Raw genomic sequence first — 144,179 nt, forward strand, 5'->3', positions numbered from 1 at the left:
AATAGCAGGCATTCTATTTGGAGAGGTAATGGTGAACAAGGCGTGTATAACAGGTGACGCTTATTGAATGAATGAGCAATGAATGCGTGAATGAATGACCACACTAGGAAGACCAGGAAGTTTTTCTCCTCTGAAAACTTTAAGGGCAAGTTATCATCATGGCCCTTTACCCCTAAATATTTTAATTATATTTTGTCACAATAGGAAATCATGAGATTGTTATATACTCTCTTGATTTTATGGGTTTTAGAGAGAGTATAGGGACATTCGGAATCAGGCAGTTGCTATTCTTCTCCCGAGGATTTATTAGTCATGTATTTTCTCACACAGATATGACTCCTGACCATTATTGCAGTGCCAAACACTGGGCACGCAGCTGTGAGCCCTTTCATTCTCTCTGCCGCAATCACGATGTTCGAGAGTGCAGGCCCTCATGTTCACCATATTCTTTCAAATGTGTCACTTGCAAGAGTGGACCATGAACATAGTTCACAAAAATTTTTTTCTACTACAACATCAACAATAGCAACTGTTCCCTTCAAGTCTCAAGTCCTTCTAGCAGACATATACTCTCATTTAGCTGTTCTCAACAAGTCTGTTACCATTACTTTCAATTTATCACACCTGCCACTCCCTCCTATCAGGACCCCCTATTATGTTCCCATGGGCCTGCTCTTCAGTTTCACATATAAAATCACTGTGGCATAGGAATTCTATATCCTCTTCCCTCTTTTCTCTCCTGCATGGGTTGCGAGGACATTGTGTGAGATTTTTTCATCCTGCATTTCCCATGTATTAATTTTAAATGCATACTTTTCAGTTTCTACTTTTCTACTTTCCATGATCTTATTGCTTAGTCCCCCACTTTATTTTTTCATTTCAGTTCTAATTTTGACTCTCTTTCATTCTTTTATTTTTCCTTTGTCATTCTTACCGCAGTCTTCAAGAAAAATGCTTAATATGAATATTCCTGGGTCCACCAATGTCTTGTTTCCTGGATTTTCTGAGAAGTTGGTCTAAATCTTAGTAGACTCTGTTGGTGACTCAGGAAACAGTAGGAGGTCTGGATAGATTTAAACAGGTGTGAGCTTCCAAAAGTTCTTGAAGGGACAATTTACAAACTTGTTACTGACAGATCAGATCCAAGCTGCAGGACCGCAATTTGTTTCTTTTTTAAAAAATTTGACCCATATGGTGATTTAAACAATTTGCAATTAGTTACTAGGATGTAACATAGAGATTTTGGCTTCTCCTTAAAATATGGAAGATTCTCTTTAAAATAGGGATTTATAAGGCAACAACCTGCGGTAGCTAAGTAGCTGCTGACCTCTTTAGGTGGGGTATATGATTTGGAGTTTGCCATAGTTCCCACCACACCTGTTTCAATCATTTATAGTCCCAGCCTGGCTCCTGTAGGTATCTGAGTTTTTGACGTCTATATTAAAGGCTGGGAAGCAGGGTCATGTCAAGGTAACAACTGCCCTCAAAGGACACGCGGAACCCAGAGTGTTTCCTCTGTGGCTCCTTCTCCTTGTTCCCTGCTGTGTGGTGTTATTTTGTTGAAAAATGACTGATTGATTGAACTTCTCAAGAATCATTGTGATAGTTTGACTTTATAATCCTCTGAAAGGGCTAGTGTGGCATTTGCCATCCTTTCAGCCCTAGGGATTAACAGCTCAGATGGAGGAGGCAGTGCCCTCGCTTAGGTACCGGATTCACCCATGAGGCCCAGGCCAAGGGCAGACTCATGGAGCTTACAGTGTGTCTTCAACTGTCAATGCTCCTGTCTTCTCACTGCTTTGGATTGGCCATTTCCCAACAGCAGGGCCGTTAGAGGAAAGGAAGAAATATAGAAGCCATTGTGATTGATCAAAAATAGAAATGACTTCATTTACATTCATGATCTTGATGAATACCCTTCTCAGGATTCCTGCTGCACTTGAGTGATACCTAAACTCCTTATTAGGTGCTCCCACTGCTCCTCACCCTCCCATATCATAGCTCCAGTATGATCTTATATTACTTTATCCCATTCACTTTGCTTCAGGCACAAGTGTAGGTCTCCTTCAGGTTTTAGATGTCTGCACTAAAGGTTTGGAAGCAGTCCCTTTTGGGAGGTGGAGATTATGGCCATTTCAAGGTAATAATTTTCCCTTAACGGAGAACGCAGAACATCTCCTTCAGCTTCCTCCAGCACATCAGTCTCTTTGTTGCCTAGGGGATTGGCTTTTGCTGTCTGTCTGCTTTCATCTTAGGTGCCTCTTGACTTGTTCTCTTCTCATCTTTTAGGTTTCAGCTTAAATGTGCCATCTTCTAAAAGATCTTCTTGGACTGTCTTATTCAGAGGAGACCCACTCATTTACTCTTCATCACATCACCTTATTTATTTTTATCTTAGCATTTATCACAATCTGGCATTATCTTTTTACTTATTTATTTTGATTGTCTATCTCTCTACCTCAGACATGAATATAAACTCTCTGACCACAGCAACTTTGTGTATTTCCTGACTGATATATTCCTAGCATCAAAGCAGTGTGTGGCCCAGAGCAGTCATTTTGACAGAGATAATAGAATAAATAAATGTCTACCATATGTTGAGTCTCTTTTGTTACTTTGTAGTTTCTGCCACCAATTTCTAGAAAGAAATTATATTATTGGAGATCTTATATTAATTATTCTCACTATAAGTGTAAACTAACCTGAGAGTGCCAAAGTACTGAAAAGAGTAAATTTACTCTAATTAAATATTGATTTAATTTTCTTAAAATATGAATCAGCAGTACCATACACTTCTATTTCTAATCATCTTCTCCCATGATTCCTTTTGAAGGTGATAAGTTTAGAAACATGAGAGTAAACTTTGTGGATAAGATTGTGTCAAGGTAATTTAATTTGAAGCATGTTTATTTGAGGGGTGTGATTATTGTGTTAGTCACATGAACAGTATGATTATCAAATAGGTTTTAAAATATAACTAAAATTATTTTAAGTCAATGTACCCTGAGATTGTAATCGCCAATGCTTTATTTTCCTGTTTTCACTGGCATTTTGTATTCTATAGTTCTCAAATATCAAATTAATTTTTTAAAAAAAATCTAGCCAACTTGACTGTTCAAGAATGTATTAGTTCTCGGAACTCTCACCTTTGCATTTCTCTAAGCACTGAATCTAAGACTGTTCAACCTCCTCTGTAGGTGTAGACATACTCCATATTTAAATGTAGATCATTGTCCAAGGCAAGAGAAACTTAGCAATCTATGCCAGTTTCATGTCTACTCAGTACGGAGTCAGCTGTTGCTGCTTCTGATATAGCCTGAGATCTCCAAACAGTATTTTGAGATTTGTTGCCCTAAGGCCGTAGAACCCAACATCCACGTCAATCAGGCCCCTTCTTGGCTATCTGTCTGTATTTTTGGACTCTCCATCAATTAATTGCCTTCCCCATCATTGTTCTAGATCATGGGTTTTACTCCAATTTATATTAATGTTCAACTTATTCTATCCCCATTTGGACATGCAGCCAGGTATATAAGAAAGATTGGTTTTTTATATTGGTCCACTTTTATTGTGTTTCACACGATTTTAGTCACTACGTCATGCTTGGAATTTCTCTTACAAATAACCCCAAATGAAAAATACTACATATCATTACATTTATATGATTCACTTTGATTTTTGAGTCTCCTTTAGAATTAGAGTATTGAAGTTTTCAGGCATCCTTATTGTGATTATGGTTCTCTTGATGAGTTACTCCATAGTCATCTCATCTCTTATTGACTTACCCTCTAATTTCTAATTTTCTGAGGTCTGCAGATATGTCATTACTATCCTTATTTAAATTCACAGCACAGTCCAATACAAGTTTCACGGGGGGGTCTGATCTAAAATCAGACCAAACACCAGTGGTATCCTGTCTCAAACTATCTATTTCCCTTCACTTCACTACTAGTTGCCTTTGATTTCTAGTCTTAGCAAATCTCTATTCCCTGTGAGAAAGCTCACTATCAAGCTGAGAGGGTTATTTCTGTGATTAAAATTTCATGGTTTCTTACAACTAAATTCTTTGTTAGAGAGACCATTGAATATTCTCTAGAGGAAAGAAAAAATACAGCATAACAATTTTTTTGTTGCAGAAATTTACCATTACAAATTCTAGGGAGCGCCCTTCCATTAGTTCTCTCCAGGGGAAATAGAGTAATGGTAATCAGCTGCCCAGCTGGAATCAGGTTTGACAATTTATGTTTATAATAATAAAATAATAATATCTTTGATATATTCAGGATGATTTTTTTCACCTAGATTTTTATTTTCAAGACCAAATAGAAATACAACAACTGAGACAATTAAAACAAGAATATACTATATGAAAATCTTGGTCCTATATTATGCTATTTCCAGGCCCTTTATAGCTTATCAATTCTGCTAATCATGTTCCACAGCAAGCTTTTTTTTTAAAAAAAAAAATAAGCCTTAATTTTTGTGCAATTAAGGATTCAGAGGGGCGAATCTTAATTGAATTAAGTATTGACTGTTTCAAATCAGGTAAAATCATTTCTTATAATCTTGATATGTGCCTAGTTCTGTATTGTTACCTTAAAGGAATATATGGTCTTTGTTGCTGAAAATTTTATAATCTTGACAAGGAAACAATTAGAAAGAGCAATCCAATATATATGTCATCAAGTTTTGGTTTTTATAGTACAAAAGCTGAGATATTAAAAAAAATCTGCATATTGGAATCTTAAAGGGACACTAACTGAGGGGTGTGGGGTTTTGCTGGCCCTTAAAGGGAACGTAGGAATTAAATTAATGGCTGGGTGAGGAGGAAAGAGGAGAGGACATCAAAGAAAGGTCAGTTTCCATGGGAGTGTGGGCAGACTCCTCTCTGGGGATGTAAATTTTTATCTAACCTCCAAATTTCATAGGACTAATTCTCCGCAATATAAATCGTCTTTTCTTTTGAACTTCAGGATTTTCAGGGTTCTTCGTGTTCATAGAAATGGACCGGCTTGCTGAGATGGTTTACAACAAGTGAGTTAGAACGAGTTCAGTGATGTTTAATTCTGCCGCATGTGTTTAGACACAGCCTCAGCTCTGAAAGCTATTCAGGTTTTATTGCAATAATAGGAGGTTAACTGGTAAGGTCACTTGGTGATGCAGAGTAGAAAGACAAAATGTTCTGAGCCAGATAATACAATATAGCTGGACATGTGACCCAAACTGTTCTTAGGTACTGGAATCTGAGACATATTTTATGTTGGAGAAAAACAACATAATTTGGTGAAATATGTCATGGACAGGAATTAACATGTGATAATTTCATCCGTGTATAGTAGGCATCAGATTTCAAGTAGCTGCAAAGAGGAGGGGACTGTTAATATTGAATGGAAATATTCAAGATTCAGTGACTTCTGCAGTTAGGGAAAATTGTTTCAGACTCTATTCAACTTGGAACGTGTACTCTTTTTTTAACCCCAACCCAGGAGCTATAGACCCTTCCCAGGGCTACAGTGTAGATGAGAAAAAAATGGAAAAATAGGAACAGAGAGGTACAAAGAGGATGCAGCTAGAGAGAAAGAGACATGCACAGAGACAGAGAGAAACCAAGAGAGAATAAGGCCAAAGGAAGGAGAGAGACTGGATGATGAATAGAGTATGGCTTATCAGCTCCCTGCAGTAATCCAATACTCAGCATTATGGACTGAACTGTGTCCCCCTGCAAATTCCTATGCAGAAGCCTTAACCCTCAATGTGTATTTAGAGATAGGGCCTTTAAGGAGGTAATTAAGATAAATGAGATCACAGGATAGGACCTTAATCCAATGGGACTAGTAGCTTTATAAGAAGAGAAAGAGATACCAGAAGTCTCTCTCTCTTTCTCTCTGTGCGTGCACAAAGGAAAGGCCATATAAGGACACAGTGAGGAGGTGGCCATCTGCGAGCCAGGAAGAGAAGCCTAATCAGAAACCAACCCTGCTGGCACCTTCCTCATGGACTTTCAGCCTTCAGAACCATGAGAAAATAAATGTCTGCTGTTGAAGCCACTCAGTGTGTCGTATTTTGTCATGGCAGCCTAAGATGAGTAATATACTCGGTGTGCTTGGCAGAAGTGGGAGTCCTGTCCATAGGGGGAAGTACATAATGAGAGGCACCAAAGGGCAGAATATAGTTAGGAAGAGAGGTTGGGGGTATAGCTTGGAGATTGGCAGTTGAACTCTTTTTCTATTCCCTGTACCGTACTCAGCAGGCACACTTGGGAGTTTCGGTCTGGGAAGTGAAGCTCAGAAGGAGGTGGGAGGTGTTCCTCCATTACATTTACATGGTTTTGCTTATGCCTGTTGGTGGGTGAGCATAAAATTCATATACAAAATATCGCTATTTGCTCCTCTCCCCAAAACAAAACTCCAAATCAAAAACCCTGTGGGAACATGGACACATGACTATGAATCCTGGGTTCCTTGGGTATACCCTGTCCGAGTCATGGGGCTGAAAAACACAGAACACAATACTAACCTGAGATCAGACAGCACCAGCATCTCCCTGGGGTGGTGAGCCAGCAGCATGGGGGCCAGAAGCCAGGTTTGCTAGGTCTCAAGTGTTGATCTACCTACAAGAATCTTGTTTGTTTTCTTTAATGTAATACTATCATTGTTTAGACAGGTCACTATGACCAAGCCTTGCAAGAATTTTAAAATCACAAACATATTATTAAGAAAAAGTTGCCTCAATATATATTAAGTTATTCCAGTCTTGTTCTGTTGTACTGGTGTCATCCAGCTGCCCAGTGTGATGCTTCCAAGTTGCTTGCAGGGTCTCTTCATGAGATTACTGGGCAGGAGGCTCTGAGCAGTGGTTCACTCAGCATATGCCCCTTGTGTTCTGACGTCGGGACTTTGAGGTCCTTGAGAGGCACCCACACTGCATTCAGGGTGAGTCTCTCCTGGCAAACTTACACCAAAACAAGCTCCATCTGGAGCAGGAGCCACAGTAGCTACTTCTTATCTTACACTTTTTAGAATGCCAGAAAATTCTCGAAGGTGAAGATTGGGAAAGAGGAGAAAATGAGAAACAGGGAGAGTGAAGGGAAGTGAGGGGTAATCAAGATTAAGCAGGAAAAACAGCCTTAATTGCCCATAGCCAATCTATTGTCCTTCAAAAGACAGTGAGTCAATGGCCAACAGGAGCTCAGTTTTGCACATCCTTGCACATCCAGGGAAGTCTCCAGATCTATAGAAATGAGCTGATTTCTCTGCTGTCACTATTTGTGTGCTTCCAAAGCCAAACTAAAAGAAACACAGAATCAAAAGAACAAAACCCAAACTTCTTCCTCTACCCCTTGCCTCCTCACACCAAAACAAAATCTCATCCTTGAATAGCCAAACCACTTTCTCTGCTATAAGGAGAAATGAGGTGAGCATCATTCTTTGTATCTGAGTTTAAGGTGACACCACACTTGAGTTAGCTCCAATTTTGCTATCATAATGAATATGTATTAGGCCACCCATCAGCTCAGGAAGATCTTGAGCTGTATCCCCACCCAAAAACAGTTACAGTGACTTTCCCTAAATTCAGTTCTATTACAAATCTAATCTCTACCCCTTCTTCCAGCCTGGGATAGAGCAAAGAGATCAAAGTGAGTCAGCAGTGGTTGGAATACATCAGAAAGAGTTCAAGCAGCATTACAGCATGAGACATTGCTCCCTGCTAGGTGACACTCAGCTTAGATTTGGCTGTGTCCCACGGGAAGTCCTCTAATGGACCTGGGGAAGGTCAACTTTCCTCTAGCTGCCAGGCCCTTGAATAAAACGCTCCCTGAGAGACATCCTTTGCTTTAAAATCCCTTGTTCCTGTCCATATGATTCATTCATGTCAGGCTTTCTCATCCTGGCTCAGCTCGCTACCACCCAGCCTGTAGAAACTTATTCTAGTTTCATAGGCTTTGAAGTGGAGGAAAGCTGTGCCTCGATTTGACTAAGTCACCTCCATGCCCCAATGACCACTGGCTTTTAAAATGAAAAGACCAGGAAGAAACTTTCTTTCCTTTGTCATATTTCCCCCCTGCAAAAACAATCATGGAAAATCTAGCTGCTTTGATGGTGGAAAGGAGAAGAAGGAAGAGGTAGAAAAAAGTCAACTCCAAGGAGGGAAGGAAGACAAAGCAACAACATTGGTGAACATTTAAAAATGTCCTGCACGCTTTTATGCCACTAGCTGTGTGCATGAATGCATATAAACAGCTCTAAGCCCTACTTTCTAGTTCCTTAAACAAGAATTTAGGAAACTAGTGACCAATAGAAGCAAGTTTAGAAATGTCTGACAGATTTAAACTGTGGAGAAAGAAGTAATATCATTAGATCCATAGCTATCAACAGGAATGACACCGCCCCCAGGGAGGTGCTTTCGGGTGTCACAGTCCTGTCTCATTTAATGAGACCAGAAATGCTAGATGTCCTGCATATTCAGGGCAGTCTGCCCAAGAAAGAATTGTCCATCACTCTGCCTGACTTTTGACTGATCCACAGAATCCATGCAGATTAAGATCTTCTCATAATTATCTGAACCTAGAACTTATCTCTGTTTTACATATAAACACAAAGTACTTTTTGCATTATGTTGAAATATATTTACTTTTCCAGGAATAGTGACATTGAGGGACAATTATACTTTCTTTGGAAGTTTACCAAGAATTGTTAATCATTTGAAAAGTCATGCCTCCAATGGTAAATGCTACCAGTTAGCTTTAGTTGCAAGTCCAAGTATCTGACTGCATTATATATTATAGCCATGCCCCAACAATTCCGTATTAAATGTCTATTATTTTATTACAAATAACTTTCCTTTCGTGTGTTTTTTATATTGTAGTAAAGATCTTGTGTGTATAGGGCAGCATTCTCAGTTGTCCTCTACCACTGGAGTCACATAGACAGTGCTTAATTTTTCCGGCAATAATATGTGACAACATGTATGAAGTATTGCCAACCGGGGAAGCTCACTTTAGCCATGGTGTCCAGGATTTTTATTGCGGGTCAGTCACGTAGCTGTGGAGTGTCCATGTGGCTGACCTTACTTACTCAGTCTCCAGCGCCTCCAGAGATCATATTGATATTATGTGGCCCAAAGTCACCACCAGAAATCACTTTGTTATCATAAACTGTCTGATGTGGTCCAAGCCCCCAGGTAAACAAAGACACTCCTTTCAGGCATGATATTCTAAGGGCTTAGAGATTATCTTTCAGGAGCTGGTCAAGGGCCAAATCTTTGGTTGAAATGTGCAGGGTTTGGACAACCTAGGCCTGCTGAGTGAATCCTTTATTGCACCCTATGAATTTTATTGCAGAATATGAAAGATAGTTTTACAAAACTTTTGTTATAAAAAAACATTGGGTGTGCTAGGGTTATAATCTCTGTATTAAACATAGAAGGAGATAGGAGACAATAGAACAAAACCTCAGACTCTGGGAGGAAAGGTAGCTGATGCCATTTCAGTCCACTCCTTCTTCCAGCCTCCTTCAGGGAGTAGAGCCCAATTTTCAAGATATAAGTCTTTGGAGCTGGGCTTCCTGAATAAAAACCTGGCCATACTGTTGTTTACAAATGGTGTGATTCAGGCGAGGCTACTGAAAAGTTCCATGACTCAGTTTCTACACCTGTTAGTAAACTAGAGTTGCAAATGCCCTGACCAAGAACACAGCCAGTGCTGATAAGTGGTTCTTAGTAAATCCTCAGTGTCCTTTAGGATTACTGATATTATTGGTTTTCCTCAGAGAAGAAATGAGATTGCCAAGTTCAGAAAGCAAGGGAAGGCTCCTGGTCATTTGAATCTTTGGATGTGGTGCCCTTCAGGTTGCGGTTTTGGAGAGCTCTTGCCCTCAGTCTTTCTCCAAATTAATGAAAGGAACACATGCTATTATTTGAATGAGGAACCAGGAAGGAGAAGTGTCATTTGTCTCTGGAGGGCTTCTCAGTGCTTTTGGTTCAAAAAAGAGACAGCTCAAAGCAAACTTCTTTTTTATTCCTGAATTGTCCAAACTATTCCCTAAGGTACAAATGAGGCAGAGGACTCAGAACAGCTCAAGTGGTAAACATCTGGTTGAAGCTTTCTTTTGGTGCTGCTTCCCTTGAGAAGCTCAGAATAGAGCCCGCGTATGGCCCCCGCCACACACAGCAGTTAACGAACAGCCTGAACTCTCAAAACTTTTCTTCCCCAGGGTGAACAAATCACATTACGTAAAGAGATTTTGAAGAGCTTTAGTCATTGCTTTCATGATATAGATACAACTTATAAGAGTATACAAATGATTCGTTTAGCCAAAATGGGTTGCATAAATTTAATTTTATCAGAAACAACTTAGAATAAGAGAATCAGTTAATTGAACACTGTATGATACCTCAGCTGAAGAGCCTCCATTTATGGTGGAGTTACATACCACTTTATCTGAAGTTAAGTGCCATCAAGCAGCAGATAATAAAAATACATACTTTACATTAGAGAGCTTGCTTTCTAGATCAGCCCACAGGGCATGGAGGTGGTCCTTGGGGATGAAGTGACTCATGTTCCCAACCCTCGCTAAAAGTTATTAAGCTTCCTTCTTTTTGGGAAAATTGTTAACTTTTCAGAGGATTAAACATTTTTTCAGAGAATTGGAGTACTATCGAGCTCTTGGATAATGCAATTTAATCAAAGGAACATTCTCTAGGAGCTTCCCATAGCTGTCACCCAAAAAGACCAAGAAAGCTTGCCCCCTGCCCCATCTCAAAACACTGGGCATCTTTTCTAGACTTCAGCAATCCTAGGAAGCTGAGAGACCACCACCCTCCAGGGACTACTGAAGTGAACTCTGCTGCTTGGCATTCCTGCTCTCCTCAGACACTCCAGTCATCCAACTACTCCCAAGTTCACATTCTCCTAACGCCCTAGGGCTTCTCTCCACTGATCCAGCCTCTCACCCCTTTTACACTTCTCTAAACCCTTTGACTGTGCCATTGTTTATTCCTGATCCATAATCAGCAAACTTTTATATCACCTCAGCATCTTCCACAAGTTTGCCTTAACCTAACCTCCTCCTGCAGCATCTCTCAAGCTCACACCCTACTCATCTGCAGGTGAGATCATATGAAACAGCTAGGCTATGAATGCCTTGACCACCTGCCTGAAATGCTGTTCTCCCATCCACCTGAGATTCTCACTTCAAGGTGTGCAGCCTGTACCTTTTGCCCTCCTGAACCGTTCCACCTTAAACTTCCCAATGCAGACATTCCACTAAAAGACCACAAACTTTTATATTTCTTGTAAGCTTATATAACCTATTGGTAGAATTGGTTTTTTATTTTCCTGCTTTATTGAGATATAATTGACAGATAATGTTGTGTAAGTTTAAGGTGTACAATGTGACAATTTGATACACATATATATTGCAAAATGTTTACCACAATAAGGCTAGTTAACACATCTTTTACCTCATGTAATTGCCATTTTGTTGTTGTTGTTATGGTGAGAACATCAAAGCTCTACTCTCATAGCAACTTTCAAGTATACAATTCAGTATTGTTAACTATCGTCCCCGTGCTGTACATTAGATCCCAGAACTTATTCGTCTCATAGCTGGGAGTCTACACACTGACCAACATCTCCCCATTTTCCCTACCCTCTACCCCTGGCAGCCGCTGTTCTACCATCTGTTTCTATGAGTTCAATATTTTTAGTTTCCACATACAAGTGAGGCCATACAGTATTTGTCTTTCTCTGTCTGACTTAGTTCACTTAGCATAATGCCCTTAAGGTCCATCCATGCTGTGGCATAATTGTTTTATTTTTATCTCAGCCCCCAGCATCAACATTAATTCATGTAGCTTTATGGTGCTCTTCAATAACTATTTCAGAATTTTCCTCTCTATCCTTAGAGATCTTTTTCTTTATTTCTCTCACAAAATGATTTGGACCACTTGACACTGACATTTAGATGTTTCAGTCACCTCAAACTCAGTGTGTGGAAAATATTTTTGAACACCCCATCTCCATTAAAAATGCTCCTCCTTTGATGTTCTCTATCTCTGTTTCACTCTTGTACAGTTCCAATCTATGCTCTTAATATTTAGAACATGTAAACCTGGAACTCTCCTGTCTGCAAAGATTCCGTTTCCCTCTTGGAAAGTCCAAATGGTTAGTAGTCATACTACTGCATGGGCAGGCTCCTCCCTAACTGTCTCTCCAGCCTCATCGTGTACTACTTCTCACTCTGCCAATCTTTCCACCCATCTTTCGTTACTTCTAATTACCCAGGGTCTTTGCACAGGCAGTTTTGTCTGTTTTCCATCACACCCATCTAACATCTTTTCATTCTTCTTTTCTTAACTAAAATATCCCTTCGTCCAATGAAATCTCCACTGACTGCTCTCCAACAGACTAGGTTGGGTCTTCCTGTTACACAGGATAAAAAAGTTGCAGGTCTCAATTAGAATTATTGATTAACATCTCTTTCCTACCCTCAAATTAGGCTCCATAATGATAGTGTCTGGGTCCATTTTGTCCACTCATAGATTCACAATAACATCCATGGAAAAAAGTGAATGAATGACTTTCAATCAGCCTGTTTGCTATGTTTTACAAACTGTAATTATTCCATGTTTACTGTGACTTACAGTGGTAGGATTTTCTTTCCTCAGAGAAGACATAAATAACTGCTACCCTTCTATTATCTCAGTTTCATGCACTCTGCTCTTGGATCATTATCTCCTATCTTTCCAGCTCACTCCCTCTATTAATCCCATTCCATCAAAATTTTGTCCTTGTACCCTGAAGCTGAATGTGATCGAAGAAAATCACTGACTGTTCCTACTTTAAATTCAGGACCACAAACCTCAAAGTAGACCCTTAATTCCGGCCAGCAATCACAGTACATTTCCCAAGGCTCCTCACCATCCACTCTCCTGGAAGATTTTCTCACCTCTTCCTTTCTCAGACTTTGAATATTTCCCCTGTGGCCTTCCCTCTCAGCTGACACCCTTGCTTCCTTCTCCACTAGGGACACTGAAGCATTCAAAGGAGAACTTCCCTAGATCTGATCACCACATCTACCAGCCTACCAGCACTTGGCCCTAGAAGCTCTGACAGTAGATTGATCCATGAACTGCCTGTGCACTGGATTCAAGCCACCCTTCCACTCGTGCATTCGACCTCAGCTCCTCCCACTCACTTAAAGACATTGCTCCCAAAGTTCCGCACCCCCCATTATTATATTTTCCTTGTTTACATTATTGTTTCCAATGATACACAAGCATGATGTTATTTTTCTCATCTTAAAAAAAATTAAAACTTTTCTTGAGCCTACTTTCCCCACCAAATACAGTCCCATTCTTCTGCTCTTTGCAGCTGTCGTCTTCACCGTCTCCAATTCCTCACCTCTAATCATGTCTTACCCTCCCTGCTTTCCCCTTCCCAGCCAGACTTTGGACGGTCCTTCCATTGCCACTCTGCTTATTCAGGTCACAAGTCACTTCCATGTTACTAAATCTATTGGTCAATTATCAGTCCTTGTCTTACTTGATCTTCTCTGCAACAGTTGACGCAGTGGATGGCATCCTTCTCCTGAATACACTTTCCTCACCCGACTTGTAGAACTCTGCACCCTCCTGAGTTTCTTCCCCCATCCCTGCACTCCATCTTAGTCTCCTTTACTGCTTCCTCCACCTGATCTACGCCTCTTATTGTTGGAATGCCCTTGGGCTCTGTCCTTTGTTCCCTTTTATACCTTTATTCACTCCTTTGATGAACCCATGGCCTTAAATTCCAATTACATGCTGTTGACTTTCAAATTTATATCCTCAGCCTGGTCTTCTTTCATATATGCAACTGCCCACTCAACAGCAACATGATACTCCAAACTTAAACTTGTCCCAAACTGACCTTCTGTCCCTCGGCTTCTAAATCCACTCTTTCTACATTGTTTCCCATTTCAGTTAAGGGCAGCTTAGTCCTACTTGTTTAGACCAACAGACTTTTAGTCATTCTTGAATCTGCCAGAAATTTTGGTTCAAACTCTAAAATATATTAAAAACAATCAATTCTCTTCATCTCTCACTGCTATTTTTCTGGTGTGAATGGCCATCATCCTTCACCTAGATTGTTGCTATAGTGTTTTCACTGATCTCTCTGCCTCCCTATAATACAGAGTCTATACCTGACACAATAGCTGGGCTGACATTTGGTGAAACAATTAGATTTTGTCAGTCATCTTCTGAAAGCCCTGTAATGGCTCCCTAACTTACTTAGAAGGAAGCCGAAGTCCTTACATAATAGCCCACAAAATCCTCTATCATCTGCCTCCACTTACACTCTGACCTCTTCTCGGGCTACTCTCTTCTCACTCACTCCATTGACGCCCAGTGACCAGCTTGCTTTTCTTTGAACATCTAAGAACGCTCCGTGTTAGGGTCTTTCACTGGCTATTCCCTTTGCCTGGGACATTCTTCTCTCCAGATAGTTTCACTTTTAACTCCTTCCCTCCTTCAAGTCTTTGATTAAATGTGACCTCCCACTGGCTTATCCTATTTATTTCTTTATTACCTCTTTTAAAATTACAACCCACCCTTCCTCACACCAGTGATTCCTCTTAATCTAGTCTCTTTATTTATACCATTATCAGATACTGCCATACATATTTTATCTATTTACTTAGTATAGTTTATTGTCCGGCTCTCTGATTAGAATTTAATCACCATAAGATCACAGATTTTGATTATTTTTGATCATTGATGAATTTTACGTCACTAGAAGAACGGCTGCGACAGTAGATATTTATTGAATGAACTAGTGACTAAAGGATTGCTTTTTTTTCCCTTGTTAGAAAATCATTGGCTTTTATAGTAAAATGTGTTCCCTATCTTAAATGAATTAAAATATACATAAAGAAAAAACCAATCACAGCAAAACGTACGGTTCTGAAACAGTCATAGTTTTCTCTACTTTTAAACTTCTTTCTGTGCATCTAGATGTAATGGAGATGGCAGTTGAGACCATCCCACCTCTCCTCTCCTGCACGGCTGTGTGCCCTCTCTCCTCCCACCAGCATCACTTTGACATGGAACTCAGCACATTTACACTTTCCCTAATGGATCTGCTCACACAAATGTCGGTGTGAGCAATGAAGCCTTTAAAAGGAAGAATGCTAAGGGAGTCACAATAGAATCTCAAAATCTCTTTACACACGTCTATTCTTTGATGCTCCTTCTAGGCTTCAGTTGTCACCAGAAATTTCTCTTTCGTACTTTTCCTATAGCACCCGGTATTGTTGGCTGCAATCTATCACTTACCTCCCGTTAAGTTCAAATTCTTTTTTCCTTAATTTTGCAAAACAATCCAGGTCTGTTCTATTTTTTATGTTGAAGTTGATATATCAAAACCCAAGGAAAATATCAGTGAAACAAAAGATACTTTGATTAAAGGGCCCATTCTCTTCAGAAGGCAGCTGGTTTTATATACCAAATCTTTCCCTTGCAATCTCTCTTTAAAATTTACAAAAATAATTTTCTGATGTCATGTGTTCTTCTAAAATATGAATTTTTTAATGCAGTATGTGATGCAACTTATTTTGCTAAAGTCCTATTGTTGGACACTTATGCTATTTGCCTACACTGACAGTTTTTGATATGAGTATGTGAGGTTTCCTATTTGCTTTGATTATCTTAACTGATATTTGATATTATGTTATCTATATGCTATATAGTATATTGTTTTTAAGTGGTTATTGTTTTCCTTCTTTTTTGGTCTTTTGCTGTATTGGCTACTTTTCATTTTTTTCTATTCATTTAGAAGACATATACTTTGTTCTCATTTTAGTAACATCTCTTTTTAGATAACTAAAACTTGACTATTATTTTCTTCAAATATTTGTCATATATTAACTACCTCCATGTATTATAATAAATTCAACTTGCCTTTTTTCTTCCATCTCTTCCCCATTTCATTTCCAATTTTTGTTACTAAAATCTGAACTTTGTCTATCATTTCATATTTTTATATCATATCTTGTCTTTTGAGATATTTTTGTATTTTATTAAATTTTTATAATGAATTAATATTTATTCAGTTTTTTATTTAAATAGTTTTATTTCTAAGAGACAATTCCTTTATACTATGCTCAGCTAGGAAAATTCTTGTACCTATCTCGTAATCCACATGGGTGAAGGTTTTTCCGGGTATATACTTAGGGGTGGAATTGCTCTATCCTGAGTATATGAATGTTTAATGGATACTCTCAATTATTTTCTTAATATTACATTCCTACCAGAAAGGTACTAACAATTCTATTGGCTATCACATCTTCAGAATTGGTATTGTGAGACTTTGTGAGTTTGTCAATTAATGCTAATATCATTATCTCATTATAGGCTTGATTTGCATTTCCTTGATTAATGAAGTGGAGCATTGGTTTATATATTTGTTGCCCATATGCATTTCCTCCTCCATGAAATACCTTTTATAGTTTTCGTGTTTTTCCCCATTTTAAATTGGGTTATTTAAGCTCTTCTTATTGGTTTGTAAGATTTACTTATATAACTTGCTACTAACACTCTGTTTGTCATATATGTTGTAAATATCTCCAATTTATAGCTTACCTTTTCACTTTTTAAAGACTTTTTTTGATAATAAGTTATTTAACATAGTACAAAATACAATTTATTTGTCCTTTTTTTTTAATGTGGAGCATATTTTATGTCTTAAGAAACCATTTCCTCTCTCTAAATCATTTGTACTTTATAATAGAATTTTGAAAGTTTTTGTTCAACATTTAATGACACTTAAAGTTGAATTTATTATGTGGACTGAAAAGGAAATCCTTATTTGTACTTTTCCTTATGACTAACCATTCTTACAGCTGAAATTAAACAGTCACATTTTCCCCCTAAGCCTAGCATGCCTCCTCTGTCACGTATCTAATTTCCGTATCTACTTGACATATTTTTACTTTATTTTACCAATTTGTCTATCTTCCCACTAGTATCATACTGTCCTAATTAACTTCAGAATAAGTCATGACGTTTTTAGAGTAAGTCTCACCTCTTCTGATCCTTCCTTCTTTTTCAGTAGAATGTCTGTTCACAGACTTTCACTTTTCCATTTGCATTTAAGAATCAAGTTCCATTAAAACAAAACTTGTCAAGTTCCATTAAAACAAAAATGAAAAACTCATTGGGGTTTTGATTGGAGTTGCTTTGAAACTTTGAGCTGCTTTTGATTAATTTGAAGGCAATTTAAATCTTGATATTTTTAAGATATTCTAAAATTGTGGTGGGCAATTTCTAAGAAAGTAGAAAGTCTTGGCCTGGTGTGCCTACCCTAAGGTCATGCAGATATCCCGTTTGGTCTTCTAGAGCTTTATAGGCTTAAGATTTACATTTAGGTCTGATGTATCTGAAATTAATTTTTATGTATGATATGAGGTACAGGCCAAATTATGTTTTTTTTTCTTATGGATTTCCAGTTGTTTGGGTACCATTATTTTCCCCTTTAAGATTCATTTATGCTTACTGTGTAGGATATGAGATGTATAGAGATGCATTTTCCAGAAGTGGATCTAACAGCACCGTGTAGTAGAGAGTGGCTTTGATAAGAATCTGGAGGCTTTTAAACCAGTTAGCAAGATTTATAAAATGCACACAAGAGGTTTCATGGCCTGAACTAGAGTAGTGACAATCGAACAATAATTTAAAATGAGATATGATTAGCAGGAGTCTTTAGAAGTTGAGCTTATGTACTGTGCTCCTTCTCCTCTCTTCCTTTCTTTGCTCTTTTTTGTCAGGTTAGTGTCAATTTGGCATCTAACTCCTTTCTTCTTAGCAAGTTGATCTGCACACATACTTATCTTATGGCTTTAAAAAATATTTATCCCATCCATGGACTTCAGCTATTAATGATGGGAATGATGTTGACGACAAAAACTAGTACCTACTATTTGCTTAGTGGTTTACATATTACAAAAATGGCACGACATTAACTAAGCGGTAGGTAGGTCAGGCAGATACAATGAGTTTGAACTAATAGATGAGTAAAGATTACTGAGGGTTATATGTCTTCATCTTGATGATTTGACGAAAGAGACAAAAAAGCCCTGAAGTCCTCCTATGTTTCATAGCATGTTGAGTGTGTTCTACTAAAAAGCATCATGTGCTGAGTTGAGCATGTAATTTGAGGGCCAAAGACCTAGATTTGAGCCAGTCCCACTGTCTCCTCTATGACCTTGGGCTTTCATTTAACCTCTTTTAACCACAATCACCATCTCTGTAAAATGGGAGTGATAAAACCCACAAGCCTTGTGGTAAGAATTAAGAAACAGTAAATGTGAAAATATTTTATAATTGTATAAATATTAGTTTTTATGTTGTATGACATATAGGGAATAAAAGTGCAGACTTTGGAATGAGTTAACCACGTGGTCAAAACTGTGCTCTACCATTAACTACATGTATATCCACTTTGGTCAGACCCTCAATTTCTCCATCTTTAAAATTGTCATTACAAAACATCATAGGAATTTTGTACAGATTAGGGATAAGGTATGTAATGAGCATAGTGCTTGGTGCATTGTACATTTTCTGTATGTTTTTGGCATTAAGTCCAATTAAAAAAAAACTCTTCTTCAATTCTTTTCTTTTTGAGGAAGATTAGTCCTGAGCTAACATCTGTTGCCAATCTTCCTCTTTTTTTGCTTGAGGAAGATTAGTAGCCCTGAGCTAGTATCTGTGCCAATTTTCCTCCACTTTATATGTGGGTTGATGAGTGGTGTAGGTCTGTGCCTGGGATTGGAACTTGCAAACCTGGGTCGCAGAAGAGGAGCATGCTGAACTTAATCGCTGTACCACAGGGCTGACCCGGCTCCTTCAATTCTTGACTCTAGCCTTCAACAGCTTTTGGTTGAGCTAACTGTAGCTTTCGGTACCGCTTCTTTCTCGTTATTCAGTAATTTAAGGTGGTTCGATTTGTGAGCTCCTGGTGGCACCATTTACACAGACGACAGTGTGATCGGTGCCTTCTGTGTTGTGCAATTTGGTAGCCTGTTCATATCTTGTGTTCTCAATATGATTCTTATCTATCAGCTCCTTCACTTTCTGGTTTGAGTTTCTGTCACTGACTCAGGTCTGGCTTCTCATTTAAAGTAAAATTTTAAGTCATGTATGTTCTAAAATTTATTACAAAAACAAAAACAAACCTGCTCATGATAAAACACACAAGCTAAACATTCAGATTCACTAAGTGCCTTCACAGTGGGAATTGATTTCATTCACATGATTTATACTCATATTTGGAAGTTTGGATGATTTTCTCATTTGGAAGAAAGGTGGATTTAAAAAAACATCTGCAACTGCAGTATGAAAATGGAAACTGTCTGTCAAGTGTCCTATTTGTGGTTACTATTTAGATTTTTGGTTTTGTTCTCTGTTGACACTGATGGACATATCTTTCATTTGTTATGTATCATCTTATGAGAGTGGACAGAATCAAAACTGTTCAAATTTTGTACAAAAAAGAATTTCAAACAATAGCATAAATAGTGGCTTATTCGTGAAGAGGATGTTTTCAAATTCTTTCAGATACATCAGTGTTTACAGCCCAAAATTATCTAGAAAATTGTCAAGATAACGCATGCTTTTCAAGAGACGATAACTTTTGATTGCTCTTTGCTTTATATTTCTCACATATATATTTCAATATATATTTTTCCTTCATATATGTTGTATAAATTGCTTTTACCAATTATAATCTAACATTAGGCTTTCTGCTTTGTACATGGAGATCAGTTTGAGACATAGTCATATGAAAAATTTGTCTGCATTAAAAAAAATGGAATAAAACCCTCTAAAAATCAATATGGAAAAAAATTCCAACAGAAGAATAGGAAAAGACTTAAACAATGAAATCCAAATTGCCAATCAATATATGAAAAGTGATCAAGACCACTAGATGAAAAAAATTAAAACATTCATAAGATAGCATTTTTTGTAACGTTCAAAATGGCAAAGATTCCAATAATCACGATGCCAAGCGTCAGCTAGGGTACTTGAAAACTCTCATATATTGTACCCGGGAATAATAAATTTTAAACCAGTGTGAATATAAATATGAACACTTTCTGGGGAGATATTTGGAAATACAAATAAAACATCTTTAAAGGTACCATTTCACTGCTTTTTTTCAGAAGCAACTTAGATTTCATTCAGGCTTCCCACACTTTTAGGATGTGGGGACTTAGAAAAGGCCAAAAGAGTCAAATCATCGACTTCTCTTTATCCTGCATTCTATGCAGAGGCATAGACTTATTTACTGGCTGTTTCTTCTGAGTTGTATTTTTTTTAAACAATGACTCTAGGTACAGACATCTGGTTTGTCAATGATTGTGATTTCCTTTGAGTCAGTGCGGTGTTGACTGCCTAAAACTAGTTGCTACACTTACACTCCTCATGAAAATCTTTTTGAAAATTTGAGGCAAATCAGAAAGAAACAAAATAACTGGCCTATCCCAACCACTGAATGACCCGCTAAGGTATTTACAGGGACCTTTTGCAGATGAAACAAATGTGGTTAATATGTGTAAGTGGCACTTTCCTCTTTTAACACTTGACTAATGATTGTTTCATTATTCCTTAGTGGGAGTAATCCAGGACCTTAAATTGATAATTTTGTGAAAAAAAGGTATGCATTAAATGCGGTTTTTAAGATATATTCAGTTGCTCGAATTATTGAATTGTTGATAAATAAATTACCCTGCTCTCTAATGAGTGCCATAAATAACGACTATTAAAGAAAAACTTCACAACATAAAGTTCTCAAAATTAAATCTGTAAAAGCTATTGTCTTCAAAGACAGACAAAAGTAATTTATAATCACTTTATTTATTTTTCAAAATACATATGAAACAGTAAAATTATATTTCAAGTGCTTTTCCATTTTCTTTTACAAAAGTAATCATAAACTGTACACTTCATAACAGCATTGAGGTTTCATTGTTACATAATTCATCTGAACCTGACAAATATGTTCACACGTTCTAAAGAAGACATTGTAAAAATACTGAAATGTGTAACATCTTTTAAAGGTGGCTGCAAAACATTTGTTCTAAGTAATACAATTATATGCTGTCAAGTTTCACAAATGGCTGGTTACCATGTACAAAAGCCAGAAACACGAATTTCAAAAGATTGTAAAACTTTTGTTCTATAATACGGAAGTCAAAGATATTGATTTGAACAATGGCTATGTATTACATCACAAACTTCATTCAAAAAGTCACCTTATGAACAATGACCGAAGGATACAAAAGAAGATCGAATATGATGGATCCAAATTATTCAATATCATGTATGAAATGAAAAATTTTGGTGGTTTCTGCCAGTTTAGAACAATTGGCAAATATCTTGGACTACTTGTTAGCGGAATCACCACATTTACAGTGTGAGGCTGTTCTTTTCTATCTTGTCTTCTTCATTCTGAAATGAAAGTCTTGCTTCATGGTGTCCATAATTTATCCACATTTTGCAGGTGGACCCGATCACTTCTCTCAGTTGGAAGGGTCAATAAGAAGTTAATGTGAATGACTTGAACTTGGATTGGACTTTTGGTTTTTAAAAAACTATAAATCAAATATTTTGTATATTAGAGTTGGTATACCTGCTTCTTTCTTATAATTTATGAAGCTATTCACACTGGAGATTACTGTGTTTTTTACATGAGAGGCTTAAATGGCCTTTCCAAAGAAAAAATAAAAAAATAATAAAACCCACAAAACAATCTATATAGACATAAATAGAATAAACCATGCAATTTTTATAGAGAATGATTCTGTGACCATTTTGTATACAGCCTTAGGGATTTTAGCTTTTTATTTTGGTTCACAAACTTTATTCTACAGCAAAATCATAACCAGACATAATTCCCTGTGTTGATGTTCAGACTGGGAAAATAAAAACCAATTTTGAAAGAGATAACAAAAACAAAAATCCACTGCATTAAGCTTCCAACATTGAGACTTAACTTCTCTTAATTTTTGACCCATTTTTATAATATGCATTGTTATCCAATAAATTGTTCTTGAGGGAACAAAAACATGAAATTGAATAATTGAAGTCCACCACCCTGTACAGTAAATGAGGATTCTGTGCACAGCAGATGCAAATCACAACAAAATTTCCAAAGAAATGGCCAATTTTTACCCTTTCATGACAAGATCAGGCATGATTTTCTCTCTGGAGAGGGCTCTCATGACACAAGTGAGCTTAGAAAAAATTATTGCCAGTTTGAGATGGAAACATTTCCATATAAATACCTTCTGCATCGCTAGCTCTATCAATAGCAAGTCATTTCCGGTGTCTCAGTATAGACAAAAAATAGGATTATCAATTCTTCCCTGCAGGAGTTTATTTAAATCATTTCAGGCATGAAGCAGCTTATCTTTTCTCTTAAACATCTTATTTTTTCAATCACCATTTCTAGCATTCAAAATGTTTGCATTCAATAAATCCTTAAGTCCCACCTCAGCTCTTAATTTAGAGCTTTCTTTTTGAAGTCTCTATAACATGATAGAGACTTTTTAGGTCATCAAGTCAAACCCTGCTTACCTAGCTTCATGATGAACAGGGTGAAAAGGAAAACAAGGTTTTACTTTGATGAGAAAACACTTGAACTGAATATTAGTTAACTGCCACTGTTCAAATATACATCTTTTTGTTTAACTGTTAATGGCAGATGACAAATATTACCAAGGCATCTTTTATTAAATTACCATTCACTTTAATTAACACAAGATGGAATCAAAGTAGGAAAAGTCTTCTAATGAAATAGGAAATTCTTACCTTAAAGAGTTCACTGAATAACACATTGGAAACAGCATTTAGTTTAATTAGCTCTATTTCCCATGTAAAATATAAACTCACTATTTTCTTTTAAATAATGGGTTTTAATAGGTTCAGATGAATCTTATCCTGAGCCATGTCATTGGGTAAGTACTAAAATGCTGTGTCATGGGTTCTTTATTAGAGAATTTAGTTTCCACTAAAAGTTAAAACACAAAGGAGTTCTTTTTAAATTTTGCATCCAATATCTGTATTTCCATATGTTTTAACATCTCTTTTTGACTACCATTTAGTTACGTAGATTCTTACTTTAAATTATTTTACTTTTCTGTGTTTTTGTATCATTTCTTATTGGCAGCAATAAATTCTTAGCCTAAAAGCTATAGAAGTTTAGATCAATTTAAGTACATCAGGACAACCAGAGTTGCTTTAAGACCAAATTGTGAAGGAAACAGGTCTCCAAATTTTCTTTAGATTTAGTAGAAGTTGAATGACTTTCTTAAATCCTTATCAACTTTAGCTTTTTTTTTTTTTAAATAATCAAGTAATTAAATTACCTGGTCTTAATTGCAACTAAGGTGGCAAGAAATATCAGCTGGAGCTCCCTGAAAACAGACGTTCTGAGATAATATCAAGTGTTCTTTTTAAAGGAGTAAAGAAATGCTCATACGTTCGATGTTGAGATTTTGTGTCCTTTTATTTGTAATAGTCTTTGGCTCTTTTGCTAACTCATTCTGAAATACGTTACATTTTGTTTTATGAATGGTGAAAGTTGAGAAAGGAGTGGAAGTTTGGCTTTTTCATTTTTGAAGTGATTAATCATTAAATAAAAGCCTTATGAAATGGATACTCCTTTATGGAGTCTGCAAAGTTTAAAATAATAAATATTTTAGGAGAATAAACACAGGTGAAAATGTCAGTTAAATATCACAACCAAACAGGTTCAAATATATTTGCTTTTATCGAAAACCTGAGCGAGTATTGATGGGTCTGGTCTCCCTGCAGTAACTGGAACACACACACGCTCCCCAAAACTGTGTGGGGAAGGGTGCGCTCGCCTCTGGGTGCCCATCTCTAGTTCCCTGACATAGTCCTCATGATATCTTTTACGGGACTGTGAAAATCACGAGTTTTGCATGTAAAGTTAAGTACCAGAAACAGGGCTGGCCTGACAAAGAAAATTAAAATGGTCAAGAAAAATACTAGTCAGAAACCAGTGTAAAAACAGCATCAACCGTTCAGATTTTTGTGAGAAGATGATATACTTCACAAACACAAATGTTCTTTCTAAATTCAGTTTCCTCATTCCCCTGATTACTTAGAGAATCGTGTAAAATAAAAATGTTAATTAATTAATTAATTAAAAAACCCAAAAGAACACCAGTGTTATTATGCTAATGAGTCAACACTGGCTCCTTTTTCCTAGACTAATGTTTGGCAAGTCCCTGGATAAGTCCCTGAAATTAGGTATTCACTAGATACCTAAGCTGCGACTTCATGATGTGCCAGTGCTGTCATTAAAATGTGGTGTCCCACACAATGAATGGAGGAGATCTATAACATTAAACCTTATTTTAAAGACTGAAGTAAAAACATTCCACCTTCAATCACAAGTAGAAAGAGGATCAGTCATGCTTGTATGGATGTGTGGCTGTGTAGAGTGAGGGTGTGTTGTACTGAAAGTGGTAGGATTCCCTTTTTATAACATGAACTATTGTTTTAAATCATCATGCTTTATCAATATGAAGGTAAATGTCCCTCATGTATTGCATGAAAGATGAGTGGTGGTGAATTTTCTCTCCTTGATCTCTCTCACAGGATTAACAAATACTCTTGTGTAATGAGTTTATTCTAATCCCTAGGAAACTTTTTTTTTTTTTGAGGAAGATTAGCCCTGAGCTAACATCTGCTGCCAGTCTTCCTCTTTTTGCTGAGGAAGACTGGCCCTGAGCTTATATCCCTGCCCATCTTCCTCTACTTTATATGTGGGACACCTGCCACAGCATGGCATGCCTAGTGGTGCAATGTCCACACCCGGGATCAGAATCGGCGACCCCTGGGCCGCTGAATCGGAACATGTGAAGTCAACTGCTGTGCCACCGGTCAGGCCCCCCTGGGAAACATTTTTAAAAAATTACCTTAAAAACTTACTTTAATCTACAATCCCCGTATTAAAATCTCCTGGCTGGCTAGTCATTGCATTTTTTCATCACATATTGGCTTTTTCTCCATAGGAGGCAAAGAAAACACGAGGTTCTAAGAATGAATAAAAAGTCCTTAAAATATGTTTTCAGGTGAAAATAATTATTATACTCACTTAGGAAACATAGTTGCTAATGAAATATAACCTGCAGCTATATCTACTAATAAAACAATTGACTCCAATAATGCCATTTTATTAAGAGTATAACTTTTGTCTTCCCATTTGACAATTTTTATTTCCCAGTAAAACAAAGAATTCCAAAATAGAAGTGTTATCTGAAGTCACTCTGTCTACAGTAAATGGTTCTTCTAGGCTTGATAAGGTAGCCAGGTATTTTCAAACAGTTTTCTTCTATTATTTTTAAATTAGAAAATGTTAGCTAGAAATACTTGTTTTCATTAGGATGGTACAAGCATTTTTGAAAAATTTTAGGGAATTGTGTTGCTTTTAAAATATTAATGTGGAAAATATTTACATCTTAATTAACAGTAATGCCATCATTATGAGAGAGGCCAGCAAACTAAATGTCAAGGCTTTTAAAACGTTTTTTTTTAATATTTAGAAATAAGAGATATTACTAAAATCAAAATTTTATAATTGTTGATAAAATTTTCTCATTCTGATGAATGTGTTTTTATAGTCTAAGTGCATATTTTCTTGCCTTTCTTTGGTTCTTTTAACCTCTTATCTTGGAATAAGCTTGAAATATGCACTATCCATAATACACATCTCAAAAGTAAGGTTGGGGTCATTCAATATAGTTTAGATATAGATATAGGGCCCGGAAATGAGACAATAAAAAGTTCACCTGATTTAAAAGAAAGTTCCGTCATGTAAAAACATTTGCATAGTTTTTAGGACTAGCGGCCTGATCCTTGATCCTTATGAAGGGAAATGCCTTTCATGAAAGGACTGTGGGTCTGGGCCTTTAGAATTCTTTGTTTATTTTTATTAAATGTTGAAGTTATATTATTTATGGTATATTTCTATAATTTGCTGAAAAATAAGTCATCCTTTCTTGAAGAAAATACCTAATTCTAATGATTAACTTCTGATTTGGTTTAAAGGTCACCATTACTGTGTACAATCTAAATGACAATGAGCACAGACATTTATTGTACCTTTGGTGTCTATTAGTATCATCTATCAGAAATACAAGATCTACGTCATAGCTTCATGTCACAAAATATATGCCACAGTACTTAACCTTACGAACACTTAAAAAAATGAATGACTTCTGACTCTATTCTTTCAGGAATACTAATGCTACATTTGAGATTAAGATTATTAGAATTTTAAAAATGTCAGTAAAACAGTGCAACAGATGTTTGAACTAATGTAACATTAAGACAGTATAAAATGGTAGCCCAAATGGCTCAACCTCCATTTTCCAGCTACTAAATATTACTTCTTAAATTTATATTCAAAATGGTTCTTTAAATTATAGTTCCATCTGTATGTTTTAAAGAACAAGCTTGAGAGACAAAGTTTTGAGTTTGGCAGAGCCAAGCCTTACCAAGAAAAGAATTTGCTGAGAATGAAAGAATATATTATCAGATGGGTAACATTAATTTGATAGCACAAATATTTTAATGTTGTGTAAGTTAAGTCTGAAATTTCTGTTAAAGTTTTTATAGAACCATGTGCACACCTAGAAATAAACATCATTGTAACAAAATCAAAACCATACATATGTGACATGTGCCCCTGTATACAATAGCAGCATACACTATATTCAATTTCAGATTAGTATGGGTTCTTTCTAAAAAACATATTTCTTTGCTTATGAAAACAATTACAACTTATTAAAACACTCTGTGCTAATAGGCATATGACACGAAGAATAAAATGCCTTCTATAAGTAAGGACTATTTGTATTCAAGTAAAATATATCAAGATGTCCAAAGTTAATAAACAGACAAAAAAAGTAAATGAAAATTGCACAAGTTTGTTCATTATCAAGATGTATTTTAAATGAGGAAATCAAACCGTCCACTTTTTTTCTGATCTGATGAGCACATGATCCTGGGTCCTGATTATAATGGTCTTATTTTGGAGGCATTATGGTGTGGGAGGTGGTTTGGGAGATGGACAGGATCCTTGACTATCAAAACTGGTCGCCCGGCCAGGTAGCTGAAAGACAGTAATTTCATAACGTATGATCTAGTGTAAAAAAAATAATAAAGAAGGTAATTGTTCCTACTTTTTACTAGTGAATATTCACCCACAATATGTAAGTCTCTGAAGAAAAGATAAATGTAACTCTTCCTGCCCTTCAAAACTCACCTTCTTAGGTAGCATGAGGGGGCACAGACATGTCGGCAGAGCACGGTACACAGATGGCATGCAGAGCGGCACTGTACAGGTAACGATTCATGACTGCAGATTCATGTCACATTGTAGGAGAGGCTTTAGTTCTTACCATAGTGGGAGGAATTACTTGGTAAAGGCAATAAGAGGTTCTAGACACAAGAGAACGCATTCCACTTACTCTAAGACAGGAGGTGATTTTTATAGGAGCAATTAATGAGACGAGAGGGGCTGAATTTGGCAAATGGGAGCCAGAAATGATGAAGAATAATTTCTCACAGTCCCTAAATATTATTAGTATTTAAAAAATTTAATTACAACAGAATAAACTTTTGATTATTTAGGTAGAAGTAATAAGATTTTCTAAATGATGCTTCAGTCTCTGTCCCACTAATTTACCCAGCTCTTGAATAATTGTTCCCTTCTCATTTTAATCCCTTCTCTGGCAACAAAACACATAATTACACACCCATCACTTTCCTACAATGCAAACTCCACCCAGTTCTTAGGTCTCCAGTCCACATGTTCCGTTTGACCAACGAGTGTAGGTGCAAGAGTTGGAAAAAAGGAGCTATTTGCTGAGGAAAGCACATTTACATAATCTTTTAGTCCCACTTGTCCTCAGATACCTAGCTGCTAGAAAAATACCTGTAATCTTCTTCTGACATTCATATTGTAGCTTATTCTTCCTTTAGATCCTATAATGACTGAAAAATGTTCACATATTCTCAGACACAAACACATGGCTATTCTAACGCTTCCTTTTATCAGATAAATGTGTAACTGCTTATTAAACAGAGTCATAAGTATTTATAATATGGTTTGGGTCATATAACCCTTGCCCTTTCATTAGTTACAAGTCCTAGCACACATTGTCTCATTTTCCCCTATATATCACTCCTATATATCCCTATATATCACGCATTTCTATTTTCATTAAATATGGACAAATGTAGCTATAGACAGAGTAAGTGGTCTGCCCAGGATTAGACAGCCAGAGGAGCAAGAATTAGAACCCACGTCTCCCTTCAGTGTGGTTCTCTGCCCAGCAAACTTTACTCTCATTTTCTAGATTCTTAGAATTAATATTCACTTTTCAAAGTTTAAAGAAAAACAAAGATGAGAACCAGGAAAAGGATAGTAATTGATTAATAGGCAGTAGAGTATACTTCATAATTCAGACAATACACACTATTGAAATGAAAGACAACCTTCCCAAGGCTCGTTGAACTGTTTAGAGAATACACCTGTCTATACTGCTGAAGCACTCGAGGGGGAAGTGCTGTGTGAATGTGCATTGCGTATGTGTCTGTCTTTTATGATCCACAGTAAATGATGAAGTGAGGTAAAGATTTGGAACATGAATATATATATACACACACATATGTGTATATGTGTGTGCATATATATATACAAGCAGATATCTTCTCTCTGATGACAGTTCATCTCTGTTGTCTGAGCATGCAATATTTATCCAATGTTCACCAAATTTTCCCTGTAACATTCTGAGTAACACAGACAGGTCACATTTTTGTCACTAAGCTAAGATTAGAACCTGGGCCCACTAACATTTAGTTATTTACACTGTACCGTGTCTTCCACTCAACCCAGTGCCTGGTGCCAGAACAAGAAGGAGATCTTACCCGTGGAGAGACAGCAATGTATCATCACTTACTATGTGGTTATCTTAACTATTTTTTTATTGCATTGCATCCTCTACTACACATCCTTTTGTCAACCCGCATTACCTCTCAATTAGTCAAGTCCTATGAATGATCTACTTTGTGACTCTTCAAGGGGCTCCAGCAATTGTCTTTGGGAAAGAACTCATTCCATCTAGCAACATTCAGTGTATCGAGTAGACTACAACTACATCATGGCTAAAAATGCTGATAGAAACTGGTATTGATGCTTCTTCTGGTTACTACAAGCATTAATATTAGTTTAATGAGAGCTAACATTGTGCCACACTCTGTGCTAAGCACTTAATATTCAGCACTTTATTTAGTTTTACTCTATGGGTTTACTCTGAATACAGAGTAATAGCAGACATTTAGAGAGATGAAAGCAACCTGCGCAAGGGTCTCCACTATGTAGTCAGATGGCAGAGCCAGGCTTCAAACTCAGGCAAGCTGATGCCGCAATATTTTAAAAATCTGTGAGCACTGTACTTCCTGACCAGAGTTGGGGGAGATTCACTTGTCCCCTTACATAGATGAGTTATATTAGGTGACAGTGCCTCTATTTAGATATTCTGGGGAACTTCAGGTGATGTGGCTGTTTTCACAAAAGACAGGCATCAAAATTTAGTTTCCAGTTAGTAGTAGATTTGCTCAATTTCTCCAGCACCCATTGATGTACGTTTTCAGGCTATGCAAAGAAAATAATAGACTTGCAGTTTTTATGGGCTTATTGTCCATAAAATCCATTTCCCTAAAATTGTCTGGGTGACAAATGCTCAATGGTATCTACCAGAAACCCAGAAAGTTTATGGGTTTTTAAAATCTAACAAGGCACACAGAACTTTGAATACTGGGTGACAGAATCTGCGGGACAAAACCAAGAGAAATGTCTGTCTTAAAAAAATAGGTGAACACGTAAAACGCCAGAGAAATGTTAGCAGACAAATAGCATCTAACCAAAAGAGATAAAAAAGAGAGCAGATGTCAGGGAACCACAGAGCTTACCTCCAGCAAGGGGTGCCAGTGTGTTATTGGTTTTCGGTGGTAGGCCAGCATTTCATTCCAGTGGTCTCGCCCAAGACCCTCAGCATCCAGGCCTGTTCTACACACTCCAATGACCTCATTGTGTCCTACCCTATGATTAGGAGAATATTATACTTTCATTCCACCATTCAAAGAAAAATGGGGTTTCACGCATCTTAGCAGAACTTTAAGCATATGATTAAAACACTAGACTTTGTGACAGGTTCGAGATGATCCTGCAGATTCAACTACTTCAGGTCAAATGAAAAACCTTAGTAAACTAAGATTTATTAAACAGGAGCAGCATTCAAAAATGAATCTGTAAAAGGAGCACACACAAAACATTTCAGTGCTCTGTCACTTGAGCACATTTCACAATCATAAGAATAGTGTGAATGAGAAATGACCTATATGATGAGTTTCTTTCTTGGAAGCAGTCTTAAGTTTAAGTGATGTAAATCCAATCTTGTTCTTTCCACAGGGCTTCATGTTTTATAGTGATGCTCACATTTCTCACCAAGAGCTCAATACCCACTTTCTTGTATAAATGACCACATTTAATTGACTCTAAATGGTACGTCAGTGAACATTACTTCTTGCACTGCAATTAAACCGGGGAGGGCTATGTTCAGTACCTTGGCATCTGATTTATTATCGCATAGCACCAGAGTACACTGAACAACATTCCCATTTTCTCTTCATGGCCTGTTTTCACAGCAACAAATCAAAATAATAATGATAGTTAATATTTTTGAGAGCTTATCATCTACCAGACAGTGTTCTAACTAATTTAAATGTATTGAGTCACGTAATCCTCACACCATGACCATGAGCATCATTATCATCTCATTTTACAGATAAAGAATTTAAACACCCAAAAGTTAAGGGACCCGCCTGCCTTGATACGCTTAATAAGAAGCTGAAGCAGGATTTGAATCAAGACAGCTGACTAAAACGCACATGTGGTAAATTGCTTCTGAAAAAGGAAATGTAATTTAAAGGCATTTCTATAGGTTATTTTGATAGACATCTCTAAGGAGACTTTTGAGGTGATTTTGGGACATTTCATTACTTTCTTCCTGTCACTGATGTAGATATGTATGTTTAGTATCATTTTTCTCTATATGAAGTTTCCCAAACAAGCATATTTTTAGAAATAAGTGGGGCATTTTTTGTTGCTTATTTGTACCTTCCTGTTTTATATATTATCAGAATCCATTTCCCTAAAATTGTCTGGGTGACAAATGCTCAATGGTATCTCCCAGTCACTCATGGGAGAAATCAACAGGAGTAATTTTTGGCAAAGACAACAAGGGCTTCTGATGAAAACATTACAACAGTTTTAGAGTTTGAAATTTGAACTAATTTACCATTTCTTTCTCTCTGGACAGCGACAGCTTTTTTTTTTTTTTTTAAATTGTGATATACACTAATTTCAAATAGATGGTACAAATCACTTTATTTTTTACTGCTTCATTTTGCTAGCTCTGAGCCAGAGGATAGCATATTAATTTCTCTAGGTTATACAATCCTGGTTACTACCACTCTATGATACTATAAAATGGACACTCTTTGATTATTTGTATATGTATGTTCTGTACCACTTGTATTACCACTAGAACAAAAAATGTGGTAAGGCACTGTTGACTTTGTTGACAATTTTGCAGGTTAAACATACAGTATTCCTTTCCAAAAAGTTTATAAATATAAAAAGCAAAAACTAACAAGAAGAGTTTAGCAAGGATCAAATAAGAGATATGAACCTTTAGCAGGACAAGAGTTCAGATGAAGAGGTTGGTTAGCTGAGAAAGACACAGAGTGTTAACTTGAGCAGGGCTGTAAAGCATGGTTGGGATGAGATACACAGAGCAGGCAGACAGCGTGACAGACAAGGGAAGAGTGGGAGGGTACAGGTAGGAGCTGCAGCAGTAAGAACTTTCCAAGCTGCACTTGGGAGCTGGCAATTAATTTTATGAAAGAAGTGATTCAAAGTGTGTGCGCTGGAAGAACAATCCACAAAGCAATGTTTAAAGATCGATGTGAAAGCATAAAGGCTGCGTCCCTACGGCCACTATTCACCTTCCACTCTTAACACTCAACTGTTCACAGTTCCATATCATGTCAGTATTTTACCAATGGGAAAAGCGAATCCCAAAAAGATTACATACCTTGCCCTTTCACACAGCTAGTTGATGACAGAGCTTGGATAAGAATCATGGTATCATATTCTATCCCAGTTGGGAAAACAAACTCTGTTGATTGTAATTTCAGTTGTTACTCTAAAGACTTCACAGTAGTGCTTTCTCTAATACATTCCATACTACTTCTGCACCCATCCTTTTACCATCCCCAGGGGTCCTGTCCTTCAACTTAAGAATGACTTCTTGGGGCTGGCTTGGTGGCACAAAGGTTAAGTGCGCACATTCCGCTTTGGCGGCCCCGGGGTTTGCCAGTTTGGATCCCTGGTGTGGACATGACATCACTTGGCAAGCCATGCTGTGGTAGGCGTCCCACATATAAAGCAGAGGAAGATGGGCATGGATGTTAGCTCAGGGCCAGTCTTCCTCAGCAAAAAAGAGGAGGACTGGCAGTAGTTAGCTCAGGGCTAATCTTCCTCCAAAAAAAGAGGAGGATTGGCAGCAGTTAGCTCAGGGCTAATCTTCCTCAGGAGAGAAAAAAAAAAGAATGACTTCTTTTGGAAAATAAATAATAAATATTATCACATGGAAAAAAATGAATTTTGAACGAATAATTCTTCCCTCTTATAATTCACTCTTTTTTTCTTTTTGCAGGGGAAGATTTGCCCTAAGCTAACATCTATGGCCAATCTTCCTCCTTTTTTCTCCTTTCTCCCCCAAATCCCCAGTACGTAGTTGTGTGTAAGTTCTTCTGGGTCTTCTCTGTGAACTACTGCCACAGCACGACTACTGACAGACAAGTGGTGTGGTTTTGTGCCCAGGAACTGAATCCATGCCGTTGGAGTGGAGTGTGCTGAACTTTAACCACTAGGCCATCAGGTCTGGCTCTTCCCTCTTCTGATTTAAATTGCTGTAGCAGTAAACAACCTAAAAAGCTAAATTTGGTCTGCAAATGACTAAACATGGCTGCTCTTCAGTGAGTAGAGAGATACACATACCTATCATAATCCATGACGGCAATGGAGAGGCTGACCTGGTCCACATTCTCCGGAGGGATGTCAAAAATAATGGCCTCATTGTACACAGGGTTTAGAGTGTTTTTCTTTGTAGTTGTTTTCCTCTTTTTTAATCTTCGACCCTCACACATCAGAGACACTTTGACATAAGGATCTAGGAGCGGGAAGGTAATTTATTCAAATGAAAGCAACAGTAAAAAGCATAAACAAAACTGTAGTGAATTGTTACTAAGTAAGAAAAGCGGTATATTAAGCCCTTTAGTAGTACCAGTTTTAAATTCAAATGACTTATCTGAGGGAATAGACTGTCTAAGACTTCTCGCTTTAAAAGGAAGCACTTACCTTCAAGGAACTAGACAGGAATTAACTTGATCCCACTGTTTTTAATACAACGGAGAAAACTCACTAGTTTATCATGAGCCAGTCCAGAACTATAATGTGTCTTTTAGTCACAGCTATTTGAGGACACATTTTGTTAGAAGTGATTTCTAGGGAATGTCAACCCAACAAGCCAGAATAATTGTACTAAAGTTAATTTCTTTCAAAATGATTTAGAATAAGAAGACTAAAACTTGTGAAAGAGCAACACCGAATATGAACAAGTATACATAACCACAGTGAGTAGAAATTAGAAAGCAAAAACTATGCTAGAATTTTCTTCAGTTGTTGGAAAGGTACCAAATGAGATGTTTCATTTTATAGTCACAGCATCAGCATTGATTCTCGATCAAGAGCTCAGACTAAAGAAATGATCACTACAAATAATTTATTAAACGCTCAACAGTATACAATAAAAAAGGCAATATTTGGCTTAAAGATGGCCACAAAGAAGTTTCCTGATATGACACTGTCTATATGATGCCAATGGAAAGAGAAAATTTAGTTGGGCTATATTTTCATGGGTAAAAGGGATCAAGTAATTGTGAACAAGTTCTGCCCCACCTGACTGATCTCTACTGCCTTAAGTAGGAAAAGTGTTAGAGTATTACAGAAAATTACATAGTATTATACAAAAGTTTCTTAAAGCCTTATTTTTTGTACCTTTATTAAAAAGGAGGCATAGCTTTGGGAGGGGGTGTTAGCATTGGGGTGAGTATGGTAGACGGTTAAAACAATCAGTGTCTGCTCCATCCTCATTCATTTTTTTTTTTTCTCATTCTGGTCACCCTCCAACTCTAGCACCACTCCCTCTTTCTCTCTCTTTCCATTGATGTAGTAATAAATCTATTTCTTTAGAATAAGCCAAAATCATGGCAATATTGATTTCTTTGAGCAAATGAATGCTTTTTAAGCTCTAGAAAAATGTATCTGTATATTTCATGAGCATTTCCACCAAGGGGCAAAAACATATTTTGTGGGTAGGAAGAGGGTATGGACAGGAAAACAAGGTGAAAAGGCAATGTGCAATGGCTGTTTCTCATTTATTTTTCAATTTTTTAAGAATAGAAAGTATGTTCTAAGGAAGAAGCTCACTTTTGTGATCCATCTTTGTGTATGAGCCCCAGGTCTAGGTCCCTTATTAACAATGGGAATGAGGCCTGCTTTATCCTTTGCTGCCCCCATCTTGTCTCTCAGGACATCTCTCTTCTCGTGACAAGGATAATTTACGAGCCTGTTGTGAGAATTAATGAGGCAGTGTTCTCAAAGCATGCACTCCTCTGATGAAAAGTTTGATATAAATAAAAAGTAATCTTGCACTTAATTACAACTTTGATGCTGTTTCCTTGTCTCAAAATCTGATCTCTTTTGGTACATGGTAGGAAGAGTAGAATAAACAATAATTTGCAGAGTACACTGTTTATCTTAATTTCTTCAACATTGTTGACCCAAGACTTTTTCACCAACATAAATGTGGAATTTACTTGCTTTCTTTCCACCTTTATATATCAACTATGTATTGCAAATTTTAAAAAAATGAATTGGTAAAACATGACAGAGTTCAAGAATTGAGATGGTAAAGATGTAGAATGAGAAGTCTCCCTCCCATCTGTTCCTATACTGCTCCACTCTTTAGTTTTTGCATATCACTCCAGTATTTCTTTATGCGAATATTAGCAACATAAACACGTATTCTAAAAATCCCCATTCTTACACAGAAGGGAACATGATATCTATACTTATTTTTGTACCGCATTTTCTTGTTCATTTAGTATATCCTGAAGCTCTCTCCACACTGGAACTTAGAGTTGTCTGATGTTTTTTGTAATACAAATTTAGTTTATTATTTTTTTTGTTCCAAAGAACCACAAAATTACAGATGGTAGCCATGTCATCCTTTACTATACCTCCACTATTTCTTATTTCTGTTTAATTCAACAAATGTTTACTGACCTCTTGACTCTGCCCTCATCATTTTTTCTTCCACAGAGCTACGCCAAAGTGCACATACTAAGTTATAATCATTCAGAACTGTAGTGATTTAAATGAAGGGCTAAAAGAGCATGATGTGGCTTTATCTCTTTATCAAAGTTAGCACAAGAGGAATTTCCTTCGAGAATGTCTTTAAGAAACTTTAGGAAGCATTCATTTACTTTATTATTTCTTTCAGTCCCTAGAGTTGGCCCAATGAAAGGTGGCAAGAATGTAAGTGCAAATGGTGATGTTAGAACATGGATGGTTCTCTGCAGATTAGGTGAGAAAAATAAATTCAGTCTAAATATATCTTCATACGGCCCTCACACGTAGAGTAATGCAAGTTTGAAGTGAATGGCTTAAAGTCCAAAAATCTTCCTTTATAAGCAACAGACTACATAGCAATAGAGAAGTGGATGGAAAATTATACATTTTTGAGAAAGAAAGAAATCTGTAGAGAAAGAAAGAAAAACCCAAGTTCAGAGTCAATCTATTTGACACATTACATGATAATGTAAATAAAAGAGGTGATCTAAAGAACTTCAGTTGGCAATCTCTTTTTCTACTTTTATTGTACCCCACTACAGACAAATGAACTCAAGAATTCAGTAGCCAAATAATCTTGGAGACATGGAATATTTTATTTGGGAATGTATTCTTGACACACTAGCGAATTGTGCACATACCTGATGAGCCAGTAATATCCATAGCCTTCAGATTTCTGCACTTGATGACTGTCAAGGTCATACGTCCAGCAGTTGGCAAATAACAAAGGGAAAACATGATTTCACCCAGGTCTATGCTTTCCTAGAAAGGCAATTGGTAATTTAGTAATTTCAAGTATCAGATAGTTAAAACAAAATATAATTGAAGATGAGTGAAAAAATCACTTTAATAGAGTATTTGAATGTCATTTTTAAATTGTTTTATTGAGGATAAAGATAATGTTGCAAGAAAGCTGTTCTAAACAGAGTAAGAAAAAGAGAATATATCCCAGCTGCTTATTTGACGTCTCCACTTGTATTTCTAACAAGAATCTCAAACTTAATATAAGCACCAGACTGCTGATTCCACTCATTCCCCATCATCTTCCAAAACCAATTCCTTTGTCAGTCTTTCCAAAATCAGCAAATGGTATCATAATTCACTCAGAGGATGGAGCAAAAACCTAGCAGTCACTTTTACTCTTCTCTTGCCCTCACCCCTACATTGAACCCTTATTTTGTCTATACTCTCTACGAAATATATCCCAACTTAGTCACCTTCTCTTTAGCTCTATTATTATCATTCAAGCCACTATCATCTCCTGCCAAGATTTCTTCATTAGCCTCTAAAAATGATCTCCCATCTCAGAAGCAGCCAAAGTGATGGTTTATGAAATGCAGATCAAGTTATTTCATTCTCCTGCTTAAAACCATCTAAGGGCTCACAATTATACTGGAATAAAATGCAAACTTTTTACCCTGGCCTATAAGTGGGGTAACTATAAATTCTGGTGTATCTGGAAAATTCCAGATTTATATCTATTGTCCTGGTGAATTACTAAGAACATTTCCTTCCATTCTTAAATATGTCCTTTGGACAACACATTACAAGGTTGTACATATAAGACCCCACATGATCTTGACCCTACCTATTTCTCTAACTTTATGTCTTGCCTCTCCCCTTCAGCTCATCAGATGCAGACACAAAAAAGCCTTTTTTCTGTTATTCAAACAAGTGAAATTTGTTCTTGCGTTTGGCCTTTGCATTTTCTTTCTTCTCTTATCTCTTTACATGGCTGACTCCTTGTCACCATGCAGCACTCAGCTAAAACAGTACTTCCTCAGTGACGCCTTCCCCCGTCCTATCTTACTCCACTTACAGAGCCTTCACATTTTTTCATAGGACTTATCATTGTCAGAAATTATCTTTCAAATTTATTTTTTGCTTCCCTGACTCCCATATATAAGGCCCAGAAGAGCAGGCTTTTTGTCTTATTTTTACATCCTCCTGAAGTGTCTGGTACATAGCTGGCTCTCAGCGCATATTTTTTAAGGAACAAAAAGATTATTAATTAATCTGAATAAAAGCTGACCTGATTTGATTCACTTGTAAAGTTGAACCCTTCATAGTGCCCTGATATAGATATACTTGCTGTCATTGGCTCCATAGATGGTAGACAAATGAAAATAACTGTGAACAAGGCAGATTTAAAATGCTTCTCAAAGAGTTGTTTACAGGATTCAATCAAATCATTCCTGGTAAGACAATCTGTGGTAGATTTAATTTGGGGGGAAATAAGTTGAAGTCTGTAGGACTAGATTCTTAAAAATTCTTCATAACGAACTAACATTTATTGGACTTACTCTTACAACTCATATTCCGATTATGTAATTCCCCTTTCTTGATTGATGGTCTAAAAGTAATAGAGCCTGGTAATTCAGAGTACAAACTTTAGAGCCAGTTAGGCTTGGCTTTGACTACTGTTTTCTACTCACTAGCTATGAGATCCTAGGAAATTTAATTAAGCTTTGAATCTCTCAAACTTTATTATCAAGTTGAGGAAAATAGCCACTTCACAGGAGTTGTAAGTAAGCATTAAGTGAGATAACGTAAATAAATCCCAAGGCACTTAACACAGTGTCGGGCATACGATAAAGGATGCTGTTTTGTTCATTGCTGTATTCTAGCACATGGAGCAGTGGCTTACACATATCAGGTGCTCAGTAAGTACTGGATAAATGAAAAAAGCAATCAAGGGAAGCAATTACTATTTTTCAAGAAAATTTAGAAAAAAATAAATATTTTAGAACAAATGTACATCCAACTGAGTCTCCTCTGGGTTACCGGATTGCTGCAGACACAAAATAGTGAGCAAGATTCAACAAGAGAGGCCAGAGGAAAAACAGGAAGAGCACAAACTCCTACTAAGGATTCCTTCTTTTCCCTACCACACAATTATTGAGTATTATTTGCTGGGTGCGGTGGTAGTACTGCAGACCTGGGGGTAGACATGGCATGAGTCTGCCTTTGAAGATCTAGGTTGAGAAGGAAGATAGTAGGCTGTCAAGAGCTAAGAAAGTAAGTCTGAATCCCACATTTATTGATGATTTTTTCCTTGTTTCTCTTTCTATCACTTTTTCCAAGTGCTTCTTTAGGCTCAGTCTATGAGCTGAAGTTTTCTGTCTGGCAGCCATCCCCCATTCCCTCACGGGGAGCTATCAATAAGAGTATGTGTATTTTGATGCCAGCTGGTAAAAATTAAGAAATCCTTGGGGCCGGCCCAGTGGTGTTGCGGTTAAGTTTGTGCACTCTGCTTCAGTGGCCTGAGGTTCACCAGTTTGGATCCCGGGCGTGGACCTACACACTGCTTATCAAACCGTGCTGTGGCAGGCATCCCACATATAAAATAGAAGATGATGGGCACAGATGTTAGCTCAGGGACATTCTTCCTTAGCAAAAAGAGCAGGATTGGTGGCAGATGTTAACTCAGGGCTAATCTTTCTCAAAAAAAAAAAATTAAGAAATCCTTTTATGAACGTAGAACAAGATACCAAGTTCCACCAAGAAACATAGTAGGGGTGGTGATGGAGAAGGTAGGGAAAAGATAGGAGACAGCATTTCAGGCATGAAATGCTTAGAATCCAACAGGAACTGCAACACATGCAAACAAAAAAAGTACACAAACAGGCAGGTAAAGGGATTAGGCAATAAAACATACTTTCGTTTGTCTGACTAATATGGTTTTACTTCACACATCAAGAATCTCTGGAAGGAATTTTTCTGCTTCTCTAAACACATCACACGCTTCCTGGCTGGGACAAAGAAAGCTTCCTGTTTGGTCCCATCTCTCAAAGACCCTTTCTGCGGATCCAGTTGCAACATAATTTTGACCATCTGTTATTAATATTTACTGGTAAATATAAAGAGGCTAAACTGAGGAGTTAACTAAAGTGCTAGATCAAATAAAACTGAAAGCAAAGAACATGTTTAAAGGACATTTCGGAGCAGCTCTGAATGACACGCTAGTTGCCATAGGCTTTTTGCCTATTGCAGCAGTAAAAAAATCTACTTAAATATTCACACTCTGTGTAGTCAGGAATTTTAAGGAAACGGGAAGAACTAGGGGGTGAAAATAATGTATAGTATGCATGCGTAATAACCGCACAAAAGTTTGATTCTTCATTAGACTAAATTTTTCCTTTAGGCAGTACGAATGTGAAAGAATTAAAACTGCCTACATACTGAAAAGGGCAGGATACTCTCTAAGGTAAATACCAATATTCTTCAACTTTTTAAATCTGGAAGCGATCTAAGAGATAGCCATGAGAAATGAACTTAATGAAGGTAAATGGCTGTATGACCTTAAAATAGGTCCTATAACAGATGTAACAGCAGAACTCTAGGTTTTGGCTGCGATGCTCTGTGCGACATTGTACACTAATTCTCGTTACCCACCACGGAGTCTGTCCCTGTATTGATGGCCCAACTCCAGGGGGCAGGTTGAGTTTTAATTGCTGCCTCTTCTCTGTCTGCCCCAGACCACTGCAGTTTATAAGACCACACTCAGCCTCCATAATCTGAACTCTCTGGTGCCCGTGAAAGAACCAGGAAATAAGCTGAAAGGTCTCTGGACATCCAGAATAAATATTAAAAGTCATGCAGTAAAATTCTCTTATATAAGGAGACTACATCATATCTTATTAACACCCATTTACTATTATTTTAGACAAAATTCTAACAAGAATATTTACTTGGTACATCAATCTACAGCAGGTCGAGACTCACACATGACATGTGGAGATGGGGAAACTGACAGCAGCAGATCTAGTGAAGGCTCTAATAAACGATAGCTGCAAAGACACGACATACGAAAAAGAAGCAAATATTCTAAAAAGGACAGCAGTCTAGAACCTTTCTGTACTAAGAGGAACTGACACTAATAATGTCTCAGTAACTTAAAAACTTATTTTATTACGGACTTGAACAGTAATTAATATTCTTTTTTTTTTCTGCTTTATCTCCCCAAACCCCGCCTGTACATAGTTGTATATCCTAGTTGCAGGTCTAATTAATATTCAAAATGATGACTCTGAGTCATCAAGATAAGGAAAAATATCCTGTATGTTCTTTTTAAGAAGGTAGAGAAGCGTACACTATGTTTTAGAGTTATTTTCATTCAAAATACTTACAATGTTTGAAGTGGTAATTTTGGCTTAAAATGAGAATGGCTTTGAGTTTTTGAAAATTTTATTGATTTTCAGAGACTGCACATTTGATTTCTTCATCCTGGCTCCACTGACAGAGTTGGATAGATAAAGATCATTTTCTGATGACTGGGTATTGTCAACAGTTATAAAGTTTTTTCCAGGTATTGTTTCTCCAAAATAAAAATAAAAGTCCTTGGAAAGATAAATTGATATGCATTAGTTGCATAGCACATTCTATTTCAGGACTAACTGAACCAGTAGTAAATCAAGCCATAGAAACTGAGTGTAAGCGATGGAGAGGAGGCAGATTAGAGGTTCTATAACTAGAGGGTAGGATAACCAAGGGAAGGACTCCTGGATGAAATAATCATTACATTGGGGCTTGAAGGACTAAAGAAACGTGATTTCACAGGGAAGAAGAGGAATAACACAAGTGAGCACTATGATTAATACTCAGATATAAGAATGAGCAGTTTATGTTGAGAAATATGGAGCTGGTGACTGTTGGAGGAGGTTTAAGGCCAAGTGTAGTTTTTTTGGCGGCTTCTATGGGCAATAGGGATCCAAAGGTGTTGGTGACATGAAGAGTGGAAGCTTGGCAGAGTGCCAAGGGCATAGGTTTCTGGATCAGAAAAATCGGAGTTAAAATCCTAAATCTTCCATGTACTAGTTCCCAAGTACATGGCAAAGATATGTGATCTCCTTGAACTTCAATTTAATCACAAGTAAAATGGAGATAACCACAGCTACTTTGCAAGGTAAGTATCATGCATGTAAAGTGCCTGGCCTAATCAGATATTCAAATAATGATAATGATGGCAATGAAAAGAATATTTGAAAAACATTTCTTTATTTTGAGTAGGCTAGATAAGCATGGAATAAAAAGAAGAAAGAGACCAATGAAGTAAACAGGTGTGGGAAGGTGTTGGCTGAAGAAAGGTTTGAATTCAGAGATACATTAGGAAGTAAGAATCATTAAGACTTATTGAAAAAAAATTTAAACAAACAATTGGTTGCCATGGTGACAGCAGTCATCACATCCACTTCACACCCTAAAGGCAGCCCGTATTCCACATTTCCTGGTTGGTAAGAAAACGGATGGTTCTCCTCACACTGTTAAAAGACGTGTTACTCGATCCAATGATTTTCTTCATCAAGTTACTAGTCTTTCATCCATCTGTTCACAAAACAAAGCTACAGTGAAATGCAGACCCAGAGTGGGTCTACTAGATTCAAATTGTCATAAAATGTTTATTTTTCTCTAACCCATACCTCCCATTCAGCTGAGAAAATCATGGAATGTAACCTTGAGCAATCCACTTAACCTCAATGGGCCTCAGTTTCTTTGATATAACATGAGGGTGTTCAAAGAGATGAACTAGTTTATTTTCTAGCTCTAAAGTTTTGTAATTTTAAGCACCAATAAAATGAGGACTAAATACTATGCATAGTTCAGGCATGTTCAGGAATGGATGGACAGGCTCTTTTAGGCCTTGTTTGCTACAGAGCTGGCAGAGCTTCATTGGAAAGACCACAAAAGATCAATTGGTGCCAATAGCTCCATTTCAGGTTCGAGAACAAGTGGTCTTAAAAGATGGCTATCACTTAAATTTCCAGACAATGTGCTAGGTGAGGAAGGATGCAATCCTTAAGGCAGAGAGCATCAAGGTTGATCTGTTGGGGATTCATGAGGAAAGACCATATAGGATGATGAACGTGCATTGTCATTTCTATTGTCCCCTGGATCTGCTAAAAATCTCAAGGTGATTGTGTTTGACTCTCTGATACATGTTGGACACACGGGGCCTAAAATATAGACTCCATACTCCTCAACATGACACATATGGTCCCTAAAAATCTGGTTCCTAAATTTTGTCCTGCTTTCATCTTACAAATTTCTCGTTATCCTCCCACAACCCTAACGCTCTGCACTCCAGCTGTATTAAATACCTTGTCAATCTCTAAATGGTCATTCACTTGTTAGCATGCTCGTGCTTACTGAAAACATCCCAAATGCCAGGCCCTCTACTGGTCACTGGGGCAACACTGATGACTAAGACAAAATTTTTCTTCTCATAGGACTTATATGTGATTTTGGACAAGTCACCCAACCTCTCAGATCATCACACTATTAATTAGGAGACAAGCTGGAATACAAACATAGGTCTGCATAATTTTAAAGCACATGCTCATTTTTTTGGATCCAGTGTTGTAAATGCTTTCTAGAGGGAATCTTGGGTTTTAATTGTAGGAATAGAGAAGAAAAGTACCTTATTCTTCCCAGGAGGGTTTAGAGGACTTCAGAGATGTGTGACATTTAATCTGAATATTGAAGAATAAGTAAAAGTAAAGAGAATTAAAAACAGAGGGAGATGCATATAAAGAGGCTGTGGGGTGAGGCTTGGAGTGTCTAACTATGACCAGCAGGTAAACAGAGACCACTGGCTCTGGTAATGCAAGAGGATAATTTGAATGTCAACACACTGACCTTATTCTCAATAACCCCTCCTCAGGAATACTTACTCAGATCAAGCCTGGTTATAGTCTGACACATAATAGATGCTCCAAAATATACTATTTTTTTTCTGGTTCATAACAATTTTTCTGGGGTCAGTCAACTGGCATAAGGTTGATGCTCAATAAAAAGCTTATTAAATGAATAAGTCATGAAAGCATCAGGTTAGGTCATGACTTCTGTGGCAGCAGGGACATCTACTGTACGAAGGAACGAAGACCACTCCTCAACGAAAGATTAAGTGAGCAAATTGCAACATTTTTTTGATGTTGTGGGTTTTGTGGGTGGAACCTCCTATAGCTGTGCAAGGGCACGTCCATATATGGTGGCCCTGAGAGTACAATAAACTACTATCCGAACAGTTTGAGCCATTTAAAGATACACTAAGAGTCTGGAGAGCTAAAGTTAGAAGTTGCTTATCTATGTTTTATTGAACTTTATTTTTAGATCTCTAGAGATCCCTCTAGTCTAGTGTGATCTGGGACCACATTTGCTATAATTCTATAGCACATCGGCATTTCATAATCAAACGTATCTCTAAGGTGTATATATTGCTTTTTTCTTTGCACATCTGGTCATCTCCTGCAACTTGCCAGCATAAGCAGTCTAGTGGCTCTGGGAGACAAACAAGGAGGAAGAAGCTGTTTGATAGAATACAATTAGGAAATGTAATTAACCTATAACCCTTCTCCAGTTTCTTAGCACATTTCCCTCCTTTTCTTTCAAAGAACCACAATTTTCACATAGCACTTCTTCCCTGCCCTTCCTCGTTATCCCTGGAATTCTGATTAAACCAGATTTCATCATGTTCAATGAAGGTGGGGAGGGAATGGGGAAAAGAGGGTTCTACCACAAAGCCTAGTTAGATTGCTGGATTCTTATGTCACATTTTCGTTATTGATTCTTTCCCACCATCTCCACTTGAAGACAGAGAAAATGCTCACTAGATGCCTTTTAGCTGGACCTGCTTACATTTCTACAAGAAGGAAGGAATGCACTTTGTATTAAGCAGATAATATTAAGCATTATGCTTGGCCATGGCACAAAGTCCAGGTGAAACTTTGCTAAAATCAGGGCAGAAACAGGCAGAGAACACGGTAGTGTTGGAGATGTGATAATTACAAACCCCACTGAGCATTAGGTGATTAAAGGTCACAACCCAAAGCTACTGCCAGGGATGCTATTTAACAGTGTCATGTTTTTGTTCAGTTAGAGAACCATTTTCAGCTCCCAATCCAAGTGGGAAATAAGTCCACCTGCCAGAAGGGTTTAGCTCTTATCCCATCCAACACAGCCATAGACTTAGCGACCAGGAGGCAGGAAGTGCTCATTTTATAGAGGCAGAGCTGAGGCCGTAAAACAGCCTTTCCTGGATTTAACGAATCAAGTCTCACAACTACCTGTGTAGTAAGGACCCTGACGCAAAGAGGGCATAGCCCAATATAGACACTAGGACAGGAGTAACCTGGGATGTAAGAAAAGGATACGAATTTGGTTAGAACTCTTCTCTTTATCATACTCATTAAGAGAAATCTTAAGGTTCTTGGTAAGAAGAACGGGAGACTTATTCTCAAACCTTAATCATTATTTATAGCTAGAGTCTAGAAACTTGTGTAATAATCTGTATACCCCTCTCCTTAGCGTGTTTGATGCTTTTAAATATCTTTACACATTTCCTAATTAAAAGAATCCCTCTCTGTAGTGCTGTAGGTAGACACTTGGATGGGATGACCTTGGCTTCACTATTTTAGGGTCTACTTTAAATTGGTTTATATGTTTTACCCCTGACCCCCAAAGTCTATTCTCCACATAGTAGCCAGAGATCTTATTGATACTAAGTGAGACCATGGCTCACTTCTGATCAAAAGCCATCAGTGGTCTCACATGTCACTCAGAATAAAACTCAAAGCCCCTTCCATGGCTTAAAGGTTCTAGAGGATCTGACCCTCAGCTGTCTCTCTGATCTTGTCTCCTATCAGGCTCGTCAGAAGGGCCTTATCTGACCTCCCTATCTAGGGTGGTCCCATCCCACTGCCACTTCTTATCCCTTACCCTGCCTCATGTTTCATATAACACTTGTCTTTATTGGATATATTATATATTTCCTTTGTTATTGCCTGTCTCCCTTTTCTACAAAGTAGGCCTTATAGAGTGGAGACATTTAAAGTCCTAAAACATCAGAAGAGTGCTTGGTAAATAGGAGAAATAAATAGAAGTTGGTTGAATTGATGGATTTAAGATCCCTGGTCTACGAGTGGGCACAGCAGGTAACTCTATAACAAAATTTTATCCTAGTTATTATTTTTTTTTGGATGGGCAATATATCACAATTGCTCTGCTATACATAATTAGATTATAAATTAAAATGTGTAGTCTACTTGGTATGACAACAGCCTGTTTGTGCATAATTTTCTGTTTCCGGTTATCCTAGTTCTTCCGTAGACCGGTATTTATTTGATAGGTGCCTGCACTTGTAAAGCATCCCTTTACTTCCCATGGGGTGTGGGATTGTGCATAGAGTACTTAAGAATTTAGAAGCACTCCAAAAACAGGAATAAAATTGATATTAAGTCAGCAAGATCTCTGGTTTAGTGAGTTAAATTTATGGAAAGACAATGCAATATACGCCATGGCATAGTATTTTATAGCATTGTCATATTTCATTCAATTTCAAGATGGAGGAAAAGAATTAAGAATAAGTATCTCTAATTCACTGTTATAAAAATATGAGGGTCAGGCCAGCCTGGTGGTGTAGTGGTTAAGTTCACACGCTACGCTTCGGTAGCCCAGGGTTTGCAGGTTCGGATCCCGGATGCGGAAATACACACCACTCGTCAGGCCATGCTGTGGTGGCGTCCCACATTCAAAATAGAGGAATATTGGCACAGATCTTAGCTCAGGGACAATCTTCCTCACACACAAAAAGATGAGGGTTATATATTTAAGAAATTGAAATATTAGGGTAAGAAGTTTAGGACATGAAAAGAAATGGGATTTCCATAATCGAGTGGATAACAGTTGTTTTCTTTGTGTGCAAGACTATAGTGTGATGGGGATAACCAAGGCTTGACAACTTTAAATTTTACAAGAACTTCACATTTATTATTTTATTTTATTTTCAAAATATTCCTATGGGGTAGCTATTTTCATAAAGCTCTTTTTGTGGATGAGGAAACAAGTTCAGAAACGTTAAGCAACTTACTCAGAGTGATAGAGCTGGAAGGTAGCAAAGCCAAGATTCTAATTAAGGGATACTCACTTTGTATCCTGTAGTTTTCAGCATTTCTCTGTGACTTTCCCTAGTGGAAATATTGTTTCACATTTTACCAGCCAGAAAAACAAACTTAAATTGTTTTCATGGCCTCAGATTTCAAAGCTAGCAGAGGAAATACCATATTTCTTTGAAAAAATTTTCTAGAAATGAGAAAATCATTTACCTGATTCATAGGAAATTGTTTAATGCTGTCTATTATAGAGCAGGAGGAGAACATTTTGAAAATTCACATTTAAAAATCAACTGCATATTCTTTTCACTATATAAGAGCATGTTAATAATTAATAATTAAATTAGTTAAATGCAAGAAAGAAAGCAACAACTTTAACTCAGCAGCATCTTTAGAACTAAATTCCTAAAACTTACAACAGATCCAGATATATTGCTAGAACATCGTGGGGCTAAAAAGCTTCTCCTTATCTCCTACAACCTCCAAATTAAAATACAGAAAGACACAAATGATACAATTTAAATTATACTTCGATATGGAATTTTCACCAATTACATCCAAGAGAAAAATTGCTTAGAAATTTCCTGAAATAACACTGATTCTGACCACCCTTTTGAATAAAGTTAAGAGAGTCACTGCTTAGTTCTTCATGCATTTTGATAAAAGTTGTTAAAAAGATAGAATTGACAGGACTATAAACTTTAAAGGACGTATACATATATTTTTTGTCATAAGTACCATATGAAAAATTTCTTTAATTTAAACTATATAAGCATTTTGAGATTTCAACTCTGTAAGCCAAAAGTTGAACTTCCATGTTAAAAAAAATCAATTCTTTTCAGTATATTCTGAGTTGAGCATGGTAATACTCTAATGTAATTCAAGGCAAACAGCACTGAACTAAGAGTTAATTAAAGATTTAAAATCTAGTTCTGCGTCTTCTATTAATCAGCTATGTGAATTTAAGTGATTTTCTTAACATCACTGGGTCTCCATTTTCTAACCCATAAAATGAAAGCATCACCCTTGAGCTCTCTATCAAGTCTAAAATAATATGATCATATGCTCTAGACATGAGAGTTCTCAAAATTCTACTGAAAACACACTCATTAACTTTGAAGTTAAATGAGAAGACTTCTGACCTATTACAAGTTCATGCACTTTACTCTCAGAATGAGATCTTAGGTCATTATTTAAAAGTTATTGATTTTATTTATATACAATTCTTCCAACTTAGGTATTTTATTATACAATCTAAAAGCAACAAATTGGAGAGGTAAGGAATGCAGGGAGCAGGTATACTTATAATGGTGATGAAATGGCATAATAGAAGAGCAATGGACAGAAATAAATAGCTGCTTTTTAAACGTGTTATAAAAATTATTGATCATAAAGATCACCACTATTTACAAAAGGCTCAGTTATCTTCAGTAGATTCTACTGAAAAAGCACGGACAGGTATAATATTTTATAAATGTTTCTATTTTAAACTTCTAAAGTAAGAAATTAGGCACATAAATATATGTTTTGAAACCTAAAATTAACAGTTATTTTTCCAGATTATTCTAAATAAACGATACATTGTTCCTGTTTGAAATCCTGATTTTTAAGAGGCAGAAATTCTGACTTTTTCAATTGCGATGAACAATTTAAGGAGTTCCTTTGAAATTCTCTGTGTAACAGATTAGAAAATTTTAGCAATAGTCATGGTTCTTTCTCACTTTCTGTGGTTGAAGCCCTCGTCTTATTATCAAGCTTTTAAAGGACAAATTTGCCTCCTCCAAAGCTAATGAACATCTCAGACACATGGCGTGGTCCAAGAAGGTTACAGGAAATTAACCTGTTTATAGTCAGGAATCATTTTCTTTCTTTAGGATATCAGTGAAGGATCCAGAAGGAAACAGATGGCACACACGAATTAGAGTAATTCCAGAGGGCTTAATCAAGGAACTATCTACAGAGATGTAAGCAGGGAGTAGGAAAACCACGAGAGATGGACCAGAGGCTGTAAGACCTCTAGGTCTAAAAAGGCAAGAGATGGTGGATAGTTACCTGGATTCAGAAGGAAAGCGTCAAGAAGAAAAGCCTGCTTTGAGAGGACTGTACCCTCAGGTGAAGGACACAGCCAGCCTGAGGCAATCTTGCAGAGAAAGATCTAAAGAGAATATATATCCAAATGTCATCCTCCTCCTGCCCTAACATCTCTTGCCAGAACGCAGAGAGTAGAGAGTGTGTGAACAAATAGGCCAGCCTCTTGATGCATCAAACAGGGTGGAGAATAGTGGAGAGTGAACCAAAAGAACACACAGAAGATATCCAGCACCTTTAGCTCCTGAAGTTTTGTAAGATGCACTTTATAAGTATATGTACAGGTTGGTGAGGGAACAAAGAGGAGGATCTGCCCAGCGGAGAGGGAAAAGTCAAGTCAAATGGGAGATGAAGGGCGTGCTCGGTGACATTACGCATACACACGTCATAAAAAGAAAAAGTAGTATCTACTCACGGAATCATAGCATACAGTAACTAAAAAGATTTAAATCATCTCTCACACAAAACTTTCCAACCTAAATAGAAAAACATCCTCCCTAAAACTATCTCCTACCATAATAACAGGACATAGCCCTTTCTTTTTTTTGAGGAAGATTAGCCCTGAGCTAACATCTGCAGGCAAGCCTCCTCTTTTTGCTGAGGAAGACTGGCCCTGAGCTAACATCCGTGTCCATCTTCCTCTGCTTTATATGGGGGATGCCTACCATAGCATGGCTTGCCAAGAGGTGCCATGTCTACACCCGGGATCTGAACTGGTGAACCCCGGGCCACCGAAGCAGAATGTGTGCACTTAACCACTGTGCCACAGGGCCGGCCCCAAGACACAGCCATTTTTAACACCAAGATCTTTATTCTTATTTAATATGTAAGCTACATCAACAACAACCAAAACCATATCCTGATGATATCATTCTGCTAAAACTTCTTGGCAGCTAACATATATCGAGCATTTACAAACAGCTATCTCTGTGCTATGCACTTATCTTACTTAGTCTATTCAACAAACTATGGTTCCCCTTCTCATAATCTTCATTTTACATTTTAAACGTGACATAATTAAGGCTTAGAGAGACTTAGTAACTTGCTGAAAGCTATACAGATAAGTGACACAGAAGAAATGTAAACCCTGTTAGTTTGTTAAGTTCTTTAGTGATTAGGCTACACTGTCTTTGAACTATAGCCAGAAAGAGAGAGAGACAGAGAGACAGAGAGACAAAGACAGACAGAGACAGAAACAGAGAGAGACTCAGGGATGACAGAGAAGCTAGATGCCAATTATAATCTGTACAACAGTGTAGGAATTTAAATCAGAAATTATGTGGGTGCAATGAATCAATGAATTTAGGCAAAAAATCATCTTGATTTTCAAACATCCCAAATATTATGATTAAAATACGGTTGGTAGACATTCCTCAAGTGGCTGCTTTGAGTAATGATTTTTGAGTGATAGTTTTTCAATGAATCAAAATATCATACTATGTTTACCCAACAATTCTGTCTTTATTAAAAGAGTGTGGCATCTGTGTTGAATTAAGTCTAAAACTGGTGGCACACATTTAAGTTTTAGATATGCATCAACTTTGATTTCTTATTTTGTGAAACAGAATGCCGTAATCAATATTGCAAGAACCTACTGTGTAAACTGCTAACAAAAGGCCAATGCAATCATTGCTGTGGGCTATTTTAAAGGCAATTTACCTGCAATCTTTCACATGAAGTGCAAAGGTGATCAAAATAGACTGATTAGACACTGAAGCTTTGTCCTTTAAATGTACATAGATGTGATTTAACCATAAAAATTATGCAATAAACCATGGTGATTTATTGAATACCAAATATTTATGTGACAAAGGTCCTTTTAACAGTCTGCTGTTAAAAGTTGGGCAGGTGTTAAGGCCAAGAAGCATCATGCTTTGGGAATGTTCAGAGCCTTGTGATAGCCCATGACAGACTCTACTATTTTCAACTTAATTTTAATTTAATTTTATATTGCAACATACATGTTTTCTATCAATTCTTGCAAAATGACCAAAAGACCTTACGGGGAGGTTCATGGAATTTATTTGCATCATTTGAGTTAATGGCAGCCGATTAGCACATGTGATATCTGTGACACTCCAGGGTCAAGTTTACTGCAGAGATGAAACAGAAAATTAGGAGGGCTAAAAGAAGAGCAGATGTGGGTTCACTGCCCCAGTCTGCAGGCCTATGGTGACAACACTGCTGTCACTGCTGCATCCCAGGAGATCTAGCAAGACAGTCCTTGTCCAAAAAGGTTTATTCCCTACTGCCCCATCTTCCACCACATCTTTTTTCTTATATTGAGATTGGAATTTTGCCACTCTTTAAAATGTAATTCGCTAACACATTATTCCATAGTTAACAAACTTTAGAAGAGAATTCATTGATAGCTAAATGCAAATAAATACAGTATTTTTCCGATCCTGGGATAGATCCAGGACGGTTGGGGGTATAATTAAAAATATATTACTAGGAATAAGAAAACAAATTGAAAATTCTTTTAAACATTTAAAGAAATTTTAGTAATGTGTAATGAAATACATTACTTCAAACCAAAGCTCAGCTTAGTACATTCAGTACATGTACACGATCCTTCTGCATGGTTGGTACAATGAACACAACAGTTTCTTTGTATTTGTCATGTCAAGGCTTACTCTTTCAAATAATACTTGACAGGTCCTTAGAAAATAATAGATTCAAGCACTTTATAGTTGTAAACCTGGTCAGTGTGGTTATGCACACACCCTCTCCTTTCCTGTGAGAATTCCTAAGTGTCTAGAACATGGTTAGTGCTGAAAAAATGTTCATTGAATAGATGAGTAAATAAATAAGCATGCAAAATGAAGTTGGTTTTGTTCAAAAAAAGGAAAGCGTCTCTTTATCTACTTATACTTTCAATGGCCTCTTGAAAGAGCATGAGAAAACTACATTAATATTGAAAATATTTTAGTCTTTATAATGATTGACTTTTTAAAAAAGTTAATTAAAATTTGAATAATATACATGTACGGTTTAGAAATAAAATGTATATAGAGTAATATGTTGCAAATCACTCCTTTTCCATAGTCATCCTGTTTCTACCATTGTTGCTAATAGGTAACTACTAATATTAAATTCTTGTGTGTCCTTCCATAGACTTTTTTGGTATGTATACGAATGAAAATATATTTCTCCTTCCCATTACAGAAATAGTGGCATCGGGTACACAGTGCTTTTCAGTGTGAACTCTCCCTACGCTGGAGATATTTCTATGTTAGTGCAAGAGGTGACTGGCTTGCAATATTTCTGATATATAGTTGGATGATTTCTTAAGGGAAAATATTTTTTGCACAGAATAAAGACACATCTTTATTGTTTCCCTTGTCATTCAAGCTCAAGTTTTTAAAAAGCTTGCTAATTCCTGATAAAAATATTAATCCTTTTTGTATAGATATAATTTATTAATAATAAAATTCTGAATGCAAAATATGTAGTTCTTGTTTCAACCTGATAAGATTTTTGACAATAAATTTAAAATATTTCTGATTTATTTTACATATTAACTTGTGCTATACACTGAAAAATTAGCTCCTTCAAATTCCCATTGCTACCAGCTTCTATCAGACTTTATCTCTAGACTCCTGTGTTAGACCCCTACCTGGCCCCGTACATTTTCCAATTCCCCACTCCTATCCACTGTACAAACTAAATTGTCATATGAGATAATAGCTCCAGTAGTTTCACTTTTCCGATAAAGACAAAATAAATATAAACCTCTACAGCATTAAAGGTCCTACTGATTGTAGTTTAAATATAACATTCTGCTTTGGATTTCCGTTAGTCTCTTCTTCATGTCATATTCCCATTCACAAGTCTACTCTTTTCCCCTAAAAACATTCTAGTTTTGATTTATCTCCTTTTTCCTCATGCTGTTTTCTCAAGAAACATCCAAATCCTCTTTTCAGAATTCTATCACTATCCAAAGATGATTGCAAATACTATTTTATATGAAATACAATTTGTACCAAAAAGTGTGAAAAAGTATGTGTATGTGAAGACAAGACTACATTTGTGGAGGTTATCAGGAAAATATTATATAGTATTACTTATATGCTGGCATATTCTTTATTTCCTTGTTTACTCGTTTCTTCCATTAGACTAAAGTTCTTGACTAAAGCTTGTATCTTACTAGTCTTTCTTTCCACTTTAGAATGAAGTATAAACTTTGTACTAGAAAGTTCTCAGGAAATATTTATGTAATCAAACTGAAGCTATTTGAACCAAACGCTGGAAAAAAGTGATAGAAATCAAATAATAGAAAAAAAAATCCATTTCATTTACAAAACTGGCCTAGGAAGACTTTTTGAATAAGGCCTTCGACGGGCCTTTGGACATATGAAAAAATGTGACAGAGACTCTATGACAAAAATTTGTTGGAATGAGACACCTCAAACAACTAAAGACAACAATCACAAAAAAGCAGCAACTCTGATTTCCATAGAAATCGACCATATTAAGATATAACTGGCCTGAAGAAAGAAAAAGAGTTCCATGGCACTTATATCAATATGACTGTAAAGTAGACAATGACACTACAGAGATTCATTAAAAATTAAGGATATATCAACTATTGCTTTTCAAATTGATAAAACGTTCTTTTTTCCACTAAATTTTGGGTTAAAGTAAACTGGAGATTTGCAATATATAAAGGCACTCATTAAAACTCATAAATATTTTAAATGAGAATCTTAAATTATAAGAATAGTTTTTCGAGGTCTATGCTTAACTAGCTAGTTATTTATCTCTACTTGTCATCAGTGTCTCCTAATATAAAGATGGCTAATAGATGTTTTATCTGTTACATAAACGCTTTTATGTTGATGTCTGCATAGCTGGGTCACCTTCGCTGGTTTCTACAGGATTTGGGTGAGTGAGGACATATGACTACATTTCTTTCTATTCCTTTCCTCCTTCTTTCTAGAAAACTCTATATTTATACATGAAATTATTTAAAATTAAAGATAGATGAATAGGAAGAGAAAGTTTCTTAAGCAAATTTCAACCCACATCATTTTCTTTTCATTAATCTGAAAATACAAAATTGCTTAAAGATTTTTCAAAAGCTGAAGAGAAGTTTTAATTAAATACTACACTAACCATAAAGATGATACTAGTGTGTACTATGAACTCTGGTCCCAGAGTCAAGAAATTTAGGTTTCATTACTATCTTCCCAACAAAAAAGCCATATGCAGTATATAACTTTCAGATGTACATCATAATATATTTCAAATTCTGTGTAGATTACATCATGTTCACCACCCAAAGACTAATTATAATCCATCACCACACATGTGTGCCTAATCACCCCTTTCACCCTCCTCCTTCCCCGCTTCCCCTCTGGTAACCACCAATCCAATCTCTGTTTCTATGTATTTGTTTGTCGCTGTTTTCATCTTCTACTTATGAGTGATGCCTACTTCTTTTTATATCCAGAATAATGAAATGAAAATATCTACAGGTGTGGTAGGCAGAACAAAGGCGCCCCCAAAGATGGCCATGGCTTAATTCCTGGAATCTGTGAGTATGTTACTTACATGGCAAAAGGGACTTCACAGATGGGAATCAGATCACAAACCTTGAGATGAGGACATTATCCTAGATTACCCACTGAGGCCCAATATAAACCAAGGAATGCTGTGGCCTCTAGAAGATGGAAAAGGCAAGGAAATGTATCTCCCCTACAGCCTCCAGAAAGGAACACAGGCCTGCCAACACCTTGATTTTAGTCCAATAAGACCAACATTGGACTTCTTACCTACAGAACTGTAAGGTGACAAATTTTTGCTGTTTTAAGACACTAAATTTGTGGTAATTTTTACAGCAGAAACAGAAAATTAATACTTCAGGCACATGGGAGAATTGAAAATAAAACGGAAGAACTTATTAATATTTACCAAAAATCAAGTACATATTTTTAGCAGTCAAAATTTGAAGTTTCCACAGGAATTCCTACTTTTTTGAAGGACCAATTCGGAACACAAAAATTTATGAATATAAAAAAAAATCCACTGTCAATATGCTAGAAAATTATACTAGTTTTTAGACTTCACTTAGGGTTACTTATCTCTGAACCCAAATATATGAACAGAACATGCTTCAAAACAATTTTTCACAGCAATGTTTTTGTTGCATCCCTAGTACTGAGAGCATGCAAAACACACAGTAGGCGCTCAGCAAATATTTGAGGAATGAATAAAAGAAGAAATAATACAAGACTGAGAAATCAAGAGAAATAACCTAACAATTAATTATTACATGCATTTATAGAATTCTATAACGTGGAAGGTATAAGGTGGAAGATAGAAGATACCACATTTTTTAAGACAGTAAAACTCATTGCTCACTAATTTTTTTCCCACTAGGAATATAAGTAATAAGTTGAAAAACAATATGAAATCAAAAGAACCCCAATATGCCTTTAAAACATGATCCCGTTGCAGAATTTCTTCTTTGTTCCCTTATAGATATATCACAATGGAGACCATGAAATAAAAATCCAACAACTGAACATATTGTGATGACACAATGCAATAAATTGGTGGTATAAATTTTTAAATTAACTTATTGACACAATTTATAATGAATATATAAGGACCTCCTCAAACTGATTGTAATTAGTGAAACATTGACAAGGGTAAAAATACAAAAGGAGCTACTTTGAATTAAAAAGCAATTTTCTAATTCTTTAAATAATCCCTTGTCTCTATTCAAAACTTCAACATTTTAAGCTTATAAATTTTGGTAAAACTTAGACAAAAGATGGTAAATACATAAAGACAACCTGGTGGTAAAAAATTAAATGCCTCCATTTGAAAACTAATAAATCAAAACAATTTAGCAATCTCACCTAGGAGACCAGTTCTGTAATCCCACTTCTATATTTCTATCCTGGACAAATAAACTTAAATAATAAAAATACCCCATAATTTTTGGTATAACAAAATTTATGCCTAACTAAAATGTCCAACAATAAGGAATGGTTAGGTAGATGGATCATATATTTATTTATTTATTTATTTATTGAGGAATATTAGTCCTGAGCTAACTACTGCCAATCCTCCTCTTTTTGCTGAGGAAGACTTGGCCTGAGCTAACATCCACGCCCATCTTCCTCTACTTTATATGTGGGACGCCTACCACAGCATGGTGTGCCAAGTGGTGCCATGTCTGCACCCGGGATCTGAACAGGCGAACCCCGGGCCACCGAAGTGGAACGTGCGCACTTAACCACTACACCGCTGGGCTGGCCAAGATCATATATTTAAATATCATATCATGCACCAAAACAAATATAGCATGAAAGGAAATCAGTGTGAAAAAATTTTAAATTTAGTATGACATTATTTTAAAATATGCATAGAAAAAAATTAGAAAGCAATATGCCAAGATATTACAGATAATTGGTAGCATTATAGATTATTTTAATTATGTTTTTTACTGTTTTCCAAATTTTCAACATTAAAATTATTTTATAATCAGAAAAAGCATTTTGTAATGAAAATGAAAAGTTCTGATGTAAACAGTCACTTCTTGATCGTTTAGCATTTCAAATACTGTAATTGTACCTATTCCATGAAAACTTCTGAAGGAATGGGTTGTTTTAGACCAAACCAAGGACTTTACCAAATAGCATCAAAATACATTTTAAGTTTGATCTGAAGAATGAAGCGACCAGAAATAATGAAAGTCAATATTAACTGTGAGGAAATTGAGTATTGAGAATAGATTAGAGACAAATATTTCACAAGAGAAAAGACCATTTATGGTAACTTAGAAGAGTTAGTTCTTTATTTTACAATCTCTAGTGCTATCTATATAGTCTTAGGTGTCTGAATTATTATTACATACATAATCAAATTCTACATTTGCAGGCTCCAATAAGCTGGGTAATAATTAATTTCAGATACAACTTCAGGTCAAAGAAAAAGCAATATATTGGTGGAATTGTTACTTACTGTGGTAGCACAATGAATATCTTTCCATATTGTGGCTTCCCTGGAGAGATCGGAGACTTCAAACAAATTGTCAAGAATCACTTCTCCAATCATGTCATGTCTAGAAAATCTGTCAAAATCATATACACTGAAATGTAGTTTTCGGTTGCTTAGTTGATCGTATGCTACAGGAAACTGAAAAGTTTCATCAAATAGAGGATTTAAAGTCTTTCTGTGGACGCGGGTCTGAAATTTCTTTTTCCTGTCTGGAAGAAGATACATCTTCACATAAGGGTCTGAAGTTCCTGTGAAGTCTTTAGCAGGGAGATCTAAGGCTTTGATAATTTTAACAACTAGAAGTTCATTTTCGTAATCATACTGGAGGGTAAAGTTAAATTTCCCACAGGTTTTGACGTCTTCTTTCGTGTTGCCCTCAGAGTCAACTGATTTCTGTTTGTAGAGCTCTGGTTTTATCCTGCCAATGCTGGTTGTTGTTTCTCCTCTTTGTAAAACAGGTTCTGTGCCCGTGCTAAAATCAACACTGGAAATCTGCATTTGCCTTGGTAGGTGTCTCCTGAAGGAATTGTGGCTGTACACACACATATACACAAAAATCATTTAGGTAGATCATATCCATGACGATGCTATATATACAGTGGCTGTCCCCTCCCCCCGGGGTGATGAAATCATTATATCAATAGACAAACACACACACACACACACAATCAAAGAGCTACACTTGAAAAATCAGAAGTGCAATATTCAAAGGAAAATTCTCCTAAAATTATAAAAACACTTGAAACACACAAATGTGCATTTCTATGAGCTTTTGGAATTTTGTACACTCAATCTTAAACACATAATTAAATACAATTATAAAGAAATATGACTACCAACAAAGTTCAATATTCCACAAAGTAGTATGAATGTTATCAATCATCTGGGTATATCTAGATGTAAGCATTATGTAGACAAATCATTTAGATGGCTGGTTTCTTTTCATCTGGATATTTGGGTCTCGTGAATTTCATGTTTTAGTGACTACAGCATTAAAATAAAAAACGTAAGTCCACATATTCTTATACTGTGTTAATTATTTCCAATACTTAAGATAACTAAATGAATATTTACTTTTAAAAAGAACATATAGTTGTGACAGCCAAAATGAGTACATTTTCCTTTTTTCAACATGGAGTGGGTTCAGAAACCCTAAGGATAAAAAAAAATGTAGAATTTTAGAATTTGGGACCAAAATAATAGGGTTTTTAAAATTCAAACAATTTCCTAAAGTCACTGTTACTATTCATCTAGTCAGCATGTCCAGAACATTAGACATATCAGCTTACTAGTGTCTTATATACGTGACATCATTAAGATCTTCTCTTACACTTCCTCTATAAGTTCTGGCATGATCTGTCAACTTAAACGTCCCTTCAAGGCTTAGTACTAGGTCTTATGATCTTTCCTCTCCTCAGTCTCTCCATCAGGCCAATCATCAATTCTTGGACTATAATTATTATCTTGAATCTGATGGTTCCCTAGATATATCTCAGATACATAAACTTCTGGTCCCACATTTCTATATCTATCTCCAAGGAAGACTTCTGAATGGATGTCCTAACTTTGCCATTAGTTTGTCTCTTTTCCTTTCAAATCAGTTATCTCTGCCACAATCTCTGACAATAGCTCTAACATTTTTATCAGCCGTTCATGCTTGGAAATCTGCAGTATGCTTTGAATCACCTTTCCTTTAGCCACAGGATTTACTCAGTTTTCTAAATCCTGGTGATGTTTGCTTTGAAACATCTCATATAATTGTCCATTCTGCTCCATTTCTATTGCTACTCAGTCCAGATCCTCATCACCTCCTACTTTGCTTTCTACACTACCCTTCAGCTGACTTTTCTTTCTTTCAGCTCTCTCTGAAAATTAATTTCTATCCAGCCCTTACTTCAAAATTCTTTGCTCACTTCTGTGTCTGTTACATCAGGTCTACATCTTTTACAGCACTAAGTAATACTGAGGGCATTGCTTAATTAATACTTGATTTATAGATACACATATAAGATTGATGTAAGAGGTATAAAAAGTTAGTGAATATCCAGAAGTGATATTCAGAATAGATACCTAGGGATGGTACCATATGAGAAGCAGTTAGAGGAACTGAGGATGTTGAACCTACAAAGGAGGGGAAGAAGCTGGGGCAAAGAGCAAAGATGGATTAATGCTAGCTGTCTTCTAATATCTGAGGGACTGTCATGACATAGTTAATAAAAAGTTATAAAAGTTATAGATAGATAGACTTCAGCTTAATATAAGGGAATGTTTAGAAATATCTAGAGCTGTCTAATGTGGTGAAGTAATGAACTTCTCAAACAGGAAGTGTAGAAACAAAGGTTAGATGCTGAAGAAGAAGACTCTGCCTCAGATGAGATGCCAGACCTCTAAGTGTTTTCTAACACTTAATTTCTATGATTCTCTGCCATTCTACAGTTCTTTGATAATTTCGTGGGTCTAAAAATACAAGATATCATTATTATGTGTGTTAATAAAGTGGAATTTGTTAAAATCAGAATTATAATCTTAGGTGTTCCAAGTTCACTCTTACATTTAATTGGCTTACTTTCTGTAAATGGATTGAAATACTGAACAATTATTTAAACACCATAAAAAATGCTTAGAGCTGTACTGAAAGTAATTCAGCCTCTCTGTAGTCTCCTTTTATACAAATAAGGAAGACAAACCAAAATGAGCTGTGAAAGCATCAGTAACTCTTTGCCTGTTACTGTATTACTTACAGACTTCCCAAACACTTTTTAAAAGCCAACATAGTTCAGTTTATATATTGCAAATCAAAATAAAGGTTGAGCCTGGGGAAGTGGCAGAACAGTATCACAGGGGAAAATACACTGTGGCATTTTTGGATGATCTCTTCCTTAACATTCTGCTTAACCTCAGGACCCAAAAGAGAGGCTGTCAGTGTGAGGTCATAGAGAATTATATGGAAGAAGGGAGAAGGCTTGGGGAAAAATGATATTCCAGTCTCAGATTAGTGCTAAAGAACATCAAGAACGAGAATGGGAGAAAATGATATCCAATGACAATTTGGAATGAGATAAAAGGAGAATAATAAAAGACAGGGAAAAAAATGAAGAAAATTTCACAATAAAACATTAAAAGTGTGACCTTCTTCTTCAGATTTTGCTAGAAAAGGCTAATATATTGAGTGCTTACTATGTGGCAGGTACAGTTGTAAATTCTTCGTCTTCTCACCCGATCCTCATGTAACCCTATGAGATACTTACCATTATGTTCCCAATTTTACAAATGAGAACACTGAAGCACAAGAGGTAACTTATTCAAAAGTCATATAACTAGGCAGGCGCTAAAAGTGAAGTATGACCAAGGCAGTCTGGGTCCAGTGTCTCCACTCTTTTTCGTTTTCTTTTTTTTTTTGAGGAAGATTAGCACTGAGCTAACATTTGCCATCAATCCTCCTCTTTTTGCTGAGGAAGACTGGCCCTGAGCTAACATCCCTGCCCATCTTCTTTAACTTTATATGTGGGATGTCTGCCACAGCATCGCTTGACAAGCGGTGTGTAGGTCTGCAACCAGGATCCGAACTGGCGAACCCCAGGCCGCTGAAGTGGAATGTGCGAACTTAACCACTGTTCCACTGGGCCGGCCCCTAGTGTCTCCACTCTTTACCACCATGCTATTCTGCCATATTTGATTAAATTATTCCCAAGTTTAATCATTCCAGTAAGTAACCATATAAAATATTTAAAAATTATTTATATATGCTTTTATACAACTTTTTCCACTTAAACATTATAAATAACATAATTATATAATCCACTAAGATCCAAAGTTTACTTGGTTGAAAGAGCTTGAAATATATTTTTAGAGATCTTTTTAACTTCTTTGGCTAGTTACCAGGAATTAAAAGGGAGCAAGGATGCTTAAGTTGTAAGTAAAATTATGATTAGACACGTACAGAATTCTTATAAAGTCTACAGTTATGGTACATTTTATAACCAATAATGTGTTTTGAAAATACTATGTAGCAAAGTGAAATTTGCTAGGCAATTTATGCAATATATTTTCAAAATGATTAAGTTAAAATTTGTTTATAATCAAAAAGCTATTTCTATGTAAAGAAACATACTAGGACTACTTTATCTCAGATGAAGGAATTAGCTGCTAATTAAAACTACACCGAATTTGACCCAATATTTTAGCTTCTGTGTCTAAGGGAGGATATATGTAAAAATCTATATTAATTTAAAGCTTGAAGTGAACTGTTTCCTAGGTCAATTCCATTTTCATGCATTGAGAACACTCTGAAATGCATTTTGACGCTGAATTTATGCCAGATATACAGGATCAGGGTTTTAAATTAGACTCAGAGAACTGTCAGAGAGCATTTATGAAAAGAAGAAGAATAAAGAAAAGAATACAAGTAGCATATGTTGTTGTGAATTATGAAAGGTGTCTAGTATAATCCAGTTTATATATTCAAAGTTTCTAAGAGATTTAGAATATTTTATTAAATCATCTAATGTTTCTGCCAAAATTACTTTCACTTATGCAACGATTTTTCAGTTTTTGATTTTTGTGAGCAAAATCCCCTGAGAAGTTAATTCCTTATTTTTTATAGATTGATTCGATAATTTCCCACTCACTTATGCCTTTCAATATAATAAATTTTAAATCTTCTATCCTTCTCCTAAAAATCAGTAATTTCTTTCTCATGCCTCTGAATATAATCGTGCAGCTGTAAAGCCCCTTCTAAGAGGAATCAAAGAGTAGTAACGTTTTGTTTGAGTAAGCCAGTGCCCTAATTACAGGGTAAATAGTGCATATTCTAAGTCACAGTTTAGCTCGTCAGTTAAGAGAAGCTTTAATTATTACAATGTTAAACTATTGCCATGACAACACAGATCTTTTTCTTCTTGCTTTTTTTCCTTCTTCCTTTTCTCTTTTGGAATGACAGTGATAAATGGCTATTTAGTCTCACACAAATATCCAACTAGTCAAAGTACAGGCCACCTGACTATTACTGATCCCATTCTTGTCCTTCCAACCTAGAAGGGCACCACCCAGTACTCTTCCAGATGGAGAAGGGAAAACTTTCCCCATCTTACCTGGAACAGTTGAGTAATACTCCATATTACTTGATGCCACAGGAATAAAATGTATTCATATAGAGATTTTCAAATATTTATCACCAACAGAACCTTCTTTCAAGCAAAATCAGAGGCCACAGTTGAACGTGTGAACACAGAGCTACTGTGGTTGATGTGTGGGTAGAGTCCTGGAATCTCACTGGAAAATAAGACAATTTTTTCCCACCACTGAGAAGAAAGTGCTTGAAGATCACGACATCGAGATGAGGTGGAAAAAGTACTGGACTGGGGTCAGCCCGCAGATTGGCCCCAGCTTCCCTGCATATTGAGGGCCACTTTGGGCAAGTGACCTAACTTGTTTGAGCTCTGCTTTCCTCATCTATAAAACAGTTCTTTCACAGTTGTGAAGATCAAATGAGCTATTACAGAGATGACTTGGAAACCTACAATTTTTCATACTGATATTAGTTATTATCATTAGAATTCAGGACACAAGGAGCTGAAGGGCAAATGCTATAATGAGCTCTCTGATTCTGACAATCTCAAAGCTGGGTTGGCTGAGTTTGGGATGCACAGGTGACATAAAGTCATCCCTGCGTAAGTGTGCCCTAGACTACCACCCTGGACAACAGAGACCCTCTGAGTAGCTCACTTCCAAGCACCCAGCAGTTTTCTTCTCCTTTAGGGGGAAACTATATCGCCCTACCAGTGTCTTCACCATCTATTAAATTTACCTTAAATATTGCCTGAGAAATCAGATAGGAATAGCAAAAAAAACACTTAGCAGAATTTTACTGATTTATTCAATATTTTTAAAAGGAATTCATCTCTCCTTGTTCTAAAATTGAAATTGGTATCAGAAACTATCACCCTATATTAAAAGTTATAGCCCAGTTTCACAGGTAAGGAGGCTCAAATAGGAAGACTAAATCAATTTTCTGGTAAACAAAGCTTTCATCTTTATTTGTTTCCTATTTTCTTCCATTTGATTTGAAACAAGGACAAGAGTGATTCATTCAGTACACAAATATCTGAGCATGTACCATGCAAGGCACTATAAATCTGAAGGCAGACTGATTTGCATAATATACCATGATGAATTTTTAAAAATAATTCATTCTCTAATGTCTATATTCTGAATCTCTGTATCCTGAATCTCTTCTTAGAATGTTCTTCTCACTTTATTGCTCAGTGGAAACTTGGCTCTTCCCCAAGGATACTTCTGGGCCCTTCTCATATGGTGGCTGATATTTCCCCCACAGTCCTTGTTTCACTGGGCCTGGAGGTGGAGTATTTGTCTATTTCTCTTGTCATCCATTACCAATTTCACAACATTCACCCTTACTGCACCACTCCCAGAAGCTCAAATCGACACATCATATCTACACTACTACTTATTGTTAGTCATCCACTGATACCCAAATCACTTCCTTTAAAGTCTTCATTATTTAAACCTCTTGGTTCACTAACACTCTTTCTGACAATGTTTTTGTTCCGATTCCTCGCAATGCACATGTTTCTTTCAACCAACTGTCCTCCAAATTCCTTAAACTCCTCTCCTCCAATGATGTCCTTTACTTACCTCAGATACTACTAAAATGTGCATAGCCAGATTTTGTCATCATCATTAACTTCAAACTTGCCACAACCCCAACTTCATGCATGCCTCTGTCTGATCAACATCTTTTATCTTTCTAACTCAGACTCTTTCAAATTCCAACTCAGGCAACCTTTCCAACTCACCAGAACCTCCAATCCACAGATTCTATCACCATTTCATAATCCTTAATTCCTTGAGATCATTTTTCCCTCTTTACCCATGGTTAATCATTTCCCTCTTTACTCAACCATGGTTAATCATTAAAGCCACTCTCATACATACATCCTCAACTCCCTTGCTGCTCTCCATCTTCTTAGTTGCAGGGGAAACCACAGGCCTCGTTGAATTCAACTCTCCATCATCTCTACACCAGCACATGTGCAAGTGCATACAACTGGAGAGAAACATAAAACAACTCTCACTGTTTCACTTTAAATTCATGACCACATTCCTCAGGCCCAATTCATGACCACATTCCTCAGCCCCAATACTGCACAGTAATCCATTCTCCCTCTCAGTCTCCTGGATTCACAAGACTATTTCACACCTCCTCACTTTTCTTCAAACCTCTATCACCTTCTTCCTCATTACCAATCTCAGTTAATGAATTTACTTCCCATTTCACTAAGCAAATTGAAGCAAAGAGCAGAAAGCTCCCCAAGACTGCCATCAACTCATCACCATCCTGTCAGCATCTGTACCCATATATTTTTGTCTTCCTGATTGATATTAGGTTAACTACCCATGCTCCTATCCCTCTAAAGCCAGTCCCTCCACTTATAAACTAAATCCCATTTTCTCTCATGTCACCTTCAAGCATGCTCCTCCCTGATTCCTGCATTGTTAACCCTTCCTCTTTGCTGGATCATTACCATCAGTGTAAGAGCACACTCTTATTTCTCCTGTCTTAAAGGAAACTTCTATTCATCCCACTTCCTCTCTGTGTACTGCTCTGTTTCTCTAACACATTTGCAGCAAAACTCCTTGAAAGAGTTGAGGACAGTATGTTTCCTGTGCAATTTATCTCCTCCCATTTTATTTAAACTCACTCTAATTAGCTTCTCACATACCCAACTCCAGCATAACCACTCTTGAAAATGTCAACAATGTCTCCCCTACATTGCTAAGCTCACAGATCAATCCATGCTCCTCATCCCATCTGACCTTATCAGAGTCACTTGACGGTTAATCACTCCTGGTTGTTTATGTACTCTCTTCTCTTGGCTTCCAGATTATACCCTCCTGGCTTTCCTCCTGCTTTACTAGTCTCTGCTTCTCAGTCTACCATGCTATTCCTGATGTCTTAATGCTAGAGCATCTCAGGGATTCATCTCTGCTTTTCTCTTTCCTATCTACACTCACCTCTTTGATGATATCATCTCCTGGCTTTGGACACCACCTATATGTGGAACCCAAATTTATATATATAACACAGATTCTCTCCAGAATTCCAGAGTCATTATCCACTTGCCTACTCGACTTCTCCACTTAGATTTCTAATAGAAACCTTAACAACAACAGGTCCAGATCTCCTCTTCTCACCTCTTAAACTCATTCCATTCACAGTCTCATCTATCTCAACTTGATCTTTCCAGATGCTTAGGCCAAAACCTTGGAGTCATCCTTGACTCCTCTCTTTTTACTCATATGCTCCAGCTAACCTGTCAGGATATTCTGTTTGTTCTACCTTCAAAGCATATCTTGAATCCAGCCAGTTCTCACCATCATTAACTACCATCTCCTGAGTCTGAACCACCATCACCTCTGGCCTGGAGTATAACCTCCTTTAGTGGTCTTTCTGCTTCTATCCTTGTGCCTCCCTCAATGTTCATTCTCAAAATAACAGACAGAGTAGTCTTTTCAAAATGTAAGTCAGATCGTGCCACTCCTCTGATTAAAAACCCTCCAGAGGCTTCCCATGTTACTCAGAGTTAAAGTCAAAAATGGTTTAGCCCCTGATACCTCTCAGATTTTCCCCCTACTATTCTCCACCTTGCTCTCTTTGCTACAGCCACTCTGGCCTCCTTGCTGCAGTTGGAACACAAAAAGCAGGTTCTGGCTCCAGGGCCGTTGCAGTGGCTGCCTTCTCTACATGGAAAGCTCTCCCTCGACACCCTCATGGCTCACCCTTCCACCTCTTCAAGTTTTCTCTCAAATGTTATCTTCTCAGCAAGCTTTAACCTGAATATCATAACTAAAATTCCAACTCTGCCCCACATTCAGACCTACCAATCCTTCTATTTTGCACTGTTATTTTCTATAGAACTTATTAGCTTCTAGTATATCATGTAATTTACTTAGTTACGTCGTCTGGTTCCTCTCCACAGAATGCAGGTGGGGATTTTTTGATAGTTTCAGTTCCTAATGTATACCAAATGTCTAGAAAAATGCCCGACACATAAAAAGTGTTCAATAAATAATGTTGAATAAATAATTATCTTTCCCTGAAAAATTTAGCCATATGATTAACTAACAATCCAATAATAGTAAAAGCTGTGTGGAGGAAAAAACTAGTTCTTTTCTCAATTGTGTAATGTAATGGTCGAAATTCATTTAAGTAATTTATCTTTATTCTGTTCAAAGAATTTACAGGCAACTTGCTCCTTAACAAAAATTAAAGAAATAAATGTTAGACTATTCTGAAAATATTTTTCCCTTGACTTTTTCCCATGTTAAAAAAAAAGTCTAAAAGTCATAACAAGGGCTGATAAGCAATTGCTTTTGATCCAGCACATATTTGAAGGAATGCATAAGAAGTAATTAGGTTGGAAAATATTTTTTGGTGCTGTTGATCTACATGTAAATTTCCGAGGACATAATATTTTATATTACAAGAAAAGAAGTGATACAGAACGAAACCTTAAATATTAAAAAAAAATCTTTCAATAAATTTGTCAAAATAATCAACCCAAGAACATTCTATTTAGTACTACTAGAACCCTGTAAGATCTTTTGATCTTAGTTTTGCATTCTAGCTCTAAATTTCTATGCTCAATGTGTTATTTAGGTCTTCCCTGACTTGGGAGTATGTTGCTGGCTATCATGAGCCCACCTCTTTGTTCACCTACCATCTTGAGTGACTCTTCTCCTGCGTCTCCATATCTCCTTGAGCATACTGCAAATAGTGTACTGAAATTACCTGTTCTTAGATCTGTCTTCCATCCCTCAGCCCTTTTACTAGATTGTAGTCTTTATAATGGCAGAGATTAAGTATTATTCACCTCTTTAAGAATTTCATAACAAACACATGCTGGGATTCGGATGTTGGAGTTTGTATGAAAATAAATTTATCCTAAGATTCCTGTGACTAATAGAATCAAACTTCCCAGGCATTATTGGTATTATGAAGAAGGAAGTTAATCAATTTATAATTAGTACTTGTAAAGAGGAGATAATATTTCTCAGTACTAGAAAACAAACTCTCCAAGTGTGAAACTATTTTGCAAAGTTTTCTCTCTGACCTTGGTTCAAAGATTCATCCATTTCGGAAAAGAATTTAGTGTATATACCAAATACATAAGCTTCATGCAGGGGATTATTTAACCCCTCAAGCACTTGCACAGCATGTTCTATGAACTTTTATTCCAAGGAGACAGACCTCAGGACCTCCTGTTGTTCTGGGCAAACACTACTTTTTGTATACGAGCTGGCTACACATCTTTAAAACTCTCCCTACGTGTAACATCTTGCTTTCCATTCCTTTTAGTATCCTGAATGGATAACTGCCACCTTTGCTATCTTTTGAGAGGAATTTAATTAAATTAAAAAAATATCTTAAAGAAACACTATGCAATCCAGTATTAGGTATTTTTACATAATTCTTCATTTCTCCTATAACAGTGTACATTGAGTGTTCTTTCTGACATTTTCTGTGATGATTTGGAGTTACTTTTCTAAGAAACCATAGCTAATTGTAAATCCATCAGCACACATGAGTCAACGATTACCTCGCATGTACATTTTCCTGCTTTTGCTCATGTTCAACTAGATCTGCCATTAGATTTCCTAACTATTTTTTAGGAGGTACTTAGAATCCTCTCCAAAAGTGGCCAGCCTATACAATGCCTCATCCTCAATAAATTACTTTGCCACTTATGATTCACCTCGTTTTTACACCACTAATGAATGCACAGAAAATTGGTCCTCATACTCATCCCCGGGAGGATACCATCATTAACCTCTTTCTAATATGAGCACAGTTTATCTCTCCACCTGATGCTGTCTTTGAAAGAGCAAAGTGAAGAGGGGAGATGATCAATCAATCAAAAGTATTCACTTGATGCTTACTATGCACCTACACAGTGATGGAAATGACGAGTGACGGAATTACTAAAATAGGTTACACGGCCTTGTTCTTGAGAACTTAGCATCTAGTTTGCCAAACAGCTCGAGCTCACTATTAAGACAATACATAATTAATTGCTAGACTGTAATCTTGTCTTTAAATAATAAAGGATAATAGCTTATAATTGGGCAGAGAAAGTAGACTGTCATATGCATTTTCTTTAAATATCTTCTAGTAGATAAAAAAGAGGTCATTATTCTGCACAAGGGAAACAGCATGAGCAAAAGCATTGAGGCTGAGAGCTGAGGTCAACAGAAGGGGGATAAAAAGACCAGGAACTCGCCTAGTGGGCACCCATGAAATATCCATTCGGATAGATAAGATGAGGTCATTAAATTTACTTATTGATTTTTTTAATTCAATAAATAAACTCTGAGTTCCTATAGTGTTTTGTCTAGGTGTCAAGAGCAATACGGAAGTGACCTCGGCAGATTTTCTTTAGCAGCATAGAGCTATATGCGTGTGTTGGGGAGGGTATGGACCCAAATGCTTTAATGGTAGCTTGGTATATGAGACTGTAACAGTTTGAATGTCAGCTTTTAAGAGCTTTGGACTAGACTTGGAATGGCTGAAGTGTAACCTAATGTTTTTTTTATAAGGGATCTTAGATTCTTCTTTTATAGCTTTTCTCAGGTTTCTGCCTTTTTGCTGTTGTCTCCTACTTCCTGATTTTTATCATACCTGAACTACTATCTTAGTTTCAAAATAGATGTCTCTTTCTACAGTCTTGTCCTATAAACTGTTGCCAAATAACTGTTGCAAATTAATTTGTCGTTCTTACAACATAGCTCTTTATTCAAGTGACTCTTCTGTTGCAAACATTTTTGACAGGACAGACCTTGAATATCTTGGCCATGATTTCAAGGCCTCTCCATACTTTAAGTCCAGCTGACTGTAGCTTCCATTATTCCTCCACTGAACTCTATTTTCTGATCAAGGTAACTTACAGCTGTATTCATAGCAAGATTTCCTGTTCTATGTCTTTTCACATAAAATGTTTCCATTTGGGATGTACATCTTCTCCCAGTGGCCATTTATGTGAATTCCTAGTTTCCTTTAGCCTCAGCTGGAAATAATTTTTCTCTTCTCTGAATTCTGCATTCTCCCCCTCACAGTTTGCACTTGTAATTCCTTATATTGCAGTTGGTATTACATGTCTTATCTCTGCATTATGTTGTAAATTTTCTTCCAGCTGCCTACAGTTTGCAGACTAAACACACTGACTACACTGATAAGTAAATATCTACTGAATAAGGCTATTGGATGAATGAACAATCAATCAAGATAGATCCTAGAAGAATGTTAGTAATGAAGAAATACAAGATGTCTGCTGGCTTGTTTGGTTGTTTGGCAGGCTGGTGGGGCCAAATGTCCAGGTAGTTGAAAAGGGAGATGAGAACTTAAGGAAATGTGGCAGTTCCCAGAAATATTAACTTCTGGACCAATCAGGATGTTATTTAAGTACAGAGACAAATAAAACTTGAAAGAGTATGGGGTTTGTCATCTATTGTCTGAGCCAAATAAAAGGGAGTTCCAACAGCAGTCTAGAGCTGGGCTATCCTAACAGGGTGGGGATACCAAGCATTAAAGTTAAATTCGGTGTGTGTGTGTGTGGTTTGATTTTGCTACATCTCAGTGAAAAGTCAGCATTTGAGCAGAATAATCGGATTTATAATAATGTACCCTGGATCTATGTGCCCAAGTGGACCGCATAATAAACTCAGCAATTTCATCTTCCTCTCCATATAAAGGTAATTTCTAGTATGATGAAGTAATTAATGTAGATGAGGGTTTTTGAGAACTAGGAATAATCAAGTTTTTTTCAAGGAATTCATTCCAAGACCAAACAGATTAAAATCATGACTCTAGTCATTCACAAGAACCAAATATAATTCCAGATTTCTAACTGAGTAGAACGAGCAGGAAGATGCCCCCATTCTGCAACCTCTAAATTACCTGCCCTCAGCAGACTTGTAACCAACATGTGTGACTGCAAAAACTATATCCCCTGGCTCTCTCTAATACTTAAAATGTGTTCCATCAATCTGGATAAATTTCACTTCTAACTCTAGCCAGCTGCATGATTTTAGGCAAATTTTTTAATCTCTCTGGGCTTCAGTTAACTCACAAGTAATGGAGATAATTAATAATACTTACTTCATGCAGGTTGGCAGAGAATTAGCAGGAAGGTGCCTGGCATAGTGACTAAACTGCAAGCTAAATTGCAAGCTGTTAAGAAATACTTTTTTTCTTCCTTCCCCAGCCACTCATGTAAACAAGGAAATTCAAAGAAGGAGATGAAATGATGCCAACTTCTAGCAAAACTTCGAATTTGTATTCCACTTTTTCTGTTAGAAAACATGAAATATGGGGGCCAGCCTGGTGGGGTAGTGGTTAAGTTCCACAATCTGCTTTGGCAGCCCGGCATTGGTGGGTTTGGATCCCAGGCACGGACCTACACACTACTTGTCAAGCTGTGGCAGTGTCCCACATACAAAATATAGGAAGATTGGCAGAGATGTTAGCTCAGTGACAATGTTCCTCAAGCAAAAAGAGGCAGCTTGGCAAGAGATGTTAGCTCAGGGCCAATCTTCCTCACCAAAAGAAAAAAAAAGAGAGAGAGAAGTTCAATGCTATTTTTAGGTTTTTTAAGTGGAGAGAAAAAGTTTTTCCTGATTTATTCAACTTTACATAAATACTGAGAAATCCAGGGCTAGAATGATGTGTCTTTATTCCTATTGTAGATTATTTCTAGAAACAAATTCTGCATCCAAAACCAAGTCTTCACACATGTGTTCTCAGTATGCATTTTTTCATTCTCCTGTGCTAGATAAGCAGCCTTTTTACATTCAACAGATAATATTTTATTTTTCTGAGTCCTCAAGGAAACATTCTGGCAGAGAAAGTTAAGCTATTTTCATAGCTTATCTCAGTTTGTCTTCATTAATTGAATGTCCTTTTGCAGGGTGCACTTATCAAATAAAAGAGTTGAATAATTCCAAATGCCAAGCTGATATATTTTCATAGCTGTTGTTAATATTTTAAAAATGTTTTCTAGATTAATGGAATATTTTTACCCTGAAATCTCTGAGTGTCTTAAGGCTTTATTAAATATCACATTGGCCACAGTTTGCTGTAATGATTGCAGTGATAATCCAGTGACTACATGAAATAATTTTAAAACACTTTTTCCTATAGATATAAAAAAAAGTGGCACATGGGATAATTATTTTATAGTTAAATATCCATAATAAATAAATTTAAATTAACATATATTGAGTCATATTACATAAAAATCATAAAAAATTTTAAATAGCCCAAATGCCACTGCTCAGGAAAACTTGTCAAAATAATAACCAAATATGAGGCATACCTGGCTTATAAAATTTAAATAGCACAGCAAAGTATGACACAGAAAAGATACTTCCATCCATCCTCTTATCCCATGTTCCTCATCCCCAAAGTAACAATTATTCTTACTTATCTCTCTGGAATTTATTTCAGAAATAAGAGGATTTATTTATAGATACAATCCTTTTTTATTTCATAAAAGATATGACTATTCTTTTAGTCCTAATAGCAAATATGACCCATGCATAGTTTTTGGAGTTACCTTTGATTTAGAGAGGCAGGAAGGTAAGATGAGGAAGTGAGTTAGTTAGCAGGAAACAACACTTACTTCCCAATACCACTGATTTTACCCTGCCCTAGGGTGAAACTTGTTGCCACTTCTGGGAACCAGAGGAAAACTGCTATTGTCACGTTGTCATTCATTTTAATGACTGAAGACCCTACTTAGTAGAAAAAAATGACTCTTCACAGGAATGCCTTTCCTTTACAGTTAACACAATTTGAAATACAAATAACAAATTATTTTCAATCAAGCAAACTTTTGCTGACTTTTCCAGGCTTAGTAAAATATATCTCCTTAAGGAGGTTCCCCTCTTCCTTCCTTTCGTGTATACTCCTTGGTATGCTCATGATATTGAGCAAAGCCCTTGCGGAACTTATCATACTCTGCCCAGTAGAAGAGTTTGGTTTATGTGAGTTCAAATAAGCAATGACATTTTCCAGCAGTTCCATATTTATGGTGTAGGTGCTAAACAACTGTAGACTAAAGATTAGTCTCTGTTACTTGGTTTTGATTGTGAACTTCTAGAAGATTTCATGAGATGCATTGCAAATGGTTGTTTTCTTGATATTTATTGGTTGAATTAAACTAAATTGAAAGACTGCAAGTAGCAGCTATCAACCAATGATACTTCAAGGGAAAGAGTCGATATAATAATCTGTAGTTAGATGATTTTCCTGAGACCTCAAATCCCACTAGGCCCCTTTCATGGTACTGCTTCCTATTTGGCTTCTTTGTCCTCAATTTCTTTCTTTGCCCCATTTACTCTGTCCTACTCATTCTCTCTTTATTCAGTTATCTCTTTCCTACATCTTTCCCATTTCTCCTGTTTGTCTTTTCTGCTTTCCCATCTCAGTTTTTCTCCCTTATGAAATCACACAACACACACACACACCACGCAAACATCAATAGCTTTATATATTTGATCTTTCCTTACCGGGATGAAGACGTAGGCTCAGTAGTTTGTCTTTGCACACGTGCATGTTTAATTAAATGTTCTTTTAAAGCATTCTGGACTTCTGCTGGGATATCAGGGGAAGTGTGGCTGATTTTTATCGCAGGCTCAAGAGCTTTCAGTGCTGGCTTTGCATTTTCTTTAACCTCCTTTTTCTCTTCAGTCTCAAAAACTTCAGTAGGAGCACTTGACATGCTCTGTGGAATGGTACTAACGTTGGGAGTCACGGGTTTGCTCTTCCAGCAAGGCCAGCACAACTTCCAGAAGACAAAAAGTGAGACAACCAACAAGGCCAGGCCACAAAAGCTGACAACGACTGCTAACAAGCTGACTGAAATATCTGGAAAAAATTACAATGCAAAGAAATATTAATTCTTGTAGTGTATGTAAAAGAGCAGAAATGTGAGATAATTTTACATTTTGATTATTATTAATAGCTTCCTGATTTAGCGTTTCAAAAATTACTTTTAAGTTATCTTTGTAGGGAGGAAGATTAATAATTACAACTGGAAATTCTCAAAGGAGATATTTGAAAAATTCCACTCCAGGAAAAGTTTCCAGTTGCATAAAGGAAAAGCATGACATATGCATATCATTTCCAAGGACACTACGAGGGGTCCAAGAGTTTCCAAAATTAAGGTTGGCAACTTGCAATGTGCCATGAAGTCATAAAGCTTAAGAAACTCAGAAACTGAAAATATAGGAAAGGCTTCTGTTTGCTTCGTCTTTGATCTAAAAATGCAAGCTTCTCGTTCTCTAAACAGGGAATAATGTCAAATATTTGTATAAGCCACTTTCTATAGTCTAAATGAGAGTAACATCTTACTGAGAAAATGGGTACACTATCAACTATAGTTTCAAACTCCATAAGTCTTTTCTGATAATCTTGCATGACTCTAATTTCTAAAGTCCAAAATTAGTTAATGATTTGTTATCTAAGTATCTCTAAAATATTATTTCAAAATAATTACTAAATTAATATATATATAATTAATGTAAAATGATTTAAAAATATAGTAAAATAGTTAATAAGATTGAATAAATAAATAAATGGGAGAGAAGGAAAAATCTCCCAGCCAGAAAAATTCCAAACAATGTGCAGATTCTCTGCCCTCAAGGAGGTGGAACACAGCTCCCCACTCCTTAAATGTGTGCTGCGCATGGTAACTTTGTTCCAAAGAGTACAGTACAGAAAGGGGTATAAAGGGGGTAACTTTACAGTGGAGAAACCTCACCCCAGTGTTCAAGGGGAACATCAACAGTGATGAAGCGTGTTGATGGTATGTACCCTTGATATGATGTGATGAAAACGGCACTTGACCCCTGTGGTCTTCCTCCCCTAAACCCGTAATCCAAGTCTAATCATGAGACAAACATAAGACAAATTCCAGTAGAAGGGCATTCTACAAAATACCTGACCAGTACTCTTCAAAACTGTCAAGGTCATCAAAAAAAAGAAAGTCTGAGACACTGTCACAGCCAAAAGGAGACTAAGGAGACATGACAACTAAATGTAATGTGGTACCCAAGATGGAATCCTAGAATAGAAAAAGGATATTAGGTAAAAACTAAGGAAATCTGAATGAAGTATGGATTTTAGTTAACAATGTAACAATACTGGTTCATTAATTATAACAAATGTCCCATATTAATGTAAAACATTACTAATAGAAGAAATTGGGTGTGGAGTATATGACAACTCTGTACTATCTTCCCAATTTTTATGTATATCTAAAACTGTTCTAAATAGGAAAGTCTATAAAAAAAGCTAATAATATGCCTTATGCACTTCCATTTTCACCTTCCTAGGATAACCAATGCTAGCAATCTGGTGTTATAGCACTCTTTAAGTTTTGAAAAGCAAATAGATTTCCTGTGAAGGGAAATTTTTCTAGATTTAAATAACCTTGTAATTTTCTTTTAATATTTTGTTTGTCAATGTCAAATATGTCATCCAATGTCTTTTGTTTGTTTTAAATAAAAATGTTAGGAACACGTTATAGGCTGATTTATGTCTGTCCTTCCAAATTCATATTTTGAAGTCCTAACTTCCAATTTCATGCCTCAGAATGTGACTGTATTTGGAGACAGGGCCTTTAAATTAGTAATTAAGGCAAGTGAGGCACAGGGATGGGCCCTAGTCCAGTATGACTGGCGTCCTTATAAGAAGAGATTAGGCAAGGACACTCACAGAGGGAAAACCATGTAAAGACACAGGGAGAAGGCGGCCATCTATAAGCCAAAGGGGGGTGGTCTCAGAAGAAACCAACCTTCATGACACCCTGATCTCAGTCTTCTAGCTTCCACAACTGTGAGGAAATAAGTTTCTGTGGTTTGAGCCCCCCAGTTGCTTTGTTAGGGCAGACCTAGCAAACTCATACAGAATAAATCTAATTTCCTTTAACCCCCACTGTAGGTGGTCCCATCCCTCCCCAGAAGCAACCAGTAATCCCAGGTTGGTATGTATCTGTCCAGGTCAAGCACTAATAAACAAAAATATCTCTTAAAATATCATAAAAATGTAGAATTGTTTATAATACAATAAATAATACAAAATAATGTACTTTTTTATATAAATGGCTTACAGTATATTTCTTTCTTCAATTTGCCTTATTTTTGTATTCAACAACACTTCATGTCATGTAGAATTCCACAATACTTCATCATGATGGATATTTAGATTATCCCCAATGTTCTGCTATTACAACATAGCTACAATGGGCATCCTTGCACCCTTCTCCTTGTGCATATTTGTGAATGCTTCTCTAAGGTAAATATCTAGAAATAGAATTGCAGAGTCATAGGTTATGCACATATTTAGTTTTACTAGATATTTTCAAAATGAATCCCAGAGTGGCTGTAACAATAACATCATATGAGTTTACCAGTTCCTGCAATCTCAGAGAAATATTGTTGTACTTTAATTTTCACTGGTTTCTTGGGGAAATGATACCTTGTTTTAATTTACATTTCCCTGATTAGTAAGCTAAAATGATTGTGTTTAAACTCCAAATTTGTAGCTAATGGAAATTCATTCATAAACTGAAATAATTCCAAGTATTTATTGCTAATTAATTATAAGAATAAAAATTAATTTTGACATGCTTTGATACATAGACATTAATATTTTCCTTCTTATTCCAGTTGCTTACTAAAGCAACCATCGAATATATTTCTCATTAATATTCCATTGGTGAGGAATTGTGACCATATTTTATAGTTTGTGCTTTACTTTTTTTATTGTTCATAAGCACCATAACTTGAGGAAAAGAAAAAAGGATAAAATTAATGTGTGTCCTGATTAGTAACTATGGTTTTAAAATGGAGAAATAAATACTACAATTATGGCTTCATAATCTTCATGCATTTTCAGCTCCATTTACACTATATTCTTCTGGATATTTTAACTCAATTAACTTCTTCAACAGGCTGACTTCTACCCAGCTGGGCCCTAAAACCAAGATACAAGGAAACTGCAGGACAAAGTGAGGTGAGGAAAGGATGGGAGTAATTTTCAGTTCATAACTGAAAACACCTCCCTTTGTAACAATGCGGGTCAGGCATTAGAGAACTTTTTATACTCTATCCACAAAGATTTTCTGAAATTCTTTTATGCCACTGCTTCTAAGTGATGAGCTTTTGCATGCATAAGGTTGTTCTGATCTTAGGAAAAAGCCCTGTGGAAATCTTTGACCCTAGTTCCATTTTCCCACTGCCGACAATTTCTTTTTAAAATCAACATCTGGTTGTATCATTTAGTGGACCATAAAATATTCCATCCAAACCAAGTCACTTTTGAAAGCAAAAGGTTGCGTTATCAATAATGCCAGGGTAGCAGGAAGAAACCAAATCATGTCCTGGCAACTGAGATGTATGCTCACTGTCCCTCTCTTAGCCTAACATCCCTCCAGGCCACCCCTTAGCCATCTGGGGCAAACCCAAAATTTGCAAGGCATTCCACAGCATCTCTGTGATTTGACCTCTAGCTATTGATCCAACTTCATTCTCCAGCCACTCTCCTACCTATTACTCCATCCCCTGACCACACATTATTCTCTCATGATTTTGTTCAGGCTGTCTCATGTAGCTTTAATGCATTTTCTCCTCCCATTTGGCTCTCTGGCAAATTTGTACTCATCCTTCAGTAATCAGACGCAATAGTAGCTCTTCCCTGAAGCTCTCTCTGCCTCTTCTATTCTTAAGGGCTTTTAATGCACACCCACCACTGTAACACGGCTACTGTAATAATTGGTCTATAATCCTTTACCCCAAACTCTCAGGACATGATGTGTTTCAAAATTTTTTATTATTTTCTTTTGGATATTACAAAAGTAATATGGTACACATTACCTAGGATAACATTCAGCAACCAAACACATTAATATATCTGTAATGAAATGTATGAATTAGTCACATCAGGTGGGATTATTGAAGGCCATAAGTAACTTAATGCCAATTCAGGTAAGGTGTTGGCACCAAATTGCCACAATTTTAAAATAATTTTCAGTTTTCAGAGGTTCTGAGGTTTAATGGTGGGTAAGGGATTGTGGATCTGTACTTATTTTGCTTCTCCAAATGTTCCCACCCAATCAATACACTCACTCCCTGATCCTTCAAAGCAGAAACCAAATTTATTCACGTTTTTATTTTTAGCATCTAGGATATATCAAATGGTCAAAAAATGTTTATGGAGCTAATAAATACATACTTTGAGAGTTATCTGAAAAGGTACTCAAATGTCTGTGAATTTCCAGGTGGCTGAGTGACTAAAAGTTGAGTGATTTGGAGAGAATATACAGAAAACCTTCTACTAGGAAGAAAGTATAATATAGTTTTACTGTGGAACCATTTAGATCTGGGTTGAAATGTCAACTGCACCACTATGTGACCAGGCAAGTTGTTTAGGCTTTAAGAACCTCTGTAAAACAGAGGTATTTATATTTATTTCATAGGAATGCTGTGAGGTTTAAATAAGAAAACTTATGTAAAGTATTTAGCATTGTAACTTGCATAATAAGTGCAAGAATGGGTTTCTATCATTATCAACTATTTATTTTTCTTTAAACAAGAGTACATAGGGGGAAAGGAAAAGGTATGAATTGGGTGTGAATTGAATGGTAGTTCACAGATTAGTAAGGAGAGGAGAAACTCATCTTCTGATGATATTTGGCACTGAAAGGAGTGAATTTGTTTATAATAGAGACAAAAATTTCTAAGTAAATATTAATGCTTCAGGAAGCTAATAAAAAACATTACCTTTTCCTACTCATTTGTGCTTAGAACAACTGAGAGGCAGACACAGTGTTCAAGCAGGTGGCAATTAAAATACTAGGGAATATCAGCTCAGGTCTATCAGAGAGTGGAGGTGCCAATATATCACCTTGAATTAATCAGACCTGCCCACCTAGTCACAAGCCTGGCTGGACAACCACAGGTATTCCTCATGGGGACCTGACCCTGTGAACTTTACCACATGGGAGAGTAGAGAATATTTGTTTTCTGAGGATATGAGGCTACCCCACAAAGAAGGGGGAAACACGTGAGTCATTTCTCAGGGATGCGGACAGGCTATGATTTCGTGATTATTCCTATCTTGTATCTCCTTCCATTAAGAGACATAAAGCAAGGGGGAAGGGGATAGTCCCCTAATGGCAAAAAGTGAAAGAAGTTGGATTAATTAGAATTTTATCCTGAAAAGTTACGAGACAAGTTTATTGTATTTTATATATTTTTACATTGTTGACTATTATAATTATGACTAATTATTAAAAGTATCAAAAAACAAAATCAAGTGCTTAATACTTAGGTCTCTACGACTTTTTTTCAACAAAATTTACAAAATAAAAAAGAATCTATCAAAAGATTAAGGGAGGATCTGGAAGAATTTATAAAGTCATTTAAGTGTTTTAAGTGATTCTTTATGATTGTGATTCAATATTTAACCATGACATGATGGATATTAAGAGTTTGAACTTACTTCAAACAAAAATAAGTAGCCCCAGAAACATTTTTAAGTCAAGGTTTTGAAATGGTTGGATATGCATTTCAGAAATAACACTCTGGCTAGGGAGAAGGTAAGAGAGGAGGCTAGATGAGAAGAGGAAAAACTAGTTAACAGATTACAATAGTCATCCACATGAGAGATTCTAGTGGTTCTGAATGACAGGTGCTGAAATGGGAAAAAGAGTAGATTGAGGAGATAATTGGGAAGTTAACGCTCTAATGAAGAAGTCTCCAGACTGAAGGACAAGAATGCCAACTAGACTTTTGATGGTGAGCACAATGCAGTCTATGAAGAAGCTGAAATATAATGATGCATACCAGAAATTTATATAATGTTATAAACCAACATTACCTCAACAAAAAATTAATTTAAAAAAATGTGACACATTGGGAGACCAACAGGGTGACGAAGTAAGGAAACCATGACTTCAGCCTTGGTCACACTGAGTTTGAAGTACTTGTGGTCATGCAAGTAGAAATTTTGAGTAAGCTATTGGTCATGCATGACTGCAACTTAAGAGTAAACTGAAGGACTTCCTTAAATTGTGGAATTTGAATCCACGAAAGAGAAGATAAAAGCTCCTTAACAGAATCCTGAGTACACCAATATTGAAAGAAAGGGAACTTTAAAGAACAAACAGCCTGCATGCATAGAAGACTAAGAAAGAGTAGAAGGAGAAGTATGAAGAAAAATTAAGTCAATGTGTTTTCATACAAGTTTGGAGAAGAACATTTCAGGAAGTGGTCAATACTGTAAAAAATCAAAACACAATAAGCTCAGTTAATACAAGGGTTGACAAGTAACTATTAACTTTAACAAGCAGGTCTTTAGTGAATTCAGTGAGCGAATTCTTCACTTCAACTACTGAAGAAGCAGCTATATTAACTAGATTAATATGGTTTAATAAATTAATGGAAGTGAGGGAGTGGATTCTATGAGTAGATAATTCCTTCAGAAAACTGGATTTAGGAAAGGAGGAGAGAGACAGCAATAACTAGAGCAGCACATGGAGTTTATAAAGGTGTTTTTATTGTATTAATATTATTTATTAATTACATTATAATTAATATTAATTTTATTTTACTAGGATGTGCAATACACAAGTAAGTCTTAAAACTTACAGGAAGCAATCAGCAGATAGAAGAGATAGAAAATTAAACAGAGTAAAAAACTAATAGTGAAGTCCCATAAAACATGACGATGGATGGGGTCTGAAGCAAAGGTAAGAGGACTGGATTACATCTTCCTTTGTGAAAAAAAAAAAGAGGATGATTCTGGAATCACGTAAGTTTATAGGTCTTTGCACAGGAAGTCAAGTGAATTCTTGTTTATAAATACTACTTTTCTCTCCAAAGTGGAAGTTAGGGTCAACTGTCAGTTGCTTTTGGATATTTGTGAATAGTTTGGAATATTTAAGTAGAGTGGGAAACATTTGACATAGGAACTGTAGAGAACAGCAGAAAATTGAATAGGAAAACATCAGATGTCTGGTCAGAATTGAGGGTTCTTTTGAAAATACTAATAGAGTAATACTAGTCTGCCTGGTTTTAAAATCTCCTAAATATTCTGTTGCTTTGGTGTGGGGACAGACAAACAGTTGAATTTATCCATGAATGAGGTCTCCTCCACAATGTGCCCCTTGCCACGCAGGAGGATGTAATAAACCTCAAAGGAAAAAGTGATTGCAATGATGAAATGATGCATCATAAAGGTGACACCATATTTTTTTGACAAGAAAATTCACAGAGAAGTGGAAATGTGAATGGATTGGAGTTTCCAAAGGAGAAAGATGAAAGCATAGGAGCTTTTGGTTGGGGATTAGGAAGGTAGGGTGGGGAAGAGGAGACGATCACTGAGGGAAAGGAGCCAACCATAGGAGACCAGGGTGGCGAATACGAATGACTTGCCTTCTCCACACAGACTCTGAAGTAACCCATTGCAGTGGGCCAACTTGATGAGTAGGATAGGATCTCTCTAGCTCAAACTTTCAATGTCTCTGGATAACTGAAAAGAATCCATTATATGGCATTACGTCTTGGTAAGACCAGGAGTTAATGAAACTTACAGAAATTAGATTAGGCTCTGAGATAATCAGGTTTAACATTGCTCAAACTCCAGTTTGATTACATACGTATCCATAACCATTGCTCTACTCTATCTACTATCTGTATGTCTGACTGTATATTTCTGACTCATTTTTGCTATAAAGATTTTACTATTTTATCATGTCTTAATATCTCAAAATAAAGTGCCACAGTTCTGAAAAACCGAGAAAAGACAACTCTCATTAGAAAACAGAGTAAGCCAAAAAATGCTAGCTCTTCAGAAACTTTTAGTAAAGCAGAACTTTGCTAAAGTCTATGTAACCAGACCATAACATTTGCACAGTCCTCTTCACTAAGGGTTGTGAATACTGTTAGGTCTAATTACCTCCTACCCATGCAGATGGCTATGATTAGAGAAAAGCATAGACCGACTGGCATGTTCTCAATGCCAATTACCAGTGTCTTAGTTGATTTATCTGTCTTTCTGTATCATTATTTTAAATTTAAAGATTCTAGTTAATTTTCAAAATGTACAAAAATGTGATTTCTTATAATTAATCAGAAATTACAATTTACTTCATAGATATAAGTCTTTTGTTTCTTTGGTTGCTCGTCATTGTTGTCTGACCACAGACTGTTTATGGCATCATTCTGTAGAGAAAGAAGAGGAATAACACTGAGATCAGCAACTCTTATTCACAGAAAGTTGTGGCCACTTCCTCAGGAAAGTTGAGGAAAGCTACCTCTGAGACGAACGTTTGGAATTATCTTTGAAGTTAACCTATTTATACTATTCACATGGTATAACTATTCTAATAGGGCATAATTCTGATCTCCCTAAGAAGAAACCAAATTATTAGTGACTTAAATAAGACAGAAGTTTATTTCTGTCTCATGTACACAACTGTCTCAGCATAAGCAGGTCAGGACAGATACATCAACTTCAAGGTGTCTAGAATCCTGGTTTCTTCTATATTTTTGCTTTGCTATTCAAAAGTTTTTGTCTTCTCCTTATAAAGTCCAAGACGGCAAGCTACCATGTCCACATTCCAGGCAGCTGGATGGAGGAAGAATACCGAGGGAAAAGGGAAGGTGAGGGTATGTCCTTTCATTTAAGGGCACAACCTGGAAATAGCGCACATCACTGCTGCCAACACTCCAGGGCTCAGAACCTAGTCATGTGGCTGCACCAGTCGGCAAGGGAGGCTGAGAAAGGTTGTCCTTTTAATAAATTGTAATGCTGCCACATACCCAGCTAAAAATAGAGAAAAGCAGGGGGAAAGGAATACTGGGCAACAACTAGCAGTCTCTCCCTCATCTATAAATCCAATATATAATGGTTCAACCTACTTATCCTTGTAACAATGCCTGTTATAATTTCCATTTTAATTGTACTAACTTTTGCCTATCTCTTGAATTTCAGTAATCGATAAAAAAATTTATATTAATACCATATTTAATCAATTATAAAATACATATTTTTAAGTATTTTCATTTTCTGAAATCAGAATGTAGCTTTGTGTTGATGGCTGGTTACCGTCACTGACAGGCAGGAAATAACTGTGTTATAGTTTTCTCTGTCTGTGAATGCTCTAAAGCAAAAGCATCAGCACTGAAAGTCCTAGAATGAGTCGAAGTGGCTTGGAAGAAAATAGCGAAGCTCACCCTTAACCCTTAAAGCCCAAACTTTTGTTGGAAGTAGGTGGGGGAAGGTAATGAGTCAGAAGAGTTTGGCAAAATTGCCAACATTCCACACTGAACAGCTAGCTTTAGAGCACAACACTAATGCCCTTTATATCTTTTATGAATTCTTCTAAGGAAAAAGAATGCATCATTCACACTCTTGACAGCAATCTTGATGGCATAAAGTCCAATAATAAGTGGAAAAACAAAGGCACCACCAATTCTTAATTAAAGCCATTCAGAAGAACCAGACTCAGAACTTTAATTTTAAAATTATTTCAACCCTTTTATGTCTTTTATATTTTCCTTTTTATGTCTGTACAAGAGTGACATATGACTCAAAAAATCTATGCCTAAGTTTTAAAAGAAGTCTTTCCGTAAATATGAAATAAAAATTCTATGTGATGGGGCTGGCCCCGTGGCCGAGTGGTTAGGTTCGCGCGCTCTGCTGCAGGCGGCCCAGTGTTTCGTTGGTTCGAATCCTGGGCGCGGACATGGCACTGCTCATCGGACCACGCTGAGGCAGCGTCCCACATGCCACAACTGGAAGAACCCACAACGAAGAATACACAACTATGTACCGGGGGGCTTTGGGAAGAAAAAGGAAAAAATAAAATCTTTAAAAAAAAAAAAAAATTCTATGTGATAAGAAAGCATCATCATAATTTAATTAGCAACATTCATTTTCCTTTTTTGGTACCATATAAAATAATTGTGCATCTTATAATCCATAGCATCTTAGAGTCAATGAAATATAGTACCAAATAATCTATTAAAATATACAAATTTATTTAAAAAATCTTTACCTGCGTTCATAATTGAGTAAATAATTTACAAACATGATTGTATACTAATTCTACATTTACATTAACTTAAATTATGCACAGCATTTAATTAATGGTACCAGTACATTTTAATGTCAGGCACAATGGCTCTCACATAGTATAGTGCTCAATAAATATTTGTTGAATAAAAGCATAATGCTAAAAACACCTCAGATATAATAACAACTCACACTGTACCATATTAGAAATGATAATAAGCTTCTCAATATTGTTTTGTCCATTATTCTTGTAAATCTATGACTACTGAAACAGAACCAAAAGAATAATAAAGACTGGAGGGAAAACAACAGTCCTCACAATTTGATTAAAATAATTCTGCATTATGAACAAATTGACATTTATAAGGTTTTTTAAATTGACTGTAATGTTCTCTATTCAATAAGAGAATGTTAAATTAAACAGTAGATCATAACACACTTCAGGATCCACCTGAATTTTTTTTTAAAAGTTAGTATCAGTTCCTTTTTCCTTCATGCCCCATAGTATATACACAGACATATATATATATATATATATATATGTCTATATATATATAGTGTTTTGTTTTCTGATACTCTACCTAAGCCATGCTAATATCAGCTCCTACAGCTTCAGTGGACATTTAGGATATTTAACATTATGAGGAAAAAGAAAACTACCTTATTATATAATAACAAGAAGCCATCTCTTCAGTCAATGGATTCTGTTTCCAAACTTGGCCAGTATTGGATATTTCACAAACAGAAGAAATTGATATTGTACAAATTAGAAACAAGAAAAATACTTGATTGACCTTTAATAATAACACTCCTTATTAGGAAGTCTAGTTTTAACACATTCATACTAATTATACTTTAGGGTCTTTGAATAGATGACTCTCAGCTTTTTTCCACTGTAATATTTTGTCTCCAATGCCTCATAGTACTGAATTTTAATAAAAATATGAACTGTTCATTACTTAGATACCCAAAATATGGTATGCAATTTTTCTAATTGCAAAACAACCTCCCAATTTAAGTGGTAATTTAATATGTTTCACTGTAGACTTATTTATGAACATATAAAAGGAATTATATTTATAATTATATGAGTGCAAGATTGTGCATTTCTAGCACACTAAAATCTTTTACATGATTGTACTGTTGAAACAAATCAATTATATTTGGCCAAAAGTATGAGTAAACAGTTACTTGTGCACACTTAATTGCACATGCATGCATATACTCAAGTAAGAAAAATGAACATCGTGTCTTATATTTGGACGACAGAAAATCTAATAAAAAGAAAGTTTGGGATTTGGGTCATAATCACACACTGAGAAATCTTACTGATACCTTCCAATATGTCACTAATTATAGCCAAGAGTATAATAATAGTTAAGAGCCTATCTTTACAAACACGGGTTTAGAGCCCTTTAGCACCAAGGATGCCCCAGGATCTTCTTATTCTTACTGTTTCTTGAACCTAAGATAGGCTCTAAGGAGCCCTGGGTTCTTATCCTAGCTCTATCACTAACTAGTGATTTGAGAGGAAGCGGCTAACTTTTCCTGCCTTAGCTTCCACGACTGCAAAATGATGCTTTCTAGTTCTAACCGAAATTATTAACAGCAATTTTAATACTGATACGATTATTTCTCATGTTACTATCTACTTAAGCAAACTAACAGGCTTTCCTTTTACCATCGTAAATGGACATATTAAACAGATATTCCCACTTTTCTAGAACTTCAACAAACTCAATACATTTATTATGCAACACTTACAAATTTAGCCATTGGATCATAGCTCTACCTGAACACACTGAGGAAAGTCAATGGACATCCATGTGATGTTCAATTGCTTTTTCATGAGTATGTGACTCATTATATTCAAGCTTTTAAGTGCTTCAAGTGCTCTAATTTCTGTCATTACCATAAACTAAATATTTTGTATGCCTATCTACATAAGATACTGTATTGGACACTGGAGGCAGAAAGACACAAATATATACAACTTAGTTTCAGCAGGGATTTGGAGATTATTAAATAGCACTCATCATTTTACAAATAAGGAAATTGAGGCTTCTTGAGAATATATTCATTAATTCAATTATTCATTCTTTTGTTCATTCAGCAACTATTTATTGAGACTCTAGTAGGAGGCACAGATTTTTCTAGGCACTAATGATAAAACAGTAAACCACTGCCCTTAAAGAGCTTACATTCTATTAACTTAACATGTGCACCATTAGTAGAATACAATGTAGATCAGGAAGAACACAATTACATTTCCAAAATGTAGATCATTTGACTTGGCACTAGAGATCCCATCAAACATTTATGATAATGTTTATCTTTTGCCAGAATTTTGTACAAAAAAAGCTTGTAAATGAAGGCAGATGCATCCAAAATAATGACCAATTTTTTTCACAAAACAAAATTACAATGATGATTAGCTTTTAAAGAAAATGGGATTTGAATGAAAATCCCTATGTACTTTGTATATAAAGTTTATGCTTTATATACTTTGTATATAAAATCACTCTTGTAAGAATCAGATTTCAGAGATTCACAGCTCATATAAAGAGCAAATACAGATCTTAATTCGTCTGAAGAAAACAAATGTTACGTAAAAAGAAAAAAATCCTGTCCATACCGCCAAAATATCGATGTCTCAGAATTAGGAAAAATAGATGTTTGCTGAGGTCTGCTTGGCCTTTGAAGATCCATTTCCCTTTGGAGCAAATGAGATCAAGCACAATATGTATTGATGATTATGTAAAAATGCGACTAGAAATAGTAGAACCTGGCCATTTTTAAGTGGAGTAACAATACGGAGGAAGGAGAAAAATCCTTTCTTATATTCTTCTTTAAGCAGGCTTATAGCTCTGAATTCATTGTGTCAATAATTCTTTTTCAGACGTACAAGTCTCAAGGAAAAATTACCACTATGTTTCTAAATTGTTAATTCTTTACACAATCATTAGAATGTGTAAAACTCAGCAGTATAGTGATATAAAAATTATACCTAAATTAATTGAGTAATCATTTGCTTTGTGTCTGTAGGGAAAACCTATGAAGTCCTCTTACTCATTTTAAGCCCTAAGGATAGACTTACAATGCCCTAATATCAGAAGAAAATCATGATGCAACTTTTAAAATTTTACTTAGCCATCTCTTTTCTTATTTGTCAAGTGACTTCTTTGCCATATACCTACTTGTCCCCACATCTAAGAAAGTCAAGAACACATGCATGAATTTAGAAGAATTTGTTTAAAATTGATTTTAGAATTTTCAGAACAAAAATAAAAGTGTAAAAAGCTCAAAATGAAAACATTGATGAATTAAATGTTTATTTAAAGTACTTAAATTGAAGTTAGGTCTATACAATTGTGATGTGACTGTGAGCTTAAGTGGGTTTTATCAGTTATGATTTATGAAGTCTACCTTTCAAGCAACATAGTTTCCTAAAACCTCATAAGCCTTTGGCTATAGAGCAGCAATTAAAGACTGACCAGAGATGAACCTAAATCCAGTTTAAAAACCATTATGTATAGTCAGTCACAGTATAACTGAAAACAACACTTAAGGCCAATGTATTGTTTTGTACTTTCCCTAAGAATTCTAGTATTAAATCATATTGTGCATTAAAATGAATTTAGTGGGTGACATCTATTCGGGGGAGGGGAAGAATAAGTGGTAAAAAGACTGAAGAAATCTGATTTTCTAAAAATTGCACATGATGAACTTTCTAATGGGCTAGTATTGTTGACATCAATAACATCTCTAAGAAACTATTTCAAAAGAGTAAGTTAACTAGTGCTGGCCACTGCAGTCTAAGTCTCCACAAATTTTACGAAAATAGCGTATTGGTCCACTTGATCAGCAGATCCTGAATGTCAATCACACTGCTCCTGCTGTTATGGTAAAAAGGATGGTGAAGGTTGCTCTTTATGGGCATTTAAAAAATCAGTAGGGTAATATCTTATTTACTTATGTGATTCATAACTTTAATGCAGAATCACTTTAATTGGGATTACCTGAATTTCTCTCCCTCTACCCCTATGTGAAGGAATCTAAAAATATACATAATCTGGAAGCTTGCAACTGTCACTGCAACCTGAGAACAACTAACACCATCTGGGCAGTGCTCATTAACATTCAAAGTAAATCACCACCATACCATTCAACATCGATGTCCTTCTGCCAATAATGTGCTTCTCCCTAAACAAACAGTGAGTAGAAAGATTGTCTGCTGGAAGTATTTTTATTAAGGGATCTATAATAAAAGGTACAAGTGCATAACTCATTAGAAAATCTACTTTAAAGAACAATGTGAAGCTGAGTGGCTCATTAATATAAAGATTGGTTAAATAATCTTTGAATCCACTTCATAGATATCTATCATATTTGGGAGTTTGAGAATTAAAGTATTTTACTACTAATTGTTACATAGATCTGCAATGGGAAATGGAAAGAAATCTTGTGCATCTTTGTATCTCATACCAACCTAGTAGAATGTCTTCTCTCGTGTTAGTCATTCAATATATATTCATATATTAAACCAAATATCCTATTTGAAATAGTATATGCTTTCCTTTAAGGGGAGAAAAATATCCATATAATCGTTTTAGATTACTTTCCCTCACACTTTTTGTTCCCAAGGGAAAGTGCAAAAGGAATTAGGATTACCACTACTTCTTGTAGTGCTTAGAACAAGCTCAGAGCCCTTATTCATATACTGTTTTACCTTAAGCTCATGTAGTTGTGTATTTAGAAAGATTTAGAAGCAATTTTCCTCATTACTAGCCAATCTGTGACCTAGGAAACTACTACTTCGTGTATGATCACCGAGGTGGGGGAGGGAAGGTGGGAAATTAGTAGTTTTATCCACAGCATCAATTGTTAAATGACTAAAATATAGGTCTTTAAACTTAAATACTTTCATTTCTTCCACCGTCCCCCCTTCTCTGAGTCTTCTCTCTAGCATGTGTCTCATTAAAGACATTTCAGAAGAGCTTAGCCAATATCACACAAAGGATTGTAAGGTCATACTATTTTGAGTGTTTATCTCCTGCTTAGCAGCCATACACATGACAGGCATACGGACCGGATGTTCACCCAGTGCCATCCACTAATAGTTGAGTTTCCTACATTCCCTGGAGTTTAACATCTCCTGGACAAACGGAAAAGCCTCTGCTGTGTTTATACAGTCACAGAATCTCTAAGTTTCCAGCATGTGGACAGCAGCAATTATGCATCACTCTGCTCCCTGGGCCAAGTAGCAGCATCTCCTCAGGTTCTGCAGGTGCAGACACAAGCCTCTCTGGTTCCTGTTGCCATGACCAGAGAATTCCAAAATCCTGCAGATATCCCATTTACATAATGGCATGTAAAAGCTAAAGCACATCTATTCCCACCTCCATCCCCTCTCCCTTTGTCTTCGGTGGTAGGGGGTGGGAATTCACCAAGTGTGCCCTCCTTGCCTCCTCCCCAGCACGCAGGGCTGTCTACCGTCGTGCTGCGCTCAGAGCACAGCGGTCCATCTCCTGTTGCCCTGGCTACCCTCAACCCAGGAAGCCCCACCAGGAGGCACAAATGATGGGAAAGCAAAGGGAAAGAAACAAGACCCTACAGAGGGAATGGCAACCTTTCTTCCAGCCTGATGCCCCCAATCCCGAAACCAGTGTTTGTCTCCCAAAGCAACAAGTGACCCTCACAAGGGACTCTGGAAACCAGGCGGCTGCAACTCCGGGAGTCCATCTCGTGCGCGTGAACAGCACCACAGGCTGCACAAACCAACCACTGCGCAGGTGGTTAAAACCCTTTACCCCAAGCGGGAGCAAAACAGTGGTTCTGGTTCTGATACGCCCCCCCATCCCGAGAAAAATCTGTCACCTGAGACTTCTTTCCACCTCCAGATTTCTGGCGGTGGATGTCCTTCTCCATCCCCCACCCTCCATTTCTTTCCAAATTTCCTGAAGGGGTAGGGAGGATGCCTGTGTGTTAGGGCGCGTATGAGAACGCGTGTGTGGAAGGGATTTATGACCTTTTTCATCTCTTCCACTTATGCTGTACGTGCCCTGAGCCTTCGCTGTCGCCTCCAAAAACTGGGATCTATAATCCTTGCTGTTTTGCCAACGTTGTCATGAAGCCCTGGAAAATCATACCTATTGAAGGGCTTTGGACACTAAAGTGCTCGACAGGTTGCGGCTGCGGGTCACCGCTACCGGGACCCTTTCTGCTCTCGGAGGCTAAGGCAGCCCCATTTGCGCTCAAGCACAGATTCTCCAGACCGGCCTCTTCCCCAAACTCGCGACTCGCCACCCGCGGGACGAGCGAGGGCAGGCGGGCGTCTCGCGGGCAGCCTCTCCCCTCCGGGAGCGAGCCCGGAGGCGTGGGAGAGCGCGGAGAGAGGGGGCGCGGGCGCCAGGGAGCGAGACACGGCGCCTGCGGGCGAGCAGCAGCCCAGAGAAGTGGGAGAAACCTGGCAGGTGCACACGAGGAGACCAAACCCGAACAAACAGACCGCGCTCGAAGTCACCTGCAGCCGAACGGAAGGAGGGAGCGAGGTAGGCAGGCGCGGCGTCCCAAAGATGCCCCTGGTGCCGCGCGGGAGGCGCAGAACCGGGCGCTTGAAGCTGAGCGCGCGGGGTCCCGGCTGAGCGCGAGGACGCGAACGGAGCCCTCCCCTGGTTACCTGTGCTGCCTCCTCCCTGGCTGCCCCTGTCCGCGGGGAAGATGCCCGAGCACTTCTCCCACTCCACCTGGCCCGCGAAGCACAGCTCGGTGACGATGTGCAGCGCCTTCTGGCACAGGCTGCTCACTCCGTCCTCCTTGTGGAAACTCATCGTTTGGTCTCTTTTTCCCCAGTTAGCCGTCCTTTCCCCTTCTCGTTATCTCCAGGCTAGCCCCTTGTGCGCCCTAAGCCATAGCCCGCCCGCGGGGACTTTGGCCGGAGAGCGCGTTGCTAAGAAGCGGCAACTCCTAGGAGCCCCAAGTTGGCCCCATGGCGGGAGCGGCGGGCGCAGGGAAAGGTGGCGAGGCTGGGGCGGGAGCCCGCGCGAGGCGGCGGCGGCGAGGTTTGCGCCAACTCTCCGGGCGCGCGAGCGAGCCCAGGCGAGCTGGAGAGACAGAGCCGGCATGGAGCGCGCCGGGGAGGGGGAGACGTACAAAAGCCGAAGCCCTCGACTCGCAGGAACGCCCCCCCCTTCCCAGAGCGTTCACGCTTCTGGCGGGTGCCTGGCGGCGGCGCGTCCAATCGCAGCCCGGCGCGGCCCCGGACGACCCGCGGCGGAACGCGCAGCCCCGCTCCCCACGCGGCTGGGGAGGGGGTTGGCACCGCAGGAGGGGCGGCCTGGCACCCGCGCTGGCCCCCCTGGTGAGGCCGGGGTGCTCATCTCGGCGCGCAGCGGGGCGGAGAAATCTCCTTTTTCTCTGTAGTTCTCCCAGCCTCAGACCCCCGCCCCCATCCCCTTGTCTCTCCAACTTTACTCCAGATGTGTGCTACTCTCTGTGCTAGATCCGGTGCTACTTTTCGGAAAAGTCACTCCAACTGAAGGCAAACTGGAAAAGTTAAATTTAAAAAAACGAGTAGATGAATAATCAAAGCAGACGTGTATAGAAAGAAGAAAGACGTCCCTAGAAAGCATTTTAAAAATAATTTCTAACCATGATCATTTAGAGAGAGAATATTTAACCCGAGAGGTCTTTTTATTACTACTAGTGAAATTCACCATAAGGTACATTTACTGTTTCCCCAGGCAGTTTTCCTTTCTTTCTATATTTACTTATAAATACTGTGAATAGGCAAATTTAAGTTTATTGCCTTTTTTTTTCTTTTTCAACCGTCTTAGGAGATCACAAAAGGAAATATGTTATTTGTATTAATATTCGGTTAGTATTCTGTCGATTATTCCGTAATTGGCAATTGAGAATGCACAACTTGACTCTACCACGTTTGCAAGTGACTTAAATGCTGAAAAAGACAAGGAAGGCATGGGTATTAAAGAGGAGGAGGGTTAAGTTCAAATCTGTCACACACACCTCTGCTTAACCTTGAAGAAATTGCTTTCAGGTCTTTATCTCAGTCTGTAAAATGAGGCACGTGGACTCCCTTGTTCTCATAATTCTCCGGGTGCGAATCGTTGATGGAGCTAAAGCTACGAAATAATGTTAATTAACAGGTGCCACAAGGTTACAGTAAATGGGTTTACAATGTTTTAAAATTGTTTTCAGGCAGAGTTTGATCCCGTATTATAACCTGAGGATTGATTTAACCTTTATTATGTGGAGAGTCATTTTTTGGAGTGGAATATCCTGAACTTGTTAGCATATTTGAACTAGTAGAATAGGTAGTCTTATTTTAAACTGCTAGACAGTTCATGATAAATTGCTTCCTCTGTAAGGACACTATGGTAAAGCTTGCTATAAATATTAGGCATAGCATCTCAGTAGGTAAGCATTCATTAGTTGAATCATTTTGACCTGATTCATCGGACAATTGGTATCACTAGGACTATTTTTATCATGAATTAAGACAAACTAAAATCTGCAGGCTTCATTTGCTTTTTGTTTTTATGCGCATTGATTTGGGTGGCTTTTAGATCAGATTGACTAAAGAAATAACTTCACTATCAATTAAGAAATACTGAATACTGTATGTTTGAAGTGAAGTAACACACTTTAATAAGGCCCTTTCAATTGTCCTTGCCCTGGAGTCCTCCACCATCTAGACAGACAGACCCATATCAAACAACCTGCAATGCAATGCTGTGCTTTCATATTTGCTGTAGGAACAAACTGTTGTTTGGGAGGACCAAATGAGTAATGTATCTTTATGCTACTTACTGACTCTAATTGCTTAAGTGGAGTAATGCAGAACGTCTCTCTAATGACCCTCTTAGGTTTGATTTCGGTGTTAAATATTATTAAGTAAACAAATTCTGAAAATAACTTTCCTGGTGTTTGTTTACGCTGTTCCTGGCTCCTTGCTGGCCCTCTTACTGCTGTGTTTCCACAACAAGCAGAGTTAATTTCACTTGGATATTCATTTTTCTGAATTCATTTGTCTGAAGTATTTTTGCTTTCATCTAAAATTAATACCATAAGGTTTTGATTTTTTTTTCTTTGTTCTTTAGACCATCTCACAGCTCATTAGCAGGTGAATCAAACCAGTTTTTCTTGTCACTTATTAACAGCTCCAGTAAGAGTCTTGGGGAAAGCAGAAACTGCATTCAGGGTCACTTTTGTTTTCAATGCTGAAGGATAAAATGACAAGAATTTTAATTCACAATGTTTAAAAATTTTTTTTACAACTATTTCAACTAACAGGAGCATAGCAAGTAAACCACACAATACAGATTTGCATATACTCCCCCACCCACACTCCGAAGGAGTTGCTGAAACCCTAAAGGAGGGGCGAGCAGGTTAGACTGAAATTTACTGAGCACCATTTGCTGTGTGAAGTGCTATACGAGGCATTGATAGTCAAAAAATACAGGCTGTAAGGGTCTCTGTCACAGCTTCCTTCTGATGACCTCTGCATTGAGTAGAGGAGGAACTGGTTTGGAGGTGAAGAGCATGACAGTTCTCGTGTGAGCTAAGCCAGCCTCTTGAGGGATTGTTTTGAACCTTCTACACTCTGCTTTTCTTGTTTGCTCAACCCTCTTCCACGTCTTTCCTTTCCCTTTCCCATTCCTCTTTCAAAATCTGGAGGGGAGAGAGTTATCTTTTTAGGCAGAGATCCCCCTAAGGTAAGTGGAATTTGGGAATAATTCCTGAGACTACAATTTCAAATATTACTTGACCCCCAAGACAGGAGCTAAGAGGATGGGTAAATGAGGAAATCTCAGAACAGCTGAGGTCAATCTGAATGAAGATCAGAGACAAATAATAAATTTTAACTTACTTAAAGCTTTCCTACCTTCCTTTTCTGTGTTCTACAGGTAGCTCAGATTCCTAAGAGCTCAATTCTAACTTCTTGTACAGCCTTGGGCCTGCTCCTGTGTTCCTTCATTCAGACAGTGGCGTCACCACTCACTCCCAATGGGGATGATGATGACCAGACTTCTGGGTCGGAAGGATGGGTATTGCTATTGAGAAGTCCAGTTCTATTCTGACTCCAGATCCTTTTAATCAACTTGATTCATCACTCTGGAAGGTTTGGTGTCTTCTCTTTTTCCATTGTGTTTACTTTGGTCATTCATCCTGACAGATACTCAGCATTTCAAACAGAGACTCAGTTTTGAGTCCGTCAATTTTGAGAGATTCTATTGATTTATTCCTTCAATAATTCTCTGCCTTCCATTTTTCCATGTAGTCCCTCTCTGGGACTCCATTATGTTGGATTTTTGACCACTAGGATTGAATCTCCAATTTTTGGTTTTCTTCTGTTTTCCGTCTCTACCACTCCCAACTCCTTGTCCTCAAATTTTTTGGAGATTTCTTTGACTTTCTCTTCTGAGCCTTCTGTTAAATTACTACAGTATTAGCTATTATAGTTTTAAGATGTGCATACTTTTTTGTTTACTGTTTTTGTTTCTTATTTCATGGATACAAGGTGCTTATTTCTCTGACCATATTAATTATGTCCTATTTTTATTGTTTAGTTGTTGTTCCTCATGTTGTAGGATTTTCTCAGGTGTCTGCTGACGTAAATGACTAAACAGAAATGCTCTTCATTCATATTTAAGAGCACTCAATATGGACTTGAAGCCCCAACTGAGTTAGTAAGGCGTATAACCAGCAGCTTCTGGGAAGGGTGATTCTGAGTATTTTGAATTGGAGCACCTCCAAATATCAGAAGGGACTATCTAATCTTTCATCAGGGATGTGGAGAAATAATGAAAGTCTGCCTGCTTTTACTTAACCCTCCTGTTTCAATCTGGGGCCTCATTCTGACTTCTTGTAGTTCTGGTGTTTCGGTCTGGAGCCCTTCTAGTTTAATATTTCCAGGGAAAAACTCTTTGGTTTGCAACTTTGAGGAAGGGTAATAACCTAACCACAAGAGTTTGTGGTGGAGACTTGAGCCCCAAGATACTTTAAGAATTACACTAACTCCCAAATTTGCCGTTTTTAGCCTTTCACTCTACCCCCATCTTCTGCAGAATCAGTACAAGGTACTTGCATTTCTGTTTTGTTTTGTGAGGCTCTGTGAGGTGAAGCACTGGCTTCTCATTGCTGTCGGCCTCTGGAGGTTTAAGTTCCCTTTGCTCAGCAAGGCAGTTACCGCTGCATCACCTGCTTCCATCTCGTAAACCTATTGACATTTTTTGTCCCTTTGACATCTTCTGTGTCCTCTCCTGTTCTTTTCGTCCTCTTCGATTTATAGCTTTTTATTGCTCTGTTGTCATTTCGGTGTCATTTCAGGAGAGGCAGCAACACATGCACGTCTTCCATCCATCATGTTTAAATGTTTAAAAAGGCAGTCTCATTGTGTCACTCCCTTTAGAGACATCGAATACTGTGAATGTGGCCTGTAAAACTCTACCTGACCAGGCCTATGCTTATTTTCTTTGTTCTTTTCTGAATTCTTCAACTTTATGCTTTCTTTTCAATCACTGTTTCTCTTTCATATAGCACATACCATAATTTAAATCAAGTAATTCATTTGATATAAACTCTGGTAGGTAGAGAGGCTTTCTTTCTTTGTCACTGCTGTTTTCCAGGTGCCTGGCACTGTGCCAGTGGTAACAGTCAGTCAATAAATATTTGCTGAATAAATAATTTAAGGTATGTCATTTGTTAACCCTATCTTTTCCCCTCTAGTTATCAGCAATAAAAGACTTTACTTGTTTTAGAAACACCAGGATATAGTAGAAAATGATAAACTCTTCTATTCCAGGGAAGTTGGGAGAAGAGCAAGTGATAGTAATGGAGTATGCCCTTTGAGAAGGAAGAAGATGGTCATTTGTATCTCAGGCACAGACACTAACTTTTGAGCACCTGCTTTGTGTAAGGTCTGTTACGTTTTATAGATATGTTTTAATAATAATGATAATTTGTATTTGCTATACAAAACTAACTACTTTGTAAGCTAACTGTTATAGTAATGCATATATTAAGTCATTTAGAAGACTGATAGGCATAGGTCGAAGCTTTTTACATGTGTTAGCTCACTTAATTCTCACAACAAACTTGTGAGACAGGTACTATTATTTTCCCATGTTACTGGTGAGAAAATGGAGCCAGAGAGCGGTGAAGTAGCCTTTCTTAGGCCATACTTAGCCATTGGTAGTAGAACCTGGATCTGGAGTAAGGCTTTAAGGTTGGAGAATTTGGGTTTTTAACTATTGCAGCATGCTGCTGCTTCCCATGTGTTCTTCTGAGATGCTTATAGGGTAGGCAGAACGAGATTGCAGGGCTGTTCAGCCAGGCAGCTGTAATTGATAAAAGCATATAATGATCAAAGTTTGGCCTCTGTCTGTTTCTCTGTTCATGTTAGCAACCAATCCCTGCCTCTAATAGTCATGCCATTTAAGAACTGAGCAGGCATCTTGTCATAGTCTTCTTTTCTCTCATGTAATTAAGCATATGGATAAACGTGTATATAAATAGGTGTTGTTCTGTCACTGTCTATTTTCCAAAAAGGTACAGTTCCTACCCAAGTGTAATTAATGAAAATCCTTCCAGTTCAACTGAATAACTTTAACTACTCATTTTAAATGACTATATATTTTTCGATGCGGTGATATACCATAATTTATTCAACTATCTTGCTATTGATGGGAATTCACTTTGTTTTAGTCATTTACCACTACAGATCCCCCTGTAGTGCAGTAGCACATGTTGTAGTAGTGAATAGTGCGTGTTATAGTAAACCTCCTTGTAATATTTACTTACATACTGAGAATTTTATTTATATGATCTAGATTCCCAAGGAAGAGAATTCTGCTATATGAAATCGTATATAAATTCACATATCTACCAGAAATATATAAGAATGTAACTTTCTCTTCATCCCCTGCTTACAAAAATAGATATTACTACTTTTAAATTCTTACCACTATTTTGAGTGCATTTTTTCAAAGATTACAATAAAAAACCATGAATAATATCATCACATTTATACATTTTTGTAAATGTTTACCTACATAATGTGTATGAGTATAAATTAAGTTAAAATTAAAGTTTAATCATATTTATTTTTAATAAAAAAACAAGGAATATGGGGCAGTCATTACTTATCTTTTAAATTAGTGATCTCAAACTTTAGCAGGTGTCAGGATCAGCTGGAGGGCTTGTTAAAACACGAACTCTGGGGCCCCACTCCCAAAGGTTCTGATTCAGTAGGTCTGAGGTGAGGTCTGAGAATTTGCCTTTCCAACAAGTTCCCAGGTGACAATGCTGCTGGTACAGGGACCATCGTTTGAGGGCCACTGTTCTATGTCACCTCTTTAAAACCAAGGAGTATTCCTAAGAATTTATACCAGAAGTAAGTTCCCCAACATTCATACCTGGTCACTTCAAGTAACCAATCTAAAATGATGAAAGATTGAGGGCATTAGTTAAATTAGCTAGAAAACTTTAGTTCTGGTCTAAGTTCCATCATTTTCCAGCTGTGTGATATATGACTTCCTCAAACTCTTTGAACTTAGTTTTCCTTTTTTAGTATTAGAATAATATTGTTTTTTCACTTTCATCAAAAGATTGTCCTGAGGCTCAAAAGAGGCAATGAATATGAAAGAGCTGAAAAACCTATCAAACACTATGCAAATACGAATGATCATCAGCATTCTTTGGATTAGGATTATTCGCTATGTAAACCAGTCATAACTCAGCCTTATTACTCCTCCTGTCAAGACTTTTCTCAAATTGACGTCTCATTCATAAGTAAAGCAACTGAAACTCACAAAAACCTTAAAAAGTAACAATGTACCTTTCTCAAGAGACAAATGATGAATTACCTCTCCCAGCATATCATTAACCTCCCTAAAATTCCTCTTTAGACAGTGTACTCTAATTTCCACTAGTTGAGGAGGTTCCAGTTGTTCTAAGTTATATTAGAATATTCTATTATCTTTATAGGACTAGCCTCTCTCTGAAATTGTGTTGCTTGTTTATGGGTTTACAATCTATCTTCCCCATGCTAGAGGACAAACTCTGTGAGAGCTGGATCTCACCGACTTTTCCACCTTCTGTATCCCCAGAACTGAGAACAATGATGGGCATAGAGTAGGAATGAAACAATTTAGCGTTTTAGTGACTACATGAAACTGTGGAATAGTTTATAAGTAGAGTTTATCTGGGACTGATCAGCTTAGAATGTACTATGCCAGTTTTTAAACATCAAAAAATTTAAACATTACTGGTTATTTTGGGAAGTTCCGTAGGGAGAATGTATTGATCAAATGCTTTGTAAATCATTATGATTACAATTTATTCGTTCGTTGAACAAATATTCATGGAATTTATATATGACACAATAAACAATATGTAAGTTTCAACAGCTTTTTAATTCCAAGTTCCATTCTTGGAAGAAAGCTAGCCTAGAAAAAAGTAATTCTAACTTGGCAGACTAGAACCAATTCTCCTATTATTAAGTGCACTTTTCCCATCAGAAGAGATGATAAAGTTGTTGTGTCTACTCTTTAAAGCACAACCAGGATAAATGGTGTAAATTCCAGGAAGGCAACTTTGACTTAATATGAGAAACAGCTTTCTGATAATGGTTATTATTCTCACAATATTTCAATTTTTATTTGTTGAGGAAGTTTTCTGCCGAAGCATTTGTAAGATTTTTGGCTCCAAACATTAAAGAGTAAGTGCTAGAACATAGAATGTGCCTGTAAAATAAGGAGTCTATCGTTTTTGCAAATAGTTGTTTTTATAGGATTACCACTGATTTCCATAACGCTACATTTACTCAAAATATTTTTGGCATTGCTTCTTTTGGAATTGACTTCAAAGTCAATTCACATGCTACCAAGAAAACCAGAGAACTTCAAGATAACGCCAATTTTTGAAATCTAAATCATAATAGTGTAATTTGATTCAATATTTTATTTATTTGTCTTGCATACTGGCTGCTAAATCTTGTCTTTAAAAACAAGTAGATCCAAAATCCTTTCATGATAAAAATATTCAATAAACTAGGAATGGGAGGGGACTTCCTCAACCTGATAAGGGACATCTATGGAAAACCCCAGCTAACATCATACTTGATGGTGAAAAGACTGAAAATTTTCCTCCTAAGATCAGGAAAAGATAAGAAGCCCACTCTTGCCATTTCTGTTCAGCATTGTACTGGAGGTTCTAGCCAGAGAAATTAGGTAAGAAAATGAAATAAAAGGCATCCAGATTGGAAGGGAAGAAGAAAAACTATGCCTGTTTGCAAAGGACATGATCTTATATAGAGAGAATTCTAAGGAATCCGTATCAAAACTATTACAGCTAATAAACAAGTTCAGCAAGTTTGCAGGATAGAAGACCAATATTTAAAAGATTGTGTTGCTATACACTGGTAATGAGCAATCCAAAATGAAATTTAAGTAAAAAGTTCCATTAATAATAGCATCAAAAGAATAAAATACCTAAGAATAAAGTTGACAAAAGAAGTACATGACTTGATCCCTGAAAACTACATAACATTGTTGAAAGAATTTAAAAACCTTAAAAAATGAAAAGTATCCCATGTTCGTGAGTCAAAAAATTGATCTGCAGATTTAATGCATTCCATATAAAAATCACTGCTGCTTTTTTTGCAGAAATTGATGGGATGATCCTAAATTCATATGGAAATGTAAGATACTCCGAAAAACCAAAACGATTTTGAAAAGGAAGAAAGTTGGAGGACGCATACTTCCCATTTTCAAAGTTACTACAGAGCTCTACAGTAATTCAGACAATGAAGTACGGGTATAGGGATAAAAATAGAGATTAGAGGAATTGAATTGAGATTCCGGAAATTAATTCTTACCACAAACAAAACCATCGAGAAAGTGGAAAGGCAACCCACACATTTGGAGAATATATCGCAAAACACATATATAATGAGGAACTTTTATCCAGAAAATATAAAGAACTCTTACAAGTCAACGATAAAAAGATGGATAATACAATTTAAAAGTGGGCAAAGGATTTGAATAGATATTTCTCCAAAGAAGACACACAAATGGTCACTACATATAGGAAAAGATGCTCAACATTATTAGTCACTAGTAAAATGTAAATTAAAATCACAATAACATACTACTTCAAATTAAGTAAGACAGTTATTACTAAAAAGACAAACATAGCATGTTGGAGACAATGTGGACTAATTAGAACTCTCACACATTTCTGGTAGGAATATAATGGTGCAGCCACTTTGGAAAACAGTTTGGAACTTCCTGGCAGGTATCTACTAATTCACTACTTGGTATCCGCTCAAGAGACTTAGAAAGATATTATTCACACAAAAAATTGTACACTGGTGTTCATAGCAGCAGTGTTCCTAATAGCCAAAAACTGGTAATATCCATCAATTGATGAATGGATAAACAAAATGTGGTGTATTCATACAATGGAATATTATTTGGCAATAAAAAGGAATAAATTATTGATATATGCTACAATGTGGATGAACCCTGAAAAGATTGTGTTAAATGAAAGAAGCCAGTCACAAAGAATATATATTGTGTGATCTCATTTATATGAAATGTCCAGAACACAAAGACATAGAAGCAGAAAGTAGATGAGTGGCTTCCAGGGTCTGGATGGGTGGAGAGAACTGGGGAATGGAGAGCGGCTATTTAGAGATGAGGTTTCGTTGTGGAGTGATGAAAATGTTCCAAAATTATATAGTGATGATGTTTGCACAACTCTAAAACCCATTGAATTATACATTTTAAAAGAGTGACTATTATGGTATGCAAATTATATCTCACTGAAGCGGTTATGTTAAAAACAATGCTGATTTATCAACATAGAGTTCATTTAATTTTGAATGCCTTAAACATTTAAAATTAATTAGAAAATGAAAATTCCTTTTAGAGAATTTTGAATTGTAAAAACTGAAACCATAACATACAGAAGGAAAATATACTGGAAAGACACCATAAAAATTAAACTGAGAAAAATATAGCATATATGCAAAAAAAGGCTAATAACAATATCTTAATAATAAAAGATCTTACTAATTAATTATAACAAAAGCCAAATTTTAATAATGAAGTAGGAAGCATGAATTTTTCAAAAATGAACACGTGACAAGTATATAAAAATAACCTCATTAATAGTCAAGTAGCTTCAAATTTTAACAATATGATAATCTTTTCAAAGAATAATAAGACCCAGTGTAGGCCAGATTTGGGGGGAGACTGGGTAATTGTGTACACTGCTGGTAAGAAAATAGATTGATACTATATTTCTCTAAAGATTTAACAGCATTACGGTTTTGCATACTTTACTTAGAAATTCACTTCTAACAGTTTATCCTAAGGAAAATATCAAAATATCATAAACATATTCATTGATTTAGCAACAAAAATATTTATTGGAACATTTGTAATATTAAAAATGTTAGAACAATCTGCATTTACAAAATGGGGGATTTATTAGATCAATTGTGGTATATCTATAAAATGGAACACCACTCAGCTATTCAATAAAAAATAATCAGATTATACAGAAGTAGGTACAAACTTATTGATTTATAAATCATAAGAAAAAGCACCAAATGCTCACAGTGGTTATGTCAGATGTTGGGCTTAGTAGCTGTGACGGCTGGTGCTCGGCCACTCTTCCAACCTCTTCGCAGATGCTTTCCTATACTGTAGAGACTAGAGAGTTAGAAATTCCATTTCTTAAACTCCATTACAGCGTTGGTTCTGAATCTAACATCAATGAACCCCATGTCATTGCAGGAGATTTGGAAGGTGCAAGTGAGACAGAAGCTATACTTTTGTTACTCCTGCCATTTCTGCTGGCAAGCATAGTCATACAAGCATTTGATTTTTCACTGCAGCATCATTAGGGGTCCCAGTGTGGAGTCACTTGTAATGTGATTGTCATGAAGCTGTGCATGGGACATCCGTTTTGCTGTTGTGTAGTAGAGCAGGCACAGAGTAGATTGTGGAGCAGTTTCCTAGGATTGGTAGTGATGGCATGATTTTGAATCCTAACTTCTAATCATTGAAGAATCAGTAGTGATAACAGCTGGGGAATTCGCTTCTGAAAGCACAACCTAGAATCTCTCTCTTCACCCTTTACAATAATTATGTAAGGCATTTAGTGCTTAGTAAAATCTCCTTTGGTGTACACTGGTGGAAAGGATTCTGCCCTCTGCAACTGAACACTGATACAATTGGATTATTTTAATTTCATTTTTTGGCTCATTTGTGTTGTCTAAATTTTCTACAACCACCAGGTATAACTATTGTAATATGAAAAAATTATTTATATAATAATAATATTGTTCGAGATAAATCTAAAGTTTACAAAGATGCGTCTTTTAAATTTACAAGTTTTGGAACGAGGTATTATAGTTTAGTAGTTAAGAGTTTCGCATCTGGAAACATCGTAGGTTTAAGTTCCAACACTGCCACTTCCTCCCTGAGCATTCTTAAGCAATAGCCTTTCTAAAACGTCAGGGTCATTTTCTATAAACTGAGGATTATAACACTTTATGTATGATGTGAAGATTAAATAAGATAATGTATGTAAAGCTGAGATCCCAATGCTTAGTATTTTACAAGGATTCAATAATGGTGGCAGCCTCGTGGTTTCCCTTAAACTTTGAAGGGCTCACATTTCTTCATCTTGATCATAAGACTATCTATGAATATCTTTCTTGAATGCTTTGAACTGCATTTCATTATACTACATCGAAATAAATTTAGATAAATGTCCTAATCTCATTTAAATTAGATGCAAGAAACATCATGAGACTATTAAATGAAAATTATTTTTCCATGTGAGCTTCGATTTCGTTATCATTGACGTTACTTAAGAAAACAAATTCTACTTTAGATTTAAGTGAGTTTAGGATTCTTTCAGCTCACTGATTGTTTCAAATTGAAACAAGTGCAAGCCTGGTGTTCAGAATACAGCAACAAATCAATGTCTGATAATTAAGGAGTCTGTGCTTCCTTGGATTCAAATGCATAACTCTTAGCAGAGTTAATAGCAAATGAGGGAACACGATGAATTTTCTAGGAATTTAAAATAAGAACATACTTCCGAATTGTTTTTAACTTAAAAGTGTCCAGAGTACATGGGGTAAATATTACTCTTATCTATACACCTGAATATTGTGTGATTACAGATACATCTTTCAAACTGTCAGCAGACTCAAAGCCCCTCATCTAGTAGAGCTATCGCTTTCTGCTCATGCAGTTACCATCACTTTATTCTTTTGCAATGCTAAGTTGCGTAGGGAGAGGAATGCAGTATGTGGCCACTGCATAAACAAATAGAAAACCACCTTTTATGGGGTTCAAACTTATCACCTTGGTTTCAGTGGCATATTTACTAACCAACTTAGCTTATCTGCTAAGTTTTAATTATGAATAAATCATGATACATCTCTGTCAGTTACTTTGAATGTGCAATTCCTGTATTCTTGAGAAAAATGATGTTCGTGGGGACTGTTCCTTGAGAGGTGTGCTCCTGAGTTGTGGATAACTGAGATTCCTTTCTGCTTTAACTAAAGAGAGTGAGATTAGGAATGCCTTCTTACAACCTCTTCTTTTAAATAAGTGCTTGGTGCTAATTTGTTGTAGTGAGAATTTGTTAGTAAGTACGAGAACTCTATTTGTTCATTCATTCATTCAATAAATATATATTTTTGAGACCTTCGAGGCAATGTTCTAAGTGCTGGAGATACAACAGTGAACAAAATAAGCAAGGAATATAAATGGAGCAGCCACTTTAGAAAACAGTTTGGAAGTTTCTCAAAACGTTTAACATAGGGTTACCGTATGACCAGAAATTCCACTCCTAGGAGTCTACCAAAAGAATTGGAAGCATACGTTCTCACAGTAAAATTGTACACTAATATTTATAGCATCATTATTCCTAGTAGCCAAACACTGGTAACCTCCACCAGCTGATGAATGGATAAACAAATGTGGTATACCCTTATACTGGAATATATTCGGCAATAAAATGAATGAAATGTTGATAAATACTACAGCATGGATGAACTCTGTAACATTGTCCTAAGTGAAAGAAGCCAGTCACAAAAGACCACATGTTGTGTGGTTCCACATATATGAAATGTCCAGAGTACACAAATCCATAGAGGCAGAAAGTGAATTAGTGGCTCTAAGAGTCTTGTGAGAGGAGAAAATAAAGGAATGGGGAACAGTTGCTAATGGATATGGGGTTTATTTTTGGTGTGACAAAAATGTTCTAAAGTTATATAGTGGTGATGTTTGCACAACTCTGTGACTATACCAAAAAACTCTACTGAATTATACTCTTTAAAAATTAAGGAGTGAATATTATGGTATGTGAATTATATCTCATAAAGTTGTTATATTAAAAAATTGAATAATTAATTATGAATCCTTTTTATGCCAGGTAATGTCTCAGAATCTTTGCATACTGCAGGTGTCAAAAAGTATAATTCTGCAGGGGCCGGCCCGGTGGCACAGCAGTTAAGTTCTCGCGTGCTGCTTTGGTGGCCCAGGGTTCGCTGGTTTGGATCCTGGGTGCAGACCTACGTACCACTTGTCAAGCCATGCTGTGGCAGGCATCCCACATATAAAGTAGAGGAAGATGGGCACTCAGGGCCAGTCTTCCTCAGCAAAAAAGAGGAGGATTGGTGGCAGATGTTAGCTCAGGGCTAATCTTCCTAAAAAACAAAACTATAATTCTGCAGTCACAGTTTTAACCATTTTTCAATAAATGTTTGTTGAAATTGAAAGACCATGCTCTGTTTGAACAGAGGTTTATCCTAAATGAAATTATTACTGGATTTTATAGTTGGAGGACTACTATATAGAAGGGGTAGGATTCTTCCTCTTAAAATATTAGGTAAGGAGCTCAAAATAATCAGGATAAGTTGGAGCATGGCACAAATTATTACAAAAGAGATGGAGCATACTCTCCATTTAGGATGAAGTTTAAAACACCTATGAGCTTTTAGAAGCATATTTTCCTATACTTCTACATCAGAATTTCATGGAAGGTGGCTGTAACCTATAGGAAATTTTAGGAGGTGACAGTAATTAATATCACTTTGTGTCTATCCTCATATTGAAATATCAGTGTACTTACTGATGCCATTGTCTTGAGGTGTTTGTTTTGGAATAAAATGACCAACCAGTAGTGATTTTCATAAAATATGACTGTGGGAAAAGAGATGTAAATATTAATCATAGATTAGAGGTAACATAAAAGATAATTTAAACAGAATGATAATTATATGCAAAGAATTACATAATATTACATAATAAGGAAGACATAGGCCTCACAAAGACATTCAGGTTGATTTATGGTTTACCAGAAGTTGCTATTATCATTTCCATATAGGGAGGTCTGCAGTGGTTAGTTTTACATGTCAATTTGTCTAGGCTGTAGTACCCAGTTATTTAATTAAACACTAATCTAGTGTTGCTGTGAAGGTCTTATTGTAGATGTTAACATCTACAGTCAGTTGACATTAAGTACAGGAGATTATCCTCTATAGTCTGGTGTTGCCTCATCCAATCAGTTGAAAAGCCTTAAGAGCAAAATGCAGGTTTCCCTGAGGAGAGAGGAATTTCACCAAGGGACCACAACTTCAGCTCCTGCCCAAGAGTTTCCAGGCTGCCATCCGTCTTTACAGATTTGAGACTTGCTAGCCCCCACAATTGTGTAACCTAATCCCTTGAAATAAATCTCTTTCTCTCCTCTATTCTTTATCTATCTATCTATCTATCTATCTATCTATCTATCTATCTATCTATCTCTGTGTCTATCTACATCTATCTATACTATTGGTACTATTTCCCTCTTAGAATCATGACTAATACAGATTTTGGTACCAAGAGTTATTCTAGAAGAAGAGAATTTTAGGATGAGTTTTTAAAATCAGTTCTGGGTTTTCTGGAATTGGTTCTGTAGTCTCATCAAATTTAAAGGCCTTAATGATTCTGTTTTGAGCAGTAAAGAGAATGTTGCAGCCCATGGCATGATGCGGCTATAGAGAAATGCAAAATATTGCCATTGGGTGCTCCAAATAAAATACTTACAAAAGGCAAGGTTCTGGGTGACCTTGCACTTGATAACTTAGAACGTTTTAGTCAAACTAAGGCGTATAATGAGATTGAATGATTGTTCCTAGCTGCACTGGGGAAAGTGAGAAAGGAAAAGGATGAGCTCAGAGTTTTAAATTCCCAAGTCAGTTCCATCTAAATGATCTGAAAGTTTCTGTCTCTGCTCTGAAAGAAACCTTGAACTCCTATAGTCACAGGGTTGAGATTTCTGAAAACCAAACATGGAGTTTCATCTCATGAGTGGCTGGATTACAACACAAATAGAATTCCCAATCTTGGAAGTGTTCTTTATTAAAGTGAAAATATTGATGAGGAAGGAGTGGAATCTTGATAATTGGAATGAGGATATATAGAAAGATCTCAAAGAAGCTCCGAACATTGAGTCTTAAAATTTTTCTGAGTCTTCTTTTCCAGTAGAAGCAGCCCTTCCACCCGTCTGGGGATGTTTACTCTCCTTTGCCTGAAGAACCTGTAATGACCTCCCCTGATGTAGTTGCCTTATGAGACACCACTGATTCTCCTCTGGATCCACCCCCACTATGCCTTTGCTTGTAGAACTGTAACTACCTGCAAGTCCCAGCAGGGCCCAAAGTGTGAAGTGCAAAGTGTGACCCACAAGGAGATGCACAAAAGAACTGCATGATTTTTCCAATTTATATGGACAAATCTGGAGAATGTGTGCAGAAATGAATACTAAAGGTGTGGGATGAGGTTGGAAGCAAAATAAAGTTAGATCAGGCCATATTTATTGGTATGGACGCACAAAGAAGTGATTCTGGATTTAATGTTTAAAAGGTTAGAAAGGCCTCTCACAGTTTGTTTATTTGATTGGTTGAAATATGGACCAAAATATGGCATATAGTAAATGAGATTGAAATGCCAAACTGCCTTGTTACACTGTAGAGGAAGGTACCCAAAAATTTAGGGAGATTGAAATATTAGAGCAGATTTGTTAGGTAAGACCTGCTCAAACACCAGAGAGGTGGGAGAACACACCTTTTACTATGACTGTGAGAAATAAATTTGGGAGGAGAGCCTCAGCATCCTTGAAGAGCTCTATGCTCATTCTTCTCTGGAGAGAAGGTCAGAACGTAGAGTGGAAACTGCTGCTACTGAACAGGAATCTCTAAATGCAATGGAGGTAATTGGATTCTGGAGTGGCAGAGGCCAAATGATGGCACTTAATCATCAAAGACAAGGTGAACATAGTTATTGTAAAGAAGAGCAGAGTCCAATCAGTAATCCTAATAGTCTCGTAGAGACCTATCATGTTGGCTAGTAGATCATGATGTCTCTACTAAAGAGAAAGACGAACAATACTAAATTCTGAATCAACCTGTATAAGTGGAAGAGTTCAAGGCTGAGTAAACAAAATTAACGCGAATCACCAAAACAGAGTTATGGCCCCTCAATTAATTCCCAGACTTGAGTGAGTTTATAGACCCAGACTCTTCGAATGAAGGGAAGGCTGGGTACTCTTGAGGAAGGACCTCACTAATTGCCAAAAATTTATTCTGTTACTTTCTCCCAGCCTTCCCATAGGAACCTATAGTCTTTTACTGGGTGACTGTGCCCTGGGGAAAAGGAAATAATCAGACTTTTTAGAGATTAGTGAACACATGACCCCAATTCCAGGAGATACAAAATGTTATTGTGTTCTACCAGTCGGAGTAGGGGCTTATGGTCAGATAGGGTCAGGTGATCAATAGAATTTTAGCTCAGGTCTGTCTCACAGCAAGTCAATTAACCCATTCCAGTTCTGGAATGCATAATTGGGATAGCTGTACTCAGCAACGGGTAGAATCCCCATATTATTTGTCTGACCTGTGGAATAAAGCCTATTGTGGTAAGAAAGGCCAAGTGGAAGCCAGTAGAACTGCTTCTGTCTGAGAAAAATAGTAAGCCAAAAGCATTATGTCATTTCTGGAGGGACTGCAGAACTTAGAGCCACCATCGAGAATTTGAAAGATGTGGGAGTGGTGATTCCTACCACCTGCCCCATTCACCTACTTGGCCAGTGCAGAAAACAGATGTATCTTGTGAAATAGAGGCACAGAGAGGTTATGCAACTTGCCCTTTGCCCAAAGTTGCCCAGCTAGGAAGTACTGGCGCTGGAATATAAATGTAGTTTATTCAGACTCTAAAACCTGTGAAGTTCCCACTGCATGAACAATAGTTCAGTCTTCTAAGAGTAATAGATGCTTGTAAACTTTCTTTGGAAATCATCTCTTCTTGGGTGAAGAAAGCCTGTAATAGTCTACTCAGAGACAGTGGCTGTTACTTCACCATTGCCTTGATGCCCTTCCAAGCTTTCCAGAATTAAGGTTGCCCTTTCGTCCCCAGAGTGGCTATACTCAAGGTGTTACCAAAGTCAAAACTCAGTTTTGTCATATTTATACTCTTATTTGTTATCAAGAGGAGTGAAGGTCCTGGTGCTTGTAATAACATTGTATGTACAGAGCAGGCTGTGAGAAAGGATGGACCAGACATTTTTGCTTCCATGTTAGAAATAACAGGAAATGAATTAGATGCACATCAAGTTTTATTTGACTTTCTAGGCAAAGACTCTGAGGTTGGGGCAGGCAAAATTGGTAGTTTACCTTGAGCCGTTAAGGAATTTTAGGGCTTGAAGAGATGCATTTTCTGTTCTGTAGGGCTATAAAATATCTCCCAGTTGTCAACTTTTTATTTGATCATTAAATAAAAATTTAAGTAGCCTGTGAAATAAATTTATTTAAATTCTTGCATCTGTTACCATTGAGGAGTCCCAAAAAGAGTAGAGATTAGAAATTTGCCTAAAAAATGAGTACAGATATATAAAAATATAGTTATATATATATATATGCATTAAACATTCAAACAGATGAATTAGTAGGTTGCACCCTTGGACATTCACCAGAGTTGCCCACAGAGCTTTCTAAAATATTCATGCCTGGATCATACCACAGACCCATGAATCAGAATCTCCAAGGGGAGATTCCAGAAGCCTGCATTTTTACAAAGTGCTGCAGGTGGCTTTGAATTCATGGCCAGGGTTGAAAAATACTGAGATAAGAAAAAAGAGACTTTAAAATTTGTGTCAGTTAATTGAATCGATTGATTTTCTACCCTGCTCCTGCTTTATGAGCTCAATCCCCCATTCCACACATATCTTCCTAATCATTTTTATTAGATTCATTTTGCCACCACTTTAATTTTGGACTTCCTGTTTAACTCTACCCCCCCCCCCCGCCCCCCCAGGCTGACAGGGATATTTTCTTTAATTCTGGCTTCTTGTTTTGCTTAAGGACTTTGTAAAGCCCTGGCATGCATCAGTTCAATTCTGCTTTGGTAAATCTGTTCTTTTTTGTTTAATTGATTTTTTATTCATATATATGAGCATACAAATGGGTGAGCCCAGATTGTGTCCTTGAGTTAATTTGTTTGCTTGCATCCTTGGAGGAAAGGAACAAACAGCATTTTGAGAACAAATACAAATGGCTTATTTTCCATTAGCTGAATCCTGGAAGAGCATCAGAAATCAGTTGTGCAGAGCCACCGAACTGAAGAAACACACCTATTCTGAATGTTTTCATTTTAAACAAGAGTATAATTGGTTTTGCATTGTATTTTTATTTTGTTGTGGGTAATCAAATTCAAAGATGGACAACATGTCTCTCATTTTTTTTTGTAATGTGAGTGTTGGTAAATGGACAAAATTTTATTTGCTATATATGTGCAATTTTCTAGTTAATATTTGAATAGCACTATAAACAAAAATAGAATTAAGATTTTAAAAATTTAACACAAAATAAGTTCTCTTCTTAGGCTTATTTCTCATTTAAAATGAAATTAATATAGAGGAAAAAGAATTATCTGGTATGCTAGTCTGTGTAGTGTGATACCACTATTCCTCATGTGGGTTTCTCACATCCTCTGGGGAGCCCTATGATTTTTAAGGACAGGCCTTAGATATTTACAATCACGTATAGCCTAAAAATTTTAAGATATTCAGTCTTGATCTAACTAGATAAAAGCTTGCATTTATAATTATATTAAAAGAAAATGGTAAATCCCTTTAAAATTTCCTTGCAATGTCTATATAATTGAATTTTTCTTGAATGTTTATGTAATACTATTTCCTTGAATTCCAATAAAATGTGCTAGAATACACAAGATTTCTTTAAAAGACATCTGCTTAAGAAATTTTACTACTTTTAAATACTACTGAATAGATTTTCAGAAAACATAATGGCCATTATTAAAAGAGCATGCATGGAAAATAAGTCGATTACATTATAAGATTCAAAAGTTAGCAAAACTTGTCAATCATCTAGATCCTATAGGAAATATGTTCATAAGTAAGTTATGAATACAAATAAGATAATTATTTCCATTTTTACTTCATGAATTCTGTCTTAACAATTTGTTCCCCTCTTTTGTACAAAACATTTAAAAAATACACTTCAAGAGTGACAACATGGAAAATGGCAGAGTAGGGAGCTTGCTTCACTGAAACAACCATTAAGCTGGCAAAAACTGACATCATAAAGATTTCAGAACTCTTGAATCTAATGAAAAACTTAAAGCAGACAGGGAAGTGCTTAATGAGGAATAAGGCTGCTAAATTTCAGCATTTAAGGAAGTCTCTGTCAGGTCACTGGCTGAATGCTGAGATAACGGAACAGAGTTTAGTGACTACACACAACAAGGAAAACAATTTTTGCTAAAATAGTTTGGAGAAATCACTAAACAAGTGGAAAACTGCAACTCTCCAAAAGCAACAACAGCAAACCTTGAGGAGGAAGCAGACTTCAATTTCCAGAGTTCCCACATTATATTACTCAAAATGTCAAGTTTTCAACAAAAAACTACAAGACATACAAAGAAACAAGAAGGTATGGCCCATTCACAGGAAGAAATAAATAAATGGACAGAAACAACCACTGAGGAAGCCCAGACATTGGACTTAGTAGACAATACTTTAAATAAACTGTCTTAAATATTCTCAAAGAGCTAAAAGAAACCATGGACAAAGAGCTAAATGAAACCAGGAATGGATGTCTCATGAAATAAAGAATATCAATAAGGACATAGAAATTGTAAAAAGGAGCCACATAGAAATTCTGAAGGTGAAAAAACCACAATAGCTAAAATGAAAGATTCATAGTGGGGATAAACAGTATATTTGAGTAGGTAGAAAATAGAATCAATAAACTCAAAAATACAACATTGAAATTATCCACTCTGAGGAGTAGAGGGGAAATAAAAATGAAGTGAAATGAATAGAGCCTAAGGAATACTAAGATAGCATAGTGTACTAACATAACATTATGGCAGCTCTAGAAGGAGAAGAGCAAGATAAAGAGGAACAAAGAATATATGAAGAAATAATGGCTGAAAACCCTACAAATCTGATGATGAAATTTGCGAATCTACAAATCCAAGTGGTTCAGCAAACTCCTAGTAGGATAAACTCAAAGAGATTCACACCGAGATGCATTATAATCAAACTGTCAAAAGCCAAAGACAAGGAGAGAATCTTGAAAGTAGCAAGAAAGAAGTGAGTCATCACCTGCAAGTGATCTTCAATAAGATTAATAACTGATTTCCCATGAAATTTCATATAAGCCAGAAGACAGTGGGGTGACATATTTAAGGTGCTGAAAGAAAAAAAGCTGTCAACCAGGAATCTTATATCTGGTAAAACTATCCTTCAAAAATAAAAGAAATTAAGATATTCATAAAGAAACAAAAGCTGTAGACTGGCCCTACAAGAAATGTTAAAGGGATTCCTTTATGTTGAAATGAAAAGGTATTAGATAGTAACTTGAAGGCACACACAGAAATAAAGAACTCCGGTAAAGATAACTACATAAGTAAATATAAAGCAGATATTATTGTATTTTTGGTTTGTAATACCTTTTTTAAAAAAATATATGATTTGAAAGATAAATGTATAAAACAATAGTTGTGTTTATATACAAGAGCAATTAACAATCTGAAAGGAAATTAAGAAAATGATTCCATTTACGATATTACCCAAAGAATAAAACATCTACAAATAAAGTTAACTAATATGGTGAAAAACTTATACACTAAAAATTACAAAATATTGCTAAAGAAATTAAAGAAGACCTAAATAAATGGAAAGATATCCTTTGTTCATGGACTGGAACACCATATTGTGAAGATGGTAATATTACCCTAAATGGTCTACAGATTCAATGCAATCCCTATCAAAATTATAATATGTTTTTTGCAGAATTTTGAAATACCAATTCTCAAATTCGTATGGAACTGCAAGGAGCCCTGAAAAACCAAAACAATAGTGAAAAAGAAGAAAAAACCTGGAGGACTCACATTTTCTGGTTTTAAAACTTAGTGCAAAGCTATGGTTAATAAAAGCAGTGAACACCAACAGAAGAATAGATATATAGACAGAAGGAATACAATGAAAGTTGAGAAGTAAACCCATATGTATGAGTCCAATTGATTTTAAACAAGGGTGCCAAATCATTCAATGGGGCAAATAATAGTCTCTTCAACAAATGGTGCTGGCACAACTGGATATCCACATGGAAAAGAATGAAGTTGATGCTTGCCTTCCACTGTATACAAAAATTAACTCACAATAGATCAATGACCTAAATATAAGGGCTAAAATTCTAAAACTTCACAAGAAAACGTAGGAAGAAATATTCATGACATTGGATTTTTCAATGGATTCTTCAATATAACACCAAAATACAAGGAACACAAGGAAAAGTAGATAAATTAGACGACACAAAAATGCAAAACTTTTGTGCATCAAAAGACATTATCAAAAAAGCAAACAGACAACCTACACAATGGGAGAAAATATTTGTAAATCATGTATCTTATAAAGGTCTGTTATTCAGAATATATAAAGAACACTTCCAAATCAACAACTTAAAAATGGGCACCAACTTAAAAATGGGCAAAAGACTCGAAGAGATATTTCTCCAGAGCAGATATACACGTGGCCAACAAGCACACAAGATGCTCAACATCATTTTTCATTAGGAAAATGTGAATTAGAACCACAATGAGATATTGCAGCACACCCACTAGGATGGCTATAATAAAAAAAGGAAAACAGCAGATGAGAAGAATGTGGAAAAACTTGAACTCTCATACATTGCTGGTGGGGATGTAGTGCAGCCACTGTGGACAACAGTTTGGTGGTTCCTCAAAGAGTTAAAGAGAGAATTACCGTAAGGCCCAGAATTTTCTCTCCTAAGCGTATACCCGAAAGAACTGAAAACAAGTACTCATACCAATACTTGTACATGAATATTCATAGCTGCACTATTCACAATAGCTAAAAGATACAAATAACCCAAATGTCTTTCACTGCATGAATAGATAAGCAAATGTGGTATATTCATAGAATGGAATGTTACTCAGCTTAGAAAGGAATGAAGTACTGATACATGCTACAGTGTGGATGGAGCTTGAAGACATTATGAGAATGAAGCAAGGCACAAAAGATCACATATTATGTGGTTGCATTTATATGAAATAATTAGAATAGGTAAACCTATAAAGACAGAAAGCAGATAGGTGATTGCTAGAGGCTGAAGCAAAAGGGAGATGGGGAGTGACCACTTAATGAGTATGGGATTTTCTTTTGGGGGGTGACGGAAATGATTTGAAACTAGATAGAGGTAGGTGGTGTTTGAATAACATTGTGAATGTATTAAATGCACTGAATTACATACTTTAAATGGTTAATTTTATATTAAGTAAATTTCACCTCAATAAGAAAATATGTGAAGAACTCACTACATTCTGGTAAGTATAAAGAAACTGATGGGATGAAAGTGAAAATTGTACTAGTCAGGGTCCAATCAAGAGACAGAAACCACACAGTAATTTCAACAGGGAAGGTTTAATATAAAAAATTATTAATTATAACAGATTACCTGTTAATGGGAAACGAACTCTGAAGAATACAAGAAGAGCAGACATAGTGAGGAGCTCCTATCATTTAGGCTGAGATAGGGGACCCAAGGAAGGAACAATATGGGAGAACCTTCATCCTAAGGCTGAGACTCTAATCTTGTTCAAGAGGGTATGGCGGTGGCCCATAGGATGGCAGAAATGTTCACTGAGTTCCTCTGCTGTGGAACTTACTGGTAATCCTCCGGCAAGGATGATGACCTGGGATGCTGCCTTCTGGGGAACATATTCAAGGGGAAGTGCTATTGGCTGCTGTGCACTGCAGGAGTTTACCAAGAGGAGTGCCTTGAAACCAAGAAGACAAGACCCTTCCTCCTATTGGGTCTCTCCCGCACTCAACACTAACAAAGCTTAGCCTAGTGCCAACTGGCAAAGAAGAACTGTTTATATGGCTACATTATTATTTCCATTATTGCACAGCAGGAAATGAAAGAGGGTTTTCAGCTGGGAAACAAAAGATTGATACTGGCACAAAATTATTTTAACCAAGTCAATTCAGCTAAAATAAGTTACACAAAGGTCTCTAACTTTGGCAATAGCCTCCAATATTAATTTATGAGTCATGTAATAACCCATCTGTGATTACTTAGTTGTCATCTGAGTTTGTGATATTACCTCCCATCATCTGGTGGAAAGATATATTCCTTAGGAAAAAATGTAAGTCAATTAAAATAAGCATATTAAACTATAATGTTCAAATGAAGGTAGATAAAAATGTAACAATGAATTTAAAAACATTATCAATAGTGTTTATTATGCCCTTATTGATAATAAAGGGCATAATCTGCCATTTAGACTCTCAAATGCTAATCATTATTTTTAAGTAGAGTTTTTGCAAGGTACCTGTATAATAATAAGATGATAACTAGTTGTACTGGAAAATACACTAAAATAAACATTTCTAAATTGTTAAAAATTCAAACAGTCAGATTCTGATCAAGTTGAATAACTATAACATAGAATGTGATAACAAATAACTGTTAAGACACAATTATAGCTTCCCTATTACAAAACAATTACATTTTTCTGGCATTTTTTTAGAGCAAGGTATAATGTATCAGAAATAAATTATTGCAATAGAACGTTATTTAAAGGTTATTATTTTATGGGCTGAAAATCCCCGTCTCAACTTTGACATTTGTTTTTGAAAAATGGGCTTCTCTTCAACATTTATATAGCAGCAGGAGACCATTATCTTGTGACAACACTTCAGTGCATTGACATTATCTGTTAATTATCTTTGCCACCACTAATTTCTAACCTGGTGTGCTGTGTATGCTGGCTCTTGCCAGTTGTGTGATTGCTCTTTCCTTCCTCGTTGATGAGTCTGGAAAATATACAAACTTTAACTAAAAGTGAAACTCACGTTATACTGACAAAGGTTATACTTTGCACAAATATTTCTGGCAACACTGTGATCATACAGAGTCATTCAAAAATAATCTTCACGTATTCAAAATTGCCTCTGATACACACTATCTATATTGGTATGGCCATGATGGCCTCTACAATTCCTCTCTCCTGTGTACATCCAACTCTTTCAAACAACGTCTCAGTGCAATTCCACAGTGTCTTTACGTAAATGTCTCGGACTTCATGAATATCCTGTATGGATATTTAATAAGCAGTTACTCTGTAAAAGCATAATCAATGGTACATCCTTTGTAGGACGACAGAAGGAGTAAGCAGAAGACCACATTAAAAATAGAAAAATGAATAAACAAGATTCTCTTCTCAGGCAAATTATGGTCTTGTAGAAGACATACACCTTTTCCAAACTATGTAAATAAATGTACATTTTCTTTAGAACTGTCATCTTGTTTCTGAAGGACTCTGCTTTCGTCTTCCTGTCTTATAGAGAGATTTCATAGAGTTCCCCAGCCTGTTAACTCAGATCTTGTGCTCCTTAGGAGAGGATACATTAACTCCTTTCACCAGTTGTGCTGTCCAAAATAGATTATGTTGTACTGTGCTCCTAGATTTTCTCCCTTAACCACTGCCTTTCCTATTCCTCTCTTCCTTAGATGGCCATTCTTGGTCTCCAGCTCCTAACTAAAGGACAGGAACGTAGTTCGGAGCCCCAGCCGTCTTGCCTGTCTCTGTATCCTGTTCTCCATGTTCACATGGTTGTCTCCTTATAGTTCCGTCTCAGTTCAAATGTCCCTTCTTGGAAGAGGCATTATCTAAACATCCCATCTTAAGTAGCCTCCTTTCTCAACTCCAAAATGTCAGTTACCCTGGATCCTGTTATTCTGATTTACATTCTTCATAACATTTATGATTCTCTGAAATGATAATGTTTTTATGTTTTTTTCAAATATTTACTGCTTAATGTCTGTGTCCCTCCATTATGATGTTGGTATCACAAAGTTGAGTACATTTTTAGTTGACTTCTCTATTCTCACCACCTAGAACAGTACCTGGTATATGGTAAAAACTCAAAAAATATGTCAAATGTATGAATTAGTGAACCTCATCCAATCTCTTCTAAGGGAAATGCTTCAAATTTGGAACTAATCTGAAGTCCCAAATCTGAAGGAAGGGTGACTTTGCTCTCTCTCTGAGCTGGCACATCTGACACCTATCTTCTCCTCCCCTTGGACATCAGCACTCCTGATTCTCAGGCCTTCAGACTCGGACTGAATTACACCACTGACTTTCCTGGGTCTCAACTTGCAGATAGCAGGTTGTGGAACTTCTCAGCCTCCATAAACATACGAGCCAATTCTTATAATAAATCTCTCTCTCTTCCTCAATAACCTATATATATACATATATACATACATGTATATATATTTGTTAAGTGTATGAAAAAATACAATTGTATCTCTCTTTTATGTATGTAAATGAGAGAGATAAAAATGTATTTGTGTGTATATGGGGGCGGGGGAGAGACAGATCCATTAGTTCTGTTTCTCTTCCATACCTACCATCTGTGGACCTGTGGACTTACAGAATGCCTTTTCCACCGTTCTGGTATTCAACACAACATTGCTTCTGATCATGGATTTCACTTCACAGCAAAAGAAGTGCAGCAATGGGTCCTTGCTCATGGAATTCACTGGTCATATCATGTTCCCCACCATCCTGAAGCAGCTGGCTTGATAGAATGGGGTTTCTGTAGGAAAGGCAAAGCAGGGCAGAGTAAAACAGTTTAGGACTGGCTAGTTTGAATAACTTTGGTGGGCTTTGGGCCATAGGGGTAGTCTCTAGTTGCCTGCTGCCTGGCCCTGGGATGATTTAGGGCAGGGGAAATATTGGCTTGGTGTGTGAAAGTGAGATATGAGGGTGTTTGGGGCTGTAGATTAACATTGGCTGGTTTGTGTAGGAAATTTGGGCTCCTGGCTGTCTCTAAAAATTGACTAGCCCCAAGAGAATTAGAAGAAAAGCCATAGACTGGGATAAAATATTTGGAAAGAACTCAAATGCAACAGTAAGAAAACAAACAACCCAGTTAAAAAAATGGGACAAAGATAGTACCTTAACAAACACCTCACCAAAGAAGATACACAGATGGAAAATTAGCATATGAAAAGATGTGCACATCATATGTCATTAGAGAAATGCAAATTAAAACAACAATAAGGGACTGCTACAAACCTATTAGAATGGCCAAAATCCAGAACACTGACAACACCACATGATGCTGAGGGTGTGATGTGGGACAACAGAAACTTTCATTCATTGCTGGTGGGAATGCAAAATGGTATGTCTACTTTGGAAGACAGTATGGTGATTTCTTACCAAACTGTACAAGCTCTTACACATGATCCAGCAATTGCGCCCCTTGGTGTTTACCCAAAGGAGTTGAAAGCTTATGTCCACACAAAAAACCTACACATGGATGTTCATAGCAGCTTTATTCATAAATTACCAAAACTTGGCAGCAACCAAGATTTCCTTTAGTAGGTGAATGGATAAACTGAGGTACATCCAGACAATGGGATATTATCCAGCACAAAAAGAAATGAGCTGTCAAGCTGTGAAAAGAAATGGAGGAAACTTAAATGCATTTACTAAATGAACCAAGGCAATGAAAAGGCTATATACTGTATGATTCCAACTATATGACATTTTGGAAAAGGTGAAACTATGGAGACAGTAAAACGATCAGAGTTGCCAAGGATTTAGGGGGAAGGAGAGATGAATAAGTAGAACAGAGAGGATTTTTAGGGCAATGAAAATACTCTGTATGATACTATAATGATGGATACATGTTATTAAACGTTTGCCCAAACCCCTGGAATTTACAAGACCAAGAGTGAACCCTAAGGTAAACTATGGATTTGGGGTGATTATGATGTGTCAATGTGGTTTTATCCTTGGTAAATATTGTACCACTCTGGTGGAGGATGTTGTTAATGGGAGAGGCTCTGCAGCTGTGGGGGCAAGAGCTATTTGGGAAGTCTCTGTACCTTGCTCTCAAATTTGTTGTAAACCTGAAGCTGCTCTAAAAATAATATAAAATCTTAAAAACGAAGCTGACTAGCCTTGAGAGGGAGAGTCTTTCCCAGACAGCAAGTTTTGACAAAATGTTATAGAATAAAGAAAATAAAAAACAGTATAGTCTAATAATTAATTTTTTTATTTAATACAGACTCGGTTCTTACCTGTTTCTAATATTACAAAGTGCTCTTCTGAGCTGCATGGACATTTTAAATCTGAAACTAAAGTATAAGGGAGAACATTTAATTACTGATATACAAAAGCATTTAGCAAAGGGGGAAAATTCTGTAAATACATTAATGAAACAGAAACAGATGAGTGGTGTAAAAGGAGATTTATTTTTGTAGACAAGTAGATCGATAAAATCCTGGCAATAAGCCCATCAGTTACTGTTATTATTAAATTGCTCTTTTATCAGTGTCCTCCTTACTTGGAAACATTTTTTAAAGAGATAGTTCTTAGTTCTGTCCGTGTATGTGTATGTGTGTGTGTGTACAATTTTTTTTGCTTCGTTTAGGAAACAAGTTACCTATCGAAGGCTTACTTTTTCCCCTTATTGATTCGCATCTTTAATATAGTAGTACACAATTTCGCTTTTTTTTTTTTAACTTACACAGGCTTCCCCTCTGCCTCTCAGGAAAACAAAAGAATGTATCTCATAAATTTATAACACTAAATAGCAACTTAGAACACCGATTGATATTACTGTGTTCTTTTAAAGACGGGGAAATTGGGGAAAAGGAAACATCAAATAACCTGCCCAAGTGTACACACTTATTGAGATTATACATATACAATGCATAATTCAGTGTCTGATACATGGTAAATAACCAACAGATCATAGCTGTTATTGAAAATAATCAAATTTATACAAATCTACTGAATATTTGGCCACAAATGTGAAATATTCTCTGATATTTAATCAAAATTCAAATGGATCTTTTTTTTGCTGTTTTGAGATATTTTTAATGGTGTTTTTGTGTGTGTCTTACTCTGTGTGTGTCTATTTCTGTCATTTCCTACATAAATATTCTTTGGCTCAATACCAAGGTGGAAGATACAAAAGCGTGACATTTGAGGAAATAATATTTTCAATGGGAAATATTCTGTTTTCTACTCTTAAATAAAACACAGGCATAGTATCTCCTAATCAGGCTTTATATAAGACTTGAACTGATGAATAAGATGGGAATAAGTTAATACCACTTAAAATTATCTGTTTTTACTCATTAAAAGAATATTTGTATCACTATGTCAATATAAAATCCATTCTAAAGCAAAAGCTGTTAAGAAAAGGTCAAAATATAATTTCAGCAGGTTGAGGCCTCAATTAACATAATTTACTTCTTAACATTAAATTTCTAAAAGCATAATCTCAGAATGTATGAAAAAAATTTAAATAACTGTAAACCTTGGTGAGCAAATTAACCATCATCATGTGAGATTTCAACATACCTATCTAAATAATTGACAGATCAAGCACATATTAATAAGGATATAGAATAAAATTAATAAGCTTGATAAAGTGGATAAAATGCAATTAAAAATTAAACAAATCATATCCTTCTTAAACATTCATGGAATATTTACCAAAATAGAACAATCAATATGCCATAAATTACGTCTCAGAATTTTCAAATAACTGGTAATCATACAGGTAATATACTCTGACTACAATTCAGTTAATCATAAATTAATATGTTAAAGATAATATATTTCTAAATGCCTTGCAGAGTAAAGAACTTTTAATGCACATGATAATATATGCAAGAAGTATATTGAAAGTACCACTGACTAAAACGTGTACATAGCCAAAATAGTACAATGAAGGAAATATGTAGTCTTAAATGCATATAAAAGACAAGAAGAAATATTCAAAATCTGTGAGGGAAACATCTAATCTAAGTAGTTAGAAAAAGAAAACACAACAAATAGAATAAATAGAAGAAAAAAGAAAGAAAAGGGAAGAATAAAATGTGATGAATGAGGGAATTTCCACTTGTGGCATGTTATAATAACTGGTATTAGACTTGTCTTCCTATTGGAAAAAAAGAAAAACTGATATAAAATATGTGAAACAGCTGTTTTCAGACATTGGGCAGTAAGCATCAAAGGACTATTCTCTCTCAGAGAAGGGAGAGAAATGAGATGAGCCCTACAAAATACCCTGTGTTTCTGTCTGAAGATACATTCTGAACCTTGGCCCCCAAAGGGTCAAATTTTATAGTAAGGCTAAAGAGAGCCCAGAGGACATACAACTCCCCTATGCTCTCTCTAGCAAAGCTAAAAAGACAATCTTGAAAGGGTCAAGCTTAATTTAACTGTCTGATAAAGAAAGTTCAATATTATTTACACGATCAAAAAATCCAGAAATTCAAAATATACCATGTAATCCAAAAATTACTATACATTCCATAGAATTTAAAAAGTGGAAGCACTCACATATTCATTTTACAAACCTAGTATGACCTTGCTACAAAAACTATATACAGAGATATAAGAAGTGAAAATTGTAGGCCAAAATTAATCATTAAGGTAGATCTGATTATCCAAAGGAATATATAAGCAAATCAGCAATAGTTTTAAAAAGAAATACTCAATGGGACCAAATTGAATTTGTTTTAGGAATGTAAGAATGATTTAACATTAGGAAAAACAATATATTAATGTAATTCCACACAATAATAGATTAAAGAGAAAAACAGTATGATTTTTCCCAGTAAAAAAAGAAATGGTATTTGGAAAATATCACTCCAGAGAATTCACCTTATCGGAACTCTGGAAGACAGTCAAAGATTTACAGCAGCCAAGCCTATGCTTTTGAGTGCTTAACCCAGAGAGACAAAAGCTTGGTGAGTTTGTTACAAGTAGACCTGCTCTTTAGGAAATGCTAAAGCGAGTTCTGCAGGCTGTTATGAAAGGACACTGGTCATAAAAAGAAATAAAGAACACTGGTAAAGCTAACTACATAGGTAAATACAAAGCTAGTGTTATTGTACTTTTGGTTGTAACTTCTCTCTTTGTTTCCATGTGATTTAAAAGACCAATTCTTAAAATAATAGTTATAAATCTATGATAATGGACACACAATGTATATATATAATCTGTGACAAAATATAAAAGAAGAGAGATGGAGATGTATGGGGCAGAATTTTAGTATACTAGTGAAACTAAGTTGGTATCAATTCAAAATAGGTTGTTTTAAGTATAAAATTTCAATTGTCATCCACAAGATAACCACTAGGAAAATACTACCTGCTTATTACTCCTAAAGTTGAACCTGCAGTCTAGACTTTTTCACTGAACTTCAGACTCACATATCCAGGTATCTAGTTGGCAGTTCCACTTGTCTATATCACAGACATCTCAAAATTAACCTGTCAATACTGAATTCCTAGTCATCACACAAACATCAGTTTTCTTTTAACAGCTTTCCTCATCTTGGTTGATGGCAACTCCATATTTCCATCTGCTCATATCAAAAACATTGGAGGAATCCTATTCACCTCTCTTTCTTCAATTCCATACCCAATCTGTCAGCAAGTCCTATTGGATCTACTTTCCAAATATATTCCAAAAGTATTCAGAATTCTACGATGTGACTACTACTCATAGCCCTTACTATTGGTCCAGGTAATCATCATCTCTTGACTGAATTATTAAAGTTGCCTCTGAACTCATCTCCATTTCTTCCCTTGCCACCTAGAATCTATCTCAAAGAAGCAGCTAGCATGATCCTTGTAAGTCACTCCATTGCTCAACCCTCCCATTTTCAAATTCTTTGCAGTGGACTAAGAGACTCTTCATGGTCTGCTGCCCCTCTCCTCTCTGCTTCATGTTCCACTAAGCTACCCCATGCTCATTCTACTCCACAGACACTTTCTCTTCCCTATTCCTTGAGCATCCTAATCTTGCCCCCAAGTGGGAGCCTTTGCACCAGCTCTTCCTTCTATCTAGAATTATCTTCCACCAAGTATCTATGTGGCTCACTACTTCTAGTCTTTCCCTTTTACCTGCTCCACAACAAAACCTGCTCTCTCAATATTGCTTACGCTGCTTTATTTTCCCATGGCACTTATAACCTCCTAATATACTAAAATAATTGAATTATGCATCATGCCTATTTTCTGTTTTGTTCACTGATATTCCCTCAGAATAGATCTTCAATAAAACTACTGCTGGAACACTCAAAAAGTCAATAGAGCCTCATGATTGAAAATAATTTTTTAGCAAACTAGGAATAGAAATGAGCTTTCATGGAAAAAATGAAAATTTAGATTTAAAATTTGGAATGAGAAGGAAGTCTGCATTTACCACTTCCATTTAATATTGCAATAGATGTGCTAGACAATAAGACAAGTAAAAGATAAAGAAAAGGTATAAAGATTGAAAAGAAGTATCTACTATTAGCTACAATATGATTGTCTCGAAGAAAACCTGTAAGAGATGAACAAATTATGAGTCAATAAAGAGTTCATCAAAGTTGTTGATTCTAACATGAAAGACAACATAAGTATGATGACTAAAATTATGGAGCCAGGCTTCCTTGGTTTAAACACCTCCCACCCTTGAGAGATAGAAATATATATTTAAAATACATATATATTTTATGGCTTTGGCAAAATTATTTAAACTCTCTGAGCCAATTTTGTGATTGAAAAAGAAGGATAGATAATGGTGTTATAAATTTCACTGAATTATTGTGAGATTTAAATAATTTGAGTAAAGAATATAGAATGGTACCTGCACATAGTAAGCATTATGTAGATGTTAACTATTTTTATTATGTAAAAACAGTGTAAAAGATCTTTGACATTACTACATAAAGAAGTAAAGAACGATAAAAAATTTAAAATTTAAAATATACCAATAATATATATAAGATATTTAGGAATAAACCTAACAAAACTTGTGAAATGTTTAATAAAATAATTATGAAATCTTATTGGCAAATAGTCTAGAAGACTTAATTACATGTAAAAATATACCATGTTCATGGATTGGAAGACCTGTAAAACATCAAATTTGCCCAAAAGAAACAAAATTTAACCAATTTTATTTAAAATCCAGACAAGTGTGTGTGTGTCTCTGTGTGTGTGGGGGGGTCAAATTTCTCACGATGAATCATTCTAATGATGATTCTGATGGAATAGTAAAGAACAAGATAGGGAGACAGGAAAAAGATTTGTTCTGAAGATTTCAGGACTTGTTTTAAACATATAGCAGTGTTACTCATACATGAATAGAAAACTGATCCAATAACACAGAATAGGTACCCTGTAGCAACAGACCTATGCATATATGGAAATTTAATATATGACAGTGGTAGCATTGCACATTGTACACAAAAGGTGAACTTTCCATAAATAGCATTGCAACAATATTTGAAAAAAATTCAATGTTTGGTGGATTAAAATATGAGTGACAAGCAAAGCTTTTAAACTTTTATAAGAAAACAGTGGAAAGCACCTCCATGGCCTTGGAGTAGGGAAAGGATATCTCACAAAGGCATAAAACCTTAAATAAATATTTGATAAATTTTATTACATTGAAAATAAAAACATATTTATCAAAAGACACTATTAAGAAGTAACTAAACAAAAATCTAAACTGGAAAGCAGATAATTTCAACATAAAAATATGACATATTTTAATGCATTATATAAAATATTACAATATGAAAATATGAAAACATGACTAAGCTTTTGAACAGATATGTCACTGAAGAAATCACATAAATGGCCAATAAAATATGAAAAAAATGCCTTACATCTTACTACTCAGAGAAATGCAAATTTATTTATTTATTTATTTAAAGATTGGCATCTGAGCTAACATCTGTTGCCAATCTTCTTTGTTTATTTCCATCTTTTTCTTCTTCTCCCCAAAACCCCCCAGTACATACTTGTATATTCTAGTTGTAGGTCCTTCTGGTTGTGCTATGTGGGACGCCGCCTCAGCATGGCCTGATGAGCAGTGCGATGTCTGCACTCAGGATCTGAACCAGTGAAACCCTGAGCCACTGAAGTGGAGTGCACAAACTTAACCACTGGGCCATGGGGCACGTCCCAGAGAAATGCAAATTTAAACCACAATGAGTTTACATTTCAGATGCATCATGTCAGCAAAAGTTAAAAATATCTGTTAATACCAAATGTAGTTCAAAATGGGGAGCAAGAAAAATTCTTATACACTTTTGGCATAAATTTGAAAACATTTCTTCCAATCTTGGGTGAGTATAGCGGATGTCTATATAGCTTTTTCCAGAGTGTAGCTATAATGAACCTATGAATATGGAACATTTCATCATATATATATTGACTTTTTTACAACACAACTATAATACCCTAAAATATAGAATAACATAAAATTCTGTCTGTAAGGCATTTTGGTTAGTATAATTTATTGTATATTTAAATTATTTCTCTCCTAAAATTATGATATTTATTGTATAAACTAAAGCTAATTTATAATTTAATTTCTTTGAGTATGGTTCTAATAAGGTATGTGTCTTTTGGAAAAGATACTTAATGACCAAGTAGACAGAATGATGAAGTTTGTTGAATTCAGTTGAGTCTGTTGAATTTAGTCTTCATTATCAGTTACTTTATATCTGGCAATGTGGGCACATGAACAGAGTGGCCACAGTAGAAGAGTTGGAGATTATGTAGGGATCCAACAGCATGGATTCCCATTTACAAAGATCAATCAACCTCTGAATATTCAACCTGTTGGCAAGAGAGATCATCTCTGATATGGCACTATAACTGAAGAGATTGAACCAGTCACCTGGGACAAATTGACTATACGGTCCCTTCCCTTCTACAAAGATCAGCAATTTATCCTCTCAGGGATAAATGCCTATACCAAGTATGGGTTTTCCTTTTCCTACCCAGAAAACCTCAGCCAGCTCCATTTCTGGGGTGTATGGAATGCCTAATCCACAGATACTTAATCTCATGCAGTATACCAACCAATCAGGGTACCCACTTCACCGTGAAAGAGGTATGGCAGTGGACCCATGACCAAGGGTTCCATTGTTCATATCACATTACCGTACTATCCAGAAGCAGCTAGCCTCATAAAATTCTGGAAAAGCCTGTTAAAGACACAGCTGAAAGACCACTTGAAGGCAACACACTTAAGGAAGGGGATGTTATCCTTTCGAAGGTAGTACATGAATTGAATCAGAGGCTTCTAATATGATCCTGTGGTCCCAATACATGGGTCCAGAAAACAAGGAGTGGAAGCAGGACTGGTCCCATTTACCATCACTCTCAATGATAAGAGTGATTGGAGGCCACTTTGCTTTCCATCCCTGTTGCCCTGGGCTCCTCAGGGTTGGAGGTACTGGTTCCTAAAGAGGACACATACCAGTAAAGAGCAAGTATCCCATTTAGCTACAAACTGTTACTTCCCAGGGAACTTTGGACTTTTTGTATCCTTTGAACAGTAGGCAAGAAGAGGAGTCACCATACTCAAAGGGGTAGTTGACTCTGATAAATTTAATAGAGCAGTGGAGGAAAGGGTGTCAGTTACATCTCCAGGGTTAACTGCAATAATCAGGATTATAGTTCATCCTTACAACCTCCCTCTTCAAAGTTGTCTGTTAGGTTGAGAGCCCCAGAGCAACATGGAAGAGTGAGGAGTTATGCGCAGCCTTACTGAGGGCAGAGTGTCTACTATCTTCCAAATTATTTGGAATCTTCTGTATGGGAAGAATACTTATGTATGGGAGATTTGTCTTTTCTCTTCCATTTATCTATTTATTTAATCATTTATTTATATCGATATGGACTCATGGGGATTTATTTTATACTTTGATTATAAGCCAAAACTACTTTATTTTGTTGCTGAAATTGTTCCAGCTTTGGCCACTGGGAGCTCTTTTATTTGATTCCAATGTCCCTTTGACATATTACCATCATTGTGTTTTTCTACTCATTTTCAAATAAAATTTTTCCTGGATATTGAATTTTGGCTTGGTCATTTTTCCCCCAGCATTTTCATGATATCACCATCTTGTCTTTTGTCTCCCACTGTTGCTTTCCTGAATGTAATAGGTCTTTTCTTGTTTCAGTTTATCTTTGTTTTATCGGCAGCCTGATACTGATCATATGTGTGGTTTGAATGTGTGTTTTTTTATCCCGTTACACATTTGCTGAGTTTCTTGAAGCTTTGAATTGGCATCAGTTTGGAAAATATTCAGTCATTATTTCTTCTGGTATTTCTTCTGTTTTGTTCTTCCTCATCTTTTTCTTCTGGGTCTCTAATTATATCAGACTCTGATATTGTTGCACTGATCTCTGGTGTTCTGTTCTCTTTTTTATTCCTTTTTCTCTTTGTGCTTTGTTTTGGATAATTTCTATTTAAGCTTTTTGAGTTCACTGGTCCTTATTTCTGCTGTGTGTATTCAGCCTTTAATGTAGCCAATGAATTAAAAAATTAAATTATATTTTGATGCAATCTAAAGCTTACAAAAATTATAACAGCATAATGAACTTTTTTGAATTATTTTGGAGTATATTGCCCACATGATGCCCTATCATGCCCAAATACTGTAGTATGTGTTTCCTATACAAGGGACATTCCCCTACAAAAACGCAATACAACCATGTAAAGTCAGAAAAATAATATTCGCTCACTACTACTATCTAATTCTTTGTTCTCATTCAACTTTTGCTAATTACTTCAATTTTGTTTATAACAAAGGATCCAGTCCAGACTCATGTATTGTGCTTAGTTGCCACGTTTCTTTAATCTCCTTCAATCTCTAACAGTTTAGTCTTGACTTTATTTTCATCATCTTTACAATTTTGGAGAGATTACATGTCAATTATTTGATAGACTGTCTCTCAATTTGGATTTGCCTGGTGATTATCATTGGATTCAGGTTATCTACTACGGGCAGTAATACCACAAGAATAATGTCAGTTCTTCTCATTGAATGCTAATAAGTGCCGCAGAATTTTAATTTATTTTATTATTTGTGAGATTCACCTTAATCATTTGATTAAGGTAATATTTGTCAGGCTCTAAAGTACCATTTCCCCCTCTTTGTAATTAATAAAGTATTTTGGGGAAATATACTTCGGGCTTTGTAAGTATCCTATTCAATGATTCTCATCAAACTTCCAATGTACTCTTTTACTTGTTTGTATCAGTATGGACTCATGTATTACTTTTTTTGTCCAACAGGTTATAGTGAAATGGAATTGTCATTTATTTTGATTTGATTAAATTTCCCAGACCTGCCTAATGAATGTGCTTTGAAACTACATTCTGTGTTTTTTTGTCATCTCCCCATTACTCTTTGAGCACTTCCTTACTTTCTGGCTCAGCAAGACACTCCAAAGTTATCCTGTTTCTCTCCCCCATTCCTGGAATTAGCCATTTCTTACAAGGAGTCCTGTTCCCTTTTAGTGGAGAAATGGTTTTTAGAAACCAAAATCTGGACACTGTGTATTGTCACTGTTATTGGAGAGTAACTGCTTCTGGGCTCTCTCACTAGATGCATTAATGATTATATTTGTATAAACACACACATTTACATCTATATTTACTTCTATATCTATTAATATATACCCCTTGTCCAGGAATAGAGATCTTTCCCCCCTGCACCCTAGTCTCTTCTCTATCTGCCACAGATATCTTCCAGAATTTCCAGTCTATAACCTTCATGCTCCCTTTCCAACCAAAATTGGATTTCACCAGTGTCCTCTGGTTACATTCCTCCTCTCTACCTATTAGGCCTTTTGTTTCACAGGGGACAAGGTCTGGGCAGATTCACATTGTCTGCTTTTCTTCTTTCTCAACCAGCACCGCCAGAGAGCTTTCTCTGGTTTCTCCCTATTCTTCCCTGTGAGAGCCTGGTGGAGTCCTTAGAGGAAAACTCCACCTAAGTGTAAGAACCCCTGTATAACTGCAGCCCTCAGGAGCTTGTAATGCTTATGTTAGCCTACTCTTGATCTCCAGCATTTCATCCTAGTTTATAGTTTATGTTCTTACCAGCTTCTATGGCATTTGGTGGCTTCTGACACAGGTAAGCAAATGCATTCTGTGTCTCCCTGCAGGTTCCTGTCTTTCTAAATTACAGGATGGTGATTTGCCCTGCAACCTCAGTTCTCTGATAGATCTAAGAAAAGTCGTTGATTTTCTGTTTTTCTCCAGAGTTTTCTTGTTATACAGTAGAGAATGACAATTTCTTGTCTTTTTACAGATCTTTGAAACCAGAAGTCCAGTTAACCGATTTTAATATTTTAGTCATAGAAAGTCCATCTGGTTTTTTTAGAGATTCTACTTCTTTGCTGAAATTTTTCATCTTTCCATATATGTAATATATATTTCCTTTATATTTAAAAATATATTTGTAGCAATTATTTTAAAGTCTGTGTCTGTTAATATAGCTTCTAAGTCATCTAAGTGTCTGTTTCTATTGTTTTGTCTTTCCTCTTTATCATGGGGTGCATTTTCCTGATCTTTCACATGGTTAATGACATACATATTTCATAACATATACCAAATATTATGTTTATGAGAATCATAGAAATGAGAATAACTATTTTCACTCAGGACATGTCTTTCTTTTTTTGTCAGACAGCTAGGATGAGGGACAGAGCAAAATGATCCAGTCGGGAGTTGAGCTGAGTCAATGCTAGTGACAGATTTAGTTAACTTCAGTTCATTTTTAGTTTCAAATATGTTAAGGGTGAAATCTCTCCTGTGTGTATTGAAATGTCCTTCTTCTAGCAGTACTTTGGCCTCTAGGCACCATGAGAATTAGAGACCTGTCTCTACTTTTCAGCCAAGCCCTAAACTGTCTATGCTATCACATCCTTAGCAAAATTGCTTTGGAGGAGAATCAGAGGGGTGGTGGAACGAGCTTTGTATTTTGAGTTTCTACAGATTTCAAGTCATCCTACCAATTCACCCTGTCCTTAAAATGTCTGCTAGTTAATCCTTAATTTGGTAGAGTACCTCAGTTTATGGGAACATCAAGTCTCTGCTCTACATAACAGATAAATATTCCCAGTAATGGATGTGGTTATTAAATTCTAGTCATCTAGGAAGAGCTGTCTCTCTTTAGAATGGAGTTTCTTGAGATTTCTTTGTTTATGCAATATTTTTTTCTAAAAATACTGCCATTTCTTTAGTTTAGTTGTTACTGTGGAAGCAATGGTTTGTCATATCCTATATTTTCCCAAAAGTAAAATCTGTGCATGTATGAATTGCTTTTCTATTCTTTTTTTTCTTTTGAATTGATTGTGTAATTTTTCTTGTCATTTTTATTCTTTAACCAGTTTTGAAGTCACATGTTTTGCTGTTATTGTTTTATTAACTATGATAGAAATTAAGAGATACATACTTGTTAAAATCTAAACATTCTCCCTTTCTCTCTGCTGAAAGGATAAAGTTAATTATTCCATTACCTCCTATCAAATGTTGTATTATTGTCGGTATACATCTTAATTAGATATTTTTAACCCCCCAAAATATTATTGAATTACACAGTCAATGATCGTTTAGATTTACTTACATATATGTGTCTCTGTGTGTGTGTGTGTGTGTGTGTGTGTGTGTGTGTGTGTGTGTATATGTATGTAACTTTCTAAATTTTCAGTCTTTCTTGCAGCTCAGACCCTCTTCTGTTAGCCCTTTCTTTCTGGCTGATGTACACTCTTAAGAATTTCCTTTAGTGAGTCCTTTGGTGGCAAATTGTCATGTTGGAAAATTCTCATGGCTTTATTCTTATTGAGGTATAATTAACATGCTATGAAATTTATCACCTTTAGTTTACAATTCTGTGAGTTTTTATAAACACATACTTTCATGTTACCACCACTAATATCAAGATATGGAATAGCTCCAACACCCCAAAGAATTCCCTTTTGCCACTTTATAGTCAATCCCTCCCTCTGCTCCAGCCCCTGGAAACTGTTGATCTGTTTTCTGTTCCTATAGTTTAGCCATTTCTGGAATGATAGTAGGTAATTTTTTTGAATCTGGCTTCGTTCATGTAGCATAATGCATTTGTGATCCATCCATGCTGTAGGGTGTAGTTCATTCCTTTTTTACTGCTGAGTAGTATTCCATTGAATGTAGGTGCCATGGTTTGTTTATCTATTCACTAGTTGAAGGACATTTGGGTTGTTTATAAGTTTTGGCAGTTGATAATATAACGGTTGTAAACATTTCACATATAGGTTTTTGCATGAACATAAATTTCATTTCACTTGGATAAATACCTAAGACTGGTATTGCAAGGTCAAAATGTAAGGATATGATTAACTTTATAAGAATTGCCAAACTGCTTCCATTCAGCTATACCATTTTGCATTACCATCCACAGTATATGAAAGTTCCAGTTGTTCAGCACTTTTATCACTTTAGCCATTCTAATAAATGTATAGGGTATCTTGTGATTTTAATTTGCTTTTCCCTGATGATTAATGATGTTCAGCATCTTTACATGTGCTTACTTACCATCCATGTAGCATCTTTGGTTGTGTATGTACTCTAACTTATTTTTCAATTGTTTGCTTGTTTTTTAATTATTGAATTTTGAGTTTCTATGTGTTCTGGATAAAATCCTTTATCAGATATGTTTTGCAAGTATTTTCTGCCCATCTGTGGCTTGACTTTTGATTTTCTTAATGGTGTCTTTCAAAGAGTAGAAGATTTTAAATTTGATGAAATTCAATCATTTCATTTTTTAAGTGGATTGTGCTTTTGTTGTCATAGCTAAGAAACGTTTGTCTAATCCAAGGTCTGGAAGATTTTCTCCTATTTGTTTTTCTAGATGATTTATAGTTTTAGGTTCATATTTATGTCTGTGTTCCATTTTGAGTTAATTTTTGTTTATGTGGAGAGGTATAAATTGAGGCTTTATTTATTTACTGCATATGTATATCCAATTGTTTCAGTACTTTATTTTTTTGGAAAGACTATATTTCTCCATTGAAATGCCTTCGCTCTTTTGTTTAAAATTAATTAACATATATGTGTGACTCTATTTATGGAATCTCAGTTCAGTTTCATTCATCTATCTCTTTACTTTGATTTATAGCTTTATAGTAAGAGGTGAAATTAGAAGTGCATCCACATGCTTCTCTTCACCCCCAGGAGACTTTGGGAAAGGATTATCTTGTTTTGAGCAGAGTAGGGTGTTGATCAAATGAGGCAAATATCAAGGCAGTACACATATCAGGTCTAGAATAGTGTTCAGTTGCCAAAGCTCATAGAGAATAGAATAGTAGCAAATACGCAGGTTCTTTCTATCCATTGCATTCAGGAGCAGTCACAGTGATATAGCTGTGCAGTATGCTAGGCTATTCAGAGAGGGACTCTGATCCTTGTAACATGAAATGTAAAAGCTGAATCAATTGGGAAGCAATAGCACCTTCCCTGGTATAGTTAAGGGCCCTGAATTATGTCTCCTTTGCTCCATGAGGTCACTGAAACCAAAGCTCAAGTTTTCCTGAGGCTGAGGAATCTGTCCTTGATCTTGAATCAGGAAAAAATCTAGGTCAATGTTTCAGAAGAATTGTTGTTAATTCTTCTTTAAATGTTTGGTAGAATTCACTAGTGAAACCATTTAGTCCTGGGCTTTTCTTTGTTGGGAGGTTTTAGGTTAGTGATTTAATCTCCTTACTAGTAAATGGTCTGTTCATATGTTCTATTTCTTCATGATTCAGTCTTGGTAGGTTGTCTGTTTCTAGAAATTTATCCATTTCTTCTAGGTAGTCCAATTTGTTGGCATGTTATTGTTTATACTAGTCTCTCATGATCTTTGTATTTGTGTGGTATTAGTTGTAATGTCTCCTCTTACATTTCTAATTTTATTTATTTGAGTACTCTCAATTTTTTTCTTGATGAGTCTAGCTAAAGGTTTGTCTATTTTGTTTATCTTTTCAAAAAGCCAATTCCTGTTTTCCTTGATCTTTTCTATCGTCTTTTTAGTCTCCATTCATTTGTTTCTGCTCTGATCTTTGTCATTTCCTTTCTTCTACTAACCTTGGGCTTTATTTGTTCTTCATTTTCTAGTTCCTCGAGGTGTAAAGTTAGGGTTTTCATTTGAGCTCATTTTTCTTGATCTAGGTATTTATTGCTATGAACTTACCTCTTAGAACAGCTTTACTGCATGCCTTCTGTTTTGGTATGTTGTATTTCCATTTTCTTTTGTCTCAAGATATTTTTTAATTTCTCTTTTGATTTCTTCCAAGTTCACTTTACAAAATCAACATTCCCCTGATAACAAAACCAGACAAGGACACTACAAGAAAAGACAATTACAGTCCAATATTCCTGATGAACGTAGATATAAAAATCTTCAACAAAATATCAGCAACCCAAATTCAACAATACATTAAAAGGATCATACACCATGATCAAGTGAGATTTATTCCATTCAGGCAAGGATGGTTCAAATCTGTAAATCAATCGAGGTGATCCATCACATTAACAAAATGAAAGATAAAAATCATATGATCATCTAAATAGATGCAGAAAATGAATTTGACAAAATTTAACATCCATTCATGATAAAACCCAACAAACTGGGTATAGAGGGAATTTACCTGAATATAATAAAGCCATATATGACAAGCCCACAGCTAACATTATACTTAACAGTGAAATGTTGAAAGTTTTCTTCTAAGATTAGGAACAAGGTAAGGATGCTCTCTCCACCTTTATTCAACATAGTATTGAAAGTCCTAGCCAGAGCAGTTAGGCAAGAAAAAGAGATAAAAGGCTTTCAAATCAGAAAGGAAGAAGTAAAACTGTCTCTATTTGCAGATGACCTGATTATATATATAGAAAACTTTAAAGACTCCAACGAAAAAAAGTTAGAACTAATAAATGAATTCAGAAATTTGCAAGATACAAAATCAATATACAAAAATCAGTTGCATTTCTATACATTAACAATGAACTATCCAGAAAGAGAAATTAAGAAAATAATCTCATTTACAATTGCACTGAAAAAGAGTAAAATACCTAGGAATAAATTTAATCAAGGAGGTGAAAGATCTATACACTGAAAACGGTGAGACGTTGATGAATGAAACTGAAGAAGATGCAAATAAATGGAAAAAAAATTCTATGTTCATGGATTGGAAGAATTAATATTGTTAAAATGTCCATATTACCCAAAGCAATCTAAGGATTCAATGCAATCCTTATCAAACTTCCAATGGCATTTTTCACAGAAATAGAAAAAACAATCTTCAAATTCACATGGAACCACAAAAGACCCCAAATAGGCAAAGCAATCTTGAGAAAGAAGAACAAATCTGGAGTTATCATGCTTCCCAATTTCAAACTATATTACAATGCTATAGTAATCAAAACAGTATGGTATTGGTATAAAAACAGACACATAGATCAATGGAACTGAATAGAGACCCCAGAAATAAATCCACCGATATTTGATGAGTTGCTTTGTGACAAAGGAGCCAAGAATACACAATGGGGAAAGGATAGTCTCATCAATAAATGGTGTTCAGAATGTTGGACAGCCACATGCAAAAGAGTGAAACCCAGACCTCTACCTTACATCATTCCCCAAAATAAAAAAATCAACTCAAGATGGATTAACGATTTGAATGTAAGACTTGAAATCCTAAAACCTGTAGAAGAAAACATAGCTGGGAAGCTCCTTAACATTGGTTTTGGCAATGATTTTTTGGATTTGACACCAAAAGCAAAGGAAACAAAAACAAAAATAAAAAAGTGCAACTACATCAAATTGAAAAGCTTCTGCACAGCAAAAGAAATCATCAACAAAAAGAAAGGGCAAACTGTGGGATGGGGAAAATATTTGCAAATGATATATCTGATCAGTGGTTAATATCCAAAATATATAAAGAACTCATATAACTCAACAACAAAAAAGCAAACAATCCAAATGAAAAAGAGGAAAGCAACTGAATAGACATTTTTCCAAAGAAGACATACAAATGGCCAACAGGTACACGAAAAGGTGCTCACCATCACTAATTATCAGGAAAATGCAAATCAAAACCACAGGGAGATATTACCTCACACCTGTTAGAATGGCTATTATCAAAAAGACAAGAGATAACAAGTCTGGTGAGGATGTAGAGAAAAGGTAACTCTTACGCATCTTTGGTGGGAATGTAAATTGTTGCATCCACTATGGAGAACAGTATGGAGGTTCCTCAAAAGTTAAAAATAGAACTACCATATGATCCAGCAATTCCACTTGTCACTATATATTCAGAGGAGATAAAATCACTATCTCAAAAAGATATCTGTATCCCCATGTTCATTGGAGCACTATTTACAATAGCCAATACGTGGAAACAACCTAAGTGTCAATCAGTGCATCAATGGATCAGGAAAATGTGGCACATCTATATGTCTAATGCAATATTATTCAGCCATAAAAAAGGAGGAAACCCTGCCATTTGCAACAACATGGATGGATGCTGAGGACCTTATACTAAGTGAAATAAGTCAGATAAAGACAAATAATGTATAATTTCTCTTATATGTGGAATCTAAAATCACTCAACTCATAGAAACAGAGAACTGATTGATGTTTGCTAAAGGTGGTGTCAGGGAAATGGACCAAGGTAGTCAAAAGGTATAAACTCCAGTTTTAAGGTAAATAAATTCTGGGCATGTAATGTACAGCATGGTGACTATAGCTGACAATACTGTATTGTATATTTGAAAGTTGTTAAAAGAGTATAAAAAATTCTCATCACACTCACAAAATTTGTAACTATGTGAGGTGATGAATATTAACTAAACTTACTCTGGTAAGCGTTTCACATTATACACATATATCAAGTTATTATGTAGTATGCCTTAAACTAATACAATGTTATATGTCAATTACCTCTCACTAAAACTGGAAAAAATGGTGTTTTTTCTAAATAATGGGATCGTCAGCTGTTTTTTATGAGACTATGATTCTCCTTTTTCTGATCAACATTTTGTAATTTTCCTATGAATATGTGGTGTATAAATAAGACATAATCGTGTCCAAGATTTGCCCATCCTTGAAGTCCCACAAAAAGCCACACTGTTGTAATATTCTGCAATTTCCTGCTCTCCACCCAAATTAGGAATTCATCACAATTTACTCTGAATTCCCACAGCATGTTATTTATTCCAATATTGTAGTGGTAAGAAAAGAAAAGAGTTTGGCGTCCCACATATAAAGTAGAGCAAGGTGAGCACGGATGTTAGCTCAGGGCCAGTCTTCCTCCGCAAAAAGAGGAGGATTGGCAGCAGCTGTTAGCTCAGGGCTAATCTTCCTCAAAAAGAAAAAAAAAGTGCCACTATTTTAGATTTTTAAAGGTTCATTTGAATGACAGATTATTCAATTTTAGAAATATGTGATGAAAACTAAGGTAACAAAGATAGTACAATCATATTTGTTATATTTGAAATACTTTGTCCTAGATTTCTATAATTTAAAAATATTTATTAATTATATTGTAGAAGTTTGAGTCATTATGTAATAAAATATATTTCCAAGTCATGTAGTTTGGCCTATATAAGTTCTAAACTGAATACTTCTGACAGATCCTATACAATAGGTTAACCACATTGGTACACATGAAAATTTTCCTGTATTACTATTTCTGCAAATTTGTTTGGTCTTAATTGCTAAGAAGTGTCGGTCAAAACTTTGCTGAATGGTTACCTATTATCTCTCCATTCCAAATCCACGTTTTATTTTCTCTTCTGTGGGTCTGGAGCAGGAACTGCAAACTATACTACTCAGACCCATTTGCTGGAAAGCTTCTGCCAATAAGAGGCATTGGGGCAGTTGTTCTCATCCTTGGCTGCGTACTGCAACCACCTGGGGAATTTTACAGACTATTAATGCCTAATTTCCATGTCCAGAGATTCAGATTTCATTGTTTGCAAGTGAAAACTGGGTATTAGGGTTTTAAAAATTAAGTGATTCTAATGAGCAGCTAGGATTAAGAACCATTACACTATAAGATAGCAGTCAGGAAGAAGGTCTTTCCTCCTGTTTTTGATCCTCTTCACCGCCACCGGAACAGCAGCATTCACCCAGGGAGGGGAGGGGAAGTTCCAACCTTTCTCAGGCACTTCCAGAATCACTCTCACGTGTCCCCTCAAGGATACCAGCAAGAGCTTGGTGGTATCACTATCCATTCCTCAGAGGCCTGAGAACTCTCCTTCAAGCTCTTAAGTATTAGTAGCACCCAAGACGCTTCTCTCCTTCAAGACTCTGAACACACATTTCAGAAAGCCTCACCTCTGAACTCCTAAATTCTGAGGACAACAATCTTTCCTTTTATTCCACCAGCTTTGGGGTGTTAGCTGGTTTCTACAGTTATTATCTTAGTTTCATTAGCATCTCTCTTTTGTTTTTTTGACACTCCAAAACTTATGTAACCAATTTTCTATATTAAAGCTCTTTAGTGAAAATATGGAAATGTTTCCTGTTTCTCTGGCTGGACCCAACTGCATGGAAAGTTTTTCTTAACTATTTCAATGATATGGCTCTAATAGTCATAGATTAAGTGGGAAATTGGAAGATATTAACAATTGTCCTTGAATTACTAAATCAGAATTATGGGGAAATTTTCTCCAGCCTCTATCTCTGTCTCTGTCTCTGTCTCTGTGGAAGTAGATGAAATTCACAAGGAGAAACTTAGCTTTGGAATTTAATTGTAACTTGTAACATGGAGTACTGCTTATTGTGGTATGTAACCAGGAGGTATAAGTGGTGTCTTATTAATAAAAAATGACTACATTATTGTTCATTATTCTGCTTTGAAAAGAACAGTAAGAGATTGTTTAGGAGATGGACTACAATTAAGAATACTGTTTTTAAGACTAGCATTCAGGGAAATAATTTGTCAATGTTTTAAATGTTCTAATCTAGACATTATATTTAACTGTTAAGTAGATCAAAACAAGTTCACATGTATTTTCCATAAGAGAAATTACAATGACAGTTATTTTACCATTCCTTTTTTATATGTAGCTACTTAGGATTGATATAGAGAATAAGTGGACCAGTGCATTTTCAGCTTTCTTTGCTTTATGTCCAGTACAAATGTAATATGCCTGCAAATGACTGGTGTCCATGATAGATATCCAAAACAATAGCATTACCTCTTTCAAGAGAAATGGATAAGAGTATCCATTTATTACTGTAGTACTATGGTATAAATTATGACTTTTAAACTTTTAAAAAGTTACGCTTATCTCATTTTTTCCCCGAAGACCCCTCTGTGGTAGCTATGGCAGATATTCATGAACTCCATCCTTGCTTTGTAGCATGTGATATTAGAGACATTTTCTAGTTAGATGCAAAACTAAATAAAGCACATACATGTTTTATGTCTATTTTCTAGATGGAACATCAGAGTTTGCTTTTAAATAACCACCAAAATAAAAATACTCAGTATAGAGCTATTTGAAAAAGCAGTGCATTAAAAATACACATTTATATTGATGGATTCAGAGAATAGACACTAAAATATGTCAGAGTTTAAGAAGACCAATCTCTCTAAGCAAGATAATTTAAAGGTAATTTATAGTTTTATGAAAAACATACGTAGTTGCAAATTTTGTGCAGATGAGTCACAATATGTGAGTCACAAAGACACCAAATTCTTCTGGAGAAAAAGACAATAAAATAAATAAGTAAAACATATATATTAGATGGTGACAAGGGCTTCTTGTATGATGAATGCCACTTCCTTCCTAATAAAATTCCTAAAGGCACTAGCATTATTTGTATTGTTACCCATACAACAGACCTTGGAAAAAGCAATTTCCTATAAAAGTTATAATTTTTTATATTTTGAATGCATTTTACCACTGTATATTAAATAAATAGCAACTTCATCTTAGTTTTCAGCAGAGGGCACTGGAACACATCATGGAGTAGAATAATCTAATGGAAAAAAGTAGTCAACAGATGGAAAACAGTTTAAAAAATGTTCTGCATTTTAAATAAGACAATTATAAATGGACAACTGATAAACTTATCGACATTATTTAAAGCAAGTATTTTGTACCATAATGAATTTGTAGAAAATTCTATTTTTGTTGCAACCCTCCAGATGCTTACTTTGTTCTTTCACAGCATGATGCAACTAACCTATGACAATTTGGTGATAATGCAGCCTGCTCATTTATATGGATTAGGGATCTAGATATGATAAAAAATTTAACAGATCTTTAATAAACTAAGTCTTTCTGTTTCTACATATAATAAATGGATTTTCCAGGCCTCAGAAACTGACACTCTTTTTGTTCTGTACAAGTTCATTAAAATATATGTGATATGGAAGCATTCTAGTTTTGTTTCTGCCACAAGCCAGATGAAAAAGATACAGCTCTTTTATATCATTACACTTAATAGAGATAGCAAGACTTTTAATAGCATTAATATCAAGCTTTTATGAGTATTCAATAAAGGAGATAATCTTTTTACTTTAATAAAGCAGTTGTAATAGTTACATAGTATTATAAAATTGAGACTAAAGTTTTTTTGAACACTTCAGCTTCAAATCAAGACAAAATACATGATTATAAAAAGAAGACAACCGAAATAAGAATACCGAGTAATTATTGTGAATTTCTTACTTTTATAATTAACACATTTTAAATGAAAGAAAACTGTATGATTATTTTAACTATTCAATTTTGTATCAGTCTGTACTAGATATAAGCATTAGTGATCTTGTGAAATAATAATTTATAGTAGAAATTTTAGCATAGTTTCCTTTCTATTCTCACGATTCTGCTGATGAAATGATACTTGAGTTCTAATTTTTGCTTATGTTGCAACACCAGTGTACATTTTATAATTTATTGTCCTTCAGTGGGGAAAGAGCATCTTTGATGCTCTCAGTGTTTGAAAAGAGGGGCATTTATAAATACAGAATGATGTCACACATTTAATTAAACTTCCTCAAATTTCTTTATATATTTAAAACTCAAGCAGACAATTTTCCTTATTGAAGAAATGATCCAATTTATGCAAAATGCACAGGAGGAAAAAGTATGCAGCATCAAGTTTTAAATGTTATTTTTGCTATGCATAATGGATGTACTATGATCAAAATAGAGCAAAACATAATATTAAGCCAGGCTGCTCATATATTTCTTACTTTACTCCAGGGGAACAAATTGCTGTCTGGAGAGCAAATAGAAAAGACAGAGCAGAAGAGGTAAATTTTTTTTAAAAAGTTACCAGCCAACACCAACCCAAGAACCCCACAATTATAGAATAGAAAAAAATGTATAACATAGTCTGATAAGACCGAAAAAGATGTTTCTGGCACTTTGAGTTACCATGGAAATAATCAAAGATATTCTTTTTTTTAATGACTACTTTTTTAGAGTAGTTTTAGGTTTACAGAAAAATTGAGAGGGAGGTACAGAGATTTCTCTTGTATCTTCTGCCCCTACACGTGCATAGCCTCCATCGTTATTACCATCACTCCCCAGAACGGTACATTTTTTACCAAGTTTAAATCTACATTGACACATCATAATCAACCAAAGTTCATAGTTTACCTTAGGGTTCACTGTTGGTGTTGTACATTCTATAGGTTTGGACAATTGTATAACATACATCCATCATATAATATCATACAGAGTAGTTTCGCTGCCCTAAAAATCCTCTGTGCTCTGCCTAGTCCTCTCTCCCCACCACCCTGCAACCACTTTTTACTGTCTCCATAGTATTACCTTTTCCAGAACGTAATATAGTTGCAAAAATATGTATGCAGCCTTTTCAGATTGGCTTATTTCACTTAATGACATGCATTTAAATTTCCTCCATGTCTTTTCATGGCTTTATACCTCATTTCTTTTTCATACTGAATAATGTTCCATTGTCTGGATGTACCACAGTTATCCATTTAAGTGATTCCTGGCCAGGAGACAAAAGCAGAATCGTCCCATTCCCCAGTGGATTCGAATGAAAACTGGTAATAAAATCAGGTACAACTCCAGGCAGAGACATTGGAGAAGAACCAAGCTGGGTCTATAAGGAATTGCAGATGAGATGGCACACATATTTATGCTGTATCAAAGTCACTTGCATCTTACCATATCACTCTGAAAACATCATTATCTGGACAGTTGAATATGTTTTATTCAGGAATTGATTTTTCTCTTTGTTTCTATGCTTCTGAACTAGTAGGCTGGTGCAGTAATAAATATGTGAGAACTTTCATTTTAAAAAAAAAGGACTGAAGGACATTTTGTTTTCTTCCAAGTTTTGGAAAATATGAATAAAACTACTATAACCATCCATATGTAGGCTTCCAACTTCTTTGGATAAATACCAAGCAATGCAATTACTGGATCATATGGTAAGAGTATATTTAGCTTTGTAAGAAATTGCCATATTGTCTTCCAAAGTGACTGTACCATTTTGCACCCCCACGAGCAATGTATAAGGGTTCCTGTTGCTTCACATCCTCACCAGCACTTGCTGTTGTCAATGTTCTGGATTTTGGCCATTCTAGTAGATGTGTAGTCAAACGTCATTATTTTAATTTGCATTTCCTTGATGACATGATGTGGAGCATCTTTTCATATGCTTTTTGCCATCAGTGTATATTCTTCTGTGAGGTATCTATTAAGGCCTTTGGCCCCTGTTTTAATTGGGTTGTTTGTTTTCTTATTGTTGAATTTTGAGATTTCTTTGTATATTTTGTATAACAGTCTTTTATTAGATGTATCTTTTGTAGATATTTTTTTCCCAGTATGTGGCTTGTTTTCTAATTCTCTTGATATTGTCTTTCACAGAGCAGAAGTTTTTAACTTTAATGAAATCCAGCCTCTAATTATTTCTTCATAGATGATATTTTTGGTGTTGTATTTAAAAAGACATCACCATACCCAAAGTCATCTATGTATTCTCCTATGTTATTTTCTAGGAGTTTTATAATTTTGTGTTTTACATTTAGATCTGTAGTCCATTTCAAGTTAATTTTTGCAAAGGCTGTTAGGTCTGTGTCTAGATTCGTTTTTTTACATGTGGATGTCCAGTTATTTTAGCCATATTTGTTGAAGAGACCATCTTTGCTCCATTGTATTGCCTTTGCTCCTTTGTCAAAGATCAGTTGACTGTATGTATGAGGGTATTATTTCTTGGCTCTCTGTTCTTTTCCGTTGATCTATTTGTCTATTATTTCCCCAATACCACACTGTCTTGATTACTGTAAATTTATTGTGAGTCTTGAAGTCAGGTAGTGTCAGTCCTCCAACTTTATTTTTCTCCTTCAATATTGTATTGGCTGTTCTGGATCTCTGCCTTTCCACTGTTTGTTGATGTCCATAAAATAACTTTCTGGGATTTTGATTGACATTGCATTGAATCTATTGATCAAGTTTGGAAGAACTGACATTTTAACAGTATTGAGTCTTCCTGTCCATGAACATGGGCTATTTCTCCGTTTATGTAGTTCTTCTTTGATTTCATTCATCAGAGTTTTGTAGTTTTCCTCATGTAGATATTATACTTATTTTGTTAGATTTATATCTAGGTAGTTCATTTTTCGGGTTCTAATGTAAATGGTATTATGTTTTTATTTTCAAAATCTGCTTGTTCATTGTGAGTATGTAAGAAAGCAGTTAACCTTGTATCTTGCAATTTTTTTCTAATTACTTACTTCCAGCAGCTTTTTTTGTTGATTCTTCCAGTTTTTTCCACATACATGATCATGTCACCTGTGAATAAAGACAGTTCTATGTCTTCCTTCCTAATTTGTATGCATTTTCTTTTCTTGCCTCATTGAATTAGCAAGTAATTCCAGTACAATGTTGAAAAGTAGTGGTAAGAGGAGATATCTTTTTCTTGTGCCTAATCGTAGTGGGAAAGCTTTGATTTTCTCAACATTAAGTATGATTTTAGCTGTAGGTTTTTATGTGGACAGTCTTTGTCAAGCTGAGAAAGTTCCTTTCTATTCCTAGTTCCCTGAAAGTTTTTATAATCAATGAGTATTGGATTTTGTCAAACGCTTTTTCTGCATCAACTGATATGATCATGTGATTTTTTTTTAGTCTGTTGATATGATGGATTACATCAATTGATTTTTGAATGTTGAGCCAGTCATGCACACCTGGGATAAATCCCACTTTCTCATAATGTATAATTCTTCTTATACATTGTTGGATTCAATTTACTAATATTTTGTTGAGGATTTTTGCATCTACGTTCATGACAGGTGTTGATCTGTAGTTTTATTTTCTTGTAATATCTTTGTCTAGTTTTCGTCTTAAGGTAATGCTGACTTCATAGAATGAAAGATATTCTTAAAATTTACAATTGCATTAGAAATTCTTGGATTAGGCAAGATGATATCCTGGCAACTTTGACTCTTCTAACATCAGCTAAGCAGAGTTAATTCCCCTCCCCCCCATATAAGTCATGTTTTCAAAACATTGGGTGTGAATAATTGTTAGTGGTATTATTCACGTTCATTTTCCTATTTGCTCAGATATTTTACTTGATGCAGGACATTTTAAATGCTTTTACAATATCCTTGTACAATAAAATGACATGCATTTTTTTTCACTTTTATAAATGTGGAAACTAAGGCATGAAAATCTTAGATGACAGAATAAATATCAGTGATAGGTCAATAACAGACTTAGAACTAGTTGGGTCCTTTGTTTCCTAACCTTGGTGACGAAAAAACCCCCAAAAACAATAACAAGAAGAATCTGTAGATGTAATTGAAGAGCAATAATATTCAACACAGATAATGCTATTGTTGCTTTAAAATTTTTAACCTGGCCTGAGATTGAGTTATCTTTGAAATAAGGCAAGGTTATTCCTGTAGTGAGACTGTATCTCAGGTATATGGATAATAAATCTTTGACCTTTTTATAATTTCTCTTGCACAAGTAGCTATGTCAACATCTTTAAAAGAATGTACATATGCCTGGGAAAAAAGTTTTTACTTCTTCTCATTTCTAGCATTCCTTTCTTCTTCCCCAGCTCAATACACAGAAAGCTAAAAATTGCTTAGAGCCCTTAAATTCTGAGTTGTCTTCAAAACATAGAGCAACACAGAAAAAAATCAAGCCAAAATGAGATGGAAAAGAGAGCAACAAGGATTTTAATATTTCTCCTTAGGTCTGCTGACTCATTCTCATTAAGACTATCTTTTGATTCTTAATAAGACCCCTGCAATTTTCTTCTAAGCTCTGCTCAAGTGGTCCCATACTTATTTTTATAGCTAACGTTCAGTGTTCCTTTAATTGGACTCTCAAATCAGTTTTAAAATTAGTGGCAATTTACAAAATTTCAGGCATAGAGGAATACGAGAAAGAGGTCCAGAAATAGCTGGCAATGGCTGGAAATTGTCTGATTATAATTCTTTTATTAAAACTTAATTTCAGTAGAATCAAGGAGTGAGCAATATCAAAAGTGGATTGTTATTAAATTGTAAGCTCCTTCAGCACAATTTAATAGATTTATTTCTATCTTTGGGAAAATTCATTTCTTCCCAAGGTATAGATTTAGGTAGATAGATATAAAACAAATCAACAGTGTTTTTGCTTTCTTTACCTATTAAGCTTTCTTATTTAACTTTCCCAGTTACTTTCAAGTTAATTGGGTTATCATCATTAAATCAGAGAAGGATGAAAGTATTCAGGAATTTCAACAAGAATCGTCTTTACCTCCTGCCCGTATGTAGCACCCTCCCTCACCATTGTTCTACTTAAAGGAGAAACCCTTCTATTTTCAAACACCTTGGGAAGAAACAAATTCTTTCTTTGGCCACATGTGTGTCATATTGGCTAAGCACAAAGTAAGTGTAGGAGATATGGTATTGGTTCTCTGAGATCTTAGGTTTGAAAATTGTTATTATTAGAATGCAGTGTTAGGAACCATTCTTGTCTCTGTATACCCTTTTCCTCTTGATGTGTGCAGGATCAAATTAAGCTAATTACCAGACAGGAAATATAAAAGACACAGCTGCCTTAATAAAGAACTTGATGCACTGTCAAATTCCATTTGTGTTGATGGTTCTTCTCAACCCCTCAAGTCTTTTGTTGCATTGTTTCTCTTGACTTACCTGGCAGCTGACTTTCTTCTTGTTCAAGTAGAAAGTTCTTTCCTAACTTTTTCCTCCTTTACTTTTTTGCCTCTTTGTTCTTTTTTCTCCAAATCTCATCATGACTTCAGATGAAGAAGTATTTAAAGATAATTTAACTATTGGCACAATGTTTTTCAGCAGATCTCGAGAACTTATTAATCTTGCATAAGTGAAATTTTATACCCATTGAATAACAACTCCCTATTTCTGCTTGCCCCTAGCCCCTGGCAACTACTATTCTACTCTTTCTTCCTATGAGTTTGACTATTTTAGATACCTCATATACGTGGAATGACGCAGTATTTGTCCTTCTGTGACTGGCTTATTTCACTTAAAATAATGTCCTCAAGGTTCATCCCTTATATTTCCATTCGCCTTTCCATCCCTCAGGCTCCTTGGCTAATTGTTCTGATGATGTCTATAACTCCAACCTTTCAGATATCTGAAGGCTATTTTCAAACATTCACTCCCTCTTTTGATGTATGGTCATCATTGTGTGTCATTACTATTCCAAGACTTATTAACGGTCTCCCTTGTTAAGTCAGTGACTGGTATTCACTCTTCATTTTCTTTGACTCTGTGGTAACTGAAACTTCTACTACCCCATTCTTCTTGACACTACTTTATTGTGATTCTTAGCCCTCCATGACTGTGCCTTATTCTCTTCTCCATTCTCCTAACTATGGTTCTTTCAAGACCCCAGTCCTAAGCCCACTGCTTTCATTTCAGTCAGATTGTTTCTTCTGTGATCAT

General features: G+C 36.1%; 1 protein-coding gene across 1 annotated transcript; it reads right to left on the minus strand.

Annotated features, from left to right (window-relative positions):
* Positions 1 to 20,870: 20,870 nt before the first annotated feature.
* On the minus strand, positions 20,871 to 90,314 carry SYT10 (synaptotagmin 10). The gene is made up of 7 exons (XM_070619369.1): positions 89,439 to 90,314; positions 72,187 to 72,544; positions 56,566 to 57,133; positions 36,256 to 36,376; positions 33,200 to 33,371; positions 30,046 to 30,175; positions 20,871 to 27,181 (listed from the first exon to the last, which is right to left on the minus strand). The coding sequence occupies exons 1-7, from the start codon at positions 89,587 to 89,589 to the stop codon at positions 27,110 to 27,112; spliced, it is 1,572 nt and encodes a 523-aa protein (XP_070475470.1). The 5' UTR covers positions 89,590 to 90,314; the 3' UTR covers positions 20,871 to 27,109.
* Between the last annotated feature and the right edge of the window lie 53,865 nt (positions 90,315 to 144,179).

The sequence above is a fragment of the Equus przewalskii genome, chromosome 5 (assembly GCF_037783145.1).
Source record: "Equus przewalskii isolate Varuska chromosome 5, EquPr2, whole genome shotgun sequence".
Taxonomy (NCBI): domain Eukaryota; kingdom Metazoa; phylum Chordata; class Mammalia; order Perissodactyla; family Equidae; genus Equus; species Equus przewalskii.

What these genes read in the sequence shown, in the direction of transcription:
- SYT10 (XM_070619369.1), bottom strand. Translation starts at nt 89,589, where the DNA reads ATGAGTTTCCACAAGGAGGACGGAGTGAGCAGCCTGTGCCAGAAGGCG. An exon ending in ATATTCATTGTGCTACCACA is followed by an intron (nt 36,377 to 56,565) that starts GTAAGTAACAAT and finishes TTGCCTTTCTAG; the next exon opens with GAAAGCATAGACCTGGGTGA. An exon ending in ACTGGCACCCCTTGCTGGAG is followed by an intron (nt 27,182 to 30,045) that starts GTAAGCTCTGTG and finishes ACTGTCTTTCAG; the next exon opens with CTACCTGGCCGGGCGACCAG.